At 41.3% G+C, this 144,179-nt stretch overlaps 3 protein-coding genes across 4 annotated transcripts; 2 read left to right on the plus strand and 1 right to left on the minus strand.

The window, feature by feature from the left end:
* Positions 1-28,983: 28,983 nt before the first annotated feature.
* FAM180A (family with sequence similarity 180 member A) lies at positions 28,984-55,750 on the plus strand. The gene is made up of 3 exons (XM_014881592.2): positions 28,984-29,281; positions 52,463-52,563; positions 52,867-55,750. Exons 1-3 carry the CDS (start codon positions 29,206-29,208, stop codon positions 53,206-53,208), a joined length of 519 nt encoding a protein of 172 aa, XP_014737078.1. The 5' UTR covers positions 28,984-29,205; the 3' UTR covers positions 53,209-55,750.
* A 1,909-nt stretch (positions 55,751-57,659) lies between these two features.
* On the plus strand, positions 57,660-84,488 carry SLC13A4 (solute carrier family 13 member 4). Of its 2 annotated transcripts, XM_014881591.2 has the most exons (16): positions 57,660-58,482; positions 64,146-64,274; positions 66,869-67,005; positions 67,914-68,092; positions 68,768-68,822; positions 70,442-70,481; positions 71,185-71,262; positions 72,545-72,735; positions 73,780-73,899; positions 76,571-76,672; positions 77,785-77,886; positions 78,877-78,974; positions 80,081-80,211; positions 80,533-80,694; positions 82,195-82,332; positions 82,993-84,488. In XM_014881591.2, exons 1-16 carry the CDS (start codon positions 58,306-58,308, stop codon positions 83,128-83,130), a joined length of 1,977 nt encoding a protein of 658 aa, XP_014737077.2. In that variant the 5' UTR covers positions 57,660-58,305; the 3' UTR covers positions 83,131-84,488. The 2 variants fall into 2 exon arrangements, with proteins under 2 accessions (XP_014737077.2, XP_088021808.1); XM_088165682.1 differs by lacking the exon at positions 64,146-64,274 and having other exon boundaries at positions 57,683-58,482.
* Positions 84,489-89,495: 5,007 nt separating this feature from the next.
* On the minus strand, positions 89,496-96,866 carry STMP1 (short transmembrane mitochondrial protein 1). The gene is made up of 3 exons (XM_014881594.2): positions 96,747-96,866; positions 93,759-93,812; positions 89,496-89,957 (listed from the first exon to the last, which is right to left on the minus strand). The coding sequence occupies exons 1-3, from the start codon at positions 96,852-96,854 to the stop codon at positions 89,877-89,879; spliced, it is 243 nt and encodes an 80-aa protein (XP_014737080.2). The 5' UTR covers positions 96,855-96,866; the 3' UTR covers positions 89,496-89,876.
* Between the last annotated feature and the right edge of the window lie 47,313 nt (positions 96,867-144,179).

Here is a 144,179-nt window from a genome sequence, read left to right on the forward strand (position 1 = left end):
TCTTGCATTACTGTCAGAGCAGAAAGCATTCCATATTTTAGCATGCACTGTTCATGAGAAAATTGTGCCATCTTGTGGGAAAATGTAGAAAATATCAAATCATACCTTCACATACATTATGCAAAATGAAAGGCAGGTGCCTCCATGATCAGACATTTGTGGGAATATTCAGGCGATCACCGTGCAAAGGGAAGTTCCCAGCCTGAGCACTGAAAAACCTTCAAAAGACAAGTCTGACTTCCTGATCTAAACATTTATGTGTGCTTTGTAGTTCTAAGACTGAGAAAACAAACTCAGCTAGGTGATTTATTACTGAAAAGTGCCAGTCTGGCAGATTTTTCCCAGACAGCTGTGAACTTCCACAGTGGGCTAATTCTTACCCAGAATAAATCAGCATAGGCTAGCTAACTCATGCCATCCTAATTTGGAACCTTTTTAAGAAAAGACTATGCAGGCTGATCAGAAGACATAAATGAAAATTAAGGAAAAAGAAGACTATCAGAACTGGTAGATGAAAAGTTGTATCATCAGAGCATCAGTCTCTGTGATTCTTGGCAAAGAGCAAGCCCACGAGGCTTCATATCCAAAAGAATCTTGTTATATTCGCAGTAAAAAATAAAACCAAGATAATAGCAACAAATGTCTTGGTCAGTGTTCAAACGGTCTACACCAAATCCTTGGATCGTTTGTATAGTTTGGAACAGTGATGCTTTTCAAATAGACATTTGGACATGAATATTACTGGGCTGCTGTTGCTCAGGAATCCTGCTGCAAGGCATCATGAGGCAGAAAAGATGAGAGAAAAGGGACTTGAATCTGTGAGGCCAGGGCATTAGAGGCAGAGAAGAAAGGTGGGGAATGCAGCCCACTGTCTTAGAAAATAATAGGTATTACAAATCTGTGGCAGAGGAGGACTGTGCTGTATCATTCCTTCTCCAGTGCCAGGAGTGCTTTCCCACTGTTTGAGCCTGGCCCTGGTGTTGTGGAGGGAGCTCAAAGCCACCTCTTAGCTCCTCTACTCACAGCTGCTTCAATAATTGTAGCACACAGTTTCTAAAGGGTGAGGTTAATGAGCTCTGTACAGCCCAGGCTGCCCAAGCTTCATAGCTGAGCTTACCCTTTGAAAGGAAAAAGCATCAGATATGTCTTATTAGCTGCACTGCTTTCCCACAGCCATTTAAATAAGGCAAAGTATGGAAGAAAATTCTTGAATGTAAAAGAAGGAAACAAACAAGAACACAGATCAGGACAAGATGCTTTGCCATAAAATCATATCTGGAACACACATGCTTTAAATATAAAAAAACTGAGAGATGCTAGAGAGTGGAAGGAAAAAGGATATTAAAAAAATAAAAATAAAAGACTGTCAGAAGTCTTAACAAGCAACAAAGAAGGAAATCTGAAAACTTATGCTTTTTGCTGCTTGGAAAGCTTCTCTATTAACAATCCCTTTAGATATAAGGGAGGGTTCAATGGCAGGGAGACAATTTTTAGTCTGGTTTGTTATTTTACATTAAGAATAAGGACAGCACAAAATAATGAGAAGGTCAAGCATCAAAACAAAAAGAAAGTTCATGTGATATGTCCAAAATGTTGACAGAACCTATTTTAAGTGAGTAGGTCCATGGAGTAGGGCAAGACTCAAGGCACTGAAATTTAAGCTAAGATGGAGATTCAGTGCATTCTGTTCTCTGGCAGTATAGAGAAGAGACTCCAGAAAGAAAAATAAATGATTTCTCATCAATGTTTGAAGTTCGGCAGATTGAATTAGGACTTTGCTGTGGCCATGTTGACATTGGGGATGTTTGGTTCAGGACATCAGACTTATATGTGCTGATTTTGGCTGGGGTAAGAGTCAAGGTTCTTCACAGTAGCTAGTATGGGGCTGTGTTTTGGATTTGTGCTGGAAACAGTGCTGATAACTCAGGATTTTTCTGGTTATTGCTGATCTGAATTTACACAGCTCTCATCACCCCATAGCAACTGGGCTGGGGGTGCACAAGGAGTTGGGAGGGGACACAGATGGAACGGCTGATGTCAACTGACCAAATACCTCAGACCAAATGTCATGCTGAGCATATAAACTAGGGAGAAGCAGAAGGAAGAGGAGGGGTATTCACTTCTACTCTTCCAGTTCTCTCCCCCAGCCCATCTGAGGGGATGAGCAGTTGTGTGGTACTTAGCTGCTGGCTGTGGTGGCATTATGTCTAGTCCATACTACACATGCTATGTTTGTTCCCTCAGTAATGTATTCTTCACCCTATTGATCTGCCCTGGTTGTGTCAAACTGTTGCTCGTGTGTTTGCTGAGGCAGCACTCCACGAAGGGAGCCTGGACAGAGTGCTGAGTAGCCACCATAATATTGTCCCCAGTATTGTTCCCAGGCTGACTCCAACAGAGATAGCTCTGAAGGTTTGGGGATTTTTTGCAGAGCATCTCCTTTGCCTGGGGTTTCTAGGAAGGGTAGAGAATGACAAAAATCAACCACACTGTCCTTTTGATTTAATCAAAACTGTTATCCAGCACCCTGCCTTGTGGCACACAGGATTACCCACTGGCATGCAGAAAAAGCAAAGCCAGCCTTGGCAACAAGGCTCTTGGCACCTGCAGCCTTAATACTCATGGCAAGCATGAAGGCTGCTGGTTTTGCTGGTGCAGGAGGATGTCAGCCTGTACCAGCACCAAGTCCTTTGCAGCAAAGTGCAGCAGAGATTTGTTAAAGCCGACAGAACAGAAAATGAGCCAGCAAATTGGGGACTGGCCCTGATAGTGAGATGAAAGAGAGTGAGACAGAGAGAGAAGTAGCAAGGAGTCAGCTTCGGCTCTGTGATGCAGTAGGCTTTTTTGCATGTGAAGATGGATTATGTAAACCTATTCTGAACGCATCGTGCATTGGTGAGCTTCACTTAGGAAGGCTCAGACTTCTGGCTTTATTAATTGGGGCTTCCTCTGATGACAGCACAAACTCTGCTGAAGGAAATAGGAATGTATTTGAATAAAGACCTAATCAGGCCAGTAGCAACTACATATTCTCACTGCTGAATGGCCTCTTTGTCAATTCACCACAGATGTTTCATTGTATCCTGGTTGCTTGGCTTCCTTTTTATGCACAGCCTAACTAGTGTGATTTAAAAAAATGCAATAATATTCCTTCATATTAGCTTTAAATTCCTCCCTGTTGGTTTTGACTTCTCTAAAACTATAACTAAATATGAGTTTTGACTAAGGAACATTTTTAATTCCTACAATCTCTGACTAAAACAGGATATTATGATTGTTCACTGAGCTTGGGGAGCGTGTGACAAGTGCTGAGGAACTGACAGAAAGATCTTTGGAGGAAAAAGAATATTTACAGGTTGAGAACCCACAGTTAATCTCTTAGCATAAGCTGTCATGGGCCATAGTTGATGTTCACTGGCTACACTGTGTACCTCTCGTTCTTTGTTTCTCCTGGCAATAGACATTCTACTGGCCCCTTTCCCAGTCCAAGCTATTCAACTTGACACAGTGCCAAAACACCAAATTTGATCCAATTTTAATCTCAAAATGCTTGGGATAGGGTTTTACTTTCATATCTTCTTAAAAGGTTTCTTCTCATAACAAAATCACTCCTTTCAAATATTCAGAATATACAAATTGTTGTTGTCAAATCCACATATTACATTATTTCAATTGTTTGCCTTTAGTTTTTCAGTCTAGCCCATGAAGAATTGACATATAAGTCCACTGACACTTGCCTCTTCTGACTTTCAGCTGGATTTACTGCTTCATTTCTTCCAGAGTCTTGAAAACCTCCAGTCATATGATTTTAACAGGCTTACTTCTAATGCAGACCATCTCTTCTCCCTGTCCCATCTCTCTAGGAAAACTGCCCTCTACTCTTCCTAGTCGCAAGTTCTGCTTCAATATGAGGCTGTTTAAAAAACCCAACCAAACAAATGAAAACAAACAAAAAAACCCAAAAACCCAACTGCAGCTATTTTATATGAGATGGGTTGTTCTCCTCCTTTGCCCAGTCATGCATTGAGATGGAGGAGGGAGGGTACAGCCTCATAGCCCATGGTCACAGCATCAGGGAACCAATGAAGGTCCCAGAAAGTAGGTAAAGGTGTGTTACTGCTCGCCTAATCCAGTAACCACCAGCAGGTGAAGGAAATAAGTCATCATATGGTTTAAAACCAGTTCATTGAGGTTTTAAATCCAAGTTCCAAAACCCTGACTGGCAATTTTTCATAATTTTCACTATCGTTCAGAAAAGAAAAGTAGGTGACCTTAGTTCGTAGAAGTTTTTGCCAGTCCCAGCACATTATGTAAGCGAGCTTCTGCCTGTTCTGCGCTGGTGTTAGCATCTGCTTTCTGAAGCTGGATCCAGTTGGTGCTAGGTTGTGTTATGGATGAATTGCACAGGCACTTTCCAGTCTGTGTCCTTTAAACCACAACGTTTTTAAGACGTAGACCACAGTGTTTTTCTTGGCTAGAGTTTCCCAGACTGTCTTGAGAATTTAGTCTTGCCAGATATTGTTTTCCTGATCAGTGAAACTTTTCACTGCACTTATTTCCCTCTGCAAAGCAAGCAAGCTCAGGCTGGTGTATTTCCAAAGACTGAATGCTATGTAGGATTTGTGCTGAAAAATCTGTGATGGATTTTTGTGTCTTATGAACACTTCCATGATACCACATTTGCACATTTAAACCTTTGTGTTATGTAGTGCTGTTCTGTGCTGTTCCCCAGACATCTACAGACATCATAGACTATAGTATTTCCTTAATGTTCTCCCATCAAGAGATACACTCCATATCAATTTTCTTGTCTGCTGATTAGACTTTTAAAATTTTGGATTCATGTTTCTTCCATGTGGTTTGGCTCTTTGAGCCAAATTCATCTACAGATGAGTAGAGGAAAGAAAAAAGGCTGCACAGCAGTGCTGCCCTAGCTTGATTAAAGCTGATGGTAGAGCACCATCCCTCTTTGTCTCAGCACTCAGGGAAAATAGATGCTGTTGGGGGTTGGATTGTTCCCCTTTTCTTTCTGTGGAATTCCTCCCATTGTTATGCTAAGTAATTGTGGCTACACCTTGAAACGACAGATAATGTTCTCTCGTAGGGGGGTGGCTGGAGGGGGAGGGGGGGAACCCGAAAAGGAAAGGTGGGATGGGGGGTCTGGAGCGGGGGACTCTCTCTCGCTTGGCTCGTGGAGTGGGAAGACAGCCTGGGCTCTGCTCTGGCATCTCCCCCTGCCATCCCAGCACTGAGATCCACGCTCCCTGCCTTTGGACATCGCTCTGCTGCTCTCCCATCTCACCCTACTATCTCCGGACACTCTGCTGAGCACCACGACCGACACCGTGGGGGGAGTCACTTTCCCATCCCCTCTCACCCCTGGGCCGCGGCCGCCATCACCCAGCCCTCTTCAACTGCGCGGGACCTGCCCTGCCCCCACAGCACCGGTAACAGCACAGGGAGACGGCCTGCGGCCAGAAGGGACTGGAGCGGAGCTAGACTGTTCTGTTCTGTTGCCAATTTTTATACCTGTTGTTGTTTTCTGCCTTGTTAGATACCAGTAAAGAACTGTTATTCTTATCCCCACATCTCCTGCCTGAAGGCGTCTGATTTGGACCTAAAATAATTAAAAGGGAGGGGGGTTGCACTCTGCATTGCAGAAAAGGGGCTCCTGCCTTTCCTTAGACCATACCTGTCTTTCAAACCAAGACAGATGCCCTCAAGTTTCACTTTTCTCTTTCCATGGTCTTTGTTCCCCTCACAAGCCATGATAAAAATTATTTTGTTTATACAGACATATATGACATTTTATCTTCTGACCCTAAAGCAGGACTACTGAACTTATAAATGTTCCCTAAATTTTTCACATGTGCAATCTCTCAATTTAAGTTCCAATGCCAGTGCACTGGATGTTCAGTCCACAGGGTCAAAGACTCTGACAGTCACGGGTTGTGTGATAAATGACAAAGAGTTTCAAAACTGTTTACACTACTTCAAGCTGAACTTTTAAGTTATTTAGATATATAAACATGCAGGAGAAGACCAAAAATAATTTTTGAAAGGCCTTATCTTGTTTAGGACCAAGAACACAAGATTTTAAAGGTCCAAGACTGCAAAAGGACATAGATGTGTAAAGTGAAATTTAGGTAAGTACCAATCTTACAGCCTGATAATCTGCTGCTGGTTTGAAGAAACTCCAGCAGACTTTCCCTATATAAACGTGTTAAGGTACATCCTGCACAGTAGGTTTAGTCAGTTTTCTGATGTAGGTTTGATTTTGCCTGGATTCATTGAACTATTCCAGGACTAGACATGGATGGCAAACATTATTACTCTACTGAGTTAAAGGGGGCAAAGTGAATCAACTCAGGGGGAAAAAAGGGATTTCTTGACTGAACCCTTTGGGTTACTTTATAAAAGAATAACTTTCTCATCAAATTTGCTTAGGACCTGTGTGAAAATGTAAGCCTTCACTTAGAAGAGATAAGTCACCAGTTCTTAACTCCAGGACTGGGTCTTTTTAGCAGATTAAAATAACGATTCACATCCTTTGGCTGAGTGTGCCAGAACAAGGTTTTTCTGCCTGCCTGAGAGGAAGGGCACATGCCATCATGCTTCCTGCGTCACTGCACTGCCTGGGACAGCCCACATGCAATAAACCTGACTCTTACCAGAAGTGTTGTTCTTTGACATGCATTCAATAAATCATTAGTAAGCCCTCACTTTGAGGGTTTATTTATGACACGTTAGCAAACCTATTTTTATTTGGTTTACAATTAATTGTTTATTGGTTTTCTGTTTAGTTCCTGAGGGGTGGAAGATTTTGGCTTAGTGTCACTGAGCAACTGCTATTTTTGAAAACCTTATTAAAAGTATTTTCATATCTTTCTACCTTTATTCATAACAATATCAATTAGAGCAGTTAATAAGCCAATACCTACTTACAGCTAAGGGCTGCTTTTTATTGTTGCTTTTTGAACTGCGGCCAGGTTAGTAATCCACATTTAATATCCATTCTCTGGTGTTCTGATCTCAGCAGGTAAGGAGAGTGATAAACACCTGCCTCAGAGAACTCAGATCTTTCACATTATTTGCAGACTAACACAGTAATATGTAATGTAAATGTAATGTAAATATGTAAAAATGTAAATAAACAGCTGTAGCAGGTTTGGGGTAAGAAAGGAGCAAGGGCTTGTTTTCAGTGATCATTCACAAGGCATGCTGCTGAGAAATGTGTGTGGGCTGGGGATTTTTTGGTTCTTTGTTTTTAGAAGAAGCAGATGTAAAGTTCAAATATTAATTTCCAGACTAATCTGTGGCTGGCAGAGAGGTTTCAGGCTCCTTGTCTTCTTAATTGCCCTGCTCAATGAAACTTTACTGTCGCTGCTATTCCTAGGAGAAGTGGGGAGAGTCACTCTACATGCTTCCCTGGCAGGGTGGAGCTGCTGTCCTACAACGGTGCAGTAGCTGGCACCAAGTGTGTCACCTTCAGAACGAGGAAGTCTGGGACAGCAATCCTTGGAGGTGGCACATTAAATCCTGTTAATGCTGCTTTTTGAGGAGCAGAATAAGCTCAGATTGCTGCTGCTGCTGCAGTTTAGACCACGACTTCTATGCTGCAAGTGGGAAGGATGTTTTGGTGATCATGTGAAGTCCCAATGGTAGGAAGGGAAAATATGACAAAGAATAATCCTCTGCTAAGGAGCTTGAAATTTAAATGCAAGCCCATTGTTTCAGGATTTAAAGAGATTAGTGCCATGTAACCTGCACACTGGGCAGGCTAACTGTGGCCTGCTTGGTCACCCTTCCTAGCCACCAGCTCACTTCAATAACCTTGTATGGAGGAGAGGCACCACGGTTGTTTCTTGCTCTCTGACAGGTCTGTGCATTGCAGTCCTTGCACTATCAGCTCAAGTTATCTCAGCAGGTCCAGCACAGGCTGAATAGTGTATTTCTCTTCGCTCTAACAGTACTGAGATTTTCAGTAGGCAAATGGCTCCCCAGACAATGGCTCCCCAGACTCTATCCTTAGCTGATACTCCAGGCCTTGCAATTTGCTGCTTTTTGGAGAGCACAGCTCCTTCAGGCTGCCTTTGGGTCACAACAGATCACTACATAAACAGTGCCCTCCACACACTCTCAACAAGATTCTCCAGCTTCAGGGCTTTTTTGGGGACTGATCTCAGTACTGGCAGAGTAGATGTCTAGCTGGAGTTTGGTACTCGAAAATAGACTATTATCCTGCAATTATTACACATACCGATGCAGCCAAGTCGCTTCCAGGGAACTTTTCCATAGCACCACATTTTACCAGCTTATCCCTTTCTCATCCCCCCATTAAGGTACATTCTCATTTCTCTCTTTCAGTCTTTTATAACTTTATCAACCAAAACTGATGCACAGTATTAAAAATTGTCATGCTCGGGTTATTCCATGTTTAGCATGGTAAAAGTAGATATATTTCCTTTTATAAACAAAACACCTTACTGTTGACTACTACTATTATCCTGTTTAGAGGGTGGCTATGCTTAAGGAAGGGTTTCTGTCATTCATGGTATCCCAGAAACTATTCTTATGTAAAACATCAAATACCATTTCCATTCGAAGCTTAGAAGTATTATTTTCCAGATGTAAAAAGAAGAATATTTTTCTGTTCCAGCATTTATTGTCCAGACATTGGGCTTTTAGGGATTGTTTACTCTGTAACAGGTGGATTCAGTGCTCTATAGCTACCTTCCCATGAAATTACTTAGTTTGAGTTGGGGTGATCACCCAGGAATATGCAGCAAGCAAAATAACAGTGCTTTAATTAAAAGAGTGCCTAGGTTCACTGCTTTATGAGGTTTTGTAGCTTAATTACCAGATGTATATCAGTGGTGCTTCAATGTTCTAGGTGAACCTGCTTTAACAAGAGGGTTGGACTGGTGGATTTCTAGATGTTTCTTCAACCCCAACCATTAATGATTCTGATACAGCAATATAGCAATTTATGTAATAATTAATTCAGTTAATTATTTCTATATGTATAAAATAAATCACTCAGTACTTCAGCTCTCCCATGCACAAAACAAAGATGTTATATTTGGTTTCATGTAAAATATTCACATTCAACTTCCCAGTATAAAAGTCCAAAGGTAATTGGAGAGTAGCATTGTGGGTATGTTTGGATAATTATTTAAAATCAAGGCGCTGTAAAGAACACGTTTATTTCCAGGTTTACACCACTTTCGTTTTCAGTGCTGTTTGAAGAGGACATATACAACAATAAACATTTTTGATAGCCACTTCAAGATCACAAGAGGTGCCCAATATTATGGTTGCAACAGATCTTACAGATGCTTAAAATCACATAGTAGATATTAATATCTTCTTTCATTTCATTGCTGCATTTAGTGAAGCAAGAGTTTTATGAGAATTTGGTATTGTCACTGACCTTTCCTCATGAAAATATTTACTACCATATTCACCAGCGCTCTTTCCTTCAACGGCATCTGTTTAAGGAAAAATAAATCTTTTATTTATTCTCTTTTTAGCTTAATCTTTTTTCCCCATTACAATTTTGACTTAATAAAAGGATTTTTAAAATTATCAGTAACTATGCCTGTGAAATGTACCATCTGGGAGCAGAAACAGATCCAGAATGCAGATGAGTCTTAAAAGAGAAGTATTTTACAAAACAAAACAGTAAAAAAAAAAGGAAGATTTTTGAATTTTCTTTTTTGTTATTCTACCCCATCAAATGTGGTTTCCACTAAATGACAGAGAGGAGGGAGAACTAGAAAAGACACTGCACTAGTGAAAGACAAATAGCTTTTTATACTGTGTGATTTATGCACGGAGTTACAATGCAGGAAATACTTAAGCCTGCTGTGATTCAAGGTTCATATGAAAACAAGCAAATCCTCATTTAAAAGGAAATAAATCGCTTCAATCTCAGGTTATCAGCTGTGGCAGTGATGGGAATGTTCTCTCCTTGTTTCTGCATTTACGATGTTTCATTTACACCACTATAAGGAGATGTTCAACTATCACCATGAGAGTATGTTGCAGGCAACAAAAATAATCTTGGAACACAGAAGGATTATAGGGAAAAAATGGTCTCACATTAAACTGCTATTACATCCCATATTTCCATCCAATTCTTTAGCATCTGAGACACCCCTTAAGAAGGTCCATACTTAATGCATTATCATAACCTAGTTCTACTACGGTCTGAGAGCTCTGAAAATACTTTTTCCCCCCTATGTTCGGCAATTATTTATGTCACTGAAAAAACAGCCATCCCTGACATGAAACACTCAAGGCCATTTTGTGCTATAAGATAGCACATCTGTTGAGTGGTTGGGAAGGATAGTGCAGACTTGCTGTCATGGAATAGTTTCACTCAGTGCAGTTAGCCTAGGAATGACTGTAATCAAAAGCAACTGATTTACTCTGTTGAAAATTATTAAAATCTTTCATGCTTGCTATTGGTCTTATGAATGCTGTCATGCACTGTCATGAAAAGAGTGCCTTTAAATAGCTCATGACATTTCCTGTGTTAGGGCTATTTCCAGAATCCATGTTTCCCATATTTCAGAAGAATCCTTCTCAGAAACATAGATGTGATTAATTAGCTATCTGAGGTATATAATGATAAAAAGTAATTTCCTATGCAGGGAATACTTATTGGAAATGTATTTGTTCTTCTTTGTGCTCATGCAATTCCTCTGTAATACTACATGTATTTGTACAATCAAAAGCTTTACCAACTACATCTACAACTAAAAAAAGTAAAAAAAGAACATGTAACCTGACAGTTTAGACACTGTAAGTTGGGTCTCTTCACACCATTCTGTGAGGTCACAGAATCATAGAAAAATTCAGTCCAGAAGGGACTCTGAGAGATCATCTGGTCTATTGTCCTCCTCAAAACAGGGATACTTTCAAAGTTAAGTCCAAGGAATACAGAAAGCATTAAATGTCTCAGGTGTAAGTACTGGAGCTGGAATCAAGAAACATCTGCTGTTGTAGGTCTCATAAAAAGGAAAACCAAAGAGTATCTTGGGAGGAAAGTGAAGTTATCTGGTGGTTGAAAGGAGACACTAAGCCACTGGGTGTGCCATTTGATTCAAACCAGGATTCTCCACTAGGATACCAGTCAAGTGTTCCATGTAGGCATGACCCTCTGGATCCTGACACAAACTGCCTTGCTGTTAAACCAGAGTCCTTAGAAGTCAAAATTTCTCTTCATCCATTCTTTGGCCCATAAATGATGTTCCCTATACTGGGACTATGTCAGACTGTCAGTACTCATCCAGAAGAATGAACTAACAATGGAAAGAATTACATGAGGCTGGGTCTTCAGCCTGGCATGACAAGCTTTTCTCATCAATATAACGTCCCTTTCTCCTAGCTCAGAAGTGAACCATAAACCAGGTGGGTATACTGCTCCATATAAAGGTTTTTGGAGTCTTGAAGGCAGTAATAACACAGCTTCACATGATTCTTATATAGATATGAAGCATCTTGAGGCATAAAAAACTAAATTACCAGTCTTACTTTGCCAGAAATATATGACCAATTATCTGTCTGCTTCAATGGTTTTAGTAATTTCAAAGGTGTAAGTAAAAAGAAAATGAAGGCTCTTTGTACGTATACTGCCGAAATATAAAATGAGTTAATGAACCTGGGAGATTAAACATAAGACATTTACAAATGAACGTAGAAAGGAGAAAGTCACCAAGTGCAATTCTTGCTGTCATTTCTCTGCTGAACCATTTCTAAGCTTAATTTGCGTGTATTTGAGTCAGCAATCAAAGCAACTATTAAAACACCTGAGAGCTAAATTATGTAACAAATCAACACAAATTCAGCCCTTTGCTTACCTACAGAAGCTCATCTTTTAAGACAAACTCATAACAGTTTCTTCCTGGAACAATCCTAGGAGTCTTAATTTATAAAAATCTTTTTACTAGAAACCCTTAACAACCTTGGGTTAAAGATAATGGGCAAAAGGTGAAAATGCTCAACTTTTTTTTAAAGAAAGGGTACAATTTTTTCTCATTTTGTTCTTTCCTGTGTGGCTTCAGATTAAAATGCTGATGTCTTGATAATGAGACGCTGTTTTATGAGATATATTTATCTCAGTTGCACCTTCTGTGTAGCCACTGTGGTTAAAGCCTGGTGTGCTTTGCATAAGCATAAAAACAAAGCTGGTGTGAGGTATTATACAAATGTAGTGGCAGAGCCAGAGGCACAGAGTATGAATTCCTGTGAACTCAGCAGGTTTTGTGGTACTGAGTACATTCTTTCACCGTACTGTTGTGAAGGGTTTACCTTACCTTGTGAGCCCATTTGCTCACAAAACTGTGCTCTGAGCCTTGGAAATCTCTTCACCTTCCCATTTCAAACACCCATAGGGCTATGAAAGTTCCATTCATGCTGTGATTTTACTCATTTTCAGAAAGGTTGAAAGTTCTTTCATGGTATTTGGCATGTATGAGTTTAGGTATGGCCAGAGATTTTGAGGTAGAAATGTTCCTGTTATCTCCTGAATCATAGAATCACTGAATGATTTGATTTGGAATGGACCTTAAATATCATCCAATTTCCTCCATGGGAATGGACACCTGCCACTAGACCAGGTTTCTCAAAGCCCCATCCATTCTGGCCTTCAGCACTTCCACGGATGGAGCATCCACAGCTTCTCTGGGCAACCTGTTCCACTGTCTCTCACCACTCTCACAGTCAAGAAATGCTTTAATACTGTCTCCTTTTGTCAGGAACTTCAGGGTAACTGGAGGATGTGTAGAGCAGCTGAAACAACGAGGACAATGAATTTTGGAACAAATTTAGAAACGACTTGTCAAATACACCATAAGTTTGCATCATTTACTAAGATGAGACAGCTTCCCAAATGTGTAAATCAACCACATCATTAGATGGTCATTGGAGCCAACATGGAATTGATTGGATCCAAATTCCTGACTGAAGCTTTGCTACAGATCAGCTTGTGTGACTTTCACAGTCCTTTTGATGTTTGATAGGATGGTTAAATTCCAAGCATGAAGATGGTCCAACACAAAAATGCCTTCTCCTGCCAACCAATAGATTGTCAGGATGTGTGGAGAGGTCCCAGGAGCAGTGGGGAACAGAGCAGGGATGTTGTGTGGCTGTCTCAGCAGTGCTCATGCACTGATATTTTGTACAAATCCTGGTTGAATTGCAATGTGGAGGGCATCCTAAAATATGGAATGTTCCAGCAATAAATATGCGTGATCCAAGTGCAAAGCACCCTGAGCCAATTGGAAATGCTATATTAGTTAATTAAGAATGAAAGTACTTTAGTATTATTTAAAGTTCAGTCTTCATAATTACTTGGTCTTTTTAGCAATTTTTTGATGATTTCCTTTTATTTCAGAACAGATTTAGGCTTCAAAAGGCTTAAAAAATTGCATCTATATCCAAATCTACATTTTGATTTCTGTATGCATCCAGCCACAAAGAATGTAAAGTAATTTCTTGTTTCCTTTAAATGTTTATAGAATAACTCACACAAATCTGCAAATTTAGCAGAATAGATTTCTTGTGGTTAAAATATCCAGCATATGGATCATGTTTCATGATAGAGAAAATACTTGCTACTAAGTAATTCACAATTTAATTATGGTATTTCTTAGAAATACTTTTCAAAAAGCTTTATAGTATTTTGAACAAATATGTTTATTGGGGTGTTCAAAATAATAATTCAAATAGCATTTCTAGTTTCTTTTCTTCATGGGTTCAAACTCATGCCTTTAATCTTACCTAAACTTTGAAATACGAGAAACACAACTTGTGCCTCCTATTTCAAGAAGAAGTTAGAAAAATCTTGGTACAAAAACTGAAACAAAGTTTAAGGAAGTCTGGAAGTCTGGAGCTATCACAAAGTGGGAAATGCAGCTTTCAAATTAAATGTGAACCTCAAACTTTGAAGTCCAATATATTTCTACAATTTCCTGAGGACTTGGGCCCAGTCCCATGCCCTGTGTCATTTCTTCACCCTCTTTTGTCAGCAGCCACTCATCGTAGTGAGACATACAACAGATACAATCCCAGCACAGTGCTTGCTCACTTGAGTTACAGTATTTTGTTTCCATCCCACAATTTGAGATTTGTTTTACAAATCTTTCACACTGTACATTAATGTCTTATTTCTCAACCTTTTCCAGTGGTTCTGCAAATACTGATCTGTACTCAACAGATATTTTCTTCCTTTTGACTATATATAGCCCTCACATAGTTGCAGATAATGTTAGAAGGGCTTTTACCTTGTAGACAGAATTTTATTCTTGCAATCAGTCATACATTGAAATTTCCCTTTCAGGAAAAAAGGAATTTCATGCAATTTTGAGACAAGATATCTTAAATGCAAAAATAGCTCCAGGCCCAGGCGAGTGGTCATAAAGCTGTAAAGAATATGACATCAATTTTCTCATGACAATTTAAACCAAATGCAACAAGCAGGCAACAAACAGCAACATACCTTCCTAGCTAGCACAGACATCAAATATGAATGGTGTCATTTTCTCACCACAAACAACTTATTAAAAAAACATAAAAATCTATGTAACGCTCCCTTGTAAAGAACAAACAGTTCATTTAAATAGGATTCATAACTTTTGTGCCAAGTTTGAGAATCTGGAAAATTAATCTCTGTGTGAGTGGAAGAAGTGCACTTTTTTCCTTGACTAAACACAACTTTCCTTATTTTAAAAAAGGGCCCTCCAAACTACAGTGGAGCTCCTTCCTGTGGTCTCCCAGGTGACCAGTCATGGTGATAGTGGGAGCATTCCATGTGTTTCCTTTCCAGATGTTGGTGAGGCTGCATGGCACCTGTGCGCAGAGTGCTTCTGTTCCTCCTGCACAGCCTGTTTCTGCCACTGCAGGGTTCCACCTCTCCTCCCACCGTTGTATATCCCAGCTGGGTCAGGCCATGGAGTGCCAGGACACATCAGGGCACTGACCAGCTTGGTTTGGCTCCGGGGTGTGCAATTCCCTGTTAGTCTGCTTCAGGTTTCAGCATTCCCCAGCACCTCCTGGGGTCCCAGTTCCATATCTCTTACAGGCTGTGGGCTACAGCGCTTTCCCACCTGAACTCAGGAAAGTTATTCTGTCCTTTGTGGAACTTTGTGGAAGTGGAACAGGAGCTGTTGGGAAAGGGCCTGAGAGCCTGGAGATGTCCTTCTGCACTCCTATAGGTTGGTCTGTCCCCTCAGAGCAAAGAGAGAGGATGCCAGCCAAATCCCAAGCAGATCCCAAGGAACAACATCCAGGTATGGAAATCTGCTAATCTAGGTCAGAGGCTGCTCCACATAGGATCTTGCTTTAACTCTGCAGAGAAGATTCAGGGTGACACAGCCACAAGCTATATAAAACTCATTTTTCCTTTCCCTGCCACAGTGGAAATAACTAATTTTAAAAATATGTGCACTTTATGAGCCTGACTAATACCCTTTGAGCGTATTTCTAATTACTTCAATAGCCTTGGGTGGGGTCTTGGAAGTTTTAGTTACTCTTTGTGCCAATGGGGTCAGCTGCTTCTCCTCTGGTGGTGTGTGTCTTCAAATGGGAGAGAGACAACATGGAGAAGGTTTTGGCACATATGTCTTTGCTCTCCTGGAATTCAGTACTGCCTCAGCAGACTAATTAGTAAGCCATGGGGAACCACAGAGACATGGCATTTGTTATAATTGGAAGTAAACCAAGAAGAGCATTTGGGCAAAGAGGGAGGCAGAGTAAGTTTACCACAGGTAAACTGCAAAGCCACAAACTTGGTATGCAGTGCTTGGCCCCAGCCCACCTCCGCTCCCGCCATTCCATCAGCCCCAGAGCTGGATACCAGGAAGAAGCAGGACACTGGGTCACTGCTAGAGGAGGCTGTGGGACATGGAGGCAGAGAGAGGTAATGACAGCTGCTGGAGAGAATGTAAATCCTCCCGAAATTGCACCTGCTATGGGTCACTGGGTTACATTGGGAGACACAGTCTCTGGTTCACCATCTGTCAAACACCAAACATAAAGTTGTGCCCCATTCAGCTATCCATGAAGACCTAACAGCTCTGTTGCAAATAATACTCTGTGATTAAAAATGGACTCCTGAAATATATTTGGTCCCCTTGCCAGAGAGAGTGTTTCAGGACCAAGCCCTTGTTTATTAGGAAAAATTAGAATACCATCAGCACTATTATCTCCCTGGGAAACATGCTTGAAAACAGCTATCCTCTCAGTGTCTTTCTGCTTTCCAACTAAAGACAGCAGGCCATGCGCATCTCTAGAGGGAGGGCGTAGAGGGAATAAAAGAGTTTTTTGTCACAGAGGCAGTAACCTGTAAAATCTGCAAACCTGCCATCACCTTTCCCTTTGCTGTGCAATGTTTCAACAACTTAGCTCACTTGTTGGCTTTCTATTAGGCTTACTGTCAAAATTAAAACAAAAAATATAGTGCCTGATAGAGAGAGAGAAGAGACGGAATCAACCATCTTCTTTTTATAATTGCATAAAGATTTATGTTAAATTTCTTTTTCTTTTTTCTTAGGCTTCCCCAATTTGTTAACATTTACATTTAATCTTTCTTTGATACTTCTCATAATCTGTTTCCACTTAATTTGTCTCCTTCCCTTATTCTCCTATTTTAACTCAAATGTGGCATAACCATTAGATCCAGCTCTAAAAAGTACAGGGTCAATTTTGCTTTCCCTCATTTCTGCTGTCAACAACCAGCATCATGTGAGGACACAGAGGGACCTGTTGGAAGTGATATGTACATAATTTTGAAACCCTCCATTCATCTGGACACTTTGTTTAATGATCAAGAAATTTCACAGGTCACAGAAAGAGGTTATCTGATACTGACCTTAATAGTGACATAGATCTACATTTAGAGATCACTGGGATGTAGAAGTGGTCACAAGAGGACTGTTATGTGAGCACTTTTTCCTACTCTTTTTTCAAGTTTTCTCTGGTTCCTTAGCAAGCTGCTGGCACACACTATGCTCAACACTGTTGTTGTCCCTGTACTTGGGCCCACTTGTGCTCAGCTAAAATTTGCCACATGTGTTTTCTGTACCTAACCAGCCTGGCACCTCTTTCCCAAGGCACAGGATCTGACCTGGAGGGGCAGCTCCAGGCCAGTGAGGCCAAGCAGTTCCCAGCTGCACCATCCTGAGCAGCAAATTGGCCAAGAGGGGCCCCAGAGCTGTGATGAGGCCACAGCAGTGAATGAAGTCATGCTGGCTGGGGCGCCTGTCCTCATCCCCCAGCAAGAAGCACAGCTTCTCCTGGTGTCCAGGTGGAATCGGGCACTCATGGTGCAGTAAGCACTTTGGTGAATGAGCTCTTGTGGAAAGAGCAAGCTGGAAATAGCCAGTATCCTGAGGCTATAAAGCTCTGGATTCTGACTCTCATTGTCACTAAATCCTCAGAGCATTGTGCTAAAATGGATTTTCTGTACTTTTTTCTCATCTCCAACCATGCTCTGGTTTGACTCAAACCTTTGCTTCCATGCTTCAATTCCACATGCATTAGGCAGGAGGTTACCTCTTCCACATTCCTTCTCCTCTACTGTTTTCCTTCTTTTACTGCCTGCTCTGCAGCATTGCCCCTGTGGGATTATTCATTATTTCCCATTACACCTCTGCATGCTCCTGACCACTGTGAGAGCTTTTCAGTTAGACAATCTCACCATGCCAGTGGTGCTGCATAGCTGTCCTCCCATGGAGTGGAGACATTTTAAAAACAGGGGGATGTGTCTGTTGTGGCTCTGCCCAGCTCCCATTACACCTTCCTCTGATTCTGTTGATACTTTTGTGTTTCCAGCACTCTGAACAGTGATGCATCCCCCGCCTTGATGTTGAGCTCTCTAACATCCACATTATTAGGGATATGAATTCTGCTTGAGGAAACCTCATATCTGAAGCTTGGTTAAAGGATGTCTCAGTCATGTGAACACAGATGTATGAAAGGGAGACAGATAGACATCTTGTTTTGCACTAGGCATTTTCATGTTTTTTCTAAGAGGATAGTCATAAAACCTGTGTCTATAAATAAAAACCTACCACTGCTTTCTGTGGAGCCTGGACACCATTTGGTTCCAAGGGAAGACAAACTTCTTCATTTCTTCAACTGTTTGCATAATCCTTTTGAGCTTTGTAAACTCAATTAAAAGTACTAAATCTAAGTCATTACTGATTTTAATTTTGGTGCCCAAATGTCACTTAATGCGGTGTATTAAACCTAGTTCAGCTTATCATATGTCCTGTTACAGTGGCATAATTAATGCTGAGGAAACCAGGTTTCCTGCCCTGCAAAAGATTTTCCATTATCAAAAATGTTGAGACAAATGCAACAGCTTTCAGAGAAAGAGAGGCTTGACTTCACTCCTTTTGTTAAAGTGGCTTCACTTTGTATAAGTAATACTCATTAAGAAGAAGAGTGAGGAAGGTGCTCACTAGGTTTATAAAAGGCTGATGGGATGTGAAGGAGACAAGTTAGAATCCCTGTCTCCATTAATATTGATTTCCTTGAAGGAAACTGAGTCCTTACAATCGAGGAGCCTGAAGGATTCTCTCCACATGTAGGCCAGTGACAGGTAAGGTCCCCATCTCAAATGTTACAAGTTACAAGGATTTAAATCTAAGTTTTCCATATTTTGTAGCAATAGACTAAAATATTGTATTAATTCACTGAGGACTGAATGCTCTCTCAAGTTAGAGCAACAGTTCCCTCTGGGATTTAGAAACATTTTTTGCCAGAAATGATACACATATTTTCCCCAAGTCAGAAAATTTTGGTTTCATTTAGTTGACATTTTCTAAGAAGAAACATTTAACCATACAGTTACCTGCCACCTCTAGGTTTAACAATTAGATTTTACTGCTTAGAAAAAGGAGATAGTACTTTCTCTCTCCCTTCTGCAGCATGCCTGCTGTATTCTGTAATCACTTCTCTTGTTTTAGAGGAAGGAAGGAAGGAAGGAAGGAAGGAAGGAAGGAAGGAAGGAAGGAAGGAAGGAAGGAAGGAAGGAAGGAAGGAAGGAAGGAAGGAAGGAAGGAAGGAAGGAAGGAAGGAAGGAAGGAAGGAAGGAAGGAAGGAAGGAAGGAAGGAAGGAAGGAAGGAAGGAAGGAAGGAAGGAAGGAAGGAAGGAAGGAAGGAAGGAAGGAAGGAAGGAAGGAAGGAAGGAAGGAAGGAAGGAAGGAAGGAAGGAAGGAAGGAAGGAAGGAAGGAGGAGTCAGTCTGGCCTCCATGACAGTTTTTGTTTTTGTGTGTGACAGAAAGATTTAGGAACAAAAGTAATGGTTCAAGTCCCACTGAACTAAAGTATCTTAGCAATAGGGAATTGTTCAGCTCACATACAGAATGGAGGTCTCAGTGCTCAGTGGATCCTCAATTCACTGGAGGCTTGGTGCAAGTCAAGCTAATTGCAGTGTTCCCCATGTGTCCTGGCACTTTATACAGCCCAGGATGCAAAGGAGCAGCTGAAACAACCTCTGATGAGTGACAACCCTCAGAGAGGGAAGGTTGCTGTGGTGCAGTAGATTCTGTACTGCTGGGATTCACAGGCATGAAAGACAAATTGTCCCCTCGCTGAGGGAGCTGCTGTCAGCAGTGAGCTCTCTCCTGCTGTATGATTACACACAAACGTGTACATGCCTCCATGTATAGATCTTCAAGGAAAACAGAGGAGGTGAGAACTTCCTGGTTTTTCCATTACATTTGCTCTCACCCTTTTGTGCCAAGCTGAAGAAGAAAATGAGGGCACATCAGAGAGGAACCAGTTTATACCCTTCTCAGCAGCAAGAGATATATTTGATTGTGTTGTCACCCCTGCACTGTGATGTACATGATCAAGAAATCTTGGCATATAAGAAGAATGCTATGATATAAATTTGTGTGGTTTGTGGGTGCTAGCACAGCAGGGGCAGCCTGTTCTGGAAGGGATCAGAGAAACGGAGCAGGCAGCAGCAGCAAAAGTTCAATTTTCCCCTATCCTGAAGCAACATGTCTGACACAATTGGCAGCTCATTTCTCCTGCCCTTGGACGCGAGCTGCCTCTGAATGCCTCCCTTGTGCTAGGGCTGGTAGTGAGCTAAATGTGGGCCTGGTGCCAATGATTACAATTCCCATTAGCTGGAATATGCATTAACTTCAGAGGTTTCAGGCCTCTGCAGCAAGGGAATTGCCTGCTGTATGCATCCATTATTTTCCTGGAAGAGAAAGAACTCTTTTTTATGCCTGTTATTCACTCACACAATCTGTTTGTTTTGGTTTATTCTGGGATTTTTTATGAATCTGGCACTGTTAGAAACAGTTTTATAAAGGCCCCGAGGCAGTTTTGTCACCACAGTGTAGTATTTTATGCTACATGCCACGTCATGCAACGTGGCACTAGGCGGCTGCAGCTGGTGGGGATGAGGAAATGCCCCAGCCATAGGCAGCTCCAGGGGCCTGGTGGGATGGCTGGAGGTTGGCATCTACCTCTCCCCCACCACCTGTGTACCCACGAGGTGAGACGATGCCCTGTGAGCCCAAGCAGAGAGCCAGGGATCACAGCTGGGAAGAGTCTCTTGAAAGCTGCAGTGATTTAAAGCAATTGTGAGAGCTCTTTTAAAGCCAGGGCATTAGCTAGGCTTTCCATTCACCTTTACTTCTTTATCCTTGATCAAATCTTATGTCCTGGACAGATTTTAGCAATAAGCCTCAGTTGTTAAATCAATGAGCTCACACCTCTCCTGAAGCCTAACATACAGTCTAGGGCTTTAAGATGCTATTCACTTCACAGCTGTTTATCAAGAAAAATCCTGGTTCACAAGTCTGAAAAATGTATTTTGAACAAAAATCCAACACTTAATGTGTTCAGGTTGTTTTATTTTAGCCTGTGCAGTCTAGTAGATTTAATTGATTCCGACCTCCTTTTCCTCTCCAACCTGTGTGTTATTTTCTGTGCTGTCAGTAAAACAGCACAGCACAGCTTTATCACTATGATATAGTTGCTGTTTCACTACAGGCAGCCAGAGAAACTCCTGGAGAAGTGAGCTGATCTGCTGTGGGTCTTATGTGTCCTCATACCTCCCTACACCTGAAACAGGTGTCTTGATTTTTAATCTGAAGAATCTGGTCATTTTTTTAATCTCCTAAGGCTTCTAAACAAATCTGTGTGCTAAATATTGCTCTTGGTTGTCAGCTGAGAATCCTTCAGGGTGTGACCCGTTTGAATAAAATAAAGTGAACATTTCTTTCTCCCTTCCTTCATCTTGGCGGCTCATTGCAATCTTAGGCACAGTATGGGGGATTGATCAGACACCTAAAGCACCCCAGGGCATCAGCAGAGGTGAGGGTTTTGTGTTCTTAGTGTGGCACAGACAGGCTCTGGCTGAAGGATTTTAGAGTCTAAAGAGATAGACAAGGAACAAGGGCAGTGTTTTACTCAAAGTTTGCCTTTTACCTGAAGCAAATGTTTGCCTGCATCACACAAAGAAAAAAATGCAAGTATCCCCAAATTATTCTTGAAGACCTTTGATACAAAGTTGTTCTCATATTTAGAAACCTTGCTGCTTCAGGAAATGATGAATTGGTTCCCTGCAGGTGTGACAGCCAAGTAGCAAGGTAAAGTAACTCTTGCCTCTCTAAAGATCTGCACATTGTCAGTGATCTGAGGTGTCAGACACACATCAGACCTCCCATTTTTTGAGGATGTTTTGACTTCCTGTATCCTACCTTACCGCAAACTGGTTTAAAGGGGCTTATCTAGGAGACTAGGAACTTTTCATTCTGCAGAAAAAATGCAATTGGTTTGTGATTCTTCAATGTAAAATGGCTTGGTGTGGCAGGGAACGCTCATTTTCCAGAGGGCTGTGTTTGGTACCTGAAAGGTCAGGCTTTGCTTTGCAGGCTACCTGTTGCATCTCTCATTGCTTTGTTCATATGGCTGCCCATTAAGAAGAGAAGAGCTGAACTTCCCTTCTGCTTCTGCCTGAAGGGAATAGTTTGAGTTGTCTTCTCATCTCTCTCCTGTATTTAGTCCCCCACCCTTCCCTGCAAAGCGACACCAGTGTTCCACTGGAGTAAACCAGTAGGAATATCAGTGTGTTAAAAGGCAGAAGCAGTAGATGAAAGTTTTCAGATCATGAACCAAACTATCATATTGCACTTCTCTTTGACTCTGCTTTTATCTCAGAGTTTTTGCACAAGAGCCCAGCTCTGTCCAGCTCCTATGTCTGTTTGCTAATGTCATAACCTTACCTGCGTCTCCTAACCCTCACCACTCTATCTCATCACTCCTAAACCTGCCCCTCTTCTGTCACCTTCTTTGCATGATCCAGTCTCATCCCACTTGTATGGGCCTTCATACACCCCACCTCTAACATTATCACCACATAATCCATCTTTTTTATATCTCTAATATCTTAATTTTATAATTATTAGCCAGAATCTTTGCCTCTCTCTTTACCCCAGAACAATTTTATCCACAATTTTGATAAGCTGACAAATCTTATACTCTGAACTAAAATGTAAAATCTCTAGAAAGCTCTGGTCTGGCTATTCTTGATAATGAGTGGAAATTAGCTTATGTTCACCATTTGGTGTTTCATTCTGCTCCTGAGATAGCACCAGTTATTCCTGGGTTTGTACTATCAAGCTCTGGTTTTGTTTTGTTTTGGATTTAACATTTCATAACATTTACTGAGGAGACTTTTTTTCCATGCAGTTTGAGGATTTAATAATGAAACTCCCTCTGTCAATGTTCACTGCTGTCATTACCGGCTTTTCAGGCTGAAAAGCAGGAAATGCTCTGCATAGCTGACCTTCCTTTATGATATTAACAGTGATTTGTGGCAGATATTTCTTGTCTGCTGCATTTCAGACCCTGTTTTACAGTAGCACTGCTAGCAGCATTTTCTGTTGCTTAACTGTAAGTCATGGCCCTGGTGTTTCCATTGGCTTTGTGCCACCGGAGCTTACCCTGGCAGCCAACAGGTTGCAACAATGCAGAGCTGATGGGATCTTTGGAAAGTTAAACTATCCAAAGGGTCATGCTGCATTACCCACCAAGGTCTACGTGCTTATAGGCGGGTATCAATCCTCGTAGTCTCTCAGGGAGGTGTAGCTGTAGTGATTTACATCAGCAATGCCCAAGCAGCCACAGGGAAAGTTAACAGTCTGCATTTTATAGGATGCAGCAAGAGAAAGAAATCAGCCTCCCATTAGTGACTTTCTGTGCTAGCTCCTGCTGACTACTGACTCCTTCTCCTATCTCCATGCTCCTTCCACTGCGGATTGCTGTGAGCAAAAGCACCCTGACTGATGCTTGAGGGACTGAACAGAAGAAGCCTTTGATTTGCATCATAAAGTGGCATCATTAATTTCTATGTATTCTAACACACATTTGACCAAAGCTGCCTTACTGACACATCATTTTTTATGAAGTCTTGGTTTACGGAAAACTCTAGCTCACTGTTGCTGGGCTGAAACTGTGGGTATCACTCTGAGCTGTATCCACAGCTCCAGTTTCAGTATCTGGGCTATCTGTACAGTGCCTGGGGAGAAAGCCTGATTTCCGAGAATGTTTCACATAATCCAGGTTGAAACGCAGAGACTCTCTAATTTAGTCAAGAGGAAATACCAAGAAGAAAGAGGTGTATTAAATTTTGACTCTTTGGAGCTTAAAGCTAGTGGGAGTTATTTGTCTCTGCTCGAGTTTTCATTGCAAACATGAGTCCTGTCCCTATTTTTTGTATCTAAAGCAGGAGAGAGATCTCTTCTTAGGTGCTTAACATACTCAAGTAAGAACCAAGAACCTGGATTCAAATACCTTTTCTACTTGAGGCAACTTGAACTTTCATCTTTTATATGAGCTGGGTGAGTAATGCAGTATCAATGGAATGCATCCTGCTTCCAAATAAAAAGATGGCTAGGCAGTGAAACCTGCATCTAATGTGTGAGTGCCATGATCATGGCAAAAAACTACTTTTCCTTCTCTCTGGCACAATAAATATTTAATTACCTCCCAAAGATAGTAAGAGATTCAGCAGCAGAGCTGAAAAGCTCCATTCCAGAAGATCCTGTAATTCGGGTCTTAGGGTATTTCTTATGGTGATATCCACATCTCCTCAGGCAGAGAACGGGCTGACCCAGGACACCATATAAAGCAGACAACTTGTCAAATACACAAGTCAAAGAGTAAAATATGTTCCCCATCTGCTTTCTGAATATGTGGAAAAAACTGAAATGTGCAACATGGGACTTGAGAGGGGCCTTTGCAGTCATGTGTTTTTGTGAGTAGTAAGACAAGTCTCAACATTTTGTTTGAAATATGAACTAGGATGTAAGATGCTCTGTTTTTTTAAGATAGGTAGAGTGATACTAGAATTTAAGAAGCCTCATGGGGGAAGCTGAGGTGCACAAGGAATTCAGATATCTGCAAAGCTGCATGTGCAGAATTTAAATTTCAGTTATTTAAACGTAAATCTGTAAACTATCTATAAACTATCTGTAAACTAACTATATTTAAATCTGTAAACTATCAGCTCAGCATCTAAGCGCTCCTGTGAATGGGAGCTCAGGCAGCTAGATGAAGGCAACAAGGGAGCTCTGGGGCACAAGGACAACTAAAAGGTGCCCTAAAGTCCCTTCCAGCTTACAACTCATGGCACTGTATGGCCATATAAGGTTCATCCTGGCTGTGGCTGCTCTGAGGGTTGGTGAGATTCTGACACCCAAATGCTGCAGGAAGCTGTAAGCTCAGCTGGGGGGCCAGCAGTAGTCATTATGGACTATGGGGCTCAAACACCAGTAGTCTAGTTTCAAAAGATCTTTTCTTTTCCTAGGACCTTGTGCACAGCTATTTTTTCCCCTCTCTTTGTTCTCCTTGTGAAAAGGGTATTTCTTTTCTTCTTGCAGCAGCCACTTCTCTTTTTGGTAGATGGCAGTGGTGCTGTGTGAGCTCCCGCAGTGCCAGAGCAGCACCTTATATTTTGGGCAGAGGAATGGACCTACTCTTGGTGTCTGCCCCCAGCCCTACCATCAGTTCATTCAGTGAGTGAGTCACTGTGTGCATGTCTCAATTTCTCCATCCCTGTGGTGTGCAGGACGTCAGGGTCTGTGTCACGCACGCTGTTCCAGTGTGCGGCACACTGGCAGTAAGATCCTGCAATGCCTATGGCACAGGGCAGGGCTGTGGCTGCAAGCGGAGATTCCTGCTCAGAGGAACTTTCCATATGCACTCTGTTTTCCTGCTGAAACAGGGTACATCTTAAGAAAAGAAAAAAATCTGTCTGTTTGACAGAAGGGAACATTCACAGAGATTGGGATGTCAGGGCAGACTACAATCCTGCCCTGGGTTTGGGAGAAGCTCATCAGAGCCAGAGCTGGTATCATGAGCTGGTATTCCCCAGTGAAATAGAGATTATTTTCCTTGGAAGACCCACAGGCTCCTGATCACCCATTGCCTTGCTTCCCCTTCCAGTCACTTTTTAGATTATGTTATTTCACACCATGAGCTACTAAAAAGAACACAAGGGACGCCTTGCTTGAGACACTGGTCACTCCAGAGCATCTCCTGGGAAATTCAGGATTTCTAGTATCCAGCTGACTGAAGTTTTCCTACTACCATGACAGCATCTGTGATGGGAAGAAAGACAGCTTTGAAGTACCACTACAAGCCCTGCTCTCTTGCTCTCTTGCTTCCTGCGCTGCAAAAGACAGCTGGCAGCTTCCCTGTTGGGTCTTCATGCACTTCTTTCCACCCTGCCCTATTTCCAGGTTCTTCAAAAGGACTGTGTGGGAACAACAGTGACAGATAGCCACTGACGGCATCAGGATGGAGGACTCAAGTGGAGAAGTTGCTAGCTGGTATCCAGTCATTGGAGTTGCATAAATGTCCATTTTCACCTCAAAAGCCTGCCAGAGGCAGCAGTCACACCTTTCCTGGGCCTGAGAGGTCTCAGAGGAGGAGCACTGGAGGACTTGCAGCTCCAACACCTAAATTTTTGAGACTTGGTAAAACATAAATATTCACCTTAACATAACTGTGACACTTAAATCTAACAGTACATTGATTTAAGATCTGAATATTGACCAGCCAGCAGCCCTCAGCCTCCTGGCTTCAGCAGCATGGCACCCTCTCCTTCTGGATGTGTCTTCAGGATGAATTCTTTGCTCTAAAGCTTCCCTGCTATATACTTCCAAAGCAATGTGTGCATGGTTAATATTTATAAATACTGAGGATTTCTACCCTGCTTCAGCATTCATTATAGTTGCAGTGATTCAAACCTCCAGCATAGACAGGAACTGCCTTGAGCTGAAATTGAGCAACTATCTAATAAAATATAGTCATGAGATGAATAGGAGTTATACAGCTGAAGTGCCTTGAGCATGCTTGAAAGATTTATTTCCTGGCCTCCTCTGGAGGACGTTTTAGTAGGGAGGATTTGACTCTCTGTGTACATATATATATATATCCATATAAAACAGAAAAATATTTTAAAGTTTTAAGGGGAGAAAGGGACATTTACACTTCTTGAGGAGCTGCTACAGAGGAAGCATTCTTTATTTTCCGTGGACCTGCTATATTTACAGCTGCTGAATTTCCTGTAAGAAAACAGATGTGAGTGCACCATTCACAGTCTTGCAGGCAAATTTGCTGTACAATTGTGGTACGTGCAGGGTGACACTCAAAGCTGTAGTGCCTGAAGACTGCACTGGGATGTGGGTAGAGATTGTATTTGAGCTCAGATGAGGAAGACTGCTGGAGAGGATTCTGTAGCCAGACTTAGATTAAGGAGAAATAAATAACAATTTAAAAATATATTATGTAACTTGAGAGCAACATCTCCAGGGCCTGAAAAAGGAGAGCTCAGTAATTTCATACTCTCATATCCTGTGATCTATATGTCTGTCTTACCGCACATCTCTTCTGTTTCAGATGCAGCTCCTCGGTTGCTCCTAGGATTCTTGCTCCAGAGGCCAGAAGTAGGAAAATTATGAAAGGGAGTTACTAGGACTCTTCTCAACCTGTCTAGGCTCATATATAAAGCAGTGACAATTAAAAAACAGAGGAAGTGTCCTATTGTTGCCAGCCAGAAGAGAGAGCCATTCCAAAGGGCTCTCTCTTCAATATGATTCTGATTCTGACTTAGGGAGGGATAGAGCCTGTCTGACCTCCTTAATCCTCTCTTATCAGCTGTTATTACCTTAAATGTAAGAAATTACATGATACAGCACCTCAGAAGTTTCCATCCACATTCTCCAAATAGCGCTGTAAAGATGTTCCCTTTTCATCACTCAGGATTTTAGGTTCTCTCATAATTTTCTTTCATTTCTCAAGCCTGCAAAGTGTGTCCCAAGTAATGCTTCTCGCTTGTTTACCTGACTTTGAAACACCTTGTTCACAGACCCTGCTGACATTTAGATCATCGTTCTTGATGCACATCACCTCAGAACTGGTGACTGAATCTACCTCCTTTAAGAACAGCTCATCCTATCCTAAGTGACCTGAGCAAAGCAGGAATAATCCTCTCCCTTTCTCCCCGTCTCTAGGGAAGATAGAACTCAGTTTCCTCCAGCTCTGTACTTCTGGACAGACACAGGAGTCAGCCCATGGCTAAATTTAACCCTGCATTCAGACACACCCCTAATATGCTATGGTAACAGGAGTATATGTAGAGAGAATTGGTGAGCCACCCTCCACTTGAATTGCACCTTTTGTCTTCTCCTTGGCATGTAAAATGTGCTGTTCATGTGCTGTTAATGTGGGAGTAACCTGGGGCAGTCTGAGCATAGGAAAATCTGTACATGTAGGAAAAGAAGTGGAGCTGCCTTCAGCAAGACAACCTTATTTGACCCTCCTCCTTCCTTTACAGTTGGTGTTTCAGCTGGGACAGAGAAGAATGAGGGGACTGAGGCTAAGGCCAGATGTTGGCATCAGGCACACAGGAGTTGAACAATTTTTCCCCATGCCTTCCTGCCAGTGTACACTAATCCTGAGCCACAGTGCCCTCTGTCATTCCAGCTCTTGATCCTTTCCCTTAATCCTTCTATTTATACCTTCTGAGCTAGAGTCTCTTTTCTATGTGCCAGTTTCACACCAGTATAAGTCCATAGATGTCTGTGGGTTTGTTACTGGCTTACTCTCACCCATAAAAGAAGAGAATTAGACTCATCACTTCTAGGCACCAAATGGAGTATCCCCTATTCCTTGGTTTTGTAAACACTCCTTGTATTTACAAATACTTCCTATTTTTCATCAGTTTGTTCCAACACACATCAGCCTGCTGCTATTTTGGTGCTATATTCCCAAAATGCACACCTCATCAGGCTGCTGCCGAAGCTGTCAGGGACAGTAGATACCTGCAATATCCTCCATTCTGAGTCAGTCTGGGATAGACTCTTCCAGGGTTGTATTCCTTGGCACCAGCATCAGCCAGGAGATGTCTATCAGTAGCCTTTTATTTTTCTCAGCTTCACCCCTCCACATTCAGCCAGGCTAATGTGGACTGGTTAGTATTGGTTAGTGATCCTCATAACTCCATTGAGGAGAGCCACTTAAGATTTGGACCTTCCTGTTATCCATCCATACTGGCCAAATGGAAAAAAAGGCCGGGACTTGTCTTGACTAGAACTGAAATCTAAAGGCAGCATGGTATGTTCTATTATATGAATCACAGTAGCGAAATGTTCTTGCAGAGCACATGCCCCACTCTCTGACTTAAGCATCCAAGAGCAGCTGTCCATCATCCAGAGGAGGATTTGCTTGGACAGGGGTTGGTGTGTAGCCCCCTGTGCTACAGAGAAGTAGCTACAATTCCAGAGTCTCTTTTAATGAAGATACTTGTGGCTGTTTATTGGACAAAAATAAATTCCAACTGGGCCATATAAGAAATGAAACTCAACTACAAAACTGTAATGATATTTATTCACTCAGCTGCCAGCAAACTCACATGCACTATGAGTCATTCCAGATGTGGATAAAAACAAAGTCTGTCTGTGAAAGTAAATTTCCTGATCCCGAGGAGACTTGGTTTGGGAGAGGAGCTGCGCGCTGACTTCAGCTCTACTCAGAAGAACAGACAGGTTCTTCTGCAAAGGGGGAGGGGGAGAGGAAAAGCCATTATTTATTCCTGAGAAGAAAGGAGCTGGGAAAATAAAAAAGCTACTGTACAGCTAGACATACATATTTTAAAGGGAAGGATGCTTTGGAAGACTTTGGTGCTGCTTCTGTTCTGTTACAGTGCTCATGCCACTGTGACCCACAGATGGAGCAGAGGTAAGATTTCAACCTGAAAAACTATTTAAGAGAAAAATTTGAGTTGTAGATTTGGTCTGAAATTATGTTGCATTATACGTGTGTGTATTTATATATATAAAACTATAATTTTTTCCATCCCAACCCTGGATTTTTTTTCTCCGTTAAACAGGTTAGCTAAAAAAATATATAGATAAATAAAAAATACACATGAATAAGTGCAAAAAGGTAAAATTATATATGTATTCTATTATAATAAAAATACATAAAATAGCCCAAGAACCAGAATTACATTCTTGCACTTTTTCCCCCTCTTCTTTCTAATTTTTCTCATGCCTTAACAAAAAAAATATAGCTTATGAAACCTTGAAGTGAAAGTCTGTGCAGGCACAGGTGGCATAATCTGCTCTAGCAGGAAATGGCAATAGTAAAGCAAAGAATGTCTGGATTGTGCAAGGTGCCTGGGAATGCTGCTACCCTACCCTGGCAGAGGAGCACAGATAACACAGAGAAAGTGACCTGGTGTGTTGTCAGGCTTCAGCTGCCAATGTGACAATACACAGTCGTGACATATTTGTTATTTTTTAAAGTGTGACAGGAGCATATGGAATGTTTGGGGACTATTGGATTGCATAGGAGATGCTTGCTTCAAAGCTAGTGATGATGTCCTTTCCCTTTTTTGGTTTTATTCTCTCCTCTGGTATTTGGCACTGGTTCAGTAGCTGCTGGAAGCGAAGAAAGGAAACACCTCCCAAAAGATTTCTTTGGTTCTGATATTGAGATTTACAGATATTTAAAGGAACCAGAGTCTTCTAAAGAAAATAGAGTATTCAAATGCCTCCCTCCCTACTCCAGTCTCCTATGCCTTCCTTATCATAGCTGGCACCATTCCAGTCTGCCATTTGGGTTTGGTTTTGATTTTGTAGGAGAGGGAATGGTTGAGGGAATTAATGAAGAGCTATACAGTCTGGCTCAGGCTGTACAAGTGCTTCGTTTTTCCTTACAATCGTTAATTATTCCTTTCAAAAATCCGTGTTAATGGGAGCTCATTGGCAGGGCATGGACCTGGAATTCACCATGGCAGGTTCTGCCCACAATTTTTTTATCAGACTCATGGCTGACATTGCATGAGTCATTGTACCTGCATGTACCTTACTTTTCTGTTCTGGTATAAGACAGGAAATAGCACCAATATTTGTCATAATCCTGTAATTCTGTAGGTAAGAATTTGTTGTTCCAGAAGTGACACAAAAATGTGAGAAAATCAGAACTAGATCTGTATTTTAATTTTAAAAACCACAGCCCCCCCCTTTGGAAGAATGATTTCACCTTGCCTAAGAAATGGAAAAAAAAATTAGAAAAGGGAGTTCAATTTCATGTAATAATCACTAAGCAACTTAAGGATGTCCTTCACTTTTGCTAAGGCACTTATTTTTATTAAACAACATCACAACCCTAAAAGGAATTCATGCAACTATTAAAGTTCAGTTTTAATCACCATGAATATTTAAAGAAAAACATCAGAACTCTATTGTGCCTTTTTGGGAAAGCAGATTTTTTTCAAGCTGGAAGCTCTAGCACTTATTTTTGGAGACTTCAGAGGGAAGAGAAGATTCAGTCTCTGTTGTGATAAGGAGTTCAGTTGTCACAAATAGTGTGTGCAGGCATTTTCTGAGGAGGAAACCAGATTTCTTTTCCACATCTACTGGGACTATTCTGCTCTAAAGATGTTTTAGAGGCACAACTTCATTAATAACTACTTCAGTGAATCTCCACTCCCCTGAACTGTGTGTCAACCCAACCAAATTTGCAGTATCTTGAGAGGGTCCAAGTATTGTCCTAATTTTTGAATTATTTAGAAACCTAAGATAAAATTTGAGTACTGAGAAAGACACATTCTTCTGCACACTCAGAGCTCTTCCCTCTCTCCACAAATGATAACCGAGTCTTGTTTAGCTTAAACCTCAGTCATTTAAGTCTTATCCAGGTCCTGATTTGAGTTTTGCAATGAGAAGGCAAAGACAGATCAGCATCTGGTCTGACGGAAATGAAAGACAGATCTGCATATCATCTCCATGTTGACTTGTCATCCAGGTTGTTTACAAAACAGTAGGGCAAAGGTCTTGCTTTAATTGCCAGCAGCTGCTGTTTGCAGTAGAAATGAGCAGTCAATATTGTATACAACAATGTCCAGCTTTGACCAGTTTTCCACTGGGAAGCACTGAGACAGCCTGGGATCTCCAACCCTTGTAACCAATCATTCAAGCTTTGGCTCAAGGAAAACTCAGACATTAGAAAATATGAACACACTCCTGCTGACTGGTGACTGGGAACTTCCAACTGTCACCTCCCTTTTCCCTTTGCTTGGAAGCATCAGTGAGTGGGGAAAAATAAACTTAAAAAAAAGTCATTTCTTGCAGGAAAACAGAGGGCTTTATTAATGCATTTTTCTTTTAAAACTGCCTCAGCCCTATGCATTAAATATCTCACACATGCTCCTCAGCCTGTCTTGACTGAGCTGTGGACATGAGTCTTTAGGATGTGTGTTTAACAAAGAAAGATCCTCAGTGATAATGAAATAACTGTCTTGTCATCATCAAGTTTCCTTGAGCCTTTTGTAGGCTTAGCTGCATGGAAGTATCCTCTCAGATTTTGTGAAGCTCCTATCTAAGAAAAAAAGATCATGAAAAGAGGTAGTTAGAAGTCTTTACTGACTCAGTATTTTTCCCTATTCAATGGCAGAGGTGAAGTCATTCAAATTCTTCAAGTTCCAAATAAGAATTCCAGGTCTTAAGAGATGTTTCTTCTGAAGAAACCAAGGAACAAATTCTGGGTTTTGACAACAAAAATAAGCAAAAAAGCCCTTCCTTGCAGTTATGGCAACCAGTGTCACTTCTTTCCAGCTGCTTCCATCAAACTTTGAGAAGTACCAATCCACTGGAGAGCAGAAGCCAGCCTTATGAGCATTACAAGACTTGTCTATTCCCTGAGGAGAAACCCTAAAGCAATCCTTATTAGCACATCTCAGCTGGCTGGAGTTTATTTGCTGTAAAGACTGCCTGATTCTAATAAATGGGACATACAAACAGTAGCATTCTTGCTGCATGTTTACTCAGAGACAGAAGATGCAGTTTTCTTATGATTGTGGCTTTTAGACAGGGCAGAAGCAGCTGCAAGGGCATGTTCACCCCTCAGTGGAGGCTGGAAAAGGAGATGTTAAGAGTCCCAAAATAAGAAGGTAGAATGCTTTTCACCTATCAATGTCAACAGGATGTATCAGCACCACAGAGGTTTCGTGCTTTTTGTGCTGTTCCTTCCAGACCTCAAAAGCAGCATTACAGTTCCATCCAGATCTATCTGGTCCATGTGCATTATTTTCTACCCAATCTCTACCAGTTGGTGGAAGTCAAATGGCTGTTTGAGAGCACCAGGGGAACAGTCTACTCTCCTTAAAGGTTTTCTGCAGAAGGAATTGCTTGAAAGAACAGAAGATCCATCCTCCTTGATTTGGCCACAACATTGCAAACTCTTAGTATTTGCTCTAGTATGGTGGGAGCTCAGTTTGAGGATTTGATGGAGCAGCTGCTGCCTGAGCAACTTTTGCCTGCTACTTCTGCTTGTGGACTTAGCTGGAGCAGGCTGGCAGCTCTCCAGTGCCAAGAGAGGGAAGACTCTGTAGGAGAGAAAGAGACACTGGCTGTTGCTAGAAAGCCAACCAGTACTTTCATAAGAAAGCACTGTTTAATATATTCTAATCTCTGTGGTCATTTGGTTGCTGGTGATCTCTGGTGTGTGTGCAAAAATCGAATGCCTCAGAAATTAGAGCATGCCCTTAATCCCCACTCCTTTTCATCTTATTTCCCTCTCTTACCTGCTGTATGTCATATTGCATCCCTACAGCCAGGTACTCCCTGCTTGAGCAACCTCTGGGATTCCATGACCAACAGTAACTCTTGTGTGACATTTTTGGCTTGGAGAGCATGAGCAAAGGGAATGTGGTCTGAACACAGACTGTAATTGCAACACAAATGGTCCAACACATACACATTTATGTACCCAGTGGTCCTTCAATAAACCAGGTTATAGTCTGTGTTATTTGATATGTGACAAGGTTTCCAAAGATCTAGTCCAAGCATAAAAAGAAGTTACATCAGCTGGACCAGCTACCAGAAATTTTTTAAATTGTAATGTCTATCCAACTTCCTTTAATTTCTATAAAGACATTGTTATCCGATTCTTAAAATATGCAGTGCAAATGAAAGATATGAAATGCTGTGGAACAGCGCCAGCTTTGTCTAAGCCTGGCTGTGGAAAGAGCCTTACTTCTTATGAGGAAAATGCAATGTTTCCCTTTTCTCTGGCTCTCATGTGATCACTTGGAAAACTGCCTCAATTGCCCCAACTTCCCAGCTTGTTGGGCCCATTCCAACAACTTCACTTGAGCTGCAAAAGGCATGACTGATCTGCTGCAGAGGCTTTTCCCACCTACCCGGAGTCTGTTCCATGAGTCTGCCTGCATCCTGGGTATGCACGTTTGTGGGCTGATGCAAATTATTTCTGCACCAAATATTGCAACTCTGTAAGGAGGTGAAGGCATCTCCTAAAGATGCCTGGAAAGAGATTAGTTATTAGTAAAGCTGCTTGGTGTTGCAAAGGTAGTTGGAATATCACAGTCTCTGAATGGATTTTAACCGTGGTAGGATAAATAGCCAGAAAGGTAGGGCTGTGACTGTAATCAAAATTCATTCTAGCATGTTCTGATTTCTCAAATGCTCCTTTAGGTCCAGAATTAATCGATTTAACCTGCATGGAGGATGATCCTGAGTCAGAATTCACAGTGGATACCTGAAGCTGAAAGACATGCAAAGAACACTTTAAAAAAATTAAAAATCGAAGTTTCTAATCTCTCTTGGGGCAAAGATGCTAAACTCTGATGAGATCAGAGGGAAGATAGATTATGGAAGTTTTCACATTTTAGTTTAGATCACCGATGGATTTTGTATTCTATAAAAGCAGTCATGCTGTTAGGAAGGAAGGATCTAAGTGATTCTGAGACTTTATTTTCTGACACTTTATTTCTGAGACTTTCACCACAGGAAGCAGCCAAAAAATGGCTAAAGCTTACTGCTCACATAGTAAAAGTTGAAAAGAGAGAGGAACTAGACAATTTTAAGGAAACCTGAGTAAACAACAAGAGGAAGACACATCAAGTAAGGCTGTCTTCTCTTTAATATGTCCTAGACCAAATGAGATCTATTTGCTGAAAGTGACACCTATAGAATCTTCTTGGTGATCCCAGTTCCATCCCAATACTGAGGACTGGTGAGTCAGTTAGGCATTTGCTTCCATTTTGGTCATCTATTTCAGAATTCCTGCATGCTGTAGTGTCACATCTATTTGTCCCAGTTCCAGGAATGGAGCTGTCCTGGGATCTGGATCAATTTCCACAAAGGTCCTCCTGTCCCAGCCAAAGCTCACCTGGGAAGCACCTCCTGCCCTTTAAGCCTCTCCTTCCACTTTCACCTGGAAATAGTTCCCTTCACCAACTCTAACAACTGCTTTAACGTCTCACTGCTCTTAGTGCCTGTTGATCAGCCAGTGCTCTCTTCCATAGGTGAGGCAGCTCTGTGATGAATGAAATAACTCATGCAAAGACTAAAACACTGTTTTAGGTAACCGTCCTCATTACCTTCTAGTCTACTGCTGGGCCCAGACACCTCAGTGGTACCTGGCATTATGCAAACACACAGAATAAAAGAGAATCTGTCCTTCTTCAGAGAACTTTCAGTGTAATTAAGGAGAGGAAATATTAGCATCCTTCTTTGTTGTAAGGAACAGAGTCATTAAATCCCTTGCCCCAGATCTCTTCAGGATGGCTGTGTGTGTTTGTAGTCCTGTGCATTGTGAATAGCTGTGATTTTATTTTTTTTAATTCTGTTTCTGAAGCATAAAGTGCTTTCTCTTGTTTTCCCGGGGTAGATCATGCCAAATTCAGCAGGAGTGTAATGACTTCTCATGCAGAAAAGAATCCTGTCAGAAGCACTGAATAGTACAATCTAACTGAAAGGGAAATCAGCAGGCCTTAATGAACATCATCAGGCTGCAGAGGCTGTGATTATTTCGGTGATGAGAGGCAAGATGTAAATTGCTGAGGTAAAGAACTGAGTGGGGCAGCAATTAACTTTGCATGAAGTGCCTGGGGCTAGGTTCAAGGCAGGGCAGGACCCACAGGGCAAGCCCAGGGCGCTGGAGGAGAAGCTGGTGACTGCCTGAATCTCCCTACAGCCCAGTGGTTCTGCAGTGGAGAGCTGAATCCATCCAAGATGCAGAGAAGCCAGCTAGATCCATGGACCTGCCTGCAACAAAACAGGGAGATGAGCGAGTGTCTTGGTTTGAAGGGGACAAACCTGGCCCTTGCTTTAACTCTAAAAGCGCTTCAATGTGCAAATCAGCATGACAAAAGTCAACAGTTTTTCTGCTCTCAGGAGTGAGGCTGCAAATCATTATCTGGAATTTTGTTTCTTGGGTTTGTTTTTTTTTGTTTGTTTGGGTTTTTTATTTTTTTTTTTAATCTTCCAGCCCAAATAAGTTATTCATTATTTAAAGGGGTTTTCAGCAAAAATGGCACTGGCCTGGGTGAATGTGATGCAGGTCAGCTCTACAGAGAGAGCTGATGCTGGGAAGCAGAAGGGGAAATGTATCAAAGCATCATTAAAAGGAAAAAAAAAAAAGACAACTTGAGAATAAGCTGCAAATGACACTTGTTATTTAACACAAACAAAAAATCCCAAGGGGGCTGTCATCTATGGGGTTTTCTCTCTAACTAGAAGGAAAGAAAGTCAAGGCAGGGATCCTGTATGTTTCTATTGTGCCTGTCTTTCATTACACCCAATTCTTGTTTAATTTGGGACTTGTTATGGCAACTTTATGATCTATCCCCTACAGCATACTTGCTCATTCAGAGACATTAGACCAGCCCAAATCTGCACCACAAGCTGTGGTGACCAAGCCTCAGCCAGAAACTCCTGTCACCCTTGCTGAGATGCTCCAGGCTGCAGCAATAACCTGTCTCCTCTTAGCTCACTACCACAGCACTTATTACAGCACAGGCTCAGGTCAGCCTGGAGGCTGAGAATGGGAGGGGTAGAGAAGCAATGTTAAATAAGCTCCACTACTCCCAGTTTCCACAAACATTCCTTTCCTCTGGTGAAAGCATATGTGAGGCCTTTCCTGGCCCAGTTTTCTGGTTAGGTTTGGCAGCCCCTCAGTTCCCCTGAGAGCAGCCTGCATACCACTCGTCCTCTGGAAATTCCTCCCTAGCCACAGGGAAACAGGTCACCAGCCAGGAGCCAGGGTCCAAACCACTGAGTTTCCCTCTGCTCCCAGGAGCCAGGTGGGAAGCTGAAGAAAGATGCTGAGAAAGGAAAAGTAATTTGTTCAGTGCTCAGAGGTTATTTGGGGGGATATGGGAGACAGTGGGAGGACAGTGCTGTGCTCGAATCTCACATTGGAGACCCAAACTCACAAGGTCTTCCGTGATGCCTCACCCCCTGGCAGGGCACAGGGGAAGCAGAACACTTCAGATAGGTTTTTCCTAATTGTAAAGAGAGTAGACTGCACTGGACTGGATGTGGATATCTGCTGCAAGCCAGAACATCAGGATTTAATCATCTTCATCCATTTGGCAGGTGGTGGCATGCCACAAAAGGACTTGATGTTTCTAATCTCTTCTCTGTCTTGGGAAGAGTAGAGATTTTCCAGTCTGGCAGGGATAATTTAAGCCACAAAGAGGGAGACAGAGACAAAGGGAAAGAACAGATATGCTGAGAAAGAACAGGGAAAAAGCTGGAGGTAAAAATGAAAATGGTATGAAGTGAGAAGAAAAATGAAGATAAAGGAAAGGTGCAGAGAGAGAGAAAACATATGGATGGGAAATATTAAAGTGCACCATATCAAGATTAGAGTAGCACTGTCTTCCTTGTCAGCATGGTATGCATCCCGATTTGAACCCATGCTTCAGCAGATGCCCATCTGTAACAGCTTACCCATCTGCTTTTCAGGCTCTTGGAATGGTTGCATTTCTTTGGAGCTGGCCCTGCCTTTTTCTCATATAAGCAGGACTCAAGTTTACTTCTAGTCCCTAACAGCCTCTCATCCTACCAGGAGTTTGAGAGCTTCTTGTCTGGGCCACTGACCTCTAGTCACAGTATAAAAATTAAAGTTACTGCTACTGAATCATCAGTGAGTCAGGATTTCTTCATTTTTTAACCCCTCCCTTTGATCTTCTACACTATGTAGGTATGCAAAAAGACTCTTGCCACTGCCCAAGAAACAGCCTGTTTTATTCCACAGAAGCTGCAGGAATCCTGCAGTTTTCCAGGACTATGGGGCTAAGAAACAGCACCACAACTGCACAAGTCCCTCTATCTCCCTATCAGTCCCTGGAAGAATGCATCAAGTTTTGAAACGCCTCAGTTTCCTCTCTGGTTTTTATAATGCTCACAGCCATTACATTAGTTTTTTGTTTATTCTTGGCTCTGAAGAAATGCAAAGTGTTTATTGAATTTATTTATTAAGCACAGATTTTATGTCTCAGGGAACTGTTCGTGTTTTAAGTTCCTTTTTTAAAAAAAAAGAAATTTAGTGTTTATTGAATTTATTTATTAAGCACAGATTTTATGTCTCAGGGAACTGTTCGTGTTTTAAGTTCCTTTTTTAAAAAAAAAGAAATTTAAAACATGCTTCATTTTTTATTTACTGTAATTATTCATGGCTTGGCACTGAACAAACTCCATTTCCAGTTAAACACTGCTTGTGGACCTCCTAACATAGTACAGCATGTGTTAAGTGAAACCATCCATTTTTCATAGTTGAAGCAACTTCTGTTTTCCTGGACTACCATGCCAATTTGGCAGAAAGTTTTGGAAGGTAATAGTCTAATGATAAAAATGTATACACTACTTGTTCTGTTTCTTTCTACTTCCAGGTTTTTAATAAACATAAATCAAAGGGGCTGTCCTACCTTGACTTGTGCTTAGCAAACATAAAGCTCAGTCAGGTCCTCACAAAGAAATGAGGATAGAAAAGTATCCAAAGATTTTTCCACACTGAGCTATCCCATAGCAGGAATCAGATGCCATCAGCAAAAATTATATCTATCAGTCCCAGTTAGGCCCAAGTGGCAAGGAACACTGTGTGTCTGCCCTGTTGGGTTCTAGCAGAAAGAGGATGATGATGTGGCCCTGTTGACACACAGAACACCTGGGAAAAGCCAGTGTGAAATGAATGGGCAGCACAGCATCTGATCTCTCCCTAAAACCATCCTACTACTCCGAGGGAAGACAGCAGCCACTTGGCTGAGGCCTGGGCACTGCTGCATGTTAGGGATGGAGAGAATCCTGCAGGAAGGCGGAGTGAAGGATGGAGATATTTAGCAGTGGGACTGAGAGAGATGGGGCAATCACACAGACTGAGGAGTAGTGGTTGCCATAGTGCTGCATTTTCCCTGTTCACAGCAGGGAAGTGCTGTGGGCTTCAGCTGATGAAGTCTGGTTTTGAAGAATCTGCCTGGTAAATACATATGTGTTACATACTGTAACAAATCATATCTCCCTAGAAAGATGCTCCTTTTCTAGCCATAAGCTGTATCTTGGGATCAGACTTCTGGACACTTTCTGGGAATTTCTGGATCCCCTGCAAACCCTGAATGACTAGCTACATGTGCCATAGCCCATCAACCCACCATGCACCCAGTTATGTCAGTCCCACTCCCTGAGAGTGCTGCTCACAGCCAGTGTGGTCCAGCCAAAGTGAATGCCAGAGCTGAAAAACATGTGCTCTTAGATCCTCCAAAGGAACATAGAGGAACTCTGAAGTAAAATATCACCATCAAGGCAAAGAGCTCAGTTTCTACTTGTCCCATGTTTTAAATACTCCTTTTTTATTTTCATGAGCAAAGATGGAAATGTGTGTCATGCCCAGCTGGCTTTTCACACCCATCTGTGATGTTCCCCCATGTTTTGGTTTAATTTAATTTCCTCGGCAACGTACCAATAATGTTATAGTTTTGATTTGCCAAATTAAGTATACTCATTTTCTGTTGTAAGACAGAACCAGGAGCAGAAGCAAGGCAGGCCTAAAACTTAAAAAGGGTATAAAAAGCTTTATTAACTACTCAAAGAAAGAGAAAGAAAAACAAATTCAGAATAAGATCTTCAGACCACTCCCTCCTCCCCTCTCCCAACCTTCATAACAACGAAACAAACATACAAAAAACTACGTCAGTCAGTTCCCAACATAAATAGTCCTTTTCAGTTCACTTCGGAGAGAGGTTTCCTCTTGTCAGGCCATAGGGACTTCTCCACAAAGACAGAAAAAACAGTCCTTTCTTGGCTTCACTTTCACGATTCGCATCCGCCCAGGAAAAACTTGCAAATCGTGAAGCTCCTCCCATCTTCACAGCTTTCCCGAAACTATGCTTATGGGTCATGTTAAACTCATGGGGTATTTACTTTTAAGAATGAGTTGTTCTAAACCAAAAGTTTTCTTAATCTCTCTCACTGTTCATGCTTTATCTCCAGAAACAGAGATCCCCTTTTCTCCTTGGGGCGAAGGATTCTCAACACAGATGCTTTTGATTAACAATCTATCCAATGGAACACTCCAACCCCTCCATGTCTTTCTCCATGGTTTATAGGAATATTCAGTGTAATATCAGTTCATCCCTACAACCTTACAAAAGAATTTTCAGCCAACCTTCACAGCATCTTCTCATTCTCCTTCCATCTAAAGAAACTTAGCTCTTGCTTCACTGACTTTGTGTCTTTTCTGTTTTTCCCTTTCATTTAAAGGAATGTCGGAGGTCTGTAAGTCTTATCTGAGCATTAAAAGAGTTAAAGTTTCACACAGAAGCTGCAGGGGCTGGGCCAGGCCCAGGCCGTGTTGGGTGAGGGGCGGCTGAGATCTCAATCAGCCTTTCTGGGGCTCAGCTGCAGCACCCACTGCCTATGGCCACCCCTGCACCCCAGACAGGGCCCGGCTGCCTCCCCCAGGCCGTGCTGGGTGAGGGGCGGGCTCGGCCCCTCCAAAGCTGCTCCGAGCCAGCAGCAGGAGCCGGGCACCCAGAGCTGCAGGACTGTCGGGGAGGAAGCAGGGCTAAAATCTTATCAAAGAGCCTTTCCTCCCCCTGGCCATCGGGTCCCCTGGTTTGCAAATGGGGCCCAGTGGCCTCCCGAGTCCCCCTTCGCATGGGAGGGAGCTCGGCCAGGCCAGTGTTACCTGTTCAGCCACCGGAAATAAAAAAGAACATTTTCCCAAGTTACCTCCTTCAAAATGTGTTTTCAGGGAGCGAACTAACTTTCTCCAATTGATTTCTCAGGCTGTCATTAACCAAACCAGCCTTCAATTGGTCCCATCAACTCACAAAAAAAGTTCTCATAGAGGAAAACCTCTCTGAGTCTGTCCTTCCCCAGGTAAAACCAGCACACCTCAGGAGCTTTTCCCTCCTGGTTGAATTAATGCTACCCACCAAGATGCAAGCTGTCAGAGAAGCAGATCAATCTGATCTGATCTATCTATCTGATCTAATATGCCCTGATTCCTCTGCATGTGAATGCTGCTGGACCTGAGGCTGGAGCACATCACCCTGTGGATGTCTGCCTGCTGAGGTGGAAAAGAGTGCCAGTCCTTCTCATTGCAATTCCAGCTGGGAGCAACTGCTGGAACATACTGTGGTTTACTGAGCTTTTTTCAAGCCCAATGCATTTCCCTATGGGTGCATTTGCCGACAAATTAACACATGTATTATTTAGACAAAGTTCTAAATCACCTTCTGAGCGTTCCTTTCACAACAAATTGGTGTGCTCATGGCAGCCTGTCTCTGTAACCCAACACAATGGTTAACAGCTAGTAATCCAAGGAGCTCAGCCATGACAAGTCAGTTTCCATTCTCCTTCATCCATCCTTAACCCTTGGCACTTGGAGGTAAAAGCAGAACTTAAAGATTACTGGGGCCAGCATTTGGAATTATAAATAAGGAGACAAGTAGTCCCTGCCTTATGTTGTGGCCGTACTAAATGTCAATCTACCCCTACAAATGACTACTGTGTTCCAGTATCTCAGACAATGATTACCCTAACTTGACAAAAGGAAATCATATGAAGATGGTGCAAGATGGGTATCAATCACATATTCATAGCCAAGTGGTGTCTCTAAGCTTACCTGGGAGATCACCATCATTAGCAAGCTGAGGAAGATCTGTCATGCAGATATTTCACACACTGAAGTCCAGCTTTGGCAAGGAGTGATTCTGTAAGCAAAAGCAACAGACAGCAGACTGACCAGAAAATTTTTCTCTAGCAAGATGTAACCCATATGCCAGCAAAACCCTTCTAAGCTCATTCACTATGCAAGCTTCAGAATCTCTGAACTAGTAGGAAGAAAGCCTAAATGTAGGAAACAACAGATTTACAATGAGTATCACAGCATCTTATTTAAAGTGCTTCTCCAGTAATAATGCCTTCACACACAGTCCTCACACACAGAGGAGTTAAACGAAAGAACCAACTCCCAGCTGGTTTCAGTCAGCAGCATGCTAAAGGGTTTCTTTAGAAATCAGGCCTTCCTCCCTTTCTCCCTTTCTTATTTATCCTAAATTTAGAAGATTAGGTCATTTTTTCCTTAAACATTTACTTACATTATTTTCCCATAAGCCAAAATGTATTTTACAAGTTCAGCTCAAATGGCTCCAGAAGAGGGTGTACATTAAGGAAGAGGAGCACTGAATCAAACTCGTGACAAATTGGCAGGCTCCTCTTGGGCTGGGAGCCACTGGGAGAAGAACCTGTAAGGGCAGGAACTGCAGCAGTGAAGGAGGTTGAGAAAGGTTTTGAATTTCCATCAATTTCAGGAACAGCTGTCACCATTTTGTGCCTTTCAGGTCTCTCTCCTCAGGAAACGGGATGTTTGGGTAATTCTGTTGGCTCTAAAATTTTTGTAACCCTGACTCTACCTTTCTTGTCCCCTCTGTGATCCCAAGCATGTCTTTCACAGCACAGGGTTCTCTATGACCTGGCTGCCAGCAGAGCAGCATCACAGGGCTGGTGGTGCCAGCCTAGGTCATCTGAGGACCTCACCCACAGTGTCCAGCAGCCTTCAATAATTTGCAACATTCCAGGTTTTGGCATGGCTTTCTGTATTTAATGGGGAATGCAGTTGTACGTCAGTCTCAGCTTTACTTCAGCAGATCTTTAAACCTGAAAGATCTAGAAATATCCAGGTTTTAGGAGAGTTTGGAATAACAATGAAGATTGGAAAAATGTCAGCTTTGTAAAATGGAAATCCCATATGTGTACTTGTGAAATGGGGGATGCAGCTATATACCCAACCCATTTTACATTCATCCTTTATATTTCTATGCTGTGTTTATGGCAATATCACAAAGGCTATCTTGGCCCAGTACAAAGTCTGCATGCATTGAAATCCACTGATCAGATTTAGTGGAGGATTATATTTGAGCTTCACTAATATTTTAATATTATTTCCACAGAGATGCAGACACCAACATAACAAGACCCAGGCACACGCAGGTGTGTACTTGACAGAATAGACATCTTCCTGTGCTGATCCTCTCTTGCCTCTCCAGGAGAAACATGACTGTCACCCAAGGATACAGCCCAGCTTTCCATCCTTCATGGTCTGCTCATGTAGTAAAGCAGCTGTACTAGTCCAGTTCACAGACAAATCCAAATCCATTTTCAAATCTTAAGTCTCTTTATCAGACTTATCTTTATTGTCACTATTAGAAATCATACAATGATTTGAAAAGGCATTGCATCCCAAAATAACACGTTTCTATACAAAAAAGACCCAGTATCCCCATTATTTTTTTTATCCAGTACATATTCATGTCATTAAGAAAACCCCAGTAGGTGCACTGACATTTGGAGCTCAATGAGCAGCTGGAAAGGCAGCTGGGATTTCCCTGTTTTTGAAGAGCAAGTGAAATCCCAGAGCAGAGAAAGCAGAAAACTGGTATTTATGTATTCACTTCCTAACAATTTATTTCAATTTGGATAGAGAGCTGAAGGAAAAGGGAAGATGTTTCTGGTTGTTTCTAATTGGAATGAGAAGAAATGGTCAATCTGATGCTTATTCTTCCTCAGTTCTGAGCTGTTATATTTGTACTTAGTGAGGATGAGGAGTACCTTGTTTTTCATGTGTGTGAGCAGTTCATACATGAAAAAAATTCTAATAGTTGGCAATCAGATCATAGACTGCTCCTAGACCCACTGTCAAACACTTGAATTTATTTTCCAGTTGAAACCATTCACAGATGGCTTAAGTGAATAATTCCAGGGTCCTTGGCATTTCTGAGCTGTCATGTGATCATGAAATAAATTTTCATATTACTCCCTGCTAGGTCTGTGGTTCAAACAGGACCTTTGATTCTTTTCATCCAGTCTGCGAAAGAAATTTTACATACTCTTTCTGCCAGTTGAATTTCCTCTGTTAAAAGCTCAGTGGGAGTAACATGGAAGGGAAAGAAATGTTTGGCAGCTAATGGTCCTGCAGCCAACCCTCACCTCTAGCAGGAGCAGTGACTACCCTTGTTGAGGTGGCATCGACAAAATAAGAAATCTTATCCATCTGATGGTTAGACTAAGGGTGTAAAGACATGAGGAAGGACTTCTGATTTTTCTCACAGGGCTGATTTCAATCCTTAGATCATCTGAGGACTTGAATCATCACCAGATACACTAAGAACAGTTAGAGCACAACTGCACTGGGAGTTTCTCACATGTAGAAATGCTGCTGGTGTAGCAGATGTATTCTGAAGTGAGACAGCTGAAAACTACCACTGCTTTTTTTTTTTTTTGTTTGCTTTTCCCCTTCATTCACGACCAGGCAGATTCCTGGCTTAGTTGCCTGTGTGGCCACACAAAGCAGCGTCGGTGTCAGCACAGAAGGAAGGAGGGAATGCTGGACAGGAGCTACCCTTTGCAGCTACAGCTCCATTAGGTCAGACTCAGCAAAACCCCCGCCAAGCAGTCACCTTTCCTGCAAAGACACAGAGGAAACCCAGCCAGTAACTCCTGAGTTACCTTTTCTCCATGCCCAGTGAGTCAGCTCTGAGGAAATACATACGTGGGAGGTGGTGCAAGGCTTGAGCCCGCTCCTTTGGGCTTTGTGATGGTGTTAGAAAATGGGCAGAGAACTGATGGGAGTGATTTGGTGTTGAAGGGTTTTCCTTCCAGAGCAGCACTAGCACCATGCAGGAAGCTCTTGGAGCTGCTGTAGTTCTGTCTTTTCCTATGAAGCAGAGCTCTGATTTCCTTTGCCCTGTCTCCATTGCTCAAAAGCAGAGGCAGCTGCTTCATTTTGCTCCTCGGTGCTTCCCCACAGCTTAGCACCAAAACACATATACCCTGATGTGTTTCTTCCTTCCATCCCTCACTCACTCCCTTCTCTGCTGCCTCCTGGGAGAAATGGAAGTAGATTGGATTATCGTTGTATCCCTTCACTTGTTCATTTGTAAGAAATTATTTCAAATGTGTTTGATTAAGACTGCTTGACATCTTTCCCTTGGATCAGGACCATTGTGAACAACACAGGGAAGGAGAGGTGGCTCTGCAGTGAAGACAGGAATACAAAGTTCTGCTCCATTTCCCAACTCTGCATGAAATTAACTGTGTTACCAAAATTATTTATTGCCTTTGTGTTAAACCTGTGGAGCAGGGTTGATATTTCTTTCCTTTATTGCTGTCCTTCACTTATACAGGTTTTGTCATAGTTTATTCCCAGTTTGTGGAAATATAGCAGTGTCTTGGTTTGAAAGACAGGTATGGTCTAAAGAAAGGCAGGAGCCCCTTTTCTGCGATGCAGAGTGCAACGCCCCTCCCTTTTAATTATTTTAGGTCCAATTCAGACGCCTTCAGGCAGGAGATGTGGGGATAAGAATAACAGCTCTTTACCGGTATCTAACAAGGCAGAAAACAACAACAACAGGTATAAAAATTGGCAACAGAACAGTCTAGCTCCGCTCCAGTCCCTTCTGGCCGCAGGCCGTCTCCCTGTGCTGTTACCGGTGCTGTGGGGGCAGGGCAGGTCCCGCGCAGTTGAAGAGGGCTGGGTGATGGCGGCCGCGGCCCAGGGGTGAGAGAGGATGGGGAAAGTGACTCCCCCTCACGGTGTCGGTCGTGGTGCTCAGCAGAGTGTCCGGAGATAGTAGGGTGAGGTGGGAGAGCAGCAGAGCGATGTCCAAAGGCACGGAGCGTGGATCTCAGTGCTGGGATGGCAGGGGGAGATGCCAGAGCGGAGCCCGGGCTTCTTCCCACTCCACGAGCCAAGCGAGAGAGAGTCCCCCGCTCCAGACCCCCGTCCCACCTTTCCTTTTCCGGTTCCCCCCCTCCCCCTCCAGTCACCCCCCTACGAGAGAACATTATCCGTCGTTTTAAGGTGTAGCCACAATTACTTAGCATAACAATGGGAGAAAATTCCACTGAAAGAAAAGGGCATAATTCAACCTCCAACAAGCAGCAAACTGAAGGACAAGAAAACAATATATTTCACTTCTTATTTTCCTTCAGTTTCTCTGGGTGCATTTTTTCTCTTCACACCTTCTGCAGCAACTTTACTGCAGCATATTAAAGGCCTCTCCTGGCTGACTGGAATGTTTTTTTATGAGCATAAATAATTCCAGGTGGGGACCCCTCCTTATCACACCAAGGGAAGAATAAATAACACAGTATACGTTGTGGCAGGCTGAGAACAGGTGAAAATGCTACTTAATGGAAATTCCATACGAGGAAATAAATTCTCAGACCATTTTAGTTGGTTGGTGCTAGTGATATCTTTGAAACCATTTCACTTAAGTTATAAATGTAAATATCCTCCACCTCTTACAAACACAGGCTCAGCTGAACCATTTTCTTCTCTAGCAATATCCATTTCTGCAAGCATAACAGTTTTTTGGTCTTTCTAACACACCTTTACATTTCTCACTTGTGCCAAGTAGCTAGACAGGCTATTACCACTCTAGTTTTTTGTATGGGAACTCTGTTGCACATTAATCGAATCTCACACATCTCAGGCCATTTATGAAGGACAGAAGTTTATGTAGGAATGGATTCTGTTTTATGCAACTGAGACACACCCTTTCAGAATGTGTTTGTTTCTTAAAAAGGAGATAAATTAGTAAAAAATAACTTATTTTGAAAAAAAAATGTGTTGCACTATGGAATTGAATACAATCTGCTATTAATTTAATTTAATTAATTTAATTTAAAACTGGTTTTTCTTTCCTAAGAACATTATTGCCTCTTGACAACTTTTGTAGGGAGATCTACTTCCTACACCCTTATTGACAAAACTTTTTAAGACAAAGCTTTTCTTTTCCTTTAACTATTTTTTAAATAACTAAAGATGATTCTAATGTTCATTCTCACTTTTAGTCAACAGTTATGAATTAAGTTTAGCCTTAGGAGCTACGATAACTAGCATACAAACTGAGAGTAAAAAGAGGCAAATTCTCTTGGTAGCAGCTTTTAAACATATGCTAATTCGTTTTGTTTCATAATGAAAATGTTTTCTCCATCTCACTGCTATGATCTCCTAAGGGGCATTGGGATTTAATCCCCCAGTGATGGCTGTTTAAATGTATTAAAGTAGGAATGTAAAAGTCTTTGCATTGCACTTGTCATGGAAGTTACTTATGTGAATAACTGCAAATCCAGACACAGTTTCAGATGCTAGGCTATAGCACTGCAGCATTTTTTTTCTTGTCTTTCTAGGATTTTGTGTGTGCTTCCCTTATTTTATTCCCCTTATTCTTCCTCCAGATCCCCACTCTTTCAATTTCTTCTGCACTGGAACAAAGTGTTCAATGATTTCTAATACAGCAGTTTTGATACAGAAAGGCAAAAACTCAGGGATTGTAACCAAAGCTCACGTTCTGCCCTGGCAACAGCTGCAGGCCCAGGACAGTGCAAGAACCTTGCAGATGGTGAAGATGCATCCTTCCGGGAATGAGCCAAGCACAGGACTAAAATGCATAGGACACATTAATCCTTTAATAATCCTGCCCTTTTTGTGATTTGTATTACCACTTTCATTGCCCAACACACCTGTCATAAGTCAATTTACACATCAAATCCTTCTTGTTCCTCTGCTCCTCCCATCCTTCCTGAAAGCTGTCCTATTGAAGCAATGAGATAATCCTTTTCATGCCTCTGATGACAATCAAAATAGTTCTTTCTGAGTCATAATCCCAATTAAACTGTTCATGTACTTGCTTTGGAGTAATGGTCTGCACAGGGCCCAAATCACGCTTCATACCTTTTCATAGGGGAAGAAAAGGGCATTGATGATGCACAAATAACTGAGAACTCCTGCCAGCTATGCTCTATGCTTACTGAGCAAACACATCACAGGAAGCAACTGGGAAATAATGAACAGATGCACGAGCTGGAAAGCAAAACTGAACATCTGTATCCTCACCAATCAAACTGCAGAAAAAACCTGGGAGAGGATCACAAATATTTACCACATAGCTAATGAAGTGCAGGAGATTCTGGCAGAATCTCTTAAGAGAAATGAAACCATTTCTAAAATAAGGCTATTATCAGCCTCAAATGTGATGTTATGTTTAAACCATAAAATGCATCAGCTAGGAAGATAGAAGCAGGTCCGTGAGTTGGCAAACATGGCTTTCTTTTTGTTTAAGAGCCTGGGTAGTCTTGAAGGAGAGCGGAATTGAGTCAACAGAGTTGTAGGAGACTGGATGGGCTCTTGCAGCAAGCAGAAAATAGAGATTTTTGCACCAGTTTTGAAAGGCATTTTTAACTACCCTTAGTAGGAGATGTGTGGGCTGCCCACAAGCTTCAGGCAGAGGCAGTGGTGCACTCCAGGGCACAGGATGAGGCTGTGCAGGGTCAGGCAGGGAGGCTTGGAGATGGTGGCTGTGCTCAGATACTGTGATCTCTCTGATCCACCTCCAGCCCTGAGCCCTGAGCACTGAGTGCTGAGCAGGCAGCAAGGCAGAATTCCCAAGGCCTCTCTGGACAAGAGATTTGGAAGAGGATGAATGCAGCAGTACACAGATATATAATAGAAAATATTTTCAGTAAGGCTAATGAAAAGCTTATTTTTCCTAACTTGTCTCTGCAAATCATAAGCTTTTTGTTACCTGACTGACCAGCCCTTAGGACAGAAGCACCTATATCTACATTGCATATGTCTTAACACATTTGTAAGAGAAATAAAAACAATAAATCAATAGGACTCTCCACTGACTTCAGAGATCACTGGTACTAATTGGGGATCTCTGCTGCTTAGATGTTCATGGCTACTGCCATTGAAATGAATTGGCTGCAACATCGACATAAAATCATGCACATCACTGCATCTCCAATTGCTTGATAGCTTTATAGAGAAGTCCCTTGGGAAAGAAATTAGTAAAGAGTTCTAAACTCTTCTACTGCTCTTTGATGCCCTCAGACAACTCATGTCAGAGATGGAAGTAAATGCAGGAAGAAGACAGTAAAAAATTTTCAAGAGGAATTCACAATCATCAAATGCAGAAACTGACTGAAAATCTTTCTATATCTCAGCTTTTGTGCTTAACTAACATGTGTGTTAAGTCAGTACAATGAAAATCAGAGTGCTTGCTCCAAATGCTCATACAGACTTGGAGGAACTTGTGAATTCAGGGAGAGGACTGTGGAGGGAGTCATGGAGGAAGGATTTGACTACTGAGCAGGAAGAAAGAGAAAGTGAAGGACTGAATAAAATACAGAATAGGAAAATCAGATAACCATGACAAATACAAACGAGCTCCGAAAGACTTTCTGCATAGAGACTCTAAGAACTGCAACAAACTTTAATATGTTTTGGGAACAAGATAATGAGACGAGTGAGTCAGTGCTGCAGAGGCTGGCATGCTTCTGATATGCATAAAAATCCCTTCTCACCACAAAGCAGCCCAAGCCCCTGTCCCTTTGAATCTCCTAATCTAAGCCATCCTAGGAAGAGCTGGGTGGGCAAACCCTGCTCCTTTCTGAAGTGTTACCTGTGACTCAGCAAGTGGGCTGGTACTGAATTAATAGTATGGCATTCATTTTTGTGTGAATCTTTTGCTGAGGCTTTTCTGGGTGAGTGGTGATGGGCTGAAGTTGGTGGCTCACAGCTCAGCTTCTTAGTGAGGATCTCTGCTTGGATTGAAACTTAAAAGCAATCAGTGTGATGACAAGAAACATGACAGCACTGAAGCAAGATGCCACAGGTACTTATTTTTCCATGGCTCAGGGGATATTTGAGATGTAAACCGTCTGTGGTTTGAGGCTGTTTTCACCAAAAGGGCATCTAAAAGCTAAAAGAGATAAAAAATGAATACTCATCATTATGGACTGGATTTCTGCCAGCTGCTATGTAATTAGAGTTTTAATTGCCCAGTAATAAAAGTTCTAATTACTCAGCAATTAGTGCTTAAACTTTCAAGTACTTCACACGCACTCAGTTGCATCCTTGAATTGTCAAGAGCAAAAAATGGAGTCGCTCCAATGTGACTCAGCACAGCTCTAAGCAACATCAGGGATGGAGCAGCTATGCCTGAAATCCATCCTAACTTCTGTATCTATCTACAGTATGTTTATTGCAATTCAACTAAATATTTTACCTACCCCCTAGCTAATTTAAGGCCAAAATACCCTTTGTTGTGTCAATTGTTTCATACCTAGTTGTATGAATTGTTTCATACCTAGAATTATCATGATTCATTTTCTATATGCTGGATAGTAAAGGTTCTGAGGCTCTGATTTCTGTCTTCTTGCTTTACTAGAATTTAAATATCATTAACAAGCCAAACCATAACAAAGTCAGCACTTGCCAATGGTCCAGGAAGAAGGGCTGCATTTAGGGTACAGAGCCTAGAAGAAACTGCATATTTATCATCTGCTTGGGTAACCCCAAAGAGGCAAATTGTCTGATGAACCATGTAGTCAGAGAGTTGGGACAACCTTTCCATAAAATAATAACAGTTGCTCCAGCTTTTTTTTTTTTTTTTTTTTTTTTTTTTTGTAATGCCCAGAAGAGAGAGCTTTAAATGATATTCAGATTATTTACAGGCAGCATGCAAAATCCATCACAAGAACTTCAGCAAAACCAGACAAAATTGATTTAGTCAAAATGTTTCATGGGAAAAAAATCTGGTAGAGGAAGGGTGGGTTGAAACTTTCCAGAATTTCAAAGTAAGCTGCATGTTCTATTACATGTTGCTCATAACTCTAAAAAAATCAAAAAATCTTAAAATTGACAGGGGAATCATAATGACTTTCAAAATGTAGGGAATTTGTTTCCTTTTTTTCTTAGACTTGTTTCCAAATTTATCTCTGGTAAAGAGAGTTAAGGTTGAGAAGTGAAGTTTATGAGAAACACACCAACAGTCACATAAACACAGGTTAAAAAATTTGTTCCTATTCTTGAATATGAGAAAAATCCAACTAATTCAAATTATGATTACCCAAACATCAAGATCTAAACAAGAATATAGAAATAAAACACTAAATAGAATTTTTTCCTTCTGCTCTGAAAGTAATTTAGACTTTTTATGGTTAGTAACTGGTTAGTAACTCCAAGCATTTAGGTCTTCTCTAAAGCAGCATCAGATGTTTTCTATAACCTGGACTGTCCAGGTCATTGATTCCCAAATGCTCTACTTCACTGGGGTGCTGAATTCAGGGACTGCACATACGTTTTCTGTCTTATTTCCCTGAGGCACCATCTGTAGTGCACTTCACAGTGGTGAACAGATATCTGGTGGTAGCACACTAAGCTGGGACTCACCTCACTGGATGTAGCTTTCTTGTCTAAGCTGGTAACAGGCTCAATGAAGTAACACAGACGTCTGGGTGAGTCACTCCTTCCAAGTGTAAATGCCCAGGACAGATGAGCTGATTACTCTCTGGTGGATCTGTCTTTAATAAATAAGGAGAGATCAACTTTTAGACAACAAAAATTGAAACCAGGAGAAATGTAGAGTCTCAAAAGCATAACAGTACAAGAATGGACTGAAAAAAGTAGGCTTTGTTCAGTGTCAGTACTGATTTCCCCTTTCAGATCCAGGAAAAGGACATGTATTTCAGACTATGTTGCTGCTGCAGTTATTATTCCTTTCACCTCTGAGGCTGCAACTCAGAGTTGCAGGCTTGGATAACAAAGCACCCTGCCTTAGGCACCCTGTGTACCCAGGACAAACAGCTAACCTCCATCCCTGTTAGATCAGGGTCAAAGCAGTCCCTGCAACACATTTAATTTACAGGGAAATGCCATACTGTACAGTAAGACTTTGCAAGAGGCAGGTTTTTACTTGACTGTACTATTGAAAAGTGCTGTTCCTTGTCAGTGTTTGGCAGTGATGCCTTGGGTTTTAGCTTTTATATTTTTCAGATTCTCTGCTGCTTGGTGTGTAACTCTGAAACTTCATATCGGGTGTTAGTAAGTTCTCTTCACGGGGTAGTTAGACAAAACAAAATTGCCTTTCTAGCTAGACAATCAGGGGCAACCAGAACTCATAAAGCATAAACAATGGCTAAGGGAAGGGGGTAAGACAGGGGGCTGAGACTTCATAGCCTGCGGCTGTGGTTTATGGCTGTTAGCTAAAAGATTAGCTGTTGGAACGGTGGAAGAAAACTCAGTGACACAGTCCCTTTTCAAGATAGAGAAAAGACACTTTATTGTAAAACTACATTTCCTTATATACACTAGATCGCTAAACCAAGAATAGAATTACAGCTCATTGGTCAGAGCAGGCAATACCTTTTGCACAGATGTTTTCACTACAAACAACATGGTTCACATTCTGTAAACAGTAGCAGGTGCCTATTGTTTAAGATTCTTTCCTTTCTGTTTTCCTCCAAGTTCCTGGGAAAGCCTCTGCTTTCCCAGACCGCGTGTCCACAGTGGTTGGATAATTAACCCCAATATGTAAATGAATCAAAACTTATAAAACTGTAAAAACTCGTGTCCAGGATCCATCTTGGATTTGATTTGGGTGTAGCCCCGGCCAGGCTTTTGGGCACTGCCCAAGGTGTAACCTTTCAATAAATGCCTATTTTATTCCTTTTGCTCTGTCTAGTCTCTGTTCCAGGTCAGCCTTTCCAGGCATCACCACTTTATAAAACCTCACTTTTTTCCATTGCTATTTTCCAGCTATGCTTTTCCCAGCTGCTCAACGATTCAAGAGGTCCTCAGCTGCCTTCCTCAACCCAGTGTTACAAAACTCGCTGGAAGATGTGGTCCTGCTTTATGAGGTTCAGTATATGGTACCTTAAGCCTTAACCAAGACTGAGGGTCCTGCCCATACTGGGTTATCCATTATCTGGTTTTGTGTAACTTTTATTCATCCTAGCAGTAAACCTGTGTCTGTGTGATAGTTCACCAGAAGGGTAGGAACACATAGAAACTTTCTGGTCTTTTTCCCCACCTCCAGACAGTGCAATTGTCTCCATTTGACAAAAATTAAAGACCCAAGGACATGTTGTAAATTCACATGTACTCTGTCTAGAGTCTCTTGGAGAAAATAAATAGCTTTCTGTGTTCTGATTTTGTACCAGTTTCTTTTAGCTGAGCTTGATATTGACAAAGGTCAGAGGATCTCCATCAAAGATGAGGAGCTGGCTTCCCTGAGGAAGGCTGCTGAGTTCAACACCATCTGCAACGAGATTATCCCCAAGAGCATCACAGAGATCCGCAGGCTGAGCAGCAGGCTGTCTTCCTACCCGAGGGTCCTCAAGAAGGAAGACTTTGAAAGAACAGTGCTGACCATGGTCTACACGGCCTACAGAGCTGCTCAATCCCAGGGCCACCAGAAACACACGTGGGCTGAATCCTTTGTCAGTCTCTACAAAGCCCTGAAGAACGACTTGATGCTACCATACAACAAACAGCCCTCATAGTGGGAGAGGAGCAGCAGCTCAGCCACCAGCTCTGGTTGGTGAAGGACACCATGTAGCACACTCACCACTTTATTCTGTAGAGTTTTAGAGCCTGCTTCATGAAAGATTGTTCATTTTCTGGCTCCCTCTAGTGGAATCTGCTTTTTAGTTCCATGCTAAACGGTGAAAAACATCTTCAGTCCTGAGAATTTGATTTTTTGCTGGCTTGGAGGCTCATTCTGTGACAGGAAAAGAAGGGATTTTGGTGTACACCCAAGCAGACCCTTGTTTCAGGCAAACTCTTGATTCATCCTTTGAGTTTCCTATAAGCAGTACATAAATATACTGTGCTTATGCTCACATGCTGATGTGTAAGTGCTGGAGAGTGCTGCTTTCCTAGCTGGGGAAACAAGCTGATGTTTTGGCTGGCCAGTAAGAGACTATTACACAGAGATGAAGGCCTGCTGTAAAAGGAAGAGGTTTCATAACTCTCAGCCTTCAGAAATTATGCCATATATTATTCATTCCAAATGTTCTTATAAATAAGCACTCTCTGATTCACTTCATTTGGCTGAGCCAGTGTTTAATTGCAATAAAATTTGCAGAAGACAAAGGGCATTGTGAAGACCAGCAGCAAACAATGTCTGGGAACGTATTCCCCACTTCCCGGAGCTGTCCTCCCAAACAATTCTTCAAATAATTCTTTCATTATTTGTACATGACTTGCTTCTACTGCTTGTTTTTTTGAAAGGAACATATATTTGTTCTCAGTGGAATCTAAGGCAAGACAAAGGGCCTATTTAGGTTAATAATGTCACATTTTTCCTGGTTCTATCACTTGAATGTTGATCATCTAAACTCATGCTTCAGAATCCCGGTGAGGCAAGGAAGGAAGGTGCATTAAAACATACCTGGTGCTGAATTTGGCACTGTGACTCTTTTTTTAACAGTAAATTGTATATTCATTTGTGTCTATGTGTGTGTGTGTGTGTGTGTGTGTGTGTGTGTGTCTGTTCATGCATGTGTGTGCACATAAGTGCTGAGTACGTAGAAGAATCCCAAATTGTTCACTCAGTGAACAATTGCATGTGATCACTTAGCAGAAAAGGCTATTTACCAATTCAGTGGGGGGAATTATGGATTTGGGAGCTGTAAAGGAAAAACTGTAGAAATACTGCAACCAATTATAATAAACTCCGAAAAAATTAATGAACAAAATATAGACATAAAATGGAGATCTATTTTGTCAGAAGGATGACTAGCTATCAAAATTCCAAGCTCTTCTAAATCAAACCCCTAATGTTTGTGCACGATAGATACAAATTCTGTTTTTCTATTGATATTAGAGGTGCTTCTACTTCCAGACCATGGGAAGGTAGCTGAACATTTATTTCATCCTTTCATATGATCATTCTCTATTTTTCTATTGGATAATGTATTAAGGATGCAGGCCCAAATCACAAATCCCCTAAACTAAAACTGACCTAAGGATTCCAGCCCAAGTTCTGAATCATATTTAACTGCTTTTGCATCACTTCATCAAAAGGAATTCTTCAGTATCCCTTAGCAGGGGTACTTCAAGGACTGGAGCTGAAAAAATCCACACAGAAGCACAGCAAGGAGCACAGTGCAAGCAGTCAGAGCACACTGGGTTTGGCAAACACCTGCGGAAATGTGGAAGCACGGCAGCCTTAGGGGCAGTCTGGCCATGGCATTAGCAGCTGGACAAAGGGCTTATGAAAGACAAAGTCATTCTTGTTTCCCCTAGGAGTTTCTGGATTTGTCTGTACAAGTGTGCACGTTCATTTAGACACACATATGTGTAGGAGTACTTTTATACCTGAAGAATTTTGTTTGCCATCTTCAAAGCCTGTCTGGCAGATGGCAAAGGAAGCTGAAAACCTCAGGCACAAAGCTGTAGGCCACAAATACCTGGTTCCTCTCCTTGCACACACAGGGCAGCCTTGCACTCCCTGCCTATATTCCCTGTGAGCCCTCAACTTTAACACTGATGATCTGCTTGTGATTTCTTCCCCCACCATGCTTTATAAACACATGAAGGGGAAATTCCACACAGTGCAATACTGCCTTTCCAACTCTGCTTCTTGGCTCCCTGAAACACCACTTGCAGGAAGATCCTGGAACCAGGGCAATTCATAAATGCCTCACAGCCAGCTACTCCAAGACTGCAAAAATAGCAAGAAAGAGAACTAGAGCAAATATTAATTCCTAGCAGTCACCTATCAGAGATATACCTCCCAGCCATGCTCCTCACCCACAACAGGACTGCCCAGCAGAGTTTACTAATGATAAAATATCCCATAAAAAAGAATGACAGATAATTTTTAATATCTTATAATTCCCTATGGTAAAGATACTAACAAATGGGTAACTGAAACATTTATCTCCTCAACAGAAAATAAAGGTTTTATGAGTTTGTTTCCCTACTCTTTTTACTATGTGTAATGTAAGAAAAAGATTTATTCCTTGGGAAAGTGCTTGGACTGCCCAGGTTAATTTAACAGAGATTCTCAATGTAATAATAAAAACATTCTACATAAAAGTCCTTGCCTTTGCATTGTATTGATTTCAACAGCAGATTTACATTTTGCAACTTCAGCTTGAGTAATTGCTTATCTCAGACTGCGAAACTCTTCATGGGAGCAACGGTACAGGAGAGAAGAGGGAATAGCCCTTCCCTCTGTAGGAGAATAGAGGGAATAGAAATGAGAGCGCCTCCTTTTTCCAGAGTTCCTGTGGAAAGGAGCACTCTGCCTTCAGGGAAGTTCTTTGGGCTTAGGGCATTTCCCTCCCTCAGTATTTGCTTATGACGCAGGTGTAGGTTGCCTTCTCCCTATCTCAGTTTTCGTCTCAGTTTTCATCTTATCACTTTGGACTGAATTTTCTTTATGGGCAGATCTTATCTCACAGGTTAGAAAACCATTGCTCCCAAACGGCACATTTTATCCATCCTTTGACCTTGTGGATCACAAAAATATGAAATAAGATCTTGTTTTTTCATTTAAAATAAGACAATTTTTCATTTTATTAACATTTTAGACCTCTTTGTTTATTTACTTAGTTTCTCTGAAACAATTGAAAAAAGATATTCTGAGCTGTATTTACCAACCCAAAATCTTCACATTAACTATAAATTTTCTTCCAGAACTGGTTGTTAAATTTACCTGAAAGGTCTCAAGATTCTGTTGCTTGATGGATGTTTCAAGTTATAGAAGTCGAGATACAGTTATTAATTTCAGGAATAATTCACCCTGCGCATCAAACTCCTCTGCAAGTCTGCATTTGTCAGGTTTCCAGAACTCAGGGTCACAGAGGCATCTCAGTCCAGTCTGGAGAGCTCAGTTTGTCACAGACTAGCAAGTCTTGGGGGCATGGAAAATCCTAGATATGTTCTTCTGTCTTCGTTTTGATTTGCCAATTTAAATAAACTTATTTTTCTGCTGTGAGATGGAACTAGGAGCAAAAAAGCAAGGCAGGCCTAAAACTTAAGAGAGTATAAAAAAAGAAATTTATTAACTACACAAACAAAGAGGGGGAAAAAACAATTTATTTTCCCCCCGGACTGTGTGGGGGCTAGGCAGGCCTAGCCCGTCTGACAACAACAAAAACCAAGCCCCCCATCCCAAAGCCGCAAGCTTGTAAAAAAAAAAGGCGCAAAAGTCTTATCAACAAACCTCTCCTCCTCCCGACCATCAAGTCCCCTAATTACAAACAAAGCCCACGTGGCCTCCCGAGCCTCCCTCCCACATAGAGTTACCTACACTGCCGCCAGAAAAACAAAAATACTCAGTTCTAGATTACATCCTTCAAAATGTATATTCACAAAGCAAACTAACTTTCTTTCATTAATTGTTAAAGTTATCCCAACCCCCACAAAAAAAACTCCCTTAAAAAAACCTTCTAAGTTTCTTCTTCCCAATTCAACCCATCACATCTTCCCATGGGATACAGAGCAAATATACATTTGTCTGTCTAGTGATCTGCATGTAACCAGCCAGTGGGTTCAGTCCTAAATCTCCAGAGCTTCCTGCCCCACAAAAAGCATTAATAACAGAAGAGTTGGAGAAATGGGATTTTTTTCCCCTAGAACACAAGAGTAGAAAGTCTAAAATTCTCAGTTTGATTTTGAACTCCATGGTTATTCAGGGCACATGAGTCAGTACAGAGATCAGCCCATGCCTTATGAATTAGTGACATTCAAGGGTTGTGATGGAAGAAACATGAAGACAAAAGATACTGTTCACAAAACAATGATTATTTATTTATCATCAGTACAGGGACCTTAAAACAATAACAAGCTGTTCAGCCACCTAAAAAAGGTCTTTTTTTTTGTTGGAATGTCAGAAGGCTGTTGATTTTCTCAATGTTCTGACTGGGCTTGGGACGATGGGTGGAGCAACTTCTCCCTTCTGTAGTCCTCATTGGTGGATTAGAGTTGCCTGTAGCTTTTTAACAAATTTTTGTTGTGAGATCAAGTATAATCCATATTGGAATTACTGCCCTGTGAATTCCAAGCTCAGGGCAAAAAGTAGGGTAAAGGTATACACAAAATAGAAGCAAAGAAGTAAAATCCGAAGGAGCTGCAAATGGAGGGGGGGGTTGATCTTTTCTTTAAAGAAGAAGTACCTGAAAATTTACTTCTATGCATTGAAAAATAAATTGTTTGGTTTAGTAATTTTCCAGCAGAAAAGAAACTGTATTTGACTTTGAGACTATCAAACAGGAGGAAAAGCAGCAGCTCAAAACATATCTTGCCTGGTTTATGAAAACAGAAAAAACACCACTAGATGATGGAAGAAAAAACTCTATAAAACATGGGAATAAGGATACAACACATCTACAGCTGTGAGTCTGAATTAAAAAGAAAATTTTTCAAAAGATCAATATGCTCCAACTTGCAAACCTCTGTGTGTTATGCTGTGATAAAAAATCAGATGTGCTAATGAGCCCTACATAAACTGAATGTCTTTTTAATCGAAAAAGCTCTTCAAAACAACATATTGAAGAATAAATAAACTAAGAAAGGTATTTTAGATGACGGTGGGGATAGGAGATGAGATTGTGAGAGATCTCTGGGGGGAATCCAGGCACAGGTGAATGAAAACGTGGCATGAAACTGGAATATCTGAGGAACCAGAGAAGAATCTGAAGGAGAAGAAAGCCACCAGAAGGAGTATGGCAGTGATGAAGGAGATTCTCCGATGCAGAAATCTCTTGCTCGTTGTTCTCATTCCACTTCTGCTGCTTCCTCTGCCACTCATATATCCCAGCAGTGTAAGTATATTTTCATTTTCTTTTTAATAAATCTTCCGAGTGTAGCAGGTAGTCCTGCTGATTAAGTTAGCAGTGTGCAAAAAGAAGGACAAAGACATCAAGAAGCACAGATCTTAGAAAAATCAAAGACTCATATTTGAAGGACCGTGGGGGTCGCTGAGAAATCATCACTAAGAGCTAGATCTACCTTGAGTAGAATCATAAGCAGAGCTGAAGAGCCAGGTGAAGCTAGAAAAGCATTGCTTTAAAGCAGTAATGTTGGACCTCTTTCTGAAATAATATCTGTGTGTAAAGGGGAACAGAACAAACACATCCATGACATTTTCTTTAAGGAGAGGTCTTTAAAAGGAATGCTTATAGATTCTTAAGTTTTTTAGTAATAAGTATGCATGGAGGGACTTTCAATTTAGTGTGGATTTATAAAGATAGCAACTTAGGTGAGGCAGGAACTAGGACTTGGTGACAATGCAGGCATTGGCTGCTCCAGAGCAGGTGTAGGTACCTCTACTGGAACATTGCAGCTCTGACATTGGCTCATAAATGCTGGCCCAGAAACATGCACAGCAATGCAAAGGAGGGAATATCCTGTGCTTAATACACAGACCAGGAAAAGGAGTGAATGCAGCTGTGTTGCTGATACTGCTTTGGAGATACTGAATACCCTGACCACATGGTAAAGTCCTTTCATTGCAGATCTCTGCAGTTGTAACCCATAAAATAGCAATGTTTCCCTGCTAAAGGGGAAAGCAGGTGAAAGGTGGTGATATTTAACTTTTCAAAATTTGCAACATATTAAAAATCTGCAGCTTGTCCTTCCCCATAGTCCTAGACATAAATCTATCCAAAAGTTGTAGCAATATCCATTCTATACTCTACCCTCCTAAAGATTAATTCTTCCTTTAAGTATCAGGGGATTTATGAATGCTAGTACTTTATCCAATAGAAATGCAAAGGATTAGAAATTGCACTGCTGATTTCAAAAACAAAACAGTAACATTTTGTTTTGAAAATAAACCAGGGTTCATAGAAGGGAAATGTTCCTGCACCACTGAACTGCAAGTTTCACTTTGAATTTTCCTGCTTTGAATTTCAATGCATCGTGGTTGTTCTCTTACAGTACTTTTTCATCTCTTTTATCTCAAGAGAGGGAATGAATAACAGACAGTTGTGCTCTTCAGGGAACAGAAAGGCTCACCCTTTCATAGAGGCTTGTTTTACAGAAGGGTTTAATCTCCTCTGATATCACTGGAAGGGTGACATGAAAAGAGATACTCCCTGGCATGCTCAACCAAGGGGATGGTAAAGAACTTTATGGGTGCTGAAGCAGGAGTTCACTGACAGGATTGCTGTAAGAATTGTTATTGTACAGTCCGAGCTCCTCTGTACTATTACTCTGCACCTCGTGGTGCTGCTTTACTGCAAAGTGATGTGAAATTCCATCCAGTGGAGATTTACATCCACTTTGTATATATGTGAGTGCACACAGAGGATAAAGTACAGCTGACAATCTGACCAAAAGCTGGACAAAAGTTTATAGTGCTATTAGAAAACATCTACATGCAATAAACTCAGCTGACAGTACACTATGCAAGTGCTTTTATGTAGATTTTACTTTGTTGCAACCCATTGACTATGATTACTTTTTAACTATGAAGATTAAATTTGATACCTGCTCACGTTTGTATTTTTACAATTCTATTAGATTTTTGTCTTCTTTATAGAAATTGAAATTACCAGGTCATTTATATTTGCATTTCTGCAGAGAATCATCTTCCAGTTTCTTTGATGATACCAGCACATCTCTGGAAATATCAAAGGAGTGTGTGTAGTTGCAAGAGAGATCAAAGGGAGCACAAGGCCTCAGAATTGTTTGTAGTTGCTGCTAATGGGAATAAAGGCTACAGCTTCTTTTATATTATTTTGTGAAAAGAAATGGTTGGGTGAAAAATAAATTTGAGAAAATTTGCTTGAATTTCTTTTCTCCTTCCAGAGTTATGACTGAACTTATAGCACAGGTTTGGACATACATAAATGCCTTTCAAGTCAAAAAAAGTGTGTGCTTTACAAACTGAGAGTCTTTTTTATTCTGTCTTTATTTCCTTCATTGTTTATAGTGACACATGAGCATTTTTTTCTTCTCTTTTGTAATCTTTATCCACCTTTTTTTTTTTTTTTCATAAAGCTGCCAGAGATACCACAAGGCATGCCACATGATTTCAGTCAGTTGGGGACAGGCTTTCTGTGACCACTGTTCCTGTGGCCACACTGCACCCAGTCAAGGACATTTGGATGACTCCTGGAAGTCAGCTGTTTTCAGAGCTGTGAGACCTGCAGTATCAGGGGATGTTGGTATCTTGATATGCCAAATCAGCAGAATGGACCCCAAAGCACAGAGTATGCTCTGAAGAGCCATAGATGACATATTTTCTTTAACCTTTGGTTTTCTTTATACAAGCTGAAGGATGGAATTTCAGCATGATCCCATAAAGTCAAAGTTGTTATTCCAGAGGCTGGACTACCTCTTTGCGGAGCTTAACCACATGTTTGCATGCAAGATATGCAATGCACACCTTTAAGTGGGCAAATTTCCAACACAGAATTTATTCTTCCTTTTAATCATTCTGAGATCTTTGGACATTTTAATTACAGAAGTTTTATGCATGACCCTTAGTGTGGAGTTTTTAGCCATGGCTTCCTTTCAGCACCTCTTTTCCCTAAGTGGCTGACTGAAGACAGATAATTAGATGATAGTCCCTCCAACCATCACGTTTTCATATTCCCTGCTTCAAGCTATGAGGTGAGCTTAACAGAAATTTTCAGCTGTAAAACAACAAGTGAGGAGGGTGGAACAGTTAAAATTACACTGCCACTGCTTCAGTGTGATACTTAGTAGCTCTGGTAACCATTAATTAAATATATAAACTCAGTTCAATTAAACAGAAGAGATTAATATGGTTTCTCTTGGAAACTAACTGAGAAAATAAATAAAGTTGCCAGACAAGCCGGTTAAGTTTTTAGTGGAGATTAGCAAGCTTGGCTTTGCCAGTACTTGCTTACAGTTTTGTACCATTTAAAAATATGGGGTTTTTTGTTGTTTTTGTTTTTGTTTTTGTCTTTTTGTAAAACGATTACAGCCTAGTGCATAGAAAACAGAAAGACTTAGTGCCCATCCCAGTAAGGTTTTGGTAGAGATGCAAATTCCCTTTGTCCTATTCCATTTTCACCAACGTCCTACTTTATTGCCATACACAGAGGAGTAATAGAAAATAACAATAATCGTTGCTCAAAGAAATTAGACAGATGTACATTTTTGGAGTGAGAAAATGGTTTGGATTCAGCTTGAGATGAAATTTATATGATTAATTTTGGCAAATCATACCCCTTGGATCTTAGATGTGTACTGCTCTAAAATAAAAATCATTGATTCTTCTTTCCTTAGAAGTTTTTTCTCCTCAGAAAACTGCTGAATCTGATACAGAGCCCTTGCAGACACTAGCAGAAGCTAATGAGTTAATAATTAAAAATCTGTCAGAGTCACTAGGTGACAAAAAAGGCCCTATGCTCTGCTCTCTGTGGAATATTAACCTCGAGGTATAATGTAGTTAAACATGTCTGAGCATCAAGTTGGCTTATCCAGAGCTATATCTCCCCAGCAGCCTTTCAGCTACTCTTTATAACCTCTCAAGTAATTGGCATTTATCTGCTCAAAGGAAGTTAGGATTTCTTATAAATTCATTTGAGTTATTTTAGTGGCCCTGCCTAATAGAATCACAGAGTCATAGAATCATTCATGTTGGGAAAGACTTCTAAGATCATCTAGTCCAACTGCTAACCCAGCACCACTGTGTTCACCACTAAACCATATTCCCAAGGGCCACATCCACATGTCCTTTGAAAGCTTCCAGGCATGGTGGATCCACCACCTCTCCGGGCAATCTTTTCCAATCCCTGACCAACCTACCACTGAAGAAATTTTCCCCAATATCCAATATAACCTGGTTTTGTTGAATAACTGTTTAATGTTACACTATTCTGAAATAGGAGTCAGAGCAAGATCTGGTAACTAACTTAAATTCAAACTTCTGAGTAACTTTGGCTACAATTCTTACACAGGTAAAGGGAATAGTACCTATCAATCTATCTTAACTTCCTCTCTGGGCTGTGTTCTGCCTGTTATTACTATGAGCTGTACTTTAAAAAAAATCAACATCTGATTGTGGCTTTTTAGAGGCAATGTAAAAATGACATATATAAAGATGAATTTAAATACAAGCTATTGATTCATTCCACTGAATCCACATCCCTGTATAATTTCACTGGGCTTTACCACCTTGTTCACAAAACTGATTGAACACAATGAAATGTAAAACATGCTCTTCGATTTGCACAAGGATCTGTGAAAATTGCTCATGTAACCTCTTGAAAGCTCCTATATTTAGAAGTCATCCAGCTAGGATGGATGTATAATATATAAAATTATATTTTATAAGACTCAAATAGCATTTGTGAACAGTGAATTTTTCTAAATAGCCATTTGTGAGATGTGACTCCCTATGTCTCAGTAAGTTCATATGGAGCATCTGGTGCATAATGAAGAACAGATAAATTTACAGCTGGAGGAAATCAGTGCAGACCTACTAACTGCCACAGAACAGCAGGTTAAGGTAAACACTTGGCTTCAGATTTGAGAGAGGGAAAGAAAAAGAAAAACCTTTTATTGAGGATGATTTCTGTAATTATTACCAGCAGACATCCCCAGTATTTCTAAGTATGGAAACTATTGCTAAGTATAACAAACTGAGCATGAGGAGAGCTCCAATGAGTGCCATAAAGACCTATATTGAGAAATGGACCAGAAGACCTCCATTCACTAGCTGTGTTTTCCTGTAAGAATATTCAGCAGATAGCACTTTTCTCCATCATGTTCCAGCTCCCCATGACTGCTCACCATGATGATCTCATGCCGTTTTATACCAGAACCTTGGACAGCAGCAAATTTGTTTAATTAATTTAATTCACCCATTGACTCCTATCCCACAGGACTGGGTCATCTTCCAAAGGTCTGTAGAAATTACCTGAGCAAATAAACTCAACTAACAAAGGTGTTTGCACACCATTTGTAAAAAAACAAAAACAAAACCAAAAACAATCAAAACCCCCCCACCAAGTTCCCAGAGCATTTCCCAAAATAACTGCAAGGCAATTCTATGGAAAATATGAATGCTCTCACCTGGTCCTGAAAACTTACAGGTCCTATTTTTGTTCAGGACTGGGGAGAAAAATATGCAGAGTTAACAGGTCAACAGGTCTAATCTGAAGAGTTGTGATTGAATGCTTGGTAAATACTGGATTATGGAAATCAAACAAATTGGCAAATGCACTTGAAGCCATTATTTTGCTGATAAATAGGCTTATCCCAAAGCTTTTCCCTGGATTATGAGTGAAAACGTCCATTAGCATCATCTTCTGACACTGTCCCTTCAGAAGGTAGCCAAGATTTCACACCCAAACAGCTGCACCTTTGGAGGTCCCAATGCAGTCCTTTTAGGTTTTTTTCAAACCCAGGCACCCACAGTCTGAAGAATGCTATGGGTGAGTTCACAGGACTCCCCACAGCATGTGGTGGAGCAGCAACACTCATGCTCTGTGCTTTGTCCCTGCAGGAAGCATCGTGTGCCTACGTGCTCATCGTGACAGCTATGTACTGGGTGTCTGAAGCAGTGCCTCTTGGGGCAGCAGCCTTGGTTCCTGCTTTCCTGTACCCTCTCTTTGGGGTCATGAAGTCCAGTGAGGTCGGACTGTTGTGTGTTTTTATCATTTAATGTTCTTACTCTCAGCTAATTATTTGAATGAGGATGATCTTAGAGCAGTAGCAAGACTCAGAGATATGGGAGGCAGAAATGTGCATCTTGCAATGTGTAACTCAGTCCCACCAGCTTTCTTTATCTGAAGATAGATGTAGCATAGGCCAGGAGAGTTGTCCATCCTTTCAGCCACTGCATTACCAAGGATTGTTAACACCTATTGCACCAGAGGATCTCATCTTTGTCCTCCTCAAATCCATGTAAAGAGCAGCTATAGGATACACTGTAAAGTTTCTTTCCAATTTTATTTATGGATGTCATATAAGGCAAGAGGCTACATATGCTAAAACCAGTTATCATTTGCTGCAAAGAACTAGATAATTTTGTTATACAGGTGGATGTCTAGTGCTTTGGCAAAGCTGTAACCTACTGCTACATTTAGCCATGAGTTCTCAGGCAAAGGAATAGTTGTACAAAAAAGTCATTATGATCTGTCCTGAATTTTCTTACTTGAGGTTTTTTTGAGTGTTAGTTTCCTTCATTATATGCCAAAAATTTATTTTGTGTTCTCTACAACCCTTTTTACCCTTGCCTTTTTCTATCTCTTTTGGGGGGATGAGGGGACAGCACGTTTGATTTAAAGACAAGTAATACAGATAAGAATGCAGAGGAATATGTAGCAAACATAAAATTGTTGGCTTTCTCTCACAATCTAGCACTGGGTATACCCATAAATGGATAAGGACAAGCATGTGCTGAGAGTTTTATGACTGCTTATTCCCCCAAGTTTTGTGATAAAATGAGATACATTTTCATACCAACATAATTCAGTATTTTCACAATTTCTTTCCCTAACATAAAGGTAAAGTAGTTGTGCATTTTCATTAAAAAATTTGGCAGCACATTGAAGAAGGAAATTTAATGTCAGCCTGAGAGAAAATTCAATGCAACAGCAAATAAAGTGACACTAAGACTACTGCAAAGAATGTATTATTTGCTTTAGGAACAAAAATAAATCTCTGCATTCAAAAATAAAAAACTCTGAAGATGTTGCAGTATTTCCAATCTGCTGTTCTGGAGTGACTCTTGCCTAGAAAATTACTACTATTTAAGCTAAAAATAACTCACAGAGGTTTAAGAACATGAACCAGTGTGTCATATATATGTGTGTTGGTAATAATAAGACTATTAGCATTCACTTATTTCTCCAAAATGTCTATGAAAGGAATAAAGTGAAAAAAGCCCAGATTCCTCATGCTGCTGGATTGATGGACTTCCTTCATTCACCTCATTATTTTTTGAAAAGGTAGCAGGAAAATTAAGAAAGTTAATGAGAAAGAAACAAATGGAAGAAAGCCAAAAAGGTGATATTTAAAAGTTCTGGCACACAGTTATGATGTCCAAGTCTAGTCACTATAGGGATTTATTAAATAAATTACATTAAATATAAAGCTTGTTGCAGATGTCACAAAATACCATTATTGCCACTCTTGCACTTTACGGAGGAGCATCAGTATAACTGAAGAAAATGGAAAAATTATTGCTTCCTCTGATAGGAATTGTTTTAAAAACCTGGCACCAACATTTGGCTAGAGAAATAGTTTTAAACTGAAGAAATTAAAATTTGAAAATTATTTTTTGAAAATTATTCCAGCAACAACCTAGGAAGGATTGCATCAAAATGAAATGAAAAATTTTGCTAGACCCCAAGCATCTGTTTGTAACTTTTATTTTCTCCCATTTTGTTTGTTTCTACAAAAGTATGTGTGTATGTTTGTGTAAGAATTTTATGGGTTGCTTAATTTGTCATTTTTGCAGTTGCTTCACAGAATATCTTCTCATATTTTAGCAAGACTCACATCCACAATTCCTGCTTTGGAGGTAGTCTCTGAATATTTTCCTGAGCCAGTGATTGTTTTTGCTCATTATCTTTAGATTAAAGTTTCTTTTTCTTGAAACTTTACCCTCTTTTCCTGATAAATTGGAAGTGGATTTCCAATATGGCAAGTTTTGGCACAGGATTTCTGGATCACTGCAGCAGTATACCAACCTTTTTTTAAAAAGAGCAAAGAGCAAGTCCCCAAAGACTCTTCTTCTTACACTGTAGGATCTAGGGATGCCACATTTTGCCCAAAAGCTGAACAAGACAGAATAAATTGATAGACAACAATAGCAAGATAGATAACAATACCTCCAGAATGAAAAAGCAGATGAAGCACATGAATAAGCTGCCTTCAGTACAGTTTTGCCTGTGCTTTCTTCCATCTGAGCCCAGCTGAGTATGACTGACTTACTGACTGAGGCACTGAACATTCTGCTTGCAAATACAACATTTCTCTTGATCTCTTCAAAACTGAGAAGCCTATAAATAACAGGGATAGAGCCTTATTTGTAAACACAATAAGAAAGAGATTAAAGAGAATGTTCTGATTTATGAATTCTTCATTTTCTCTAGCTCCCTGTCATTCCTACTCCAGGGAGCAAAAATGCACAATGTTATATTTCTTCTCATTCAGCATGCTTTCTGTGTAGGGTATTTACTGCTTTTTTAACTGACTGCTTCCTCCTGGCCCTTAATGCAGGTGGCTGCTGAATATTTCAAGAACACAACTTTGCTCCTCATGGGTGTGATTTGTGTGGCGGCTGCTGTAGAAAAGTGGAATCTCCACAAGCGAATTGCCCTGCGCATGGTGATGATGGCTGGGGCCAAGCCAGGCATGTGAGTGAACCTTTGGCTTTGGGGTAGTCTGAGGCTGAGAGCAGTATCTTGAAACCACTCTGATCCATGGGCAAAAGCTACCTTGGTTTAGGGCATTTTTCATAACCATCTTTCCTTTCAGAGTTTGAAAGCTTACAAATTCTCCTCTCCTTTTTCTGCCACCTCCGACTCCCAGTGTGTCTTGGTTTGAAAGACAGGTATGGTCTAAGGAAAGGCAGGAGCCCCTTTTCTGCGATGCAGAGTGCAACCCCCCTCCCTTTTAATTATTTTAGGTCCAATTCAGACGCCTTCAGGCAGGAGATATGGGGATAAGAATAACAGTTCTTTACTGGTATCTAACAAGGCAGAAAACAACAACAGGTATAAAAATTGGCAACAGAACAGTCTAGCTCCGCTCCAGTCCCTTCTGGCCGCAGGCCGTCTCCCTGTGCTGTTACCGGTGCTGTGGGGGCAGGGCAGGTCCCGCGCAGTTGAAGAGGGCTGGGTGATGGCGGCCGCGGCCCAGGGGTGAGAGGGGATGGGAAAGTGACTCCCCCTCACGGTGTCGGTCGTGGTGCTCAGCAGAGTGTCCGGAGATAGTAGGGTGAGATGGGAGAGCAGCAGAGCGATGTCCAAAGGCAGGGAGCGTGGATCTCAGTGCTGGGATGGCAGGGGGAGATGCCAGAGCGGAGCCCAGGCTGTCTTCCCACTCCACGAGCCAAGCAAGAGCGAGAGCCCAGCTCCAGACCCCCCGTCCCATCTTTCCTTTTCCGGTTCCCCCCCTCCCCCTCCAGCCACCCCCCTACGAGAGAACATTATCTGTCGTTTTAAGGTGTAGCCACAATTACTTAGCATAACAATGGGAGAAAATTCCACAGAAAGAAAAGGGAATAATTCAACCTCCAGCACGGTGTTTCCCTGTGGTCCAGGTTGCTCCTTTGCTTTATGTGCTGCACCACGGTGCTCTCCATGTGGCTTTCCAACACCTCCACCACAGCCATGGTGATGCCAATCGTGGAGGCAGTGCTGCAGGAGCTGGTGAATGCTGAGGAGGAGTGTGAGGTCATCACCACAGCCGGCAGCATTGCGGAAGAAAACAAGCCAATAGGTATTTGTCAGTATTGGTCACTCTTTTCTCATTCCTTTATCAGTGACCAGACTTGTTGATACATATTATTCAAATCTTATAGAGGTCAGATCTGTCTGACTTACACTGCCAAAAACATTGATATATATTCTTTATTTTTGTACTCTGGTATTCTTTTCAAAAAATGAAAGGAAGTTTTAGAAATGATGGAAGAATGGGAGTTTGGAAACTATGTATACTGAATTAGGGTATCTGCTGTAGCTGTGTGTCATAAACTCTTGGTCATAGGGTTTTACAGGGTTGGAAAGAAACCTTTGGGAATAAAGTCCAGGAAATTTAGAAGAGGCTCAGAAGTTTTCTCTTGACAATCCCATAATAAAATATTGGTAAGAGCTCTAAGGTTTATTTTGATCATTCCTTACCAGAAGGAAAAGGTTTAGGAAGAAAAGAAGCTCTCTTTTCTTTCACTTTACGTTTTCCCAGCCGAAAATTATTTAATCCAACCTTTTCTAATATATGTAGGCATCATAGCATTTTAATTGTCAGATGCACATGATCAGTACAATACAAAATAAGAAAATGCCACATCAAGAGAGCACCTGAGACTGTTTGGACAAGCTTTTGTTTGCAGCAGCTGCTCCATTGGTGTGACCCAGGGGCTCAGCTCAATTCTTACCCTCTGCTCCTCTGTTGCAGGTCTTGGTGAAAAGCATGGCCAACCTTCACTGGAGCTTATCTTCATCAATGAGGAGTAAGAATGAACCCTGTACACCAGGACTGGACATTTGAGCCCTACACAGGATGCAATGATATGAACCCTAGAGTAGCGCCAGGAAGGGCAAGCAAAACCTTATGAGTGAATGTTTCACATGTGACTGACAAGGAAGGCTTACATTTTAAATGGGATTAATAGAATGGTCTGGATCTCACTAAAGCTTCACAGTATTCATTTATTTTTTAACACTATGGATATTTTAGGGAGAAGGAAAATATTTCTAGGGGTTTGAGAGCTCTTTTGAAGTCTGAGTTATGCTGTGTAAGAAAATGCTGTCCACAGATTTTAGTTTCTGTTCCCCTGAAGGAACAGTGATGGAGAGGATCCAAGTACAGCTCGGATTGCCCACAGGACATATCCAGAGGGACCATCACTTACAGAGCATTCCTTAAAAAAGTCTGAACTGCCTGCATTTAAGAGAGAGATGAGAGTGGAGGGCAGGGGGACATGGGGGGAGAGAGAATCCATTAAAAAACCACCCCTCCTACCCTCCAATATTTGTAGAAGACATCTTTAAATATAGACAAATTTATTCAGAGGTTTGAAACACTAGTAGTTTCTATTTTGGGTAGAATCTAATAAGGGGAAAGGGTAAATCAAGTAAAGGACAAATTTCTTTGTCAAATTATCAAATTAACCATCAACTCAAGATATACAAGACAGTATACAAAGGTAATGTTCTAAAAATTTATTATAGGCCAATTCTGAGGAGCACATGAAGTGTGAGAACAAAATTGCACAGTCCCTTTCTGAGCTCCTTCTGTATTGTTTGCAACTGTTCAAAATAAAAAAAACAAGTTTCTTTTACTTTAAATTTTATTTTAGTTTAAAACAAATACTATAATTCAAACAGTACAGGTTGATGACTTTAACTTGCAAGATCTAAATAGTTTTCTCATTAGTCTAGAGACTATTTGGGTTCTCCAATATTCCCTCTGTTATCTCTTTTTATCCCAGATATATTTTCTATGCAATAAAAAATAAAATCTTCAGATTGGCATTATGACATTAATCCCTTTAAAACCTACTGAAGAGTGTGTGTGGGATATTTCATATAGAACTATTATTAAAATAGGAATACTTCAAAAAGAGCTTTGAATTTGGCAGGAAAAGTAGCACATCTTCTGGAAAAAAGTTCAGTGGATTGTTTGCATGATCCACTTGCCACACAGGGCAGATTTTAGGAAAGGCTTTAATGTGGTACAGGTAGGTTGTCAGAAACAGCATTGGAAGAGTTGGCAGAGGAAGAATTTGACTTGAACAGGCAGCAGTGGTGCTGGATTGCCTGGTGATTCTGTCCACAGAGAATGGAGTCCTCTCCTAGAATGGGGTAAATACTACCAAGAAACAAATTTTTTCTTGCATGAAGGCGGAACTCCACTGTTACACAGCTAGAGATTGAACTATGAAACATAATAATGACTCTCATTGTTTGGCCAAGAGCCCACAGAAGAGTTTGTAATAAGTGATATTCAGCATTTCAGTAGGCACTAGTTCTCCTGCAGAGGTTGCCCGTCCTATCCATGATGTGTGCCTCTTGCAGGTGCTGGGTGAACAGGCATTTTTAAAGAATATTTTCCTTTCTTTGTTTTTAGTGCTACTACTACTGACTTCAGCTCCTTGATGCACTCAAAGGTATTGTCATAGGTGGTATCTTCTGTTCTACGCTGTCTTCTAATACAGGAACCAGCAGAGCAAAATGCACACAGCTCTGAAACAAACTGCTGGTCCCTTTATTTCAAATGTGTGGGGGTTGTTGGCAGAAAGTAGGCATTGCTTTGTATTTAACCTGCCAGCCTGTTTGCACAAATCAATTGTGGAACATCAGCTCTGTTAACAGCAACAACATAAGTACAAAAAAAATAAGTCTGTTGTACTCTTTGATGGAGATCCTGAGATTCAGTCAGTGAACTAACAATTACATAATACAGTTTCTAGCTAATTCAATTATAACCTTTTGTTGTTCCAGTATTGCCAGCTTCTGAAGCTGAGAATTCTCAGTTGCTACAGCAGGCTGCACATATCACAAAGTCACAGGCTCAAGGGATCTGTTAGTCTCCCACGTGACAGAGGAAGACCTAATCTCATTGTAATCTGACTTTAAAATCACTTTAAATCAAAAAAGCAGGGGGTTGAAACCTTTTTTTCCCCCCAGTAAAATTAACAGCTGATTTTTAAAGGGTTGGATTTTCTTGTAGTTTTGGAACCTTTTTTTCATTTTTCTTTTTTGGTTCCCGAAGCCTGCCACCCGGTACCTTTACAAAGCATAACAAATTCTATTCCAAGTTCCCCTAGGAACACAAGAAAGGCTAATCCAAAGGCATTTTCCTTCTTGCAGAGTATGAACAGTGTGCACATGATAGCCAACCCTATTGGAACGATGAATTCTACAAGCAATGGGCAGCACCTTCCTCAGGTAAGGAAATCTTAGGGTGAGGCAAAAGACTGATGAGAATATCACCTTCTTCCTACTGTTTCATATTTGTTCCTTGAAAGAAATCATTCTCATCATCTCACCACAGCCAGAGCTTGGCTCTTTGCCAGTTCTTGCTCCCATTTAGATGCACCCAGCATAGGTATGTTCAGAAGACCCTTCCACAATGGCTGGCACAATTCATTTAGCTTTCCATCCAGTAATGAGATCACAAGTTTCCTTTATTATTTGACTGTAACAGCCACATTGTTTCTGCAAATCCTCCTTGGAAAATAGTCCAACTCATAAATAACAATCCCTGGCACACAAAATCCTACCCAGAATGAAAAAAGCAGCAGGCACAGACCATTAATTTGTTCAGCCACTTTGTTAGGTACTCCTAGTATCCACTTCCTTTTTGTCTTACAAAATATCCAGCCTCAAAATCCTCCATTAAATCAATTCATTCGGTATTTCTACTTCTCTTGAGTGGATCCAAGAGGAGATTGCGGTTCGGATGACAATTTTATAGTATCCTAATGGCATCAGTTTATGTCCATGAAAGAATAGGCTAAAATCAACACATGAATTTGCGTTCACAGTTCAAAAATAAATTGAACTACAAATTAGTATATAACAAGCCTTTCTGAACCACTTGCTTCCTTTTACCTCATTCTTAAATTACATATTGCATGAGAAATGCCTTGAAGTACTGCATCTTTTTCACAGTACAAGGGCTTGATCTACCAACATAGACAGTTTCCTGTCACTGTTAAGAAGGCTTCGTTTGGAGCAAAGTTTTCTGGCATCTTTTCCTTCCATATTCCCATCTCATAGCCTTTTCCATGCCCTGTTGAGATCCCTAGCATTCCATTCCTAATTAGAGGCCCCTAGCCGGTTTAAGTGTGAAAAGTTCACTAAGCCTTTGTGTGGTGGCTGCTCCAAGCCTCAAGGATTATGGATTCCTTCTGCTCAGTGCTGGCATCTTGTCCCTGCAGTCCTCAAAGGCTTTTGGTAACCCGCTGATATTCCAGTCAGACCTGGAGCTGGCCAAAACCTTAGCCAGAAGTCTGATTATTGCTTGTTCTACATTTTTGCCACAGACCAGGAAATTTCAGGTCCTGGGACAGGTTTCCAGGACTGACACAATTAATCCCTGTGAAGAAAAATCTGGCCTCTTTTATACAAACCTGTTGCATCTCTGGGCCCATATCACTCTAGCATTAGAGCAAGCTGGCCTGCTGTCCTGATCACCTGCTTTGCTTGTGAACGTGTCCTCTTGCAGGCTCAGATCCTGGTCCTGCCCCCTGAGCCCTCGGATCTCGGGCTGAGCAGCAAGTACCAGTACCAGACCAGGCATGACCACGTGGTCTGCAAATGTCTCTCACTGAGCATCTCCTACGCAGCAACCATCGGAGGGCTGACCACCATCATAGGCACCTCCACCAGCCTCATATTCCTTGACCACTTCAACAAGTAAGTGACGCTGGGATTTGGTGAGTCATTATCATCCTTGTGGGTCATTTCCTACCTCAAGGAACCCTAGTAAGAACACTCTCTCTGAAGGAAAATTTGCTTCTTCCTCTACTCTAATGTAATTACCAATGGTTAATGCTTGAAAGTAAATACATATCCATGTCTTTCTCTCGTGCAAAATAAAAACTGTGGTAACATTGAAGTTTCTTTTTTATTTGACATACTGATTATCATGAAGGCAGCAGGCACTCTGGAAAGGTAAACACTAAAGCCATGAAGATATAGCAAAGAAGACAATGAAATACTCACAAACGAAAAAAATGTCATAAAAGCAGCTGTAGTGCAAAAAACCCCATCTAATTTAGTTATGTGGCCATACATGTTTGCTTCAGAGAAAATGGAAAGCAGTTCTCCAATCACCTAAGTATTTCCTTTATAATAGGCCCAGGGCTCTGAAAGACATGAATGTTTCAATGTCAGAGACATGAATATTTTTCTGCCAGAAAACTGGTGCTACTTCTTATGCACAGAAACACATCCAAGCTTAGATCTGATTCTGACCATGTACTGCTGCCACTACTGCCTTACAGGATTTTCCAAGATCTTGCTTTTATGACAGTTGCATCAAATGCACGTATCCAATATCTTTGTCAGAGCAGAATGTAGTCAATATTTGTGTGGCCATGAGAAGACATAGAAAGACGTTCTGGGTGAAATAATTTTGAAGTCTGACAATCCTAAAAGAAACTTTAACATAAACCACAGGTAGGGATGGAGTTCCACTTCAGGTAAAAAGTGTTCCAAGTGTTGAAGCTGGCCAGACAATCCAGAGTATCTGGTGTTAAAGGTTTGGAGAGCTATACTGTTTGTCTGTTGGTTTCACTCTGCATATGTAATGCAGCTGTTGCAAATGCAAACTGATGGAATTTTTCTATCACTCCATGACAGATAGATGCACATAGAGGTGTGTGCAACTATGATTATTGGAGGTCCATGTCCCTTTACTTTTCTAACTTCTCATGTATCCTCTTTTTTAATTTACAGCCAGTACCCAAAAGCTGAAGTGGTGAATTTTGGAACCTGGTTTTTGTTCAGCTTCCCCATCTCCCTAGTCATGTTGGTCCTGACTTGGTTCTGGCTGCACTGGCTGTTCTTGGGCTGCAAGTGAGTGAAGGTTGTTCAAGATATACGGATTACAAAAGCAGGGCATCTGCAGCTCCTCTCACAGGTGTCTCACAAAGAAGTTTTGATTGGAAAATGACAGAATTTAAGGCACAATTTCCTTCTTGCCAGAAAAATTGTGAGAGGACATCTCACTGCTTAGCTGCCCTGCATAGACAGCAGTGTAGAGTATTACTGCTTGAGATTGAAGTGCCCAGGAATTGCTGATAGAAGTAAGCATTCAACTGGTTTGTTTTGTTTTTTACTCATACGACAGTGAAGATTCCCTTGTGGACCAAAAATCTTGTTATATGTTCTTTTGGAAAAGCACAGTTTAAAAGATGAATAGAAAAATAACTGCAAGTGAACAAGTTACTTTTCAGATCTGCCTCCAGCTCAATGAAATTAACATAAATCCAGTTAAAATTAAAGGTAAATAGACTCCACATATATTTCTTTTAAAGTCAGAAGGATTCAGTCTAAGAGGCAAATACATTTAATACCAGTAAGTCCTTAAACCCAAAAATAAGAAAAAGTTTCCATTTTCTCGTTCATTTGTACCACATATTATCTTTACAAAGTTAATGAAAACTGCCTAAATGTGTGCATTTAGAATGGATTAGTTAATCTGCATTAAATTGTGATGCAGACACGTTTACTTAGAATTAAATTGGCTTTCATTTGATTTAGTTTACTCTTAAAAGTAAACTGAACTGACATGAATATTTCACCCAACGAATATAATGAGTTCTGCTTGCTGATGACCTTGACTAGATTTGAAGAAGTAATTTAGAGGTGAATTGCTCCACACCCCTCTCAGTCAGTCTCTGAGTTTTGTGGTTCCAAATTAAAATGCTAATATAAATTCCCTCTGCCACATTTTTTTAATCTTGAGAAGAAACAGGTCCTAACATGTCCTTCAATTAATTTGGTTTAAGAAAAAAAAGAAATTGAAATTCCACATTGCATCCAAGACTTCATGCTGATTAATGTTGTTTAAATAATACCAGAGACTGAAACATTATTGACTTTTTGAGAAGTGCTAGTTGATTCCAAGGTTCCTTAATCTCTGACTCGTATTCACTGCACTTCATTAATGAACGTATTATGTTGGGAGCTGGGCTTCATTACTCTGTCTTCACATCCTCCTGAGTTTGGAAACACTTAGAACATGCTGAAATAGCTGCCTTATGTTTGTGCATAAATGTTTAATTAATTCCTGTAATGTTATTTTCCTAGAAAGCCCTGTTCCATCAATCTATTCTTACTTGGCTTAGCTGGAAAAGCATTTCAGACTTTAAGGCCCTAGACCAGGTCAAGGGTGAAAGAGAATGGTCCCATCAAAGGATCTTTGCCAGCAAAGAAGAGATAAGGGTAGAAATCACTACAGAACTGCCCTTTATAAATGACATAGCTCTTCTCTTCCAGCCTGGAAGGCTCATCCAGCCTCATCTCACCCTAGTAGATTTTACTGAAGTCTAACAGTGAGATTTGCAAGGAAATTTAAAATACCTATAGATGAAGGGCAGTGCTAGGTGAGCTAAAAAAAAAGGTGTTACATATTTGCCCATGTGAAATGAAAACCCTGGTTAAGTCCTTTTGTTGACCAGTGAGGGGCTGTCTGGATCTTGAGCAATGCAAATTCCTTTGCAAGTCTGGCCTTAAGCAGATACACTGGGGGAGACTGCAGTCCATGATGTGGCCAATGCTACAGTTTGGGCCTAGTGAGGTATCAAATGAGATATTAAAATACCAGAGAAGCATCTATTATTACCTAAAAGAACTATAAAAGTTGTGCTGCGGTGGTACCTCAGTCACTGTTGCTGCCTCTTTTAGACTGGCTTAGATACTGTAACACCTCTGTGTGACAGAGTGTAGAGTACAGCTGGATTGAAAAAGGAGGGATCTGTGGCTCAAAGCACAGCAAGGCAACACTTCTGGAAAGAAGAAAAGGAGAGGGTTAAAGTGAGCTTGAAAGCATCTTAATTTCAGTTAAGAATGTCTTTCTTATAGAATGAAGGCATACTTAATAAACTAAGGACTTCACTTAACATCCATACAAATGTATAGGAAGATCAATATATCCAGCTAGGAAATATGCCTGGGTGGTGCTTTTCTGACCATGCCTGATTTAGAAGCAGCTATTATTATGACAGTATAAGCAGAAGCAGACAGGTCATGGCAGCTAATGGGATCCCAAGCACAGCTTTCCCTTATTATAAATTCTGAATGTTCAAGGCAAATATGGTCTCAAAAGCTAGAGCAGGCCCCAAATATGTTGGATAACCCCAATCCAACTGGAAAGCATAGTTAGCTCATGAAAAATTTCTATTGATAGCTGACCTCTATCACAATCTTTCCATGTGATGATAGACACCAGCCATAGCTTTTGGAAGTTTCTGGCAGCTCTTTGAGGAAGCCTACACAGAGGGAGCCCAGCTATGGCTCAAGATGACTCAGTGATACCAATCAGTACTAGCCCAAGCACCGTGGGTACCTTCCAACTATGTCTAGAATTGAATATTAAAAGAACTTGAAACCAGATTAATCAAATAACATGTGAAGTAATTTCCTTTCCCGTTGCCATCAGGCCTTGCCCCAGTTGCATCTTCTCCTAACAGTCTTCCCCCTGCCCCTCTTTATGCCCTTGCTTAATTTTATTGTGCTATCTCAGTTTTAAAGAGACGTGTTCTGTGAGCAAGAAGAAGAAGACCAAATGGGAAGAAATGTCAGAGAGAAGAATTCAAGAGGAATATGAGAAGCTGGGAAACATTAGGTAAACCAGATATGCCTTCCTTGGGAATTTGCCTCTCTTGGCCAAACCATTATCTCTTATTGTCTTCCATGTTGCCCTGGGCTCATGTAGCCTGTTCTAAAACTGTCAGCTCTTTTTTCTCCCTTCCAGGATAGAACTAGAACTAAATGCAAAAATGATCTAAAATCAAAGACTTCATTACAAGCATGTATGTTAACATGTAACTCACTTATTTCTGAGTAAAATGGGAAATAAAGAAAAGATTCAAGGTTATTGCAGGGTTAAAAGGTCATCTGAGTCAAGGTTTGTCTTTGAACCCTAAAGGACCCCTTTTCCTAGATCAGGTACATACTTATTTTAGTGGCTAGAAGTTCAAAAAAGGCATTTTCCCATGCCATGACTTGTCCAGCCTTCCCAGTTGCCCATAATATTTATGCATGATGGCAAGAAATGTCTCTTGAAAAGATTATTTGGTAAGGTTTTCATTTTCAAAATGGCTGATATGGCACAGAATTCCTTATTTGCAAAACATTTTTGTGCTGTTCAACTGAAATATTGACAGATCAATTGCCTGAATACAATAAACTCTGAAACTAAACTGTTGTTCAGACTGTGCCTAAATATGAAATATGTCTTAATTTAAATCTATGCTAAATTAAAATTCCTCAAGCCTCCTCAAGTATCCTCAAGTCACCTTGTGTGCACCTTCTGTGCTAATTTACACTGTCATTTGCTCTTAGGCTTTCTACCCTTCTAAAAAATGAAAGCGAATGTGTTACAGTAGAATGCTAATACGAAATTCACCTTGTTAACACATTTAATTTAATCAGATAATAATGTAAGTACAAAACAAGCATTTAGAAATATTTTCCTTCAGGTCTTGCCTGTGAATGATTGAATTGCAAATAGAGATGGATATTTTTAGCCTATTTCTTACTGGATTTAGATGGTTCCCAACTGGGAGCCAAATCTAGAATTCTTTAATTCAAACTAATCTTCCTTGCTATTTTTCATACATTTTTTATCCTTTTTTGGAGCCAGTTTCTACTCTGTTACTTCTTCTGGAACTTGCTCTTGAGTTTTCAGACAGACCTTGGAATTACTTCCTAGCTTTCTCTGTTTTTTATTTCTAGCTATCCTGAGATGGTGACTGGATTCTTCTTCATCCTAATGACCTTGCTTTGGTTCACTCGTGAGCCTGGCTTTGTACCCGGATGGTCATCTTTTTTTGAGAAGTGAGTAAAATCCCCTAAGCAACTGCACAGGAATACAACTTTGCTTCTTATAATTTTCTACAATTTTTGTCCCCCTAAGAAATCATCAGCCACATTTAACGAAGCTGTGAAAAATTGAGTCTTTATTTAAAAATTAGGATTTTTTTCTTAAATTATTCAATTATTTCTCAGTATTCAAAGTGAGTTGAGAAATGAATAAATTTCAAATGTAAGAGAATAGGAGGGTCAGATTTTGAACTAAAAACATTTTAGTGCATTCATAAAGAAGTTTTCACTAGAATATATTGCAACTGTAATTTAAATTAAAATTTTTGACAAAAAGCGTTTTATCAAGAAAATGTCATTCAGTTAAATATTGCTGAGAATGGTGACTGAAGCAAATAATTTTTATTTTAAATAATATTGAAAAAATACATTAAAACTTACTATAACACATTTTGCACATCAAAGTTTAAGTGATTTGAATGTAAGTTTACTTTATATTGCTAGTGTATAAAATTACTTTAATTTTTCATTCCAATTTTGACAGAAAAACAATTTCTAATACTGTGATTTTCTGATGATCACTGGAGTTTAGCACTCCTCAAAATTCAGAAAGAGTTTTAAACATTTAATTTAAAATCAATCTACAGTCAATTTCTAATGGATCACTTGGGTTTGGCTTTTCCCCCAGAACATGTTTACTGTTTCTTACACTACAGTAAACACACTATTTTTCTGTACCTCCAGGTTAATAGATTTGTAAACCAAAAGGGATTTTTTTTTCAGCCAAAATGTTAAAAATTGTTGAGCTGTGATTGAAGTTGGCTACCAGAGTCAGTTTAATAAATGGAGGAAAAAATCAATTTGTATCCTTGATATGCAGGCATATTTTTCAAGTGACCTGTTAATATGACTTCAGATGTGGGAATACAACTGCACCTACAGAGATGTGGTTGGAAATGTTTCTGTTAATGTGTTTTTATGAAAATGTTGCTGTTTCTTTCCTAGAAAAGGTTACCGGACTGATGCCACTGTCTCTGTATTTCTTGGGTTTCTCCTTTTCCTGATTCCAGCAAAAAAGCCATGGTTTGGAAAAAGGAGAAAAGGTGAGGAGAACCTAGTAAGAAAGACAGCTGGTACATTTTTCAATGTCTAATGAATTTTTTTTGTCTGTAAAAAGTTCCAAGAAGATACTTTTACGTTGGTAAGTCAAGGTTCAGTTTCTCCTCTGATACCAGCCCTTCCTACATCAGACCCTCTCTTCCTTTGCCACAATTCACATTGTCTCACTCTGAGGATAACAAACAGATCTTGAATCTGAGACTGCCACCTCTTCTGTGCTAGCAGAGTTACTAGACTTTAGGACTGAGCTTTAGGAAAGGTTTAGATGGAGTTCCGTATTAAAAAACTATAATGCAAATTCAGCTCAAGATAAACCCTAGTAAAAAATAAGTCATCACTTATACAGTGGAAATCACAGTAATGTCTTAAGATAAACATAAGTCATAAAGTGCCAGACGATGTTCCAATTTTGTGCAATGTTTCTCTCACAGTTTTCTTGATAATGAGATTATTTCTCATTTGTGTTTGAGGAATAGCATTCAGTGGTTTGATTGGTTTGCTGCACCAGTCTTTCAGCAGTGCTGTATGAAAGTAGATTTGTCTCCACAGTCTTATGTAGAGATTATAAATGTATATAAACATATATTTTTATACTGTCATATATTGTACAAGTTTTAGGAAAACATGACACTCTCTAACTCCTCCTTCAAGAAAATATTCAGGCACTGAAAAACCTAATATCCTCAGATAAAATCTAGGGGCCTAAATCAGGGGCACTTTATCAGGCATCATGTCCTACTTCATACCCCTGCTTTGATAATATAATCCCATGGTAGTACCACCTCTGTGGTCTACAGTTGCATATGCATATCACAAGACAGCTCACAGTCCCTCAAAAAACTGTAACATGAAAACACAGGGGTTTACAACTATTTACATCAACAGAGCAGCCAAGGTAAAGTCAGGGGTTTGGAATAAATATACTGCACTTCCTGAGACCAGGCTATCCAGAGAAACAGGAAATGCACTGCCTCTTTGCCTGTCTCTCAGCAGTCCCATGCATATTCAATCATTTCTATTCTTGTAAAAAATGTGGAGATCTTTGCAAAAAGGGCAGTATAATACTGGTCACATATTTTATTTGATATAGGAGATGGTGAAAAGTCAACAGACATTAACACACTGGAGCCCATCATTACCTGGAAGGACTTCCAGAAGACCATGCCCTGGGAGATTGTAGTGTTGGTTGGAGGAGGTTATGCCTTAGCAGCTGGATGCAAGGTACTGGTCTAGATTTCTTTTTAAATCTTCCTTCCTAAAACATATTATCAACCTGCTCTTTTATTCCTTTGTACACTCCCCAGTTAAAGTTTGTACATAATGTAGTAGGCAGCACTCTCTGCACTCAATATATGTATTTCTTGCTATTTATTAAGCACTGCAGTGAAAACTAGTTCACTGAGCAAGAGGAGGAAATGCATTGATCTAAACTTTGTTTATTTGCTGGTGGGGTTCTCTGACGTAAACCGTCACAGAAACAAGAATCTGTTTTACAAATATACCAAGTATTTAGTAATTCCTGTGCTTCTGCCCTTTCCCCAGACTTCTGGCCTCTCTACATGGATTGGACGTCAAATGCTCTCCCTGAGCAGCCTTCCCTACTGGGCTGTAACTCTGCTGGCTTGCATTTTGGTGTCCATGATAACAGAATTTGTTAGTAATCCAGCAACCATCACCATCTTTCTGCCGATTTTATGCAGCATGGTGAGTTAAAATAGTGACATTTTTAGTCTGTTGCTTCCTCACAGGCTCGTGGGAATTTTTCAGGATGTCAGGGTCTTGGCACTCTGTCACATGAAACGCAGCCTCAGTTCCCAAGCTACTGTTTTGTAATCTTGGAACTAGGAAAAATATTATACTTGGGCAGTCAAAAGCATATTTTAGCATCAAACAATTTACAATACCTCTCAGAAAAATGCACTGAGGAATTAATATGCCAGGTACAAGAAAAGGTGACTATGGAATCAACAAGTTAGGTGAATTTCATATAAAGTTTGAGATGTTTTGTCAATATTATTTTAAATCTGTTATCCATTACTTAGTAGTCACCTGCTCCCTACTTGTGAGAAAAAACTGGAGTGCTAAATTTTATTTCAGATTTAGAAGTGTTCAAGGGGTTTATCTGGTAAGCATACTGTCTTCCACCATAGAAAGCAGAGATGTCTGTAAGAGGCAGAAAAAAAATTAGGATGTTATTGACAAAGGTAGAAGAAAGAGATAGTAATATAATTTTATATTGGAATAGGGAATAGCAGTTACAGAAAATTTTCTTTTTTTTTAAGTGTAATATGAAACTTTTCTTACCAAGAATGGAGGTCATTAATTGTCTTTCCCTGTTATAACTATTTTATGGGATTGTCCCAAAGCACATTATGTGAACAGTTCTGAGTTAATATTAAGATGTGGTCAGATCAAAATATGTAATATTGTTTCTGTGGCTTAGGAGTTCAGATTTGCTTCTGCTCCATGCAGAAAGAGATTCTCCTGAAAAAGTATTTGGAGCAGTAACTTACTTGTAGCATGAACTGCCATCTTAAGGTAGACTCTCTTTTTTAGATTGCAAAAGTAACCTGGAGACACTCCCCTCCCCAAAATTATTGTAGCCTTGTTTATCACTCCTTTTCCCTCTCATATAAAACTGGGCCAGAGCAATGTAAATGAAAATGGAAAATTGTATCACCACTGAAAACTGCATTCTTTAGTGCACTGTAAAAAAAAAAAATATTTCATCATGTCTGCCTTCTCACCATGCAAGTTTGGAGAACAGCTGGTTTTCTTATTCAGGAGGTCATCACATAATGGTCCCAGCATATTCAGCTACTGGAAGAAGCAAGTTCATTGTGCTAACCTGTTGTGACTTCTCGTGGATGAAGACCAAAGCAGCAGCCAGTGTTAAGGTCCAGAAGACAATACAGAATGACACAGAAAACAAGTGGGAGAAAGAGCAAATGTGTCCTATTAGTTGCAAACTCCACCCTCCCTCAGTGTGAAATGTCTCAAGAGAGATCCCTGGAGCATGACCAGCTCAAAATTATAGCATTGCTCTAAAAAAACCCAACCAGTCAAAAATACTTCCACACTTAAGTTAAGAAATTAGGCAGGTGTGAGTCACAGCAAACAGAGAGGGTCTGTAATAGTCATAGTAATTGTCAGCCATGACTTTTACTGATTAGGTGAAACTCTTCTCTGCCTCTGTTCTTCCAGTCAGAAGCCCTGCTTATCAACCCTTTATACACCCTGATTCCTGTCACCATGTGCATCTCATTTGCGGTGATGCTGCCTGTGGGCAACCCTCCAAATGCCATTGTCTTCAGTTATGGGCACTGCCAGATCAAAGATATGGTGAGTCTTGGCACTGGGTATATCCTCCCATGCTTCATGCAACTCCAACACCTAGTCTTACATCCAGCAGCCAATAATAATAATTAAAAAAAAAAAATTAAAATTGATGAAATTATAATTTTTTTATTGGCACTTATATTAAGTAGTGATGTCTGCACTGTTCTTATAAAACAGAGCTGTCAGGCTAAGAACAACCACAGATCTGCTGTAGGATGTACACATTTCTTATCTGTATTTTTTAAATTAATATAATGGTCTAAAGAGCTTTAGGAGTATGTGATCCTTTGCACTGACCTACTAAGACAAGCACAAGAGAGCATAAGGAAATAGATTTATCACATAGCTCCACAGTAAGTTGTGTATCACCCTGTTACATGTGGTTTAGCTCCCCGTTCTGATTACCTGATTGAGAAGTCCAAGTGACAAACTGAGCAGTTCACAATGAACTGCCTCAGTCCCTAACCATTATTCCTGAATACTCCAATATATACCCTGACACCTATGCTCTCATTTATGCTTTCTTTTTTTTGCTCTAGAAATCACTATACATAAATTATCACACTATGTATGAGTCAGTATAGACCCTACTGCCTTTTTCTTATTTTTTTCCTATGTTAACTGTTTTTTATTAAGTTGCTCTGATGCATTTTGCTTTCTCAGGTGAAAGCTGGCCTCGGTGTAAATCTGATTGGCCTGGCTGTTGTCATGGTGGCCATCAACACGTGGGGAATTAGGCTCTTCCAGCTGAACACCTTTCCAGAATGGGCAGCAGTCAGCAACATCACAAGCCAAACGTAATCTTCGATGAAAAAAAAGAGCAAAAGTGCAAGACCAAAGCAAGTTGGGACAAAATATTGAATCTACATTTCACATATGAAAGAAAGAAGGAAACTTGTGTATACATAGAACCAGGATCTATTGTAAAACTACCAAGAGAATCCAATGCGAGGTCTTCTGCAACAGCTTTTCAGTTCTGAAAATCAGCATGAGTTAAAAGGAGAGATTAACTTTGCTCTATTGTTTGCTCTATCTCCAGGATACCATAACTCAGTAAAAATCCACTCCTCCAAATTATCTGCCTATAGCTTTTTCATGCCTTAGAGCTGTTACATAGGACTTGTATATAGGACTCCAGTGGCAGAAGACAAGTACACATACACTGGTGTACTCAGCAGTAGCAGATTCAGTCCTACCATTGACTTCTACACTGAATGTAGGGTGAGCCTTATTCCCAAATCCAGAGGAGTGTTATAAGCTTACTTCTTTTGAAGACAAATTATTCTTCTTTTATTATGACTCATCAATGCTTTGCAAAAAACACCTAACTCATATAACCTGGTCAGAAATCCAGCTACCAACTACCAGCTACAGCACTTCAAAGGGATAATAGAAACCTCCACAGAGGAAGGAGAAATCTCCTTGGAAGGAGAATATGGGTTTTTTTCCACACAGCACTAGTATAAATTTCCAGTACTGCAGTACTTGCAGTCTTGGCTTTGGAAGGGTTTCCGGAACAGAAAGTTTTGTTCAAGACCTTTTTTATCATTACTGCAGTGGGAGTTCTTTCTGCAGGGAAAGCTGTAACCAGCAAAACCTTACCAGGTCAACACCCCCTATCGCTCTCCTGTCTCTTTGGCTGCTGTTTGGTTATGCACTTATGATTCCCCAGACAAAAAAAGTCTCATCCTTGATGGTACCCAGTGCTGCTCCATGAGTAAGAAGGGAGAGGGCTGAAATGGTGTGGTGCTGGTGTATATCCCCATCTTGTGCATTCACTTGAACATCACAACCCCTGTTCTCTAGCAGCCCAGAGAGCAGGAGCTTCAAATGTAGGAAACTGTGGCATAGAGTAAATAACTACCAAGCGAAAAGGCCAACCTCTTTATCTCTCATCAACAAAGTGAATGCCTTGCTTTCCTCACTGGATCCCTGTAACACTCATTAAGTCTTCTCATGTATTACGTCCAGTTTTTAATAATTTCTTTAATGTCAATAAATTTAAGCTGTATATTAGAATGATTGAATCTCATGTAATCACACATACACTTTAATGAATTGTTATGCTTTCCACTTTTAATCTAGGCTCTCTAGTTAATAATGTGAATGTCTATTCTTCAGAAATAAAATGTCAATAAAATAAATTATTCACTACTGCACATTCAGGTGCTCTATGAGAATACAAATTGGATATATTTCACCCATAACCCATCAAACCCTTAGAGAAGCAGTGTTGAGACAGCAGGAGATCTTGGTTTACTGCTTCTGTCAAAACAGAGGGATCCCACAGATTCATCTTGGAAATAAACAGGTACAATAAAAGGTCTTAGGCTGGCAGAGGGCAGAAATATGGAAAAAAAATCCCAAAAGTATTGTCTTAGCCCTTGTTCCAAAAGCAGGAAGCAACATCCTTTAGCAAAACAAGTTATTCCTGGTAGTTCCTGTAAATTTCATTTTGAATGGCAAAGTGTTTCTGTGCATGAGTCACTTGAAACATTTCCATGACCGCCGATGCATAAAACAAGACCTTGGCCTCGCTTTTCCAACTTTTCTCCCATCTCACCTGTTCCTGTGTTCCCCTCACCCTGAGCCTGCTGCTCTGCTGCACTCCAGCACACAAAGCTCTGGGCAGCCTCTGCCCCGCAGATCCTCCACACCCTTTCTGCTCCCCTCTCTGGGTGTTTCCCTGCTCCCTGGCGGGAGGCCCCAAAATGGTGCTCAAAGCAGAGGCACTCTGGCCTCCCTTGACACGAGCTCCATCCTGAAGCCCCAGGAGCAGGAGAGGAAGAGGCTGCAATGTCTGTTCACAAACACGGGCAGCTTTCTCCAGGACAAGCACTACAGTGGGTGGGGCTGTCTGCAATACCAACAGTTTTGTCCCTACGTACAGCAAGCATAACCTCTCTTTGTCCACAGTGCCTAAAATTACCTTTGACCATTCTCTCCCTGCCATCTTCTGATCCTTTTCACTTCACGCTTACCCCACCAGCAGCTTCCAATTGCTTTGCTGCTCAGAAACAAATCACTCTCTGTCCTCCTAATACTAATTTCTCAGCTCTGCTCAGCTCCCATCACACCTTGCTATCTCAGAGATTTCCCAGGGGATACGAACACGAGATATTCTCCTTTGTGAGAGACAAGCAGCCAGTGAGAGACAGTCTTAGGGACACTTGAGATTGCTCACAAATCAAACAGGGTATCCAGCAATGAGCAGTAGCAGTAGGTAAATGAAATGGCTTGGTGCTATTGCACATCTCAAACAACATCTTCAGAAACATTTCCAAAAGGCTCTGGCACAGCTTGTGTCTCACAAGATTGGTGCAGAGGCAGTTGGAGTGGGCTCAGGCAAGGAGTCTCCCCAATAGACTGTTTCTTCTGTTTTGGTGCTCTTGGCACACTTCCATATTCAGAGCTGCTGATGCTTGTCACTGCCATGTCCACTAGGCAGATGCAGGAAAGCAGTGTGCTGTCCTGGCCTTAATTCCAATCACATCATTCAGTGCATGCCCCACCACCAGATTCTGCTCTTCACTGTTGCTTTTTAGTAGTAGTAGTAACCACAGGTAGACACTGAAGTATGCATTAATGATAAAGGACAGTAGTATTAATGGCAAAGGACAAAGAAGTCAGAAACTTTCACTTGTAAGATATAGAGTACTGTCACTCAACTTCAGATTTTTCTCTACCAACAACCAAGGCAGAAGTATTTTCTTCAGAAGGCAAATAAGCCTGATTTCAAATTACGTGGTTTCAAGGTGCTTTCAAGATTCAGCAGATACATCAAGCCTTAAATACAAAAATTCTGCTTTCAGCTCAGTATTTAGCCAAAGAGTAGTACTGCATTAACTAATAGAAGGATAATATTTTCCATATATTTTTATATTACCTTTTACTAGAATTCTATTAAGGCTTCATATATGTACTTATCCATGTTTCCACACAGAAAACAGAAAGTGCACTCCACTCCAGCATTTGGGCTCACAGCATAGGGAAGTTACTGTGTAGTTATGGTTTGAGTCAGTAATTTAAAGGATTGGGGTATTATTCTTTTTTCTATGTGCATTAAAGACTAGAGCCAAAACTGACTTTGGCAGGAGCACCTATTCTGAGGACAACTCAGGAAATTTATTTTTCAGAAAGTAAAATTGATCATGTGTGAATAATGTGTGTTTCAGGTGAAAAAGTAAATAATCAGCAGTTATTTTATCTCAGTACAAATTCAATAAAAATTACCTCGGTTTAGCACTTTGTAAAATAAACGTTAACGTGTACCACTAAGTCTAACAAACAAAACTACATCTCTCTTTTTTGTCCTTTTGAGGCAAAAATAAAAAGAACTATACAGGAGATTTTGCTCTGGATTTTAGCAGCAACTTATACACTGATATCCACCTAATGTCCAAAATAATTCTGCATCCCATACAGAATATTGATTTTTACATTTGAATATCAATGCACAATCTTGTTTCTGCAAACACAGATATAATCCAGGCTTACAAAATTAACACATTGTTAATTCCAAAAATTCCAGTTTCTTGATTTGCAATGTTTTCATTCACCAGGGATGGAGCACACATCATGAGGCAGTGGGCTGTGGTTCTGGGATGTAAAACCACTGAACATTCATGTTAGTGAAGTTCTGTAAGGTGCATCCAACCAACTTTAAGTTCTGGTTCCCAGTAAGCTAATAATTAGCTTTGTTATTCGGCTTTTTGTTTATTTTGGTTATTAACTCTTGACTGTTTAACGGCAGAAGAGCCTTAGGGCAGCATTTCCAACACAGGATAATACTCTCAATCCACAGTAAATATTTTAGAAGTCTGTTAGTAGCTCATACATTCCTTTCCTCCCATTTTGCCTTGAACCTCCAGCTCCAGAATATGTCTCAAAAGAATCAATACATGAACAAAACTATTTTCAGCAAGGGAAGGAAGCCTGCATATTTGAGCTGGCAATTTTAGCTAGCCACATAGGCATTTGAAATGGGCAGATATTCACAGAGCCCAAGTGGGAAACTTGTTCCTAGGTAACTTCATGCAACATCTATCTTTTGTACTCTGTTACGACACCAGTGCATCCAAAGCACTCTGAGCCCCCAGATGCAAGACCTGCATCAAGCAGTCTTTATCTGTGCTCACCCTCTGCCCTCTGAAAAGCTAAACTTTTAGTGTCACCTAGGATAACTCAGGCTAGGTAAAATGTGTTATGCAGTAGTTGCAAAGTCCACATCAGCTGTGTTATAATGTTATCCAGATTTACAGCTTACTATATGGGAGTAAAAAACTCAGTTTAAGCTAAGATGGAAAGTGTTGGAAAGAGTGTGAAATACCTCAGAAATCCTGTCTTTAATATTAATAAGCATATGTTGTCTCCAAAGCATTACAACTGCAGCTTTTCACTTATTGATATGATAGGGAAAAAAAGAATTCTAACATCTACTTGGAATGCTTAGCTGAAGCTCCAAAAACACTGTTAGAGTAACTGGCCTGTTTGGCAACAAATACAGAGATTTTGAATATTATTTCACTTCTCATCCCCATGTAAAGAAAGGCAAGAACATAAAGTATGTTTTTGAGGAAAGAAATAACCCAATTTTAAACACTAATATAATTTAATATGGCAAGCAAAGAAAAATGAATGGATTAGAGAGTATTTTTCAATGCTGAAGAATAGGAAAGGGAGGGGAGAGGAAGTTGTGGGAAACTTAAGCTCATCATGTTCATGAAAACATCAAAACAGCTGCGCAGCACTATCACTCTATGGAAACATTTTTGTGCATGGAAGAGAATTCCTCCAGTCAAGTCTGAAGTCTGTAAAAGGCAATGGAAAGCTCTCTCAAGAAGCAGAGCATACAGTACTAACTCCGTAAAAGCTAAACATAATTGTACTTTAGTAGAGAACTCCCTTCACCAAGCACATTCTGGGTATCTTCCACACATGCTGCTACAACGAGATTTCTGATAACTGGGGTTAGGTGGTACAACCATTTCTCCCTGTCAGAGTTTCTTAGAGTGTTTGCGGTAGAGAAAACTGGTTGCATCACTACTATGATTGTCTGACTTGAGCTGGCTTTTAAACTCGTCAAATAACCTTTTGCAGAGACTGAAAGCTTTTATGTCAGATACACGTCAGGGCAGAGGTGAAAGGAAAGATTTAAAATTACAGGTGAAATATTCCTAATATATATTTATATTGCTTAAGAAGGAGAATCTTTGCATAAAGAATAATTTCTTCTTTTTCAGGAAAGCATTGTGGAAGAACTCTGTCACCACCAAACACTGGCAAAGCATGCAAGCGTTTGGTGTAGGGTACTCTGTAAGTGTATCTTTACTGATCCAGTGAGAACTCCTGAACTAGGAATCCACTCAGATATATCCAAATTAAAGGCTTTGGGGTAGACGATGAAAATTACAATGGGTACATAGAGTTCTGTACTTTAAAGCTTTGATGCTATGTTTATATCAAACAGCACATTTCACTGACAAAGCAAGACAATTAGTGTCCAGAGCTTGGGTTCTTTTCCTTCTGAGTGTCTCTAGACCTGTCTAATGGACTAAACACCCATTAGAGATCAAAGCATATCTTCTGATTTAGTCTCTTCTGAGAGGAATATAGACCATGTGCTCTACAGTTTTCCTACAATGAGACTGAAAACACAGTAAAAGGACAAACCACTTTGAAGGCACAATCCTCATCCTAATTAAAACATTAATGGAAAAAGGTACACTTTAATCTAGAGCCTGAACAAATGGAGGTCATTCTCTGTGCTTGTCTACAGCAGTCCAACACCAGGCATTCTCAATAAAAGGAATAATTTCTTTCTGGCAGTTTTCTTTGCTCTTCACATCCTGCAAAAGACTGTCAAGGGGACTCCGTCATTTAAACCATGTTACAGAGTTGATAGAACTCCTCTATTTTAAGGACAAAAAATGAGATACTTGAATTAATAAAATATACATCCATTCAAATCATTGCAACTTTTTTTCAGAATTTACAACAGGAGTTTTGCAGATTTATGGTTTCAAGCAGAAGACAAGAGCTCCACAATAGAAATGTGTGTTTTCTCATCCACCAGGGGTTTTAATGGCTGCTTTTTTTGCTTGTGTGTGTAGCTCAAGGACAGTGAAGTACCACTACTTGCAACAAACGACAAGAAACTCTGAAAGTTACTTCTTGATGCATTTAATTTTTTTTGTGCTGTTCTAAGAGCTCAGGTATTATCAAGTGTGAGGTACACATTGTAACAGGACCAAAAGTACTCCAGCTGGATCAGGTAGCAACAGGTTACAAAATATTAGGAAAAGAAATACTGAAAAATACAAACGATATCATCTAGTCATGCATCAGTTGCAAATCCAAATTCTGAAACCCTTGAAAATCAGTTCCAGGAAAAGCTCACGGCTGCCCTCTCAAAAGAAGGATATTCCAGTTCTAGAAGACTAAGAGCAGAGGAACCTCCCATGCCAACCCTCTACTTGACCTTTGCTGCCTGAAAGGTAAATTGCATCCTTGGTGCACACAGAGTTGACCTGGGGAACACTGCTCTTTCAGGACTTGTCATTAGGAGGTTTCTTCTTGGCTTCCACATCCTTCTTAAAATCTTCCAACTTCTTTGCAATATTAGGAATCTTTAAAGACAAAACAAAACAATCACACCATAAAAAATGCTGGGCTACGTGAGTTTCATCAGGAAAGACAATACCATACACACAGCAAGAAATTCTATAAAGTTTAAACTGGTTTTTAAAAGGTATTTCCATTATCTGTTACCTTGCATGGAGATTAAATCTAAGCAGTATCAGGCAAATAGGAGGTGAGAGCACCTTACATAAGGCTTCAGGAAATATTTAGATTATTAAGGCTATAAGTCAGCCAGTGGTGATGGGAACAGGAAGAAGGAAAAAAGATCACTTTACAGGAAATTTAGCATGACCAGTCTGGCTTCCTGACTGAAAGAAGACAAACTGCCAAGAATAAGCAGATTTAAACACTGATGCACAGACTTTCAAAGGGGAAATTAGATTGTACTATACTGGTCATAACCCATGAGAAAAGAGCATCAAATATGTTCTCAAAAATGTATTAAGAAATAGTTCTCTTGGTTCATCTTGTGGGAAACAAAATTCCTCACAGGGAATTCTACTGCATTGTAAACTGGCATCCTTTTGCAGTTTCACACTTGAAAGAAAATTCAATTTACTGCTCGTGAGCTTCGAAACTTCAGCTTTTTCTTACAAATAAAAGAATTTTGATAAAATAATCCAACAATAAATTTTGATAACTTGAAAAGGAAAAAATGCTGAAGTTCCTAATAGCAAAAGACTAGCTAAAACTGTGACGTGATAACGTATGATTTTACAAGCTAACTGATTAAAATGAAATTAAAGCAAACTTTCCACTCTTAGCTGTGGAAAAAAAAATCCTGGTTTTTTACTTCATCTGCAACATGACCATAGAGCAGAAGTTAATCCAAACAGAATGTAGTTCTCTTATTGAATAGTTTGAAGCTCACAGAACTGGTAACATAAGTTCCTCTTACCTTCCTTTACAGAATTAAGCTGTTTGAGCAAATGAAATTAGGACCCAGCCTGTAACACACCTGACACTTAAACTAAACCAAGAGAACTCCACAACTGCCAGCAGAACCCTCCATGTACTTATAACTAAGTACGTTGTGTGTACAGCTGCAGAATTAAGACCAGCTTATATTGAATGTCATCTCAAACCAATCATCTTCAACACCAGCAATAAAATTTCCATGTTCATCCTGCAAGTCAGTGTTGCATTCCCAGGAAGCCACTTCCAGCAGATCAAAAGCCTGAGTCCCCCTCTTGTGGCAATACTTTATCAGCGCTGCCAGAAAAGCACCATACAATGCTTGTGATACATATTGATACATCCAAATGTATTCTTATGACTACATTTTTGTAACACTGTAAAATGTGTATTGGACAGAAACACCAGCCTTTCACTAGTCCTTTTACTGGACTGACTGTCAGGAAAAATCGCCAGAGTTTGTGCATAAACAAAGAGCAAAATGTAAGATTTTTTTTTTAAAAGCAAGATGACTTCAATACTGAAGATGAAAGGAAAGCAAAACATAAATATCACCAAAGCCTCAACAACTTTGTTTTTTTAGTGAGGCTAATACAGATTGCATAAGAATTTTAAAAATATGTATATGTTAAATGTTATTAACTCCTCTAGCCAGTAGGTAAAGTGGCACTGCTCTTACAAGGGAGTCTGCTGACTCAGCAGTAATTAAAAGCATGTTTTGAGGGCACAGCTTGAAATCTTTTTCCTCTGCCCTCTCACATTGAAATCTGTTAACTGAGAACTGAAAAAAGAAGTTCTCCTTCGCACATTGTGAGCGTGCTGGTTATGCACTGAAGGCACCTAGAGGGAAGGGAGGCTCAGAAGTTTTTCTCTATGAGAACTTCCTCTGTGAGTTGATGGGACCAATTGGAGGCTGGTTTGGTTGTTGACAGCCTGAGGAACCAATTAGAAAACTTAGTTTGCTCCATGAACACACATTTTGAAGGAAGTAATGCAGGGAAAAGCTCTCTTTAATTTCCAGCCTTTCACATAGTAACACTGACTGGCCCGGGCCCCTTCCCCATGCGGCCCAGGCCGGGCAGGGGTGGGCTCGTGAGGCCGCTGGGCCCCGTTTTCAACCGGGGGCCCCGATGGCCAGGGGGAGGAGAGGCCATTGCTGAGATCGGAGCCCTCTCTCCTGACCCGGCGTGACCGCAGCTCGACGGGGCCCTGCCCCTGCCGCCGGCTCGGAGCAGCCATGGGGTGGCCGAGCCCGCCCAGCCGCCCACACGGCCTGGGGGAGGGGGCAACCATGAAACCAAACTCACGGGTTTTTTTTCCCTATCTGGACTTGGCCTGAGATCCTAACACAGCTCCAGCATGGCCTGGCCCAACACCCTGAAACTTCTGTATGAAATTTTAACCCTTCTAATGATCAGATAAGACTTGCAGACCTCCAATCCTCCCTTCAACGAAAAAAAAAGAACAGAGAGGATACACTAAAGTCAGTGAAGCAGGAGTCAAGTTCCAGATGGAAGGAGAATGAGGAGATGCCATGAATTCAGGCTGAAAATCCTTTTGTAAGCTATAGGGATGGACTGTACTACATTAAGAAATTCCTTTAAACCATGGAGAAAGACACGGGGGGGTTGGAGTGTTCCATTTGACATATAGTTGACCAAAAGCACCTGTGTTGAGAATCCTTTGCTTCGAGGAAAGAAGGAGATCTCTCTTCCTGGGGATGAAGTAGGAAGAGAGAGAGAGTATGAACAGAGAGAAAGAGAGATGAAAAGAACTTTTGCTTTGGAACAGTTCATGCTTAAAAGTAAATACCCCATGACTTTAACATGACCCATAAGCACAGCTTTGAGAAAGCTGTGAAGATGGGAGGAGTTCGTGGAAAGTGAAGCCACAAAAGAACTGTTTTTTTCTTGTGGAGAAGTCCCTATGGCCTGACAAGAGGAAACTCTTCTTCCTGAAATGAACTGAAAAGGACTATTTAAGTTGGGAACTGACAGAAGTGTTTTTGTATGTTGTTGTTAAGAAGGTGTGGAGGGGGAAGGAGGGAGTAGTCTGAAGACCTTATTCTGAATTTATTATTTCCTCTGTGTTGTTAGTAAAGTTTTTTTTATACCCTTTTAAGTTTTAGGCCTGCCTTGCTTTTGCTCCTAATTCTATATCAAAAGAAAGTGAGTATATTAAAATTGGCAAACCTAAGCTATAACAGTGAGAAAAGAAGGAAAGAAAGACTGCAGGTGAATACACTTTTTGAAATACGAGAAAGTATGGAATTTTTTAAAAAAGCTGTCAAAACTTGTTTTCATTATCTGTCTGAGAGACAGAGGTCTAAGGATTTTTATTAACAATTATACTGAGTGGAGAACACTGTAAGAAGACAGGCTATCCAAGACAGGAAACCAGTATTTTAATGCTGGTAAAATCCACGAGTGATTAATAAACCTCTTATGTTCCTGTCTTTGCCTGTAGATGCCTGGACTCTAGGTCGGAATAGTTTAGGCTTTAAGCACTGCACTACCACAGAGAAGATGATGCTTTGCTTCCACTTTTTTTTTTTTTTTGCTATTAAGGTTGGTAAAGATCTACAAGATCAGAGGGTCCAACTTTTGACCAACCACCACTTTGTCAACTAGACCACAGCATTAAGTGCCATGTCCAGTCACTCCTTGAACATCTCCAAGGATGGTGACTCTATCACTTTCCTGTGCAGCCCATTCAAATGCCTGACCACTCTTTCAGCGAGGTAATTCTTCCTGAAGAAGTCTGTGTTCTCCTGTAACTAAAGTCAGCATTCTGTTTAAATTCTAATGGAGGGAAAACAGACATATATTTTCAGTTCAGGATAGGTTTATCTCTGAGAATACCAGGATACTCACATCATAGTTCTGAGCCAGATACATCCCAACCACATTGCCAAGAGTAAAACCAAGCTAAAATGGAAGAAATTGAGAAGAGTTAACATCCTTCCATCAAAAACATATTGTCTAAAATAAAGAAAAAGGAATATTGCAAATAATTTAAAGAGTTTCAACTCTTCTCCTATTTAATTTCTCATCTTTCATCCAGAGAGGTGCAATTTTACTGGTCTTCCTCACCAGAAACACCTTGCCATCATTTCCAAAATACCACTGAGTTTTATTAGTCCATACATATCCCCAAGACTATTTAGATAAAGCTGTATTCATCCTTGTAAGGTCCTCTGCACACCCACAAAGGCAGTAACTCCTAGAAAAATGAGGGAGACAGCAGCAGGGACCTACATATCACAGAACTCTTGGTCCATGCCGGGAAAGCCTAAAGCAACACCCCACTAGAACAATGCTCAGTGTTGGAAAGGGACATACATGTCTTAGTATGAAGTAAAAAAAAAAAAAAAATCTTCACAACATGAACTTAAACTGATGTAAACCTGCATCTTCTACAGCAACAGCTGTGTATCTTCCAGACAGACCCTTCTGACACCAAGAGATTAGTTCTCAGCCAAATCCATTCTGATCTAGGGGCTCCTCCAAGGCAGTGCAGTTGGTTGGAAGCTGGACACAACCTCTTCTAACAACTGTGCAGAATTATAGTTGATGAAAGATGTCCATAAAAATGCACTCTGGCAGCAGAGCAAGAGCGAAACACAAGCGCAGTTTCTGGCCTAGACCTTGTTTGCCAGCTGAGGAAAATCCTCAAGCATAAGAACACTTTTGGAGTGAAAGAAACTCTGCTCTTCAAAGACATGCCACAAGATACTCATTCCTCAGTATTCTACATTTTATTTCCAAAATAAGTCTGCCCTATACCATGAAAGCTCATTTAACTGTTTTGAAAGGGGGCACTACTAATATTGTGCTTTCATTCATTGTTAGTAGACAAAACACTCTTTGTAACAGCTGTGGCCAGTTCTATTTAAGAAACTTGTTACTGCTCATGGTCACTGCTATCTAAATAAGACTATTTTAAGAAAAATAAAACCACTGCCTACAAAACAACTTTCTCATTACTTACTGACCAGACATCTTTTCCAGGCCCAAAGCAGCACAGATCACAGCTCATCTTTTCTGTGATTCAGACTCCATAAGCAGCACTGGTGAAAATCTATCTATAGAAAACTAAAATTGGCTGAGAGCTGTCAAATGAACTCTGACTGCAAGTTACTTCAGCATTTTCTTAAACACATTTTTGGTCTTATTCCTTGTTAAAATTACTTTTTTAAGCTTAGCTTTAACAATTTAAGAATAATTATTCTTCTGTGTATTGTCCTGGTTATCATATGCTCTTGTAGTTTCAATTACCAGCTAAGTAGGTACTCTAGGAGATACTAACAAATAATGCACTAATGAAAACCAGACCTGTGATTCCTCTTAATTCAGGGCATCATACTAGCAGAGGAGAATTTCCTGCATCTTAAGCAGTGTCTGGGAAGCCATCTGGAAACACAAACCAGATCCTTGTTTATTAGCAGTGTTCTACGTTTTTACCCTAGAACCTTTCCAATATGTGTCATATTCTGTTGTGAGATAACCCTTACTCAGTAGAGACAGTACTGAGATCAGTACTCTCTAAAAGTGACTTTCCATTATTAGAAAGTCCAGCACTGCATCCACCTAGTTGCACTTATTTTTAGAGCTGACAATTTGAGCAGTGGGGGAAAAAAAATCACTACTTAAGACTTCAGTTTTATGGGAAGCAAAACACATAGCCAATGAAAATGTGCATGTTGATTAAAAACAACAGGGCTGAGGAGAGTTCAAGGTCTTCCAAATTCTACCCAGCATTTCATGATGCATTGAAAACAAATAGCTTATTTAACACTTAACTCTGGATTGCAAAAACGCAAGGTTTGTGAGATTATTCCTTTATCTCTCTGCTACAGCCATAACCAGGCAGAGTTAAACATCCAGTCTACCCCCAAGCATGGAAGAAACCCAGAAACCCTTTGTCTAACTGTCACAAAGTAATGAGAAGTCATAATTAGAAAGTATTTTTATCTAGCAACAACAAAAAAACCCAACCTCCCCCCCCCCCAAAAAAAAACAAAAAAACAAACCCAAAATTTTAGCAGAAAGCAGTGGCGCTGATAAACACAGAAACTTTGAGACAGGCTAACCATATTTAGCTTTCTGAAGGTTTTCATTGGAGAGGGGATGATAAACAGCTACAGCAATGACTGAGACTTTCATACTTTGTACATTATGAGGCTGGGATGAGAAATCGGCCTCATTTATTTATTCTACAAAAAACAGGCAAGACTCTCCCAACTTCCAACAGGCCATCACTTCTTGCTCTGTATCAACACCTGCTATGAAACTCATTAGCCAGCTGAATTATCGTGCCCCAACGAAAGATGAAGTCTAATATTCAGTCTAATAATTTTGCTCTTCTTCGAGGCAGTAATGAAATGTGACCCCTTGCCTTAATTTCCGTATATAAAAATCCACATGTCCAGCGCATTGCCCCTACATTTTTAAGGGTATACAAAATAGCAAGGGCTGCCGCCCCTGCTCTCAACTAAAGGAGAAAGGCATTTATGCTTACACAAAGAAATTTGAGCAGCAAGGGGAGCATCACTGTGAGCAAGCAGAATCTCCAAGGCAAATTAAGAGCACGACTCGGAGGAAAACCAAGCCGAGGAACTCCATTTTTAGAACAGTTTTAAGGCACCGTTCTGCGAGAACAAGAGAGACGGGTAGGAAGGAGAGGGAGAAGGGAAGCCGCACAAGGATGGGAGCCAACACCAGACACAGCCGCCCCGCTGACAAGGGCCGCGCTGCGGCCGAACACCGTGCCCTTCCTCCCTTGGTCGGGCAGCGGCCCCGCCGTGCCGTGCCGTGCCGTGCCAAGGCGACAGTGCCACGCCTCGGAGCCCAGAGCCTTACCAAGAACTGTAGCATGCCGCTCACTGCTAGCGCCGCCAGTCCTCCCGACCGCCGGAAAAGCCAGGCGGGCGGTGGCTGCTCCACTTCCGGGCCCGCCCTCGCCGCCATGGCCGGGGGAAGGCTCTGGCCCAGCCCCCGGCCCGACCTCACCGCCCCCGGCCTGGGGCGAAGCCGCGCCCGTGCGGCTCCCGGTCGCTCCTCAGGGGCTGCGCAGGGATGCCGGGTGGTGGTTTTTGTGTGTTTTCGGGGTTTTTAGGGTGGTTTTTTTTGTTTTGTTTTTGTTTTTTTTTTTTACTTCTTTGGGTTTTTTGTTTGTTTGGCTTGGTTTGGTTTTATTCTTTTTAGTTTTTTTGTCTTTTATTTTTTGGTTTGGTTTGGTTTTGTTGTTTTGCTTCTTTTGTGGTTTTTTGGGATTTTTGGGGTTTTTTTTTGTTTGTTTGTTTTGTTTGTTTGTTTTTTAGGTTGTATGAGTAGTTGTTCTTTGTGGATTACTTTGACTTCAGCTTCTTTTAATGGCTGCACTTAATTCATGGGGATTTGGACGGTAAATATCAGTTAGGAAGATTTCTCCTGCTGCTAGTCAGTAAGAGATCACAGGCTTTATCGCAATATATTTCGAAACTCTTTTTCTGCCCTGCAAACTTTCAGACAAAAAAAAAAAAAAAACCAAAACAAAAAAAAAAACCAACCAACCAAACAAACAAACAAAAAAAAACAACAACAACATAAAAAAACCACACCTCCACGAAATACGTATATTTTTGAGCTACTGGGAAACTCTACCCTGAAAGGAAGCTAACTCACATTATGTCTCAGTTCCCCGGAAGCTCAAATGCTCCATATAATAGAAAACATGTAGCTTCTGCCTTCCTGCAGAAGGTCCCTTGGTGAAATAAAGTATCTCCTACCCACCCCAGGAAAAAAAAAGCACAGAAAGATACTAAGTAACTTTTTTGTTCTGATGATACCCTGATAGGGACCCAGACTTGAGATCACTTTCTCCTGAATTTCAGGATGTCCCAAAGCTGGCGTGTTGTTCTTCCCTCCCTGAGTGAGAGCTGACTCTCTCATTCATGTTGATTCAATACTGTTTTTAGAGTGCATGTTCTGTATATACGTACTCTATAGAAATGGAGAATACTTTTTTTTAAGGATAACATTTAATTTACTCTGTTTTTACAATAAGTTTGCTGGGTTATGAACATACTAGGACAAGGATGTTTTATATGTTAGCCCCAATAGAAAAAGAAGAGTATTGTGTCACGATATTGTGAGAATTGCTAACAAAGAAGAGTTTATTATTCTGATACCCACATGAGTCTATGTGCCTGGACAAAATTTGCCCCAGTGTGAGAGAAGTGGCTGACATTGCTGGAGGGCCACTGTCTATAATATTAAAATTTATAATTAAAAGTAATGGAGATTGGAGGATATCTTTAATGACTAGAAGAGGACAAATGTCAGACATATCTACAAGAAGGACCCAAGAGAAGGCCCAGGAAACTAAAGACACACTAGTGTTGCTTCAACCCCTGAGACAGTGATGGATCAACTCCTCCTAGAAATGATTACAAACCAAGTGAAGCAGGTGGTTTTTCTCTACAGGCAGCAAATATGTTATTGTCAGATCTGAAAGCAGCACCAATAAAATATTTAATGTGAAAACTTGTGATAATTGTGTTGCAAATATTTGGGAGTTTATTTGAATAAAGCAGCAGTACTGGTTTAGCCATCATGAGGATGTAAGCAACACAAGGTTAGTAGGGAGGAATAGTATTTTGTCTTTCTAACTGGTATCCTAAGGAGAAATGACAAGTTTGCCATAGAAGCCCTTTCTCAGAGCTGAAAATTATTTAAGTCACAGGATATAAAACTAATTTTAAAAAGTATTCTTCTTTTACTTTCACAATAAATAATATATAACTTTGAATATAAGTCCTCAGGTTATATACATTCAAGTGTCTTTTTAATACCATTCTTTATTTCTCGTGTGTAGCTGGAAAAGGAAGTAGAAATCATACTTCCTTGATCTAGAAATTTTGTAAAATAAACACCAGATGGAGCCAGAAAACCATCTATTACAATTCTTGTTTAAGTTTTACTATGTTTAATCTGAACATTTTGGTTTTAGTTCTGTCCAATTTCTTTGGTTTGCTTTAGTAAAATATCTTTGATAATCTGTGATGTGGTTTCAAGGTTTTTGAGAAGTTGTAATTATCCAGGACTTTTTTGTCTTGCCATGGAGATATGCACTATTATAGTACACTGTAGATACAGAATGTATTATGCACTTGACATGTATTGTACAATATGCAATAAGAAATCAGAACCGCACATCAGTCAGCTTGTCCAAAATTTAGTAGAACTTATGACCTTTCAATATACCAAGTAATTGCCTACCTTAAAAAAATATATATATAGTCTTTAGTCTCAAATCTTTCCTGGTGGAGGTGCAGTTTATTGTTAATTAAAGTTGTTGAAAACATATTTTCCTAATAACTTCCAGTGCCTTCTATCTCCGCTTAGTGGCTGTATCCCAAAGTCCCTCTGGAGTTCTCAGATCAATAGCCTACTACATTTTTGACAGAAGAACAGAAGGCATCCCTGACTCACCGTGTGAGTCAAATTGCTTAAGGCCAAATTTTCAAATGCAATTATGACTAGAAGAAGTAGTTGGTTTATGGTGGTTTGTATTGATCCTCTCAAAGTCAGTTTTTATACGGAGCTCTCTGAGAGCCAAATATGATTCTGTACACTGGAGTCTGCCTGGCTTTGTGTGAATGATTTGTCAGAGGCAGAGAGCAGCTTAGCCCTTCGTGCCAGCCCTCAGCCAACCTGCAGTGTGTGCTTCCCTCTGCTGCCCTGGAGGAAACAATCCTCAGCACCTGCTGGAACAGGGAGATGTCAGGCAGTACTGGGCCCAGAGTGAACTCCAGAGTGCACTCGAGAGCACTCCTTTCTCCTAAAAGTGCTCCTTAACAGAAAAAGGGAAATTTTAGAGCATGAGGAACGTGAGCCCCAGAAGAACCAGAAGAGATAACCTACAGAAGTTCTCTGAGCAGCAGAGCTGAAGGGCAGCATGAATCATAAGTTGGAGTTGAGGGGTCTGTCACAACCCTGGGTGACAAAAAAATGCAGGACCCAGGCCCCACTCCAGTGAAGATTATTTCTGCATTTCCAATAAAATGAGAAAGTGATCCTTATTCTCATGGTATGATTTGATGATGGATGTTCTAATTCAATCTATGAATCTTAACATCAGGGCTTGTCCCTCTCTAGAGTAACTCCACAAGTCACTTGGCACGAGGGAAGGGACTCAGAGGGACTTGAGGAATAGCTAAAAAACACAAAATAAAAGCAAAATGTTCTTTATGTGCAAAATAATAGCAATGGGATGCTCCTGCAACAAACCAACCATGGGAATTTGAAATACTTTGAATGAAAAAAACCAAAAGATAATTCAACCACACCTTTTTTCCTTGTAAATTCATGAAACTGCATTTCCTGACCCACTTAGCCATTTATTACATCCTAGCATTGCAACTTAATTCTGCATTTCAACAAAAGGTCATCTGCAAGCCCTGTCTATGAATTTGTCATATACTTTGAAGTGATTTCACACAGTGATAAATATAGGCCTACAAATGGCTGTAATTTATCTGCTTAATATCTGACCATACACCTTAGGACCTCTGCTTTTACCCATGTAAATGGCTCTGCTTCATTATTTTTTCTCCACTCCTTCATTATAGTTATATATCTTTAGGTAACTTATATTTGACTTGAACTCAGCTTTCAACTGTTTTATCATGAGGTCAGTCAGATGATAGTGCAGGTTGGTTAGGAAGGCTGTGCCATATCCATCTTTCAGGTTTTCTTTCTTTTTTTAATGGATGAAAGAGATTTTTCAGTCTTTGCATACAAAGATAAAGAAATAACCATCTGCCCTGCCAGGAGAACTAGAAACCTTTTCAATATAAGTTCAAGTGTATGATGAAAAAAACCCCTCAAACCCAAAAGACTTATAATTTATTTATAAGAAGGGTAGTGCAATATGTTGAATGCAAATGAGTCATGATAGTTTTTACCCTGGAGCTACAACATCTAGAAATGTTCTTTAAAGAACTCCTCTCCTAGCCAGTTGAGATATTCCCATGAACACATGTCCCTGGGACTAGGAATTCAAAATTGGAGGCTGAGTCAAGCAAGAAATTATTGCGTAATGATACCTTTCAGCTCTAGCTGCTGGGCTGTGGCCTGAAAAGGGCAATATATGAGAAGTAGATAATATATGAGGAATTCTCCAGTGACTCACAGAGAGGCATAACTGCATGAGCAGATAATAAATATATAATGAATTCCACTCTGTGCCAGATCCACAGAGGTCATGGGTGCCAGTCATGGAGATTTAGCTGGCATTTCAAGCTGTAGCTGTGCATGCAACTGTGGGAGCTCCTGGTTCAGCTCCAGACATTCTGGTTTAGAGACAATCATCACAATCATATCAGGTGTGAGACATTGGGGAAATAGTCCCATCACTCATAGGATGACAGCAATCACCAGCACACTAGTTTTCTGAAATTGTTTCTCAGAACAGCACTAGAACTTTTTAAGAACTCAAATCCTATCAAAAGTGCAGAAAAATGAGCAAAGAAAACCTATTTATAGCTAAGCTTTCTTGCTGCAGTTAAGGCCCTGAGTGCACCCACAGGCTCTGCAGCCTTGACTTCCACCCCTGGATTGTGAGACAGAGGTGGGAGAAACCTCACTGGGGACCTCTGTGCCTTGGATCTGAAGCTGAGTTTGTTCCTGCTGCTAAGGTGTTTCTGGATATTAAAACAATAAAACATCACGGTGGTATTAGCTGATGGCTGAAGATGCACCGTCTTTCCTTCACATGTGTTCAAGAGTTATCCAGAGTTAAGTTTATGATGTTGCACACAAGTAAAACACACTCAAGGGAAATCATACAGGAATTTCATAGTGATGATCAGTAGATGGTGCTATTTTCCTGAGTAAAAATATAAGAAATATTTTCAAATTATGAAGAATATTATTAACATATTTCAATTTTTTAATTCCAGAATTAGGTAATATTTATTAAAAATTGTTTCAAACACATTTTTCCTTCCAAAAGTCACTCCAAATTTTCACTAGATAGATTTTCATAAGAGACAGAGAGACACTGGTTTAACTGACCCACTTCATCAAATTTGGTGGAATAATCTAATTGTCGTGTTGTACTTTAAAAACCAGCCCTTCAAAAAGCACAAGATTATCTGTCCAGATTTTAATTAGCTCTCCTCTTTCTATCATGAGATTGTTTGTTCTGATTTTTATGAAAACAAAACAAAATAAGGCAAAACCAACCTGTCTCTTAAACAAAATCCCAAGTCCCTTGAACTGCCTAATGCTATTTTCTTAGACATAATTTCTACAGTTATTTAAAATAATCTGAATTAATATAGAGATGAATTAAAGGGTGACCTGTTCTCCTTACAGTAGTGTTGAGGAAGATAAAAATGGAAAACCGTATAAATATAATTGTCTCAAAAGATTTTGAGAGTATGGAAACTATAAGCAAGATCGAAGTGAAAGCCATCTTTGAGATACCAAACCTTAGTTACTGAACAACTAGAAAACAATAGTATGGCCAGCTGAAAGTAATCCCCTTTTGATTTAACAATTCCCTCTGCTTGCAGACAGGTCCAAAGGGCAGAGAAGACCCTACTAGCATGGCAGAGGGGGTCCAAAGAGTAGGTTTTAGGGTTTAAAGTGTAACACAGTAGGGTAATATAATGATTCTTATAAGCTGTACGTAAATGCTATAGGATTTGTATCTTGTATTAGATTGCTTAGTGAAAATTAGAATATTCAACACAGAAGAAGATTTAATGTATTGTAACAGGAAGCTCGCTTTCTTACCGCTCTTACCCCTCTTATGCTCCTACTTCTTACTTCTTATCCCTTGGTCTCTCTTTACTCTTTTTATTCTTGCCGTCCTGCTCTCACAGGCTCCAAGCTGTGGCTGGCAGCTCCAAGCAGGGCCTTCTACCCACGCCCTTTGAAATAAACCACAAATTCCAACACCTGGCTTTAGAGATCTCTCTGTCAGTCCTGACTGTCCTGACCACCCCCTGCTCCTACACAGTAGTAATATTAAAAACAAGACATTAAAAAAAAAAAAAAAAAAAAAGCCTCAGGACTCTTACCTTGAAGAGACTTCCACGGATGCAGTGAGAAGTTCAGGTGACAAGTCGCAGATGTCATGCCTTTGCAGGCCCGTGGCTCTAAATATTCAATTAGTCTCTGACACAAGGAAATCCACACTGGTGCTTTCTGCTGAGCCCTTTTCATATTTCTTTTTAGTCTTCAGTGCAAATAATAAGCTGCACACTTCACACATCACATAGAATTGAGAAACCCCACTTACTTGACTACAGTTATTTGGTATTCTCTCACTTTCTGTTTTTCTTTGATGACTGTCATACTGGTAAGCAATCAGAGTTCAAATGCTCCCAGTTAACAAGTTATCGAGAAATTTTGTGCTGCCACTTCCCAAGTTTCCATCACTGCACAAGACAAGCCATTAAAGTAAATCTGGGAAGCACAGCTTCTATAAATGCTCTTTGGCAGCCCTGCCCCTGAATGCCGTGCCTGTGAGTGCTTCTATTGAGGAATTACAGTTCCAGAGCACCTCAAGCCTTCTCCTGGCTTCGGGGTTTGGGCTAAGTAATTTAAAGAGCCCAACAAGGATTTAGAGCTTCAAATGCTACTTAAAATTGATGATTGATGTGACAGTTGGCTATACAGAATGGAATATTTACAAGAAAATAATACAAGCAAAAGAAAAATCTGGAACTCATACTATGTACATAATTTTTCATGCAATGACTTTTTGAACTGTTTGAATGATTCTTCTGTTTAGGCCAAAGTGATGCTACAGGGAGCATACAAATCACTGTGGTTTCATACAGCTAAAGTCAAAGATATTATAGGATGTGAGATTTTAGCTTAAGCAAAATATATATTTTTTAAACCAGATTGATGAATGTAAGATCAAATCTGTGCTTTGTACTTGTCTGTAAAATGTAATTCAGAACAGGCAATTTCTTTCTGTTTCAGTAACTGAGTGCTCCCTCTTTCATAGGCTCATTTAGATGTAGACAATGAGATCCTTTACTCCAATAGCACAATTCTTTTAGATGAATGATAAATATGTCTCTGTTATACTTGGGAACACTGAGACTGCAAAGGTGTATATTCCGTGGACGAGGAAATGTGATAGACTTTGAGGCCTACCTCCAAATTATGAAAAGCATTGGGCGTTTAGGGCCTAATTTACAAAAGGACTAATGTTATGCCTTGCCTTCTGAAAGGTTACGGAAGTAGAAAACTGAGATGATCCAGATGACCCTAACTTCTTTCTGGTAGTGTGTCAAGAAACAGCATGGCAAGCTACGCTTTCCATGAACAGACATTGTTAATTGCACTGTCAAATTTATATGCTATTAAAATAAAACACTCTGTTCCTGTGTGTCATGTACATTTTGTATAATATCACATATTTATATTAGAGTGGTTTAAAAGTATGCATTAAATGAAATAACACAGTCTGATGATTATGATGGGAAAAATTTTCACTCTCAAGGAAACATTTTAAAAGTATATATGTATACTTTGTTCAAGTTAAAGCATTCATTTCTGTTGACATTTAATTTTTGAATGGGAGAGTTTTGAGTAAGCTTAAGTGTATTCTATGTGTATTTGATTCTGTGATCTTGTGGAAGGATACACAAAGATGTCCTAAGAGCTTTGTGAAGTGCTATTGTGTTGTACAATGTGTACTACTTCTTGCAAGTTCTTGTCATAATATTCCTGACCTCTGTTAATTACCATAGACCAAAACTAGCACATACATTCTCATTCTGATAATATATTTTCATAATGAATGCATTATTCTCATTTAACACGGGAGAAAAATGTAGAGAGACACAAGTGCTCAACTTTTATTTTAAACATTTCATATTGCTCATGGTCTTCAACAATGTGTACAGCCATGTGCTCTTAAACATCTCCTGCAGGAAGTTCTGACCTGTCAGTGATCAGTTTTTACTAAGGAGTAGTGGGTATTTCAGTCCTTTCTTGCTTACCTAATTTCACAGGTTTTTTTCAGGAAATCACAATATGCCCTGCTGTTTTCTGAAGGAGATCAGAACACCTTCAGAATTGTGTTTACAAATGCTTTTTGGATATTTCTTATTCCATGGAAGCAAAAGTTGTTCTTCAGATAAAAATATCCTTACTTCTCAAGAACTATCTTAATATACTGATAGTAGTTGCAAGTTCTTTTCACATTAGTTCATGTCTTGCTACTTAGGTCGATTTAAGTCGGTTCTGGCAACCTCCATTTTAGAGTGAATATTACAAAACAATGTGATAGGTAATGAGCATGAAGTTACAGACTTGAATAACGGGTATCGAATGCATGCTCCTGTTGCCTTAGTAACCATTCCTTCTCCATTGAGAATTTAATTTAACCCACTATGCAGTGTAAATTTAACCCAAAAAACTATTCAGTTATTTCTCTATTATAGTAAAGGGAAAACATTTCTGAGAGCTGGATGAAATTGCTGGAAGAAACTGTGGCTAGTTTGTAATATTATAGCAAATCTTTGGGTCAGTTCCCTATTCACCTGTTACATAACCTAAGTACAGGACAGTTTCCCACACCCTGTTTGTTTAACACACACGTAGGAGTCAAAAGCTTCATAAAAATTCACTATACATCTGAGGATACTTTATGTGGAAGTGTACAGGGAAAAAATATGTTTTGAAGTTACTGATTCTGTTTAGCAGTGTTTAGCAATGCCAGAAAAATAATACCCCTTCTTGTCCCTTATTTCAAACGTACCCAGGCAATTATCCTTGAAAGTCATTCCAGGAGCTGCCTCTAATTATTGTAGTTGCATCTGCTGAGGCATGGAAAGAATTATATCAAAGCTTAATGTGAAAAAAGCCAAAGAAACAAAGTGTTAAGCTATAGCTGGAGCTGCTTCAGGGAATTCAGGGAATTTTGCACAATGCACTCTCATATCTTAAAGATATAAGAGGAGAAAGGGAATCAAACTGTGCTTCCTTCATGTCTTCTTGAGCTGGCCCCTAAAAACCTGATGTCAGATGAGCTCTTACAGTAAAAATTTGTGCTGGCATTGCTCAGGGATATGAGAAGGTGTGATCCCTGAGCAACAGTGCTAGCTGAGAAACCTTGGTAAGAAGCAGTATAGAAAGATAAACACACTTCAATGTGTTGCAGGGTGCTCTATATGAAATTCAACTTCTGAGCTGTTTTAGCAATCAGAGCACTTTGCATCAGTATACCTTGGAGTCAATGAGGCCTCACTAGACATCTCCTTTTGATCAGATTTTACCAGACGTGGGTTTTTTTCTGTTTTGTTGTATTTTATTTAATTTCAATGCTTTATTTTGTTTTTTCGAAAGTTTTGTTTACCTTCTGTCTGAAACAGTCAGAAAAGCACAGTTGTGTCAAGCCACATGGCCCTGGTAAGACTCTTGATGTGCAGCAACATATAAAACAAGATCATTTGGAATGGTCTATTGAGCTGATGGCCTGGACCTCAGGCAGAAATGCTTAAGCACAGTCTCCAGAGAGGCTTGAGACTTGTATGTATGAGGAAGGGTGCCTGCTGAGAAAAACAGTTGTAAGCATGAAATGAAAGCTTAAGGGATTATGTAGGAGCAGAGCTGCACAAAGGGAAGAAGCACAACTGAAAAGGTCTCCTCAATCCTAGTACTCCCGAATTTTTTTTGTGCACTATATAATTATTTTGCATGCAGTATATTATTTATGAGGTAAATCCCTCCGGACAAGCTAAATGATTTTCAAAGTCCCATCCCACCTCAAATAAAAAGGCCCATAGAAACAAAAGAAAAAGAATTGAATTATGCAAGTAAGTTTTGGAAAAAACAATTCTGGTGCTGTTCATAAATTATCCTTGACTTTAATACCAGTTAAGCACTTTTCCCCCATCATTATCTCCATGCCCTCTGCCCAAGGATCCCAGACAGTTCCTGACATTTCTACCTTTGTTTCTACCACCTTTACTTATTGGTACAGATTAAAGCCTAAAGCTCAGAAACTCTGAGAGGAGCCTTTGCTGCAAAACCCAGACTGCCAACAAGGTAAAATAAGCATGTTCTTCTCTAGTATTTGAACATGTTTCTTCAAAGTAAAACAACAAACCAGATACAAAATTGCAAGGTGCCACTCCAATACTTTCCATACACAGATGACAGTAGAGCAGTCATGTAATTTGCTCTTTTTGTGGCCCTTCATTTCTTTCTGCCAGCAAACCTATGCAATATTGCACTTAGAGTGGAAACAGGAGAAACCACTCTGAGGAGCCCATGCATCTCATCCTGAACAGAAAACCAATCTGTGTCCCATTTCTTTGATTGTATGGCAAAGTAATGGGATGGAGGGAGTACAAAAGCTGCTAAATCTTAATTTCTTGGAAAAAATTGAGTATTTTATTACTTTATTACTGTATTCTCATCTCACTCTTTTTCTATTCCATATCTTGCAAATAAGGAATGTTATTGGCCATTGTTGTGTTGTTAGTAGCAGAATCTGAAAATGTTTTTGTGTCTACAGACTGTGCATATGTTGCTTGTCAGGTGTTGTTATTTTGCTTTGAGAGAGGAGTATGGAAACATATAAAAAGGTACCAAATAGCCATCCAACAATAAAGCTTTTGATGGGCATGAAAATCATGAGGCCAGCCAGGCAAGTAGCTGTTCAGGGCCTGCAAGACTGGGAGTGTGGATATTTGAATATTGGAAATGTTGTGGAGAAAGCAATGCTAAAAGGTACAAATGCAGCTGACACAAATGTACTGGAAACTCACGTTATGGATCCCTGAGTTTTTGGGGCAATGAAACCTTTCTGTGCTCCCTGTGCAAGTGCTGTGACCTGATAAGGCTCCTAAATTGTAGCACAATGCCGTGGGAAAGAAAAGTTCAGTGAAAAGCAGTATGCTGAGTAGGAGGTAAAAACCCTGACACTGACACAGTGAAATCAAACTCATGGCTATTATTTTAACCAACTCACACTAGTGAGAATTAGCTGTAAGTGATTTTTAGTCCAGTAACATGAAATATTTTTCATCAACAGATCTCAATACAGTCCATGACTAAGTCAGTGTGACTGGCGTAATTTTGTAAATGAAGAAATTGAGGTATAGAGAAGTAACAGAGTTTGATGTAAAGTCACCCATCTCTCTAACCACCCATCTCTCTGCAACAGTACCATAGTGAATACAATCCAGGAATCTGTGGACTGAATCCAACATTTTCTGCAACATATTGTTGAAAGTGCGTGGGGTGATATTTGGCCCATAGATGCTCACATATCTATGCACAAACTCTTATACTAGCAGATATTCTAGAAAAAACTGAAAGTAAAATTCTGTATTGTCCCATACCCGTAATCACCTTGTCATGAGGCCATTGAGCACATTTTATCAGAGTGCAGAATAATCTCACTTCTAATCACTTTCACCTTTTCAATCCATTAAGAAGCCCATCTCTGTTGTGCCTTCAGTCTAATTTTTTTTAAGAGACCCTACTGATCTAACATATATTGATCTGAGCTTGTCTTCCCATCTACTAATTTGTTTATATGCTCCTAAATGGCTCTAGGAGTATTTCTGCCAGGATTCTGGCACAATCTGAAATAGACTCTTCTTGATAAACAAACATGCAACTTGTATAATTTTGATAATAATATTTGATTACTGTTCATCATGTTTTTACGAAATACTTCAATGTAGTAAAGAACAGCACCTGCCTTTGGGTACAATGGCTACTTTTATAAATGTTGAAATTGATCATTGCAGTGAACCCATTTAAGCAAGCTGAAATTATTCTGCCTAAAATTGTCCCAAGGGAACAATGGGATCTATTTTTATTTTTTAAAAGGTACATTTGCATGATCACAGACCCTGAAAACTAAAGTCATCCTGGCTATTATAAAAAAATAGTAACTTAGCAAGTATAGAATGCAAGCCATGAAGAGAAGTAAATCAGATTTGTCTTATTTTCCCTGTTATATGTCATGTACTTAATTTGTTGTGATGCTGTTCTGCTACTCTGTTATTTTAAGAATCAATTAGAAATTTGCCAGCAGTACTTCCACTAGAAATAATGGAAGTATTTTTATACTTACTTATATAGCTTTTTATACACTTTCTTTGGATATTTGTTTATGGTTTCATAAGAAATAGTAATATAATATAGTAATATAATGGTTCCATATTACTGTGGGTGTTAGTGTAACTTCTCAGAAACTTCCTTTTCCTTGAGATCCCTGTTAATCTTTAAGAAATTTTCTAGATGAAATATTATAAAAAGATCATAAAATCGTAGAATGATTTGGATTGGAAAAGATCCTAAAGCTCATCTAGTTCCAGACCTCCCTTGCCATGGGCAAGGACACCTTTCACCATTCCAGGTCACTCAGAGCTCCATCCAACTTGTCCTTAAACACTTCCAGGGATGGGGGTATCATCCACAGCTTCTCTGGGCAACCTGCGCCAGTGCACTGAAATGAAATGCTCAGAGGGTAAATTTGATCCAAATAACTACTGGGGATACTATTAAGTTAGACACCAGAAACTCTGATTTCTAAAGTCGCCATTGATTGGGCTGTCAGATGAAGACTGGAGACTTTCAGCAATGTAAATCTGTATGCTCCTAGTAGTGGAGGTGATATTCTTTCTTCTGCAGCAGGTGGATGAGTCTGGGGTTGGATATGGATGCAAGTTTGGCAGTAAGAGGCTGAGCTTACTTGGAAGCCACACAGTTTTCCCTCTTTTGCAGGCTGTTTTCCTTAGGGGTCTGCTAAATTCCAACTCAATTCATTGTAGTTTGCCCATCTGTACTCTCATGACAAAAAATCCCTTCTTCATTTCCATTCTAACCAGTAACTTGCACACTCACTGTCGGTCTGCAATCCACCTCAACGGGCTTATTATCATCCACTGTCTAACACAAAACAATTTGCATCTAAGTGTTATGTCATGTTTTCAACTCAGAAAACCCAGGAGAAAAGTTCTAGCTGCAGAGAGAGAGACAGCAGCTTTTTCTCACTCTTCCATGCTGTCTTTGGATCTGTTTGATTACCTCTCCCTTTTATCTTTTTGTAACTCTCTGAAATGTTCCTCCCTGACACATGTTTTGGATGCTTCAAAAGCAGAGGGAAGAGGTAGATAATTTTTTAACCATATAAGTGAAATTTTTCTCTTACCACGGGAGCAGCAAGCCAATCAAGGAAGCACTTGAGAAGCTAAAAACACCAAGCAATGTTCTCCTCTTTCTTGCATACAGTAAGGGCTGCACTTCTGAGAACTGGAAAAGAACAAAATCTCTGTGCAGAGCCTGGGCACAGTGGAAAAGATTCACAAATGCATCTGTCCTCCTGCATTGACTTTGTGAAATTAAAGCACGCGGTGTAAGTTGATATCTAAGACATATTGCATTTATGAAATTACATTTATATAATCATTTAAATGCTCCTTCTCGCACTGTAGTGTTGGAGTTATTGATTATGAGCTAGAAAATCAATTCTGTTGCTTTCCTAGCATAAAGAGAAATGTGGAAATGTGGATACATCCGTGAGGCTTCTTTTCTTTTGCTTGTAAGTCAGAATGCTCCCAGAATTTAACAATGTAGAGAACACCTCAGGCTCAGAAAAACACAGAACATAAAGGTATCAGTTCCCATGTACACAGCATTTGTCAAGCCTTTGGATGTGAGAGACTGACGTTTTACCAGATTTCCTTATGGCCAAAATTTACCTAGACAATACTTCATTTGGTCTTATGGATATCTCACAATTTACTGAGGCTCCTGGGTGTCCAACTGAGTGCACATGTGCTTGTCTGCCATCTGCCAGTAATGGTTCATCTATAAAACACACCTTGCCAGTTAATGGATAAAAACAAGTAGAGTCAAGAGACTTGACCACAGAAGACTTCTCCTCATTACAACAAACTGTCTGTAGGCCCCGACAATTTATTTCATTACAAGCCTTGCTGATGCAGGCAGACCTTCACAATATTCTGCCAGTGATCTACTGTGGAGTAGCAGTTATCTTGCACTTTTCATTTAGAATTGTTTTTCTTTGGCATTTTTCCTCTAGGTTTTCTCCTAAGACAAAATTAAAAGGCACATCTACATCTACGGCTGATGTTGTTGAGCTTGTGTGCTGAATTCCCATGGGGGGAAAAAAACAACAAAACTTTCCACTGGAAAGGGGAAAACAAAACTCTCTGCTCCAATTATGTTAATCAGGAATCTGCCTGCAGGAAGGGAAGAAAGGGCTAAGTGGAATTAATAGAGGACAAGAAAACCTATTTTATTTATATTTGAGTGAGTGCACCTGACATCTTGCACTCCAGGGACTTTGCCGTCAATAAAAATATACCATGAAACATTGTTAAAGAACTGTACGGCAGCATTTTACCTTTATTAGGAAGCAGGAAATATATTAAAATATATATCAGAATTATACAGTCATAGAAAATATGGCTGGAAGGGATCTCATTTAGTCATCAGGGTCATATTGGCACATCATGCCTAAAATACACCTGGCAGACATCTGGAAAACATGGAGTACTGGATATCCCACAGCTTTTTGGGACTAACAATTCCTTGTCTGTAGTATTAATCTCTTGTAAGAAAGCACACACATTCCTCTGAAGTCCTGTCCTGTTCTACCAAAACCCAACCTTTTACAGTACCACTGGAAACTGCTGTAGAGCACTGGAGTTGGCCCTGACAGTCTCTCTCTTTCCTTTTTATGCAATATTACCCCATTCAAATAGTCTGATGGCAGTTGTTGTTAAGCAGAGCCTAAAGAATAAGATGTTTTCTCAGATATTTGTCTCAGGTACATCTGGATTCTACCCATTCACGAGTGTGGAGACAAGAAGGAGGAACAAAAAATGAAGCAGAGAGAGGAGCTAATACAACACCTGTAAGATAATTGGTGTGCCCTGGCATTGGATGCATAAGTTCTACCAATTTTCCTCTGAGTTGTGCAGCAGGAGCAACAAGAAGTGATGGCATATGTCAATAGGGTTGATGAAGTGCGATAGGCCATGAAGCTTTCATGCACTGCTAATCAGAAATTTGGTGAAATGCCTGTTTTCCCTTCCTTTTTAGTACAGCAGTTGCCAGCATGTGCCCTTACCACCAAAAGGATAGAGACAATGGCTCCAGTTGTACCCTGAGCAATTTGTTTTCAAACACAGTCAAAAGTACCTGAAATTGTGGGGTTTAGGTAGTTTTGGTTTGTCTTTTTCTTTTAATTCTGTTTTCCATTACCTATGGATTACAATGTCAAATAGCAGCACATAATAGCACATTGTTTCCTTCATTTAATCTGGTTTCTGGAGCTTTGGGGTTGTACCCTGCAGAAATCCAGATACTCTCCTCGTGATGCTTACATTCATATAATGTAGAAAAAAAATACTTTATTGGAGTTTAATGCCTAGCAGCCGCTGCTATTTGGGTGTGATTTTGACAAACAAAATTACTTCCATAATTGTGTTCTTGGCACTTAAAAATATATCTGCTGTGTATTTTTAGCACAAATTTACTTTCACCCAAAACCTGTTTAAAATATTTTACTGATGAATTAGGACAATGATGTGTTAGATCCTTTAGCAGAAAATGAACCTATTTCTAATTTAAATGTTGTAGGTTTTAAAAGAACAGATCACTTTACATAGTGTTGGGAAAACCTATCACTTTATGGAATTCAAAATTCAACCACAGCTGGTAAAATAATCACGAATTTCACTTCTGCATGGTGGGCAGGAGAAAAAAAAAAGTGACTCCAAGTAGTTTGTTTGCTTGACTGAGGAGAGACTGGAGTTTGTGAGCACAGAGACACATCCTGGTGTGGTGCTCTTCCAAACACAATCTCTCCTCAGCAAATATGGCCTGTGATGAAACTCATATCAAAATTGCCAGGCAAGTCACAGTGGATCCCTGGCATCGTGATAAGGACTCTGCCTTGTTCTCTTTATTTATGTAAAATTTCCATGAGAGCAGAAGCAGTTTGGTGGGTAGTATTTTCTGCTGTGCACAGTAGGTGGGTTTGCTGAGGAAAGGGAAGGAATTAAGATTGCTGGGAGCTCTATGCTGCTCTGTACCAGATGAAAGCAAGGGGTTGGCTGTACCCTTGCACATCTTCCTCCTTCTTTCTGCCCTGACTCCCCCAGGCCAGCTGCAGCCAGTTTTGTTATCCAGCAATGCTCATTACTGAGGATGGTGATTTTAACACTGTATAAATAAGGCAATAACAGGTAAAATCTGTAGGCTGAGGGATGGAGCGTGTCCCCCTCCCTTTTTAAAGAGCATCCACAGCTCTCACCTCATCCTCAGTTGGCAGGAAAACTTCTCCCTTACTTTTTCAATCTACTTTTGAGCACAGTCCTGGGGCAGGGTGAGTTTGGCCTCTTTAAGGGACAGATAAGGGGCAGAGAAATGCCCATTCCCTAAGCAATGCTTTTCTGTGAAGGGTGAAGGATGTAATTTGAGGGAAACTGGAGAGGCAAGAGGATGACTTTAGACAGCAGGCTTGCTGGGGTAACATAATTATCTATTTATCATTTTAGGCTTTGTTATAAAGAAACATGCTGGCTATATCTGTAAATATTTAAAATAGTTCAGTTGGTGGTAGACGTGGGAAGGGGATCCAAACAGAGATTCTGGGCATTTTCCTTGCTGTTCCTTCTGACATGTCAGTTGAGAGCAGTTGGTAACATAGCGACAGTCTGCAGCACTACATTATCGCCACAATCTGTTACCTTTTTAATATAGTATATGACATTTCAGTCAGACAGAGATCTGCATCCTTAAGCTGGCAGGAACTTTATGCCTTGCACTTGAGAACATTGCCTTGCTGAATGTGGGGTTGAGGCAGGGCACAGCCTGACAGTGCTTATCTAGATATGCCAAAGCATGGCATTCAGGTGAAAGGCAAAAATATATAAATATTAATGGAAAATTGCTGACAAGATCCAAACCATCCTCTGCCATCTGGTAAAACATTTCCCGTTATGCAGTTTCCAGCAAGGGCTCACACAAATGTTTAGTGGAGAGGAGAAACCCAGTGTCATTTGAACTTTGTTGGCAGAGCTGAGGTACCCAGTGGGGCAGGTACTGGTGTTGCCTGTGCCACGAGGTTGTAGGAAAGATACCAACACTGAAAATGGTATGGCCACAGGAGCTCAGGGTTACAACTATGTTAGTCAGGCAAGAGGCACAGGCAGGACTGTAATCTTGGAAAAATTGGAGTTTGGAAAGTTCTGGCTTAAAAGAAGTAACTCCATGCCTAAGTCTTTTCCTCAGGCATGTTAGAGATTTATTATTTCAGATTTGCCTTCTTTTGCGTGGCTTTGTGCAGCTCATCTTGACTGTTCTATTTTGCTCTGCCTACCTGCTCTTGTTGGGAATCTGCTATCATAAAACCTTATGGTAAATGGCAGAAGTGGAAATGTGTAATAATATCGGTTGCTTATTTGAACCTCTGCATCTCAAGACCTCTATTATAAAATCAGACCTGGAAAGAAGATTGTTGTGTTGCATTGTTTAATGTTAATTTTCCTTCTGTGTTGATGGTTTGTCCCAGTTTCTTTCCCCTAAGTTAAGTACATAATGGTTTTTCCCTTTCCCCGCCCTTGTCCTAGTCAGTCATCCTAAACCCCTCCCCTTTATCTGGAACCTTCCCTGTCCCTCACCCTAAACCCTGCCCCACTGGATGTCAGTCCTTTGTAGCCCCTCCCTTTGTTCTAGAAGTTTCTGTGTCAAGCATTCCCTTTTGTATTTATGATTGGTTATATTGTATGGATCCCCACCCTCGGTTTGCCTTATTGGCTCAATGTATCCCTTTCCCCGCCTTCTGTACCTCCCCCCGTTACCCGTTATTGGCCAGAGTTTTGTGCCCTCCCCTTGCACCTCCCCCGTACTTAAGCCTGTGTAGAACCCGTCAAATTGCCTTTTGCGGCTCCCTCTCCTAAGCTGGTGACCTGTTACCTCTTCCTTCAATAAATCCCTTCCCCCAGAACCGTAAAAGGTCTGTCCTGCACCTCTTTGTCCCTCCCTGACGACTCACCCAGGCGTAGCTGTTGCTACACCCCTTCTGCGGCTCCCGGAGTGGTGCCGGGGAGGGGCCACTCACCGACGCAGGCTTCCCGGAGCCAGCCGGTAGCCCAGGTGAGGTGGGCAGCGGGTGGAAGAAACGTCAGAAGATGTTACTAATATTAATTTTCCAGATGGGTAAACTGTGGCACAAGCAGTTACTGGCCATCTACAGGCTTTTCTGCCTTTACTGGGTAGCAGAGTTTCTCCCAGGAAGACTGAAATTTATATGTTACATGCAAAAGATACACAAAAGTTACAGGATTTGGCTGCAAATAAGTAACCTAACTTTGAGATCAGAAAGTTCTGATTTGCTGAATTTTTGCTTTGCCGCTTTAACAACACCAGCAAGCCTGATGTATTATGTTACAGCCCACTGAGATTTTGGTCAGGGGTACCAGCATGACTGAGAAGTTCAAATACTGTGTTAGATGCTGAGCAGAAGAAGGGCTGCCCTGTTTGCCCCACAGCTACACAGGAGTAATGTGTGAAATCCTCATTTTTTGTAACGCTTTCTCTGTTATCCAACTTGAAAGACTAGATAAGCTTTTGTTAATATTTCAGCAAAATTTATATCTTAAACGAATCTTTTATCAAAGCTTAAAATCACCTCATTTGCTCTAAGCTGACTTAACAGATGGAAGTAGAATAAGGGGATGATTTTCAGTACTTTCCATTTTATCTTGGCTGGAATAGTTTTTTCTCAATAATTAATGCACTACAACATCCATAATATTTCTTTCATTATGGCTAGACTATTTGCTTTAATACTAGGTTTAAAATGCCACATAGGGTAGCTACGGGGGTTCTGTGACCTGAATTGTTAAGAGCACTTTTCTGCTTAGTAACTCACTTAAACCATAGACTGATTAGGAAAATAAAGTGACCCTTTAAGTTGTACTAACACGTTATGATTGTTTAAGTGAAAAGAAAGGTGAAATCTTTTTCTTGTCAAAGACAAACGAGTATGTAAAACACAATCCTGGTCTGATTTGTGAGCAGTGTTTTGCACAGTGATTTAGTGGAACTTTATGAAAGTGTCCCAGTAGTTTGGGACATTTATCTTAATTTTTTAAATAATCCACAACCTGTGAAAGCCTAATATTTATTGCAAATCAGGGAGACTTGAACTCCTAAGTGTCTAAAGCCTTTTGAAAAAACAATTATTCAATTCTCAGAAGACTGTTTTTCCTTCTAAAACTCTCAGTTCAAATTCAGGGGGTTTTTCTGTTTTTTTTTAATGTATTAGACTTCCTTAAGACCAACATAAATTTGCCTTAAAGAGTCTTTCACACAGAGTGAGTATATGTGGGAAATATGTAGGATTCTGTGTTATATCCAAATGCATCATGCATTGCTTTGGAAAGACTGAACTTGCTCATTGAAGTTCACTGCCTGTGTGAATAATAAAGTAATAAAATACTAAGAGAGGATGCTGAGAATGCATTAATTGATCCAATACACTTCTTGCACATTGGAGGGCTGGCAAACACCAGTAGACAACACTTGTGGTCAAAGAAGAGTATCACATAGTGAGAATGTACCTAGGAATCATCCTAATGCTGTTTCTAGATGTGTTGAACATGTTTTTCTTAGTGCTTGGAAGTCACCAATGTGTTGGAAGTCTGATAAAACTGTCAGTCAGCTAAGAAATACCAGGATATGTCAGATGGCAGGCATATGAAGAGTTTTTGAATTCCAGGTAACAGTCGCCAGAGCTTCAAGGCAGATTGTTTGCTGTGCAAAATCAGGTTCCTACTCTTTGTTACATTCTGTAACAGAAGCTGGTTGACAAATATCATCAAAGGATATGAAACAAACACTTAAGAGGCTGAAGAGCTTCAGTGCTAAGGTAGTTTTCCATTATTTTACTTGATCAGAATGAGGTGGAAGGGATTTGTCACCATTATGGCACTGGAGTGTGCAGTTCTTTGCTGAGACCACTCTAGACTTTGCACCTCGTTTTGTAGCAGCTCTTTCCCTGACAAGAGGTGCTTGCTGAGTGTATTGGTTTATCCCACCTGACAATTAAGCCCCACACCTCTGTTCACTCACTTCCTCTGGTGGGATGGGAGAGAGAATCAGAAGAGTAGAAGTGAAATAACTCGTGGACTGAGATGAAATCAGTGTAACAGGTAAAGCAAAAGCCACACACACAAAGCCAAACAAGGAATTCATTTCCTATTTCCCTTGGGCAGGCAGGAGTTTAGCCATGCCCAGGAATGCAGGGTGCCATCACATATAACAGTGACTTTGGAAGACAAACTCCATTGCTCCCAACATCCCCCCACTTCCCCCTTCTTCCCAGCTTTGCCTGCTGAACGTGACAGTGCATGGTACGGGATATCACTTGGGTCAGTCAGGATCAATTGTCCTGGCTGTGCCTTCTCACAGCTTCTCGTGCCCCCCCAGCCCACTCTGTGGTGGCAGAGGCAGAAAAGGCCCAGACCCTGTGTGAGCCCAGCTCAGCAGTAGCTTTCCATACTTCTGTAGCATAAACAGTGTTTCCAGCATAAACCAAAAACATAGCCTGTACTAACTACTGTGAAGAAAATTAACTCTGTCCCAGATACAAACACCACACCATGGCAGTCTGGATCTAAAAATAGTGCTGATACTAATGGAAGAAAAGAATGAGATGTGAATGAAAAATTGAATACATTATATTGATGTCTCATCTGAAGAGAGATTTCTGACAGCACTTCTCCCACAGTTTTGTAAAACAGTACTTCCATTTTATTAACAATGACGGAAAGAAATAAACAATTGCCTACATATTTTTCTGGAGAGAAGTTTCTCCTTCTGAAATCCTTATAACGAATGGCCATTCTCTCTGCCTTTCTCAAACCAATTTATTTGTAATTGCTACCTTTGAAAAAGAGCATGAAACTGAAATCTGAACATTTCAGTTTTCATCTTCCAGTCCAGATCTTTGAAGTACAGAGATAAAACAAATGAGCTCAAGCTAAAAATTTCTCCTTTTTTGTGTGTGTTTTCTTGTTAGTTTTCTTTTTTGGCTTTTTTGTTTGTTTGTTTTTGATTTTTTTTTTGTTTGACAAAAATAAGAGCTAAAACATTAGAATTGGCCCATGCTCCATGATGCTCTAAACCTTTGCAAAACCGTAAGACCCAGAAGTTTCCTATCAAGAAATTGCTTAATTGTGAACCATTATACAGCTTCATAAAACAAAAATAAAAATGTCTACCTACCTCCAATTACTGATTCTTTGTATTCCATAGTGGGAAAGAAAAGACTTGTAAATCTCATAATTCAATATCTGAGAAAATGCAGCCTGACAGTAAATGGAAAGGAACGTGCTGTAGCTCATTTTAGGTACATTTCAGAGTTTATCATTGATTCACAGCACAGCACTGAGCAAGAAACTGGATCTCTTTGCAGTCTACTTTTTATTACTATTTAAAAATTGCAATGACATCTAGCTTTCAAGGGTTTTTTCAAGCCTTATTGTTCATAAGACACCAGGACAGGACCAGTCACTAGAGAGATTTCAAAGTATAATTAGTGTCGGAGGATTACTAGCCTGCTTCATACTTAGGTGATGGGCAATTAACCCTGTGGGCATCTCAAAGTGCCTAAATCCCCAAATTCACTCTATGAAACACTGATAGTCTTAAATTACAGTAGCATCAAAAAAATAGAAGAAGATAAATATATAAAGACAGGTAGATAGATATTTAAATAAAATAAATAAGGATAAAGATAAGATAAAGACAAAACTTGAAAACTCCTTTGGGTGGCTCTTCAAGCTGTCAAATAAAGTCAGCTGCAAATGCCACATTAGCAGTGGTGGATCCCTTTTTCCTCTTGACTATATTGTTCAGATGTTCCTTAGTTTGTTCCAAGATGTTGCTTTTAGGAGTCTTAAATGTAAAACAAGCATTTCTGACAGTGTATCTGAATTAACTTTCTGTGAAAAAATATATGATATTTTAAAAGCTATCTTTGATACTTTACTGCAGTTGTATTATACTGGAATACATTCACCATTGCTGCTGACCAAAGAAAAGCCAAAGGACGAGCTAAATACTCTCCTTTTGGGGTAAATCAAAGGAGCAATTAACCATTTGGATAGCCAAGGCTAGACGTATCTCAGTAATGGGAGGCACAGAGCGCTTGCACCATGTGGCTCAGGAGAGCAGATGCCAGAGCAGCTCCCATGGCTGGGTCCAGGAGCCCCAGCTCATTCTGTGCCACGTAAATCAGAATTTGGGGCTCAGCTGGTGTGGCACTGGCCACTGCCAGCAGTGCTGGGAAGCATAAAGCTGAGCAGAAGGAGAGCAGTGTGGATGAGTGGGTTCTGGGGGAGCTGGATGCCAGCACAGCCGCCCGGGTACAGGCGGATTATGGAAGGCCATGTGCGGATTTGTGTGAGGCCAAAGCGAGAACAGTGAGTGTTAGCAATACTTTGAGGGAAAGCCAAGACCCCATATTTCGTTTTGTAAACATGGTTTTATTTCTCAAGGCATTCTTTTCTGCTCATTTTTCGGAAAGTTTGACTTGTGCTGTGTTATAGAAGACAAGTAATGAGCTCAGTTTTAACCAGTTTCTTCTTCTGTCAGTACTTGCATTTCACAGTTTTGCATCTCACAGCTCTGTACCTGTGGCTTGGAATAAGAGATCTTTGCCCTTTCTGGGAAGATTTATTTTAAAAAAATTAATTGGACGGACATTTAGCTAATGTTTATATGAGTAATAGGGAAGAAGAATACTTATAATTTGCTTTTCCTTTGCAGTTTCAGAATTAGGTCCTCTAGATAAAATAAACAAATCCAAGTATATTCAAAACACCCTGAAGAAGAAATTCAGGCCTCTTGTCCTGAAAACCTTTGCTATTCAAAAGTAAAAAATTTATATTTACTTCAAATTTAAATTGTCTATGAAATTCCAGATCTCTTCAAATCTTCCCATTATAAAGAGTCTAAAACTAGTATTCAAATTAAATTAATTCACTGGATATAAGGGGGAAAAAAAAGGAATTATCCCATGCATCTTCTTATGTGTATATGGGTTTTTTTCTTAGGAATATCATTGTATTTTATGCTAAAGCTTATATGCTGAAAAATAAACCTGTTTGAATGAATGTGTGCTTCTATTCTATTGGGACAGTAATTTACATTCCCATATTATTTAGCAGTCACCTCAGCTTACAGCAGCACTTGTGTTTATGCTCTTCAGAATTCTCCTCCAGAAAGAGGTCTAATTTTTCTTCCATTTCCTTAAAAATTGTACAGTTCCTGTATCTCATGGGTCATCCTTGGTACTTCTTATGCATAAGGTTGCTGAAAGTACCTTTTCTTGTTAAAGTTGTATTTTTTTCCTATTTTTATATTTTCCCTCCTAAGGGCCAACAGTGATTAACCTGTGTATGATATCATTATAGTGCCAGTACCAAAGTAGCAATTTTAAGTGTTCCGAACCCTACTACTCATTTTGGATTTAAGACAGTCAACCACTGTGAGTTTTGATGAAGATTCAAGAACTAAGTTTATATTAATATATTAATGAAAGACCCAATATTAGACAAAAATACGTAAGCTTAGAAAAGAGATTAAACCAGAACCCTTCCAATTAGTAACAGACCTTGGAACTTCACCAGGCAAGGTACTGCTGCAGACAATCTCCTTGCTGAAATGAAATTATTTGGCCCATGTAGAACAGAAAAAAAAATTTACTGCATCCCATACAGGCTCAACTGTTGGAAGAACCTTCTGTGACTGCAAAATGAAAATGCACCGGAGGGGATCTGATTCCAACTGTTCTTCGAAGTCTCTGAATCTGTCAACAGGTCTAGTCACCTGCAGATCACTTTGCAAAACTTTTTCAGATGTTTCTCCAAATGTGTGACTTACTGTTTGAAAATTGATTTGTCAGATATTGTAGAAAGAGTCAGAGCACAGCAGTGTTACCAGAAGAACAGCTGGTGACCTTTGTGAACTCACTGTAACCCTAATTGCGCCTTCTTGATCACTTAACATCAGGTCCCAAACTGTCCAATGCCACAGAATAAGCGGGGGTGGAATTTTGCGCAGTCTTTTTGGCTGGGATAGGGTTGATTTTCTTTATAGCAGCTGGTGAATTCCTGAGAACACACATTTGAAGAATTTTGTATAATTGGGAGAAAAAAAAAGTGCACTTAATTATTTTCTGGTTTTGAAATGGGGAGAAAACCCAGTGAAATAAAATAATCACCACCAAGTGATCTAAAATATCAAGTGCTTCAATTTCTCTCAATTTCGCACACAGCTAAGTTTAAATATATTTTATAAAGTGCTTACAAATGTTTATAAATACCAAGTGCTATGCTGCCATTTTATTAGATACAGATTACATAATGTTGAAAGATGAAAAAAGAGTGGAATTTCACCAAGCCCTGGAGGTAGACGGCAGGATGTTTCTCACTTGGCTTGGGTCTGAGGTCTTGGTCCAGCATTGTGGATGAGTACAAATATGAAAGGGGGAAAGGGGAAACTGAAAAGGGGAAGATTTAGCAATGAAAAATAAACTGAAAAGACTATGACCATGTTGGACAGGAGTCATGCAGTATCTAATGGGATAAGCCTGAAGAGTCACCTGCTTGTAGGTCTGTTCCTTCTATTGCTGCTGTGCCCAGGTGAAGTTGTTTCAGTGGCTACCACTTCTTGACTAATTAATATTTTCCCTCAAAACATCCACAAAAATCCACCCACAAAAAATGCCTAGGAAATTTAATAACCAGTGTGACTGTCAGTTTAATGGAGAGTTTTAATTAAGTGCTTACTTTAAGGATTCAGTTCTAATTCAGCAGCTTAGAAGGTGACATTTAGGCAAATGTCACTCATCAGCTCATGTTTCTTGAAGTATATAATACCTGTACTCAAAGGTTAGACCTACATTTTAAAACAGTTCTATTTCCCAATGTGTGGAAGCACTGTGACTGCTGTGGTGTTGTACCATTTCAGGGTAGCAGTTGTCCCAAAAGCTACTTTTACTTCCAAGAACTGTTTCCTAAACCTCCCTACTTTTTCTATGAAGGGATTTCTTCCAATAGTCCAGTGAAGTGTATTCCCTTCATCCCACTGCCAGGCAATGGCAGGGGAAAAATAAGTCTTTGTCTTCACTCTATTGTCCAAATAAGATACGTAAAAAAGAGAACAGAAAGCAGCACATGACATGCAACGGCAAGGAGACACATCAGTAATGTCCTTGATCAGAAATCTGCTGAAGGCAGAAAAACTTAATAGGAATTTTGCAAAATACATCCAAGCATGGAGTGAAACAGAGATTCATCCAAGACAGAACATTTTCTAGGTGTAAAAAGGAAGGGGAAAAAGTCAAAAAATTAAATTTTGATATTATACCCCAGTTTTCACTATGGGGAGGTTTAAAAGTGAGTCCTGCATTCAGGTAAAAGTCTGAGAACCTTTTAGAAAAGGAAAGATTGGCATAAAAGATATTCAGAACAAAATTATACAATTGATAATAACTGTTAAAATTGTTTACTAAAGCATTCAGTAAGGCTTTGATCAAAAAACAGAGAAAGTTAAGCCAGTTTTTAAGAGTGATTTCACAAAAATATGTCTCATTAAATCTGGTTTCAGCATTAGGAAAACTGGCAGACTTTATAATAAAATAGGAATAGTTTCTCATATACAAGTATAAAACATTGGGGGAAAATCAACATTTTTGTCATGCACCACAGATACATCCGATTCTTTGGAACAGTTAACAAGCCATAGAAGGGCCTTTGTTAATACAGCATTATTGAATTTCAATTCAATTACTGAAGTTTTGGAAAGCTGTTGCAAATATAAATAAATAGGTTGCCATTGATATTTTTGTAGAGCTTATGCTATTCCTTGTTATCATAAATGATCAAAAAGGAGAGGATATTAGTGAAATTATAAAATTGGTTGCTGACACAAAATTATTCATAATAGTAAAATTTAAATCTCAAAACTTACTAGCAGGGAAGTGGTTTTTCAATGGTGAAGTGGCAATTTTGGAACTTCTTCTCTAGAACCTCATGATTATAGAATTGTTAGCCCATTCAAATGTTAGACAAATTCATCTAAATCCTGTAACTACTCATTTCTCCAAACAAGGCCAACATTCAGGAAGAGCTACTCACTCTGAGCTTTTATGCTATGTTCTTCCCTGTGCATCTTCCAGACACAGTCAGAGACAGCTGGGAGAGAAAAATTGCATCTGTCTCCCATTTCTGTCTCCACTTGTCCCTGAATCCTGGTTTCTGTGGAGATCTGCAGTGTTTTGGGGTAGGGACTATAACTTGGGACAGCCTCCCTGTGTCCCATGTGAGAAGCGTGGGGTGATTCCCAGTCCTGTCCTGTGGGTGCATGATAACTCATGTCAATGCATGTCTTCATCAAATTCAGGTAAGAGCTTGCAGGAAGCTGCAGAATTCTTATTCAGTGTAGTAGGACGCTGTGGAAAAAAAACACCCTGAAAAAAGCCCCAATATTCCAAACCAACCCTCACTAAAGTTCTTTCCCTTATCATAACACAAAAAAGGACTTTGGTTTTCATAAGTGCCTTAGAGACACATTGATATTTGGTACTGAAGGGGAAGCTTATCAATGCTGAAGGCAGGGAATTGCAGTGGAAAAAAAGTTGAGATCTCAGCTACTCATTATTATTTGCTAAAACTGTTCTCTGGTTAAGAAACCATGAATCTTCTGAAAATTTTCTACCTAAAAATTCTGGTTTTTGCAGCCTAGCACTTTTGAAGGTTTATGAGGATGCTAAAGGCCTCCAATAATCCACCCCAGATTTCATTTCTCTTTGTCATGTCTGTGTATTTGATTGTATCATGCTCCAGCTTCTCATAATTAAACCTGTCAGTCAGACAAGTGTCCTGACATGTTCTAAGAGAGAGAAAAATGTAGCAGACGTCATGCTGAGGTGTTGCTAACGCAGGAACCTTGGAAAACAAATCCAAGCAGTGAATTTTTTCCAAGAAGAAAAAAGGATACTGAACTGTTCAGGGAACAGGCTGGTCAAGAGAACTGGCTAGAGCCAGTTATTATTAGTCAGAATTTCTTCAATACAGCATTACCATTGTTAGTGTGAACTAAAATTGCCACTGAGAACCTCAAGCATTGCATCAGGAATAAAGTTAAAATTAAGACATGGGGGTAGGGGTGATGAGGATGGGATTGGCAAGAAAGGCCCAAAAAAGCTTGCTTTGCTTATTCTTATGTCATTTTTTTTGCTCCACAGAAAGACATGACAGCTCTCACGTGTTTCATTCTGGCACCTTTTCATTAGTGCTAAATTTGCTTTTAAAAATCAGGCAGAAGCATCAGGAGCTTTGTCTTTGATAGAGCAATTTTAAGACTGAGCTCATTCTTAGGTACATTGTTGAATCAGTGCCCAAATTTTCAGCTCCAGTTCCTGGTCTTTGAAAATATGTAGAATTGCACTGTTAGTTTGATAAACCAAACAGATCTCTGAGGAAAAGGTATATTTCTAGACTTGAGCTGTCACTCTTTCCCTTCAGAAAAACAGAACAGAGTGCTACATATCTATCTAGATTACTTGTCGTAACTACCCTCTCTTACCCCAGCTTTCGACTAGCTCCTGACCGAGGAGGAGAGGATATTCAACAAGAACAAAGGTAAAAGACTAAAGGAGCTTCTTTTCTCCCGTGGGAAAAATGGTCCACAGTTTATTGTAGCATCCACATGGTCAGAGGAGAAAGAGAGTGAGAGAGAAGATGGCGGGCCTTTTTAAATGTGGGGAAAATGGAGGGGAGGAATAGACCCGCAACCAATGGGACACCGCAATGGGGATGGGCAAAAGGAATGATTCAACCATGTCACAGACCAATGGAGGAGAACAGAAGAAACCATAACAACCATGAAAGCACAACAGTGCAACTTACGAAACAAACAGTGCAATACAACACCTCCCCCTTTTATGTTAAATAAAGTTAAAAGAAAGGCATGGGATTTATTCTGATTTAGAATATGGATTTACTCACCACTTTTGATTGACAGGTGTTGGGGGTTGAATTATTCCCTTTTCTTTCAGTGGAATTTTCTCCCATTGTTATGCTAAGTAATTGTGGCTACACCTTAAAACGACAGATAATGTTCTCTCATGGGGGGTGGCTGGAGGGGGAGGGAGGGGGGAACCGGAAAAGGAAAGGTGGGACGGGGGGTCTGGAGCGGGGCTCTCGCTCTTGCTTGGCTCGTGGAGTGGGAAGACAGCCTGGGCTCCGCTCTGGCATCTCCCCCTGCCATCCCAGCACTGAGATCCACGCTCCCTGCCTTTGGACATCGCTCTGCTGCTCTCCCATCTCACTCTACTATCTCCGGACACTCTGCTGAGCACCACGACCGACACCGTGAGGGGGGAGTCACTTTCCCCATCCCTCTCACCCCTGGGCTGCGGCCGCCATCACCCAGCCCTCTTCAACTGCGCGGGACCTGCCCTGCCCCCACAGCACCGGTAACAGCACAGGGAGACGGCCTGCGGCCAGAAGGGACTGGAGCGGAGCTAGACTGTTCTGTTGTCAATTTTTATGGCTGTTGTTGTTTTCTGCCTTGTTAGATACCAGTAAAGAACTGTTATTCTTATCCCCATATCTCCTGCCTGAAGGCGTCTGAATTGGACCTAAAATAATTAAAAGGGAGGGGGGTTGCACTCTGCATCGCAGAAAAGGGGCTCCTGCCTTTCCTTAGACCATACCTGTCTTTCAAACCAAGACAGATTTTGGCGCCCGGAACTTGGGGCATTGCCTGAGGGCATTGAGAGAGGGGTAGAAAAGGGAATAACAGTTCTTGAATTACCCAAGCTTGTGGTAGGTGACACCATGCTGTCCAGCTTAGCCTGGATTGGCCTCCATGTGGTCACTGCTATATCTCTCTCATTTGCAAGCCCTTTTTTAAACATGAGTTTTATAACCAAGGTTACTGTGGCTATTATCCGGTTTATTATGTGGGTTGATCAGTTGAGGAATTCACGGATTTTTAATTTTCTCTGGAAGATGGCCACATGGATTCAGAGCTATCGCACTCTAAGTGTGTGTTTCTGGGGCTACTTCAATAATGGTACTTACTGTGAGGAAGTGGCAGCAGGTGAAATTTTTTCTCAACCCATCACAGGGTTTTTGAAGTTCACCCCACCAGTCTTCAAGGGGTTCCAATCCGCTTTAAATGCTAATGACATTATATTGTGGCTAGTGTTGCTTATATCCCTGTTAAACCTGTTCTATCTAACATTCAGAGATAAGGGGAGATTGACTTGGATAACAACCCTGATACCTACCCCAGAGATTAGTGATGTTACCCCAGAGCCTGATCCTGTCCCAGAGACTAGGGAGGTTACCCCAGAGCCTGATCCTGTCCCAGAGACTAGGAAGGTTACCTCAGAGCCTGATCCTGTCCCAGAGACTAGGGATATTACCCCAGAGTTTGACCCTGCCCCACAGCCCACCTCGGAAAGGAACCACCCAGAATGGGTGGGGGTGCTAGCAAAGGAGATACGTGAGATGGGCCAGATGCTGAAGGAGTACCTCTCCCCAGCTGGTGAGAAACCCTCCCCCTGCCTTAAAGAGGGAGGCTCTGATGGTGCAGCAGTGGGACCCACAGATGTTACATCTGTCCAGGTTCCAGCTGAACTGCAAGGGCACTCACAGGCAGCAGCAGTTGCCCCTGTGGTAACTAGGAAGTCTAAGATGAAAACAAGGCACCTAGATAATAAGGGTCAGGAAGGGGGCCCCTCACAACCATCAGGGGAGCCAGAAGTTGAGATCATCACCAAGTCCCTGTCATACGCGAGTCTCCGTAACCTGCAAAAAGACATTGTACGACAGGGCCGTGAGCATTTTACAACCTGGTTACTGCGGGTCTGGGACCTTATGGGTACAGGTGTGCAACTGGATGGTACTGAGGCAAGGAATTTGGGAGCCTTGACCCAGGACTCAGGTGTGGACCAGGTATTTGTAAGGGAGACAGGTCTCCTTTCCCTCTGGGAGCGACTTTTAATGAGTGTGAGAGAGAGATTTGTCCACAGGGAAAGAATGCAGGAGTACCACCAGAGAACACGTTGGAATACCCTTGAGGAAGGGATCCAAAAGCTGAGAGAAGTGGCAGTACTGGAGGTGCTCTTTGGGAGGGATGGACAGCATGACAATGACCCTGACAAGGTCAGGTGCACAGGACAGATGTTGTGGAATCTGGCAAACCTGGGCCCATCTCAATACACCCCCTTTATTGCAATGATTGATGCTGATACCAACCAAGTGACAGTGGGTTCTGTTGCCAACAGGCTCAGGAATTTTGAGAGTATGATGGCTGGCCCAGTGCAGGCTCATGTCTCTGCTGTGGCTAAGGACCTCAGAGAGGAGTTTAAGGAGAAGATGAAGGAGATAAGGGAAGAGGTGAGGAAGATCAGTGCAGCACCAGTGCGAGTCATGGACCCCAAAAGTAGAGCCCAACGTCCCCCAGCTAGGGAGAGAGGGTACACCCCACGTGCTGACCTGTGGTTTTTTCTACGTGACCACGGGGAACACATGAGAAGGTGGAATGGGAAACCCACTTCTGTCCTGGCAGCACGGGTGCGCCAACTCAGGGAGGGGAACACCAACAGAGGGAACTCCACTAAAGTGAGGGTAGCCTCAGCCTCCCATGGAGGTGCAGGGTATTATAGAAGGGAGGATGATCTGTCAGATCCCCTTGAAGGAACCTCCAGCATGTATGCCCAGGAGAGAAATAATAACCAGGGCTAGAGGGGCCCTGCCTCTAGCCAGGGAGAGGCATGGGAAAACCGGATCTTTTGGACGGTGTGGATCCGATGGCCTGGCACATCAGAGCCACAGGAACACAGAGCATTGGTTGACACTGGTTCACAATGTACATTAATACCATCGGGACATGTCGGGAAGGAACCTGTTTCAATTGCCGGGGTTACGGGGGGATCTCAGGAATTGACTTTGCTGGAGGCTGAGGTAAGCCTGACTGGGAAAGAGTGGCAGAAACATCCAATTGTGACTAGCCCAGAGGCACCATATATCCTAGGCATAGACTTCCTCAGGAACGGCTATTACAAAGACCCAAAGGGACTCAGGTGGGCTTTTGGAATAGCTGCTGTGGCAGCAGAGGGCATTAAGCAGTTGAACACCCTGCCTGGGCTATCAGAAAACCCATCTGCAGTGGGACTCCTCAGGGTGAAAGAGCAACAGGTCATGATTGCTACCTCAACAGTGCACTGCCGGGAGTACCGGACGAATCAAGATGCCGTGACCCCATCCACAAGATGATCCGTGAGCTGGAGAGCCAAGGGGTGGTCAGCAAAACCCACTCACCCTTCAACAGCCCCATCTGGCCTGTGCGTAAATCTGAAGGAGAATGGAGATTGACTGTGGACTATCGTGCATTGAATGAGGTGACTCCACCGCTGAGTGCTGCTGTGCCAGACATGCTGGAACTGCAGTACGAGCTGGAGTCCAAGGCAGCAAAGTGGTACGCCACTATCGATATTGCCAATGCATTTTTCTCCATTCCTCTGGCAGCAGAATGCAGGCCTCAGTTCGCTTTCACCTGGAGGGGTGTGCAATACACGTGGAACCGACTGCCCCAGGGGTGGAAACACAGCCCCACCATCTGTCATGGATTGATCCAGGCTACACTGGAGAAGGTTGGAGCTCCAGAACATCTGCAGTACATTGATGACATCATTGTGTGGGGGGACACAGCAATGGAGGTATTTCAGAAAGGAGAAAAGATCATTGAGATTCTGCTGGGAGCCAGCTTTGCCATTAAAAAGAGCAAAGTCAAAGGGCCTGCCCAAGAGATCCAGTTCCTGGGAGTAAAGTGGCAAGATGGACGACGCCAGATCCCCAGTGAGGTCATCAATAAGATCACTGCAATATCTCCACCAACCAGCAAGAAGGAAACACAAGCCTTCCTAGGTGCCATAGGCTTTTGGAGAATGCACATTCCTGAGTACAGCCAGATTGTGAGCCTTCTTTACCTGGTCACCCGCAAGAAGAACGATTTCCACTGGGGCCCCGAGCAGCAGCAAACCTTTGCCCAGATCAAGCAGGAGATTGCTCATGCAGTAGCCCTTGTCCCAGTCAGGACGGGACCAGATGTGAAGAACGTGCTCTACTCTGCAGCCGGGAACCATGGTCTGTCCTGGAGCCTGTGGCAGAAGGTGCCTGGTGAGACGCGAGGCCGACCACTGGGGTTCTGGAGTTGAAGCTACAGAGGGTCCGAGGCCAACTATACTCCAACGGAGAGGGAGATCTTGGCCGCCTACAAAGGGGTCCAAGCTGCCTCAGAGGTGGTTGGCACGGAAACACAACTCCTCCTGGCACCCCGACTGCCAGTGCTGGGGTGGATGTTTAAAGGAAAGGTTCCCTCAACCCACCATGCCACTGACGCCACATGGAGTAAATGGATTGCTCTCATCACACAACGCACCCGTATTGGAAACCCGAATCGCCCTGGGATTTTGGAGATAATTACCAACTGGCCGGAAGGGGAAGACTTTGGTCTTGCCAATGAAGAGGAACAGGAACAAGTGACCCGGGCCGAAGAAGGCCCACTGTATAACCAACTGCCAGCAGATGAAACATGATATGCTCTTTTCACTGATGGTTCCTGCCGCATCGTGGGGATGAACCGGAAGTGGAAAGCAGCCGTATGGAGCCCCACACGACAAGTTGCACAAGCTACCGAAGGAGAAGGTGGATCGAGTCAACTTGCTGAACTCAAAGCTGTTCAGCTAGCCCTGGACATTGCTGAAAGAGAGAAGTGGCCAAAACTCTTACCTTTACACTGATTCATGGATGGTAGCCAATGCTCTGTGGGGATGGCTGGAAAGGTGGAAAAAGGCTGACTGGCAACGTAGGGGAAAACCAATCTGGGCTGCCAATGAATGGAAAGACATTGCCACCCGGATAGAGAAGCTGCCTGTGAAAGTCCGTCACGTAGATGCCCATGTCCCCAAGAGTTGGGCTAATGAGGAACACCGACACAATGAGCAGGTAGATCAGGCGGCACAGATAGAGGTGTCGAAGATAGATTTAGACTGGCAGCACAAGGGAGAGTTGTTCCTGGCTTGATGGGCCCATGATGCCTCAGGTCATCAGGGCAGAGATGCCACATATAAGTGGGCATGAGACCAAGGGGTGGATCTAACCATGGACAGTATTTCTCAAGTTATCCATGACTGTGAGATGTGCACTGCCATCAAGCAAACCAAGCGGGTGAAGCCCCTCTGGTATGGGGGGCGATGGGCCAAATATTAGTATGGAGAGGCCTGGCAGATTGACTACATCACACTGCCTCAAACTCGCCAGGGCAAGTGCTATGTACTGACCATGGTGGAAGCCACCACTGGATGGTTAGAGACCTACCCTGTGCCTCATGCCACTGCTCGGAACACCATCCTGGGCCTGGAAAAACAAGTTCTTTGGAGGCATGGTACCCCTGAGAGAATTGAGTCAGACAATGGGACTCATTTCAAGAACAGCCTTATAAACACCTGGGCTAGAGAACACGGCATTGAGTGGGTGTACCATATCCCCTACCATGCACCAGCTGCAGGGAAAGTTGAACGGTGCAATGGCCTGCTTAAAACCACCTTGAAGGCACTGGGTGGGGGAACTTTCAGGAACTGGGAGATTAATCTACCAAAGGCCACCTGGTTAGTGAACACCCGAGGCTCCACTAACCGAGCAGGCCCTGCCCAATCTGAGCCCTTGGGAATATCAGATGGAGATAAGGTTCCAGTGGTACACATGAGAGGTATGCTAGGAAAAACTGTTTGGGTGAATCCTGCCTCCAGCAAAGACAATCCCATCCATGGAGTTGTATTCGCTCAAGGACCAGGTTGCACCTGGTGGGTGATGCAAAAGAATGGAGAGACCCGATGCATACCCCAAGGAGACCTTGTTTTAGGGTGAAATTTCTATAGTACTGAGCCTATGTCTCTAACTGCATGTATGTATATATAATGTAACAGTTTAATTTGATATAGCATATTAGTATGGGAGAAATTCAGGGGTGGATAATGTTGGAGGTTGAATTATTCCCTTTTCTTTCAGTGGAATTTTCTCCCATTGTTATGCTAAGTAATTGTGGCTACACCTTAAAACGACGGATAATGTTCTCTCATAGGGGGGTGGCTGGAGGGGGAGGGGGGGGGAACCGGAAAAGGAAAGGTGGGACGGGGGGTCTGGAGCGGGGCTCTCGCTCTTGCTTGGCTCGTGGAGTGGGAAGACAGCCTGGGCTCCGCTCTGGCATCTCCCCCTGCCATCCCAGCACTGAGATCCACGCTCCCTGCCTTTGGACATCGCTCTGCTGCTCTCCCATCTCACTCTACTATCTCCGGACACTCTGCTGAGCACCACGACCGACACCGTGAGGGGGGAGTCACTTTCCCCATCCCTCTCACCCCTGGGCTGCGGCCGCCATCACCCAGCCCTCTTCAACTGCGCGGGACCTGCCCTGCCCCCACAGCACCGGTAACAGCACAGGGAGACGGCCTGCGGCCAGAAGGGACTGGAGCGGAGCTAGACTGTTCTGTTGTCAATTTTTATGGCTGTTGTTGTTTTCTGCCTTGTTAGATACCAGTAAAGAACTGTTATTCTTATCCCCATATCTCCTGCCTGAAGGCGTCTGAATTGGACCTAAAATAATTAAAAGGGAGGGGGGTTGCACTCTGCATCGCAGAAAAGGGGCTCCTGCCTTTCCTTAGACCATACCTGTCTTTCAAACCAAGACAACAGGTAAGTTAGACTGCTTTTGCTTTGCCAACTTGATGTGGTTGACTTCTGAGGTAGTATGGAATAAACTGTTAATGGCTTTAAAAATTAAGCAACATAGAATTCTGAATGCCAACACTATTAGAAAAATAATAACAAGAAATGACAGAATTGTTTTAACTATTGAAGGCCACCACCCCAAGAGTCCCGAGACTTTGAACAGTCCACTGAACCAGTGTTTGGATTCTTGCTTCACTTGTCCCATTATACTTTTCGTTTCTTGGAGGGCTGTGTGGATATTGGGAGCCTTTGAGGTTAAATTCAGGCCACAACGTCCTTCCAATTCCTGGCACTCGTGTCCATGCAACAGCAGAAGGATGTCTATGGCTGCATGATTTTGGACTATTGCCAGCCTGGTAATTTTCTTGTAATTCCTACCAGGCAGGTAGAAATAGGGTCTTTTGCTGCTGCAGTGGACAGATGGAGCATCTTTGCCAGGGTCACCCAGATGTTTTGGCATGGCTGAGGGATGATCCACGCAGCTGTCAGACTGCTCAGCGTGAACAGGATGACAACTTGAATAGGGCTCATAGCGAGGTTGGGTGGGATGTAGGTTTTTTTCTAAAAAGAAAACCAAACATTTTAAAAACATATTAAAAGTTAGTGTTTCTGCCAGAATGGACCAGATCTCAGGAAGGTTTTCCCTCCTCTTTCTGGCAGCATTTTCTTTCTGAAGCAACTCTTACTTGCTTTTCATCCCCTTCTGCTCGAGCTGGATTTTTGGGGATGAAAGGTTTTACCCACTTTTGAGGTATCCAACATGGGCCTAAGGGGGTGGATACGCACGTGTAACCACGGCCCCAGGTAACAAGTTCATAAGGCCCTTGGTCTCCTAAGTTTCTGGGTCCTTAATTAAGACAGGTGGACACTGGGACAACTTAAACTGATCACTGCTGTTAAATTGATGTACCACCAGAGGTTCATTTTCAAATGAACAATTTAGAAAATTAATGGTAAACATGGCTTTGCAGAGTTCTTGTTGTGGTGACATCCACACTGTTGAGCTGCTCTGTCTGGCCAGGACTTGCTTGAATGTCTGATGGGAACGCTCAACCACAGCTTGACCTGTGGGGGAGTGGGGGATGCCTATTTTTATGTTCCACTCCCCACTGCTGGACAAACTAGGAACTCCTTGGATGTCTATGCTGGGCCATTATCAGTCTTGATTTCCGTAGAGATCCCCAGCACTGAAAAGGGTTGCACTAGGTGTTGTTTGGCATGCACAGCCCTTTCTTCTGCCTGGGCAGAGGCATAAACTGCACCTGAATATGTGTCAATGCTTACATATACATACTTAAGGAGACTGAAACTGGGAATGTGTGTTATGTCTGTCTGCCACACTTCACATCTCCCAAGGCCTCGGGGGTTAACCCCAACACCCAGTGATGGCATGGCCTGGAGCTGGCAACTGGGACAGGTAGCCACAATCGCCCAGGCCTGACTCCATGTTAGTTGGAACTGACGGATCAGACCTGGCACATTCTGATGGTATTGCTGGTGACTCAGCTTCACCTGTTGGAAGATGTCTGGGAGGTGTGCCTTTTCAGCTGGGGCAGCAAGGGAGTCCACTTTATGATTCCTTTCTGCGATTTCACCTGGCAAATCGGTATGTGACCTCACATACATCACATAGAAGGGATGTTCTATATGGAAAACTAAATAAATTAATTTTGAGAGCAACCTGAAGAGATGCTTGTTCTCAGTGTCTTTGAGAACTGCCTGCTCTGCCCTGGACACTACCGCTGCCGCCTAGGCTGAGTCGGTTACCAAATTAATTGGATCTGAGAACTTCTCAAAGGCTCTCACAACCACAGCCAGTTCAGTGACCTGGGGCAACCCCTCCAGAAACTCAACATCAGCTTCCCAATTCTGGGTCTGGGGATTTCTCCAAGTCTTCACTGACTTGTGGGATGTCCCGGACGCATCAGTGAACACTGTGAGAGCTTTGAGCGGCCTACAGCTCCTTTTCTCGTGAGAATGAGGTGGAATTCCTCATTAAACAGCTTGTGTGATGGAGTGTGGACTGATATTTGTCCACTGTAGCCATCCAGAGATAACTGGAGGTTGGCATTGCTCTGGAGCAGGTGCTCAAACATCTCCTTGGTCAACTTCTCAGGAGAGTTATTTCCCTCCTTAGAAAGTTTGACCAGGAGGTCAATGCACACAAAGTCACAACAAGCCAGCTCACGCAGTCTTACCGGGGCTTTCCTGATCAGCTGAGCTATCAGCTCTTGTGGCTTGGTGATGGTCTTAAATCGTTGATGGGAAAGGAAAACCCACTCTATGATTAAGAGTGGATCTTTTTGCCCTTTGACCCATTGGAATATCAAACCATGCAAGTGTGGCAGCTTTCCTAGGACAATGAATTTGAAAGGCAGCCCAGGCTAATAACGGTGAGCCTGCCTCTCGGCCAAAGCCTTCTGTGCCTTTTAGATTGCTGTTTTTGCCTCTGGGGCCAGTTCCCTGGGAGAGACCAGCTCTCTCTCTCCCACTTCAATAAATTGAGGAGGGGGCCTAGATCTTCATTGGTGAGGCCTAACCAGGGCCTGACCCAGTTCAAAGACGGGAATGGAAATCTGCTAGGGTTTTGGGATCACTAATGATTTCCAATTTCTGTGGAACAATGGTCCGCGCAGTGATCTCCAAGCTCAGGTACTTCCAAGGTGATATCCTTTGGACCTTGTCTTCCTGCAGTTGGAATCCAGCAGAGATTAAAACTTTAACCACTAGGTCAAGTGTGTGTTGGATTATAGAGTCATTGGGGGTGTACACAAACACATCATCCATGTAGTGGAGGATGATGGTCTCCCTTTTTTGCGCATGCTCTAGGGACAGCCATAAGACCACGTACCACTGTCAGATGAAAGGACTACACTTCATGCCTTACAGCAATATTCTCCAGTGGTAGCGCTTCATTGGAGCTTCTTGATTGATGGTAGGAACCAAGAAGATAAACTGTGGGACATCTTCTGGGTGTAGGGGAATTTGGAAGAAATGGTCCTTGATGTCCAGGACAGCCAATTGCCAGTTTTGGGGAAGCATCATTGGGGAAGGCATCCTGGGCTGGAGTGACCCCATGTCCTCAATTACTTTTTTTATTTCCCGGAGGTCATGGAGGAACTGCTGCTTATCCTTCCCTGGCTTCTTAATCACAAATACCGGGAAGTTCCAAGAGCTAGTTGTCTCTTCTATGTGGCCTCTGGCCAATTGCTCCTCCACGAGCTCCTCAAGCACCTTAAGCTTTTCCTTACTAAGTGGACAGTGATTTACCCATCTTGGAGTGTCATCCAGTCATGTTAACTTGTGGGTAGGGCACTCCACAGTGGCTGCCTCTAAAAATCCTGGGGAGTCTTAGAGATAACTAATTTGACCCCCCCACTGGGACATGGTGTCTCTCCCTTACAGGGGGAACTTGTAGTTGGTGACAAACAGATGGACATGGGCCAATTTTCCTTCTGGCCCCTCAATATGTATGATGCTCTTTGAGATCTTTGCCAATCTGACCCCTCCTACACCTTGGATTTTGCCAGCCACGGATTGCAACGCCCAGTGTGACAGCCACACCCTCTCAGGTATGATCATCACATCTGCCCCCATGTCAACCCTTCATTGGAGATGATCTGTTCCGTGGATTAGGTTGCATCCCATAATGGGTTTGTCCTTGCCAACCGCTTCTGCCCAGTAGATGTTAGGTGCTTTGTCATCTACTGGGACCTCCACTGGAATGGGATTTGACCCTCGGCAAAATAGAAGGGTGGCTGAGGGCAGTGCACCAGGAGAATGAGGTGTTATGTCTCCTCCGATGGTTATGGGAACCACCTCAATCTCCAGGGGTGTGTGTGTGTGTGTGTGTGTGCGTGTGTGTATGTATGTGTGCGCACGTGCGCACGGTGTCCCCAGTAACAAAATGCTCACTACTGTCCAGTCCCATATGGTTTATCATCACGTGCTGTGAGCTGTCCGGCAAGTCTACTGCCATGACTGTCCAACCAGTAGACCTAAAAAGAAAGGCTTTGGTAGTCATGAGCCTGAAACGCCTGTGAGACTGCCAAACTTTGTTACTACAGTTTTCATTTTTATTTTCCTGCTGACCCATATCCAACTTCCCTTCCTCCCCCTCTTTTGTTAAGGGAGAGGCTTTCTCCACTGTGGAGCCCTCCCCCATTTTTTGTTAAGAGAGAGGCTTTTTCCACTGTGGACTCCACTGTATTCATATCATGGTGCGGGGCAAGTCCACACTCTGGGTTTTTTTTTGTTTTGTTTTGGTTTGTTTTGTTTTTGTTTTTTGTTTTTGGTTGTTCCTTCTTTTTGGTTTTTCTTCTTTTGCTCTTGGCTTTGAGGACAATCTCTAGCAAAGTCTCCTGGCTTACTACACTGGAAGCAGATGACATGTGGAAGCTGCTCTGGTGGCGTCTGTTGCCTCTTTACTTCTGGTTTTACAGCTGCTGCAGTTTTTGAGTTTGCCAGTCCAAGCCTTTTCTCTGGTGGACTGAAGAGCTCCACTTTCTTGGCACATGCTTCAATCATCTGTGCTAGTGTAGGTGGAGGATCGAGAGGCAGTCCCGGGATAACCTGCGGCAGGCTTCACTGGCATTCCTCTGAGCCATCTCCTTAATTAATTCTGCCTGTGCCACTGGGTCTTCAAATTGCCTCTCCGCTTATGCACAAAGACGATTGAGAAACTGAAAAAAACTCTCTGAGGCAGACTATTTAATATTAACTACCTTTAGTTTCAACCATTGGTAATTGGTTAAAAATCTTTTGTGCCACTCCACAGATTTTATCTAAAATGAATTTGGATAACACCCGAGCTCAGTCCTTGGGGTTAGCCCACTCCCCTTTGCTGTACAGATGTTCATAGGTGATGTCATTCCCATCTGTATCTGTTGTGCCGTGGGTGCTTTACTTAAGCTCCCCCAGGAGTCCCTTCACAGATCTCTTCCAAGTGTTTTCCCAGAGGTCAAACTCTGAGGAGGTTAGGAGACACTGGAAGAGATCTCGGAGGTCGGCCTGGATTAATTAATTGGATGGTAATGTAGCTTTCATCATTCCTTTAAAGATCTCACTGCCTTGGCCAAACTCCCTTTGGGTTTTACAAAGTTCTTTTGTGTTTTGGTAGGAGAAAGGCTTATAGCTTCTAGTTGCATTTCTCCTACCAGAATATATGACAGGGGCGGCTGAGAATATGGCTTTTTCTTTCTGGTTCTGATCTCCAGAGTTTCTCCCCCTGCCCCCCCACCGCCCCCCGCCATGGGAACCAGGAGGCAGGGCACTGCACCCCCCACCCCTGCCCCTGTGGCAAGTGGGAGGCAGTCCACCCCCACGGCTGGGACTAGGAAGGGGTTTACTTCCTCCCTCCACTGGGATCGGGAAAGGGTCTACCTCCCCCTCCACTGGGACTGGAAGGGGGCCCATTCCACCCTGCATGGGAGATGGGAGGCAGGTTCCCCACCCCACCACTGGCACTGGAGAGGGAGCATGGGAAACAGTAACAGGAGAGGGGGTGGAGTTTCCAGGGAAGGAGGAGCAACTGTGGGAACTAGGATTGCAACACATGAGGGTGGGGGCTACATGATGATGTCATGCAGGGTGAGAACATGGAGGAAGGGGTGTCCTAGGGAAGTAGGGGATTGTGGGATCGGAAGGCGTTGGAGGCAGAGACATGTGGGTAAAAGGGATAGTGGGAAGAAGAAAGATAAGATGGAGGATCGACCACATGGTCAGCGCCATCTTGGACCCCCGCCACGTGGCCAGCGCCATTTTGGATGCCTGCCACCCCATTGCTGACATGTGGGTAGGGGGAGTCATCTTTATGCTGAAGATGCAGGAACTGGGGCAGAGGAGTGTAGGGAAGGTAATCTGTTAGTCTGCGCAAAACTTCCAGAGTCAGGGTGCTGAGCAGGAGGCAGGGGACCAGGGAAATTGTGTGGCTGTTCCAAGTTCCCTGCATTTCTTGGGGTGCCCTGTGCATCTCATCCAGCTCAGGGACTGAAGGCATGGGAGGAGGGTTAGGGGAAACCAGGGTTGTTTGCTGTGGCTATCCCTTTATTTCCCTTTTTATCAATTCTTTTTTGAATGAAAATGAACAAAGGAAAAAATGTTGATACTGTTGTCTCCCTGCTCTACTTTGAGAGTCAATAGGTCGAAGATTTTGTCCCAGGAAGAGACAGAATCTACATTTTGCCAGGTATACTGAAGGAAATTAAGAGATAACCAGTACACAAACCACTTTAACCATTTCTTAGAGATGGTAATGTTCTGGATAAAATTTGGTTAGTTTATTACAAGTTAAGGTTGTTAATTTTCTAAGTTAACTGTTGTCCTGTGGTGATTTGATGAAGAAGTTAATTGTGTTTCAAGTTAGTTGAAATATTACAATAAGTTAAAGTAATGTTTGTTAAAAGTTTAAAGGAGTCCAGGATGGGGTGGGGGTTGTTCCCGAGGGGCGTGGTAACACCTTGAGAGTTAGGCCAGTGCAGTGACATCAGCGCCACGAGACGAGATTGGTAGAAGGAGCGGTCCAATCACTTGACGCCCCGAGAGAATGATTGGACAGGAATGAACCGTGTTAAAGACCAACGAAAGCCCCCAAAACGGACCAATTATCACGAGGATCCAAATCCCACCAATCCTGGACGCAAGGGGGGTATAAAAGGCTCCTGCTGGGGGCTCTCCTGAGGAGTTCATTTCCGAGGGAGTGCCGGGTGTGTTGGGGGTTCGACACATTTGTATCAGTTTTCCGGCTTGCTGCCAGTGTACTTGGGCTTATCTCGGGTCCTCAGTTTTCTACAGCTGCTTTAAATAAACGAGTGCCTCTTTTACAAGAAAGTTGTTACTCTGTTTTAAAAGACCGGGTGACTTTCAGCTAAAAGCTCTGGCCTCTTTCATTACAGTAACATTCCCACTACTTAAAATATCGCAAACTTGGGAATATATATATACTCCTTTGCTGTGAAGAGAGTTTAATGCCTACCCTGATGTTAAAAGACAATTTACACAGTCAAAATCTACCTTATGTTGCAGTTAAATTGTTCATAGCCTGGGTAGGGATGGGTCCGACGTCTTCTCCTCCCTGCATGACACTGGGGTAGGAGGAGAGACCACACTGACATACTGCACAACTTTTAAACTGCCGTTGGTAATGCCGCTCTGCTGGCACTGTGCTGCTGCCGCAACTTGCACTGCTTGCAGCTTGCGTGCCGCTTGCCTCAACTTGCGGTGCTGGACTGCCGCAGCCAAGACATTGCCACCCCAGCTAGCATGCTGCCCGGCTCCATGCCACCCTGTGCTGGCCTCATGCCTCCACTTTGTGCCACCACTGGCCAAAGCTGCCACTCACGTGCCACTCCTGGCTACTGGAAACTACACGGAGCCCCTGCATGCCACCCCAGCCTGCGGCCGCCACATGCTGCCTAAAGCGCATGCAGCATTTCCCAGCATGCAGACACCACGTGCAGAACTTTCCAAAAGCACATGCAGCTCCGTGCCGTGTGCGGCTTGGGCCACGTGGTGCACCTGGCCCCCTGGCAGGAACCCACTCCCCCTGTGACCAGGGGCTATTTCGGGGTCCCTGCTAACATGTGCAAGAGGTACTCATCCCCTCCTGGGGACCTTGCCTGGCTGGAACTGTGGCAGAGAGAGTCTGCTGTCCAGGGCCAACCCACCATTGGCTTAGGCGAGCTACTGGCCCCATCCCTGTAGGCGTTGCTGCACAAAAAGCAGCCTTCTGTCTCCAAAGTAACCAACCATCCAAGAGCTTTTATAACCCACTCGTGGACTCCTAGCCACTGTGTCGGGTCTCTGGCCTCATGGAAAGCCCCATGGAAAGGCCCAGCATTGGATGCCAGTTGTCGTAACTACCCTCTCTTACCCCAGGTTTTGACTAGCTCCTGACCAGGGAGGAGAGGATGTTCGACAAGAACAAAGGTAAAAGACTAAAGGAGCTTCTTTTCTCCCGTGGGAAAAATGGTCCACAGTTTATTGTAGCATCCACATGGTCAGAGAAGAAAGAGAGCAAGAAAGAAGATGGCAGGCCTTTTTAAATGTGGGGAAAATGGAGGGGAGGAATAGACCTGCAACCAATGGGACACCGCCAATGGGGATGGGCAAAAGGAAGGATTTGACATGTCACAGGCTGATAGGGGAAAGCGGAAGATACCATAACAACCATGAAAGCACAACTTACCAAACAAACAGTACAATGTAACAGCTACTAGGTGTCTTGGTTTGAAAGACAGGTATTTGCTAAGGAAAGGCAAGAACCCCTTTTCTGAGATGCAGAGTGCAACCCCCTCCCTTCTAATTATTATAGTTTCAAGTCAGAGGCTTTCAGGCAGAAGATATGGGGATAGGAATAACAGTTCTTTACTGATATATCTAACAAGGCAAACAGCAGAAACAACAATAGCTATAAAAATTGACAACAAAACAGAACAGTATAGCTCAGTTCCAGTCCCTTTTTGGCCACAGGCCCTTTCTTCGTGTGCTCAGTTGCCGGTGCTGTGGGCAGGGCAGGTCCCATGCAGCTGAAGACGGCTGGAGTGATGGCGGTGGCCCAGGTGTGAAAGGGATGGTCTCAGTTGTGGTGCTTGGCAGAGTGCCCAGAGATAGTAAAATGAAGTGGGAAAGCAGCAAAGCGATGTCCGATGGCAGGGAACTTCGCTCTTGGTGCTGGGATGGCTGGGAGGACGCTAGGTAGGAGCTCTGGCCGTCTTCCTTCCACTCCACGAGTGAGTGAGAGAGAGCGGGAGACCGCCCCAGGCCCCTCTCCCACCTTTCCTTTTCCAGTCTCCCCCTATCCCCCACCCCCCTGTGAGAGAAAACTATTGCTACTAAGGTGGAGCCACAAATACTTAGCATAACAATGGGAAAAATTCCACAGAAAGAAAAGGGAACAATTCAACCCCCAACACTAGGGTTTTTTTTCTTTCTAAACAATTTAATAGATTTTTAAGTCATAAACATTATCTATTGTGATTTACCACCTCATCTGACTCACTGAATTTCATCCAGTCATTTCTGTTTTGAATCTAATAGCCCGTAAATGAACTAGAACTTTTCTTCTGGGTAGACAATGCAATCAAGGAAAGCATTGATTTTATATTTGTGGCATATTGTTTTCGAAACGGGTTTTCTCTGCACATATCTATTTAAAAATATGACAACAAAGTATCTTAAAAACAGTCTCAGGATATCATATTGTCTGGACAGAGAAGTTTGTACAAAATATTCATCTGACAGCAAGGAATTATGTTGAATATTATGCCAGTGAAGAAAACTGCCATAACTTCATATTCAGTTCTTACTACAAAATCCCTAAAATAATTTCTAAGGGAAGCAGACATATTCTCTTATTTCAGGTTTACCTTAAATCTCAAAATTACATAATTGTGTCTTATTTGCAAATGATATGTGTATGCTGTTGTGTTGATACCTTTAGTTTTGTGAAACAGCCTGAACTGTATTTATTGGGATGCAAGGGACAGCTTGCTCATGTAATTCACCAGTTATTTTTCTGGAGGAATAGAAAAACCCAAACCTAGGAACATAACTAAAATGCATTTCTCCATGCATTTCAAAAGGCTCCTAATTCAGAAATGTTTGGTTTAAAGTGTATAAACCCTTAAGCAGCAGAGTCCTGTAAAAAGGGCAGTCTTTGTAGGACCAGAGTGGGTTTTTTACCACTGAAAAGCACATTATAGCTGTCAGAGGGTATTCACAAAGATCATTTAAGCGTTTTCTTGGATACTGTCTGTAGGGTTGCGTTGCCTTAACTGCAAACAGAAGAAATGCACTGTAATTACTGCTGGGCATCAGCCAAATAAAAAGAGGCGCCTGTAAATCTTGTCAGACTAATCTCACAGACAGGTGAGACAGTCAAAGCCAGAGGCTTCTATGCTGTCATGGGGTGCTCTGCCTGTTTCTGTATCTATATTTTATCCATGGCATGTTCAAAGTGATTTTGTCAGACCCCACATCCACCCCACAGCGTGCCTTTTGCTGGGAGTTAAATGAAATCACAGTAGAGTTAAACTGCCAGGTACTCTTTCATCACAAAGATGCATTTGCCCTTCTGCCCAGCTCTCACACATGCAGAGGCTTCACCACAGTTCTCAGGCAGAATTGTAAAGGCTACTGGGCATGGGGAAGACATGAAAGAGGAAACAAGAGGGGTTGAGGTGAGGTGTGGAATCTGTTAACAGAGATGGGGATGTTTCAGCTATGCCCGGCTTATCAGAGGTGTTAAAATCAAAGATGTAAATGTATTGTTTACAGTGTGAAGGCACAACAGAGGAGGGCAGAGTATTTCAAACCTGTCTAAAAGGAGCCTGCATTGTGTCAGCTTCTTTCTTCTCTGTCCAGGCTGTAGAAGGACCCTAGCAAAGGTTTCTGTTTCATGTCAGAAATGTTCAGAAGCTTGTCCTGATGGCTCAGCTCTACAGGAGAGCAATCTTTGTTAGTGTAGCTCCCACTGTGGTGCAGCTGCTGCCTTCTCGTCTGGCTGGAAATGTCAGGCCACATCAAGACCTAAGAACAAAATAGATGTAGACAGGTTTCCTCTCATCTGATTTTTTAATAGAGGCATTATTACATTTCAATATTTTCATTTTCATTGCCTCTCAGAGCAGACAGTGTATCATTTTACCCTAAAACACATCCACTCCATCTTATATTCTACTACAGTAAGCTGAAGACACAATACTCTACTTCTTATGCACTACACATTCATTTTCTGAGGTAGCATTTTCACTTGTCTTCCACAATACAGCCAAAGAACTTTCTAAATATTCATCGAAATAAGATATCTTGTCTCGCACCTCTATCTAGCTCTGTCCCATTTCTTCTTTCGAAGCAAAAAGATAAATAAAACAAGTACTTTTATAATAAAAATAGTCTGAATGTTAAATAAGTTCCACAGAGCTTGACTGCCATCTTTCTGAAAGGCTTCTAATGGTTAAATAAGATTTGACTTTGTTTAACTCACAATTCCTTGAATTAAAGAAAGACAGAAATTGTGCAGATAATTATTTTATTTTTGCACAGTTTCATCAGATTTTCAAAGCTACATTAATTTCAAAGACAGATCAATTCACATATTTTTCTTCACTGCTTGGAAGAACAACTTTGTGGTATAATCTCATTTATATTTCTCCTATTTCTCTGTCAAGTATGTATTTCCATGTTAGCCTTTTATTCCTATCCATGAACTCTGCATCAAGTTTAAGAGTTTTAGATTCAGATAACAACACAAAGAATATGTCAGAAACATAGAAGACTGCAAATGTGCTGGTAGAGGATTTGCCAATTTAGGCAGTTTTTTTTACATAGTGCAGGAAGTAAAATCAAGCAAATTACTATAGTGAAATATTTTAGTTGATAGAGTTGATTTATTTATTTTCTCTATTGGTTTATACTCCCATCTAACCAGTCAGAGCTTAGTATAGAAAACAGAAGCTGATAGTGATTTTCCTAATGGAGAAACAAAGTAAAATTGGCAAAACTCTTTTCAATATTGCTGTTTTAACTCTCCCTGGATGGCTTTATTCAGGCAGTTTTTAGCATTCTTAAAGGGCTTCACAGATTACTTGAAAAACCAAAGAAGTAATTTGCTAGCTAGTACATGCAAGGAACAGCTATACTTACCAAACATTTAGTCTACACAATTCACGTGCTTGCAGTTCCTAGTAAGAAGTCCATGAGAGTGTGCAGGTTAGGCAGTGGACAGGGTAGGGGCACTAACCCTTCATATTGTTATATTCCTGTCTTATGGCTCCCTGTTGTTTCTTTCATGGTTTTACACACTAAGTCTCCATGTTGTTGCTTATCCTCTTAGACCCTCAAGCTGCTGTGAGTTCATAGTTTTAGCTTCTTTGCTTTGCATGGCCATATGTGCTTCCCTAGATCCCTTTCTCACAATGAAACCTTGCTCTGAAATTTATCCCCAGATTTTGTAGCTGGGCTGCACTGGAGCTAAGCCTTGGGCCACAGAGAATTGCATCCCTTGTCAGAGGAATGCAGGGGAGAGCATTAGAGCTAAAAACGGATTTGTAGTGTTTGTGTTTATGTAATTTTAAGCAGAGATAAGTGCAGGAGTTAATCCCACTCTGAGCTATTGCTTCAAGGCCTCTGTAGGTGCAGGATCTCACACTGGTTACTTGTAGTTAAAATTGCCAAACTGAGTGAGTTGTGTTTCCTCCTCTGATTCAATTTTGCCTTTCCCTTTGAAACACATGAATTTTCCTTTTAAACAGTGGGAGTATAAATGATAACTCTCCTCATTTTCCTTTTGTTGGCACGGGAGTTTAACTTCCACCCCTTCGGGGAATTTTTGATAACTCATTGTCAAGACAACTCGCAGCAGGATCAAGGCCTCATGTGAAAAATTACATTTCATCCAATGAACACT

Source organism: Sturnus vulgaris, chromosome 5, assembly GCF_052056855.1.
Source record: "Sturnus vulgaris isolate bStuVul1 chromosome 5, bStuVul1.hap1, whole genome shotgun sequence".
In the NCBI taxonomy this organism is placed as follows: Eukaryota; Metazoa; Chordata; class Aves; order Passeriformes; family Sturnidae; genus Sturnus; species Sturnus vulgaris.

Excerpts from the sequence above, each read along its gene's own strand:
- SLC13A4 (XM_014881591.2), top strand. The coding sequence starts at position 58,306 with ATGAAAACGTGGCATGAAACTGGAATATCTGAGGAACCAGAGAAGAAT. Across the intron at positions 68,823-70,441 it reads CTTATCTTCATCAATGAGGA|TGCTACTACTACTGACTTCA; the intron begins GTAAGAATGAAC and ends CTTTGTTTTTAG. Across the intron at positions 70,482-71,184 it reads GCTCCTTGATGCACTCAAAG|AGTATGAACAGTGTGCACAT; the intron begins GTATTGTCATAG and ends TCCTTCTTGCAG.
- STMP1 (XM_014881594.2), bottom strand. The coding sequence starts at position 96,854 with ATGGCGGCGAGGGCGGGCCCGGAAGTGGAGCAGCCACCGCCCGCCTGG. Across the intron at positions 93,813-96,746 it reads GCGGCATGCTACAGTTCTTG|CTTGGTTTTACTCTTGGCAA; the intron begins GTAAGGCTCTGG and ends CTTCCATTTTAG. Across the intron at positions 89,958-93,758 it reads ATCTGGCTCAGAACTATGAT|ATTCCTAATATTGCAAAGAA; the intron begins GTGAGTATCCTG and ends TTGTCTTTAAAG.
- FAM180A (XM_014881592.2), top strand. The coding sequence starts at position 29,206 with ATGCTTTGGAAGACTTTGGTGCTGCTTCTGTTCTGTTACAGTGCTCAT. Across the intron at positions 29,282-52,462 it reads GACCCACAGATGGAGCAGAG|CTATGCTTTTCCCAGCTGCT; the intron begins GTAAGATTTCAA and ends GCTATTTTCCAG. Across the intron at positions 52,564-52,866 it reads ATGTGGTCCTGCTTTATGAG|TTTCTTTTAGCTGAGCTTGA; the intron begins GTTCAGTATATG and ends ATTTTGTACCAG.